Source organism: Ambystoma mexicanum, chromosome 1p (assembly GCF_040938575.1).
Source record: "Ambystoma mexicanum isolate Mex_15411 chromosome 1p, UKY_AmexF1_1, whole genome shotgun sequence".
In the NCBI taxonomy this organism is placed as follows: domain Eukaryota; kingdom Metazoa; phylum Chordata; class Amphibia; order Caudata; family Ambystomatidae; genus Ambystoma; species Ambystoma mexicanum.
The window spans coordinates 1,324,221,712-1,324,365,890 of record NC_090921.1 but is presented as its reverse complement, the minus strand read 5'-3'; positions in this window follow the sequence as shown (position 1 = coordinate 1,324,365,890).

Sequence of the window (144,179 nt, the reverse complement as noted above, 5' to 3'; positions counted from 1 at the left end):
AGCATACAAAAGCTACACCCCCTCCCCTCCTCCATCCCCACAAATTGCTCAGCCCCGGCCATTGAAATACTTTAACGTTCCATTGAAAGCATTGGACTGGATGGATGATTTGGAGGCAAACATCAAAAATCATGTCATTAAGTGACTAAAACTGAAAGTAAAAAGCGAGTTGCACCCTTGAGAGAATGAGAGTCACTTTAGTACTTTGACGAGTGGATACATGCTCGAAGCTTTGCAATGGTTGGCAAATGGCACAGCGCGTACCCCAATGCACCCTTCTGCAGGGAGTCTTGTGCTGTTTAAAGACTCCATCACTTTTAACATGCACAATTTTAGAGGGCACAGGGCATAGACTGTAGACCTCGGGTGTGGGGGTTGGCGGGGTGTTCGGAGGGCTTGACATTTCACTGCACAGATGACCCCTCGTGCCAGTGGCCAAACGTTGCCATGTTTGTGATAGAGGTGCTGCTCCACCCTTGAGTCTGACCCTGTCCGCAGGCCCTGCCAAACGAGGGGGAAACAATGCGTCCAGTTTGTTGTTAAAGGTTTGGTCTGACTATTCTAATAAATATTTTTGGAAGACCTCCTCCGGGTCACCACTGTGCATGCACTTCATCTGAGTATGAACACAGGGTATAAAACGGAGGGTGGCATACCTCTTAATTAAGTTACCCTCATTTGGACTCATGTTCACCCTTCCAGCATGCTCTGTGCTTTGAAAAATTGGGACCAACTTCCAGCAAATCAGACTCCAAAAATGGTTTCCAACCACATCGACTTCAATGGGATCACCCACTCAAATCCTCAGGCTTTGCCTGCCGTGGATGGAGACTCATGGGGTTAAGGGTATTCTGTAATTAGTACTTTCCACACTCTCACTTCTTACGATCCCTTTGGACCCCCTCCACCTCCTCCACTTTCCCTGCTCTAAATTGCAGAGTCTGTTTCTAGCGGGGATGGGGCCCAGGCACAGGTAGAGCCGAGGCTTATAACTGCGTCACAGCGGCGCTCAGTCAGTTCTCTCATTGACACATCTTCGACTGTTCAACATGAATACAGGAGACACCGTTTGTGTTTAAACACGAATACTGCCCTTACAAAATTCGAATACTACATTTACCAGTTAACTTGTATAGTATTCGAAGGAAGACTATATAGCTAGTCTTGTTCAGTATTCCATGGTATTCATATTAAGCAGCGCACTATATGAAGACTATTCAGCGATTACCAATAGAACATTAAACAAATACTTGTTTCTAGTCTTTTAGTCGTCATTTAGCATTGAATACTGCATCACTACCATCGACCACCACTGAGAAGTAAACAAAAAAAAAAATGAAAATAAGATCTTCCATTTTGGTGAGGGTGTGCATTGTTCTTTGTTTAACGTCAGTTCATAATTTATATGACATAACTCTCAACCCACACGCTTGTGGCCGGGAGTCACCGACTGCCCATGTTATGAACTTTACTCCTTTTACCCCAACCCACTGCAACCATAGCTCCCCTTCTGCCCTCAGAGACTTGAGGGTATACATTGTAGAGGTGTGGCGTGTGTGTGGGCAGGCTCTGACTGGCCTCTCGGGCAATGCCTGAAGTGCAGGCCCACCATGTGTTACAATCGTTCGTCCTGCTCTCCCCGATACTAGTGCAAATCCAGCTCCCTCGCACCGTCTCAGGCATTCCACGCACTTGGCACTCGGACACAAATAACCCACAAAGCCAGAAGTGGGGTTGTAAAAGTGCTGTAATGTTAACACACACACCAGGCTCTGGAGGGCTGCATCGACTCTGCCCCCTCCCAGGCCTGGCTCATACTTATGTACAATGCAAAGCTACATATTAATCTCCTCCCATTAGCCGTACGTATTCATAACAATAGTTCATTTCGCCGAAGAAAAAGCAATCAAGTACATTTCGTAACTTCAGATTGTCTTTGCAAGTCAGGCTCTTATCAACCTTGGGACTTGAGCCAGCAGCATCCGAACTGTGTACATTCTCGAAGGGAGGGCTGTTCATGCCCGTCTCTGCGAGGCCTGCGGCATTCCACAGCTAGCTGGGCTGGTTGTGCTCTGGTGGTTCTCTGCGACATCTGCTTTCATGGCTGTTAGATGTTTAGGCCAGTCCTTATGTCAAATCATTAGGCCAGTGTTCCTGCTTCAGATGTGATGTATCTCGAACCAAAAGAAAGTGCAGAATCAGAAATGTACCACGTAACATGTGCCCACTTTTTTTCATCTCTTCTTATTTTATCTATCAATCACTAACGAAAACCCTTGCACTACTTCTACATAAGCACATTGTAATAAAACTATTCTTACTCAATAAAGAAGCAGAAAAATAACAAAAAACATTACCAAACTAAGACAGCTTATTTATGTCTTTACACATCTAAAGCCCTTCACTGTACTGTATTGCATAAACACTGCCACCTATTAACCTCAGCCATAATCTAGAGTGCATCTAAAACAAACATAACTACATGTCCCGCCCTTTCCAGCTCTGAGCATCCCTGTCACTCTCACATTCAGCAACACCACATACATGTGCCTGTCATGTTTGTTTGCACTGTCCAAGTCAAACTCTCCCTTACTTTCCAATAGATAGTAACCCTCTAGTACCTCCCATTCCCTAGGTGCACCCGCAGTCAGTGTCAGCAGCCACTTGTCAGTGCTTGTCATATTTTTCCCAAGTAGCATCTTCCATGGTGAATACCTGGTCGCTGAAAACTCTCTCAGCAGTCCATGGAGAGCAAATGACAGCCAGTCTTGCCACTGTGTGTCTTTCTCATCCATCTGTTTGAACTGCTCCTTCTTGGGCACCTCTTTCTGTTTGTTCTTCCATTGAGCCACACAAATGTCCATGTGCTCCTGCCACTCATCTTTTGCTGTGGGCCCCCAGGCCCTCTCTGTCGGGCACTGAAATGCATTGTCTTGCCCTTTCTCTGCATTGAGAAGCTTAATCATTAGTTCATCCTCTGCTTTCCAAATACCCAGGAGGCGCTCACATTTCCTTTGATCCTGCTTCTTGCTCTTCTGTAAGATAATCTCCACCACTTCAAGCTGTGGCCCCTCCATCAAATGACACTCCTTATCTTCTATGGATGCCATTAGCTCTGGCTGTGGATCATTGTCAGGTGCCACGGGCCACTCTCGCTCAGATGCAGTTACCATCTTTCTTCCCAGATGCAGCACCACTGATTGTGCTTCACCATGCTTTGCTCTTTCCCCCCCAAACACTATTAAGTGACGCTGACACTGACCACCAACTTCATATGTGGGCCTGTCAATGTGCTTCTCTGGTGCACATGCCCTGAAAGCGTCTTGTTGTGATTTGACATTCTCTGGCATGTATTCGCTTGACACTACACCTATCACTATCATCTTGTTCAATTCCTTGTCTAAGGTGCACACTGCACAGTCACCTGTCCTTCTGAAATTCAGTTTATTTATTGCCCCTTTGTCTGGACATGCCTTCCCCCATTTTGTCAGGACCCCGTTTGCCAAATAAGTGATTGCATCTCTCTCTTCCAAAATGTCCTCCCTCCGGTATCTTCCCCCACTTCCTTCCCTTTCTCGGAAATACATAGAGCCATCCCCACAGCGTTGTGCGTCATCCACCCCAACCCCCAAAGGCACTGGTGCTGGCACCTCACATTCCTGCCCCTCTTTGTGTCCTCTCTCCTCCCCCTCCTTTACTAACACTGTTTTTTTCATTTTCAGCCATGCGTCATCAGCTGCATTCAGAATGTCTGCCCACCCCTTGGCGGATCTTAACCTTTCCTCCACATTCCCTTCAACCACCCTCCTTATCTCTACTAGCAGCTGCCATCTTGTGCCGATCATGAACTTTTGTGTAAGCATTACTTCAAAATCTGAGCGTCTCTGATCACTCTGTACCTTTTCTTGTGATTCAGCACTTCCTCCCTTGTCCATTCCCTTCACCACCCTTTGTAACTGATGTTCGTGGGCAGCCCCAAACTCCTTCTTCCTTTGTACCGACTGGGGGATCACATCCCAATTGTGCAACATGCTCTTCAGCCTTTCCAGCACAGCCCTTGCCCCCGACTTATATGACAGATCTTCACCCGCCTCTTGCCTTGTCAGTGGACCGGCATCTGCCATGTTGCCACTGAAACTGTATTCTGTAATCTGTATTCTTTAATCTCTTTTATTCCTCTTTTATTCCTCTTTTTATTCCTCTTTTACTCAACCTTCAGACAGACCTCCCACTCTGTGCCCTCTACAGCATCGACCCTACACCCACTCTCCACGCCCCGGTGCTCTGACTGTATTACAGGTGCCTAAGGATGCTCTGCCCTATCTTTGTATTATTCCTAGAGTCCCTGAAGACTCCAAATTCCCCAAATTCCACTACCGCAACATGCAACAGGGTCCGCGAAAATGTTTTCACTTACCCGTTGTATTGCTGTTATCTCTGTGCACTTGATGAACAGAAGAGCTCCCGGGTTTCGGCACCATATGTTACAATCGTTCGTCCTGCTCTCCCCGATACTAGTGCAAATCCAGCTCCCTCGCACCGTCTCAGGCATTCCACGCACTTGGCACTCGGACACAAATAACCCACAAAGCCAGAAGTGGGGTTGTAAAAGTGCTGTAATGTTAACACACACACCAGGCTCTGGAGGGCTGCATCGACTCTGCCCCCTCCCAGGCCTGGCTCATACTTATGTACAATGCAAAGCTACATATTAATCTCCTCCCATTAGCCGTACGTATTCATAACAATAGTTCATTTCGCCGAAGAAAAAGCAATCAAGTACATTTCGTAACTTCAGATTGTCTTTGCAAGTCAGGCTCTTATCAACCTTGGGACTTGAGCCAGCAGCATCCGAACTGTGTACATTCTCGAAGGGAGGGCTGTTCATGCCCGTCTCTGCGAGGCCTGCGGCATTCCACAGCTAGCTGGGCTGGTTGTGCTCTGGTGGTTCTCTGCGACATCTGCTTTCATGGCTGTTAGATGTTTAGGCCAGTCCTTATGTCAAATCATTAGGCCAGTGTTCCTGCTTCAGATGTGATGTATCTCGAACCAAAAGAAAGTGCAGAATCAGAAATGTACCACGTAACACCATGCCAGTGTGTCACAGCTTTTTTTGGCCCAAAGACACCTTTTTTGTGCCTGAAGTGGGCCAGGTGGATCAGTCACTTTACTATAGAGCTAAGAGTTTTGACCAGTAGAAATCAACACATTTTCTTTAAAACGCACAATCTACAACACATTTTTACCAAAAATAACTCCCCTTGGGCTCTACTCAGTGTGTCAGAAATGGAAGGAATTTCCATATGCTAATGTTGGCTAGATTTTCATTGGTTCTTGAGACAGTTTACCCTGCGTGTGGGGGGCGGGGTCTCCCCTCAGTACATTCTCTATAAGAAGAGGGGGAGCGAGAGAGGGGTGGCACTGCACTGCACGCGCATCGCCTACCTGGCACGGAGTTGCTGCTCTTGAAGGAACAGCTGGAGAGAGGAGAGAGGAGGCTACAGGGGCGCAGAGCAGACCAGACCACAGCCTGCCAGCGGGGAAGGGACAGCGGAGGAGGCCAGAGGACAGTGCAGAGCACGTGTTAGTCGGACGCAGCGGCGGAGAACTACTAGCGGAAGACCCGACTAGCTGAGATGTCATCATGGGGCCAGGGATCATCGTCCTCCAACGACAGGTATGAGTGCAGCGCGGGGTTAGTCTACGAGGGAGGCCCAGGTGGTGACTGAACGCTGAGGCAGGTCTAGTCCTGTGGCTTCATCCCTTCCTGGGACGGGCAGACTCTACATGCTGCATAGTGTAATGACCTCTCTCTCTCTCTCTCTCTCTCTCTCTCTCTCTCTCTCTCGCTTAAAGTTATATGGGCTATTTACAGCCATTGTACTATTCACCACTACATGTGACGTGTATTAATCGGTAGGTATTTCTCAGTTCGTTAATGCCCCTGCAGCAATTGCTCATTATGCAGCCCAAAGTGAACGTGCAGGATATATTTTAGCAAGGTTTTATTTAACTCCATTCCGTTGCCACCCCCATCTGTACGGAATGACCCATGCGGAGCTCTCAGTGGGCCCTTGTCAGTTGAGCTGTGAGCAGCACACACACATTTTCATTGGAGTCCGGGGGCTTGCCGGTTTGCAAATGAGCTATTCACGCCGGTGTTGTATGATCTCCTGCACCCCCATGGCACATGGGGGTGGCAGCTGCCGTGGGGTGCAGGATATCATACAACACCGGCACGAACAGGGCCCTACCAGGTAAGCTTTAGAGACTGGGATTAGTGTTAACACATTTATGGCACAAATGCCCAGTTCTTAAAAACAGCCTTTTTTAGCTGCGCCAGTTACCGCACACCTCAATCCAAACCGTCCATGTGCTCCTTATCTTCCAATGCAAATCCAGGCGCGTTATAAATGCCATCATATCTCTCCACAGAAACGCTTCATGGCTGTGAGGAATAATATACCCGCCCCCACGAAAGTGAACCAACTTTCCCTTTAATTCTAGCTTTTCATGCATTACTGTGTATGCGAGGGTGAGACTCTCCACGCCCCTACTTCCTCGAGGCTGGCTATTCCCACCCCGGGATAACATGACACCCCGCCCTCCCTCAATTCCTTTCACGCACCCGCGCACGGGAATATGGCTTGCCCTCAAGTACCCTTTTCTGCGCGTCTTTTAGATCTGGTTGATATGTGTTACTGCTGCCAAACTGACAGCATTAACTTCAATGTGAGAAGAGTAACGCTGCAAAGCGAGCGCTCAGTGTGGCCCTCTCTGCATGGATTGGGGGCATGGATTGGGGGTAACTGTGGCATTCACAGCATCACGTGCTGCGCCCACCCTGTGGAATCAAAGCAGTGTGAGGAAAAAGCAAACTCACGTTAGTCTTTGCTGTTTAATGCATGAACCCCGGGGAGTGGTAAGTGCCCTGAATGTACTCCCCATATGTCACAGTACTATAGGAGTAATGGGAGTACCTAGGCACTCGGTGGCAATCTCTGTAGATGGGGAACATTACCCTGGCATTTCATGCCAAGGCATGCCAAGTGTGTGATTACCCGGTCTTGAGATGGGAAGACCCGCCGATGGGGCGATTGCCTGCGTTATTTATCTGGTATATGATCGCAATTCATGTATTGTGGGATCCGTGCCCGAGCGAACAGTGCTGGCACCTGGGCACATGATGCCAGTGGTTGGCACATGGTGAATGCCGGGCAAATGTCTCAGTAAAAGCTTGGGTCAATGTTAGTTCCCCAGGACCCCGATCATGGTGAGCTGCCTTTCCTGCAGGGAGCCCCTTGGCTGGTGAGGGGGTCTCGGCAACACTGGTGGGCACTGGGCATTAGGCAGATAAAGATGATAGTAATATTACTACTAATAGCAAGAGACACCACAATCCTGGATAAATCCTGCCTAACTCTCTGGGGGGTCACCTGCGTACTTATTCCTGACCTGGCGAGCATAACGCACCCCGAGATCCTGAGCCCCCAAAGCAGAGCTGGAGCCCTTTCCACAGTATGACACGGGGTAAATACCCCATATTTACCCCAAGCAGCACTACCCTGCCCACCCAGGCCAGTATTCTGTGCAATCCCTGCTAAGTGCTTAAATAATCAGGTTTTGACCATTGCCACCATGTAGACGAGGTCCCACAGGCCCTTTGATCCTTTCCAGGCAGGTTTCCCTGAGCATGGAGCAGGAGTGGCGAATGCTCTGTGGCAGGGCACTAGTGCATGAGGGCACTTGCATACCATCCACCATCAGGGTCACAAACCCCTTCCTATGCTATTAGATTGTGACCTGGGGTGACTCACACAGTGGAAGACCTGGGGCACCACAGGTCAGATTTCACACTTTCTACCGTAGTAATAGTTTTTCATACTGCACCAAATCACCACCTACTGCAGAGCACACATGCCTGCTCGACAATTCATATATTGTGCCCCTTCCTGGGGGCACCAGTCCATACAGTACACATACTTGGCAACCCTACACATTTAGGCAGTAGGCTACTTACTGCTTTTTAAGCAGACCTGCCGCCTACAGATTTGGGTGACAGATCCTACTGCTTTTTACAGGGGCAGGTCATTCATGTGACTTTAAGGCAGGGCTCTTGAGACGGGCCCAGGACAAAGCATGCAACACATTAGTATGTCTGTGCGGTGGGCTGGTAAGGGATTCCTTTGGGCTCAGACCAATCCAGTGAGTGACCTGACAGCAACATGACTCTGCCCTGCACTCTGGCCTGGACAGGCCTTAGGTGAAGCACCGGTGAAGGCAAGTGGCAGAGCGTGGCACCATCACACAGCATCTGCCTATCAGACTGGTGGGGGTATCAGTCTCCATGGTGTTCAGTTAGTCATCTTGCACTGCAGGAATACATATGTATTGCCCGTGCTGCTGCTACAGAGCAGTGGCACACGTTGCCTACCAGCTCTGTGTGATTACCTTCTGTGAAGTTAGGTAATTGAATTTGGTGTCAAGTTACCATTCAGAATTATACATTTTAAACATTTGAACATCTTTCCATGTTGTGCTGTTTGGTTGGGTAGTGCAACCAACAATGTATGTTTTGTATTTACTTTGATGTCATTGTTATGGGAATTATTATTTTTGATATTTTAAAAATCCTACATCTTTTTGGTCACAGAATGTTGGCAAGTATGAGTACAGAAGGAAAAGTGGGGGAACATAAGCGTATCCTCGGATACACTTTATCCACTTCTGTGCAAGTGGCAACGGTGCTGCAAGAAGGACCGAGGGAGGCGCTTTGCAATTGTGCCCAAATGATTTCATGCTGTGGATCACATATCTGTGTTACGATTAATGTGCCTTTAGCCTCAGCTTTGTCCATATTAAGTGATGCCATGTTATTTTACCCACTTACGTCTTACGGCACCTGGTCTGGTCCGGCAGGTGGCATATTGTGTCCCTGCCAGGGTGTTGCCACACCTTAGTATGTCAAACGGAAGGGGAGATTTGGGGGCAGGTGACAGAAAAGATAAACTAGACAATATAATGACCACAAACAGAGAGGAAAAACCACTGGGATTAGTGGGAAGAGGATATGGCTGACGATGTGGGGATGTGTGTTTCTTAAATGTGTTAAGCTATTGGTAAGCATGAGGGTAGGGCTCAGGAAAGCTCAGCTCTGGTTAGGGCAGCGTTTTATTGTGATGGCAATATCTACAACGACCACGAATGGCATTAGATGTAGTTAGATGGTGAGTGGCAGCGTGATGGCCTTAAGAGGTGCTTGAGCGGGCCCTATTAGTATTAAAAAAACACAGGAAATATACCACACACCATAAAATAAATCAGAATTTGATTCACACCACTGTTTCATCAAGGTGTGGCCCCTTAGTTGCTAATTTGGCTAAAAACTGACAGAGCCAAAATGCAGCCCCAGCCAATGAGTGCTTCTATTACAGAGTGTTGGGGTTTTGGTCATATATGCTTCCTGAGCCGTCCTGGTGCAGAGTCATGTCACTACTGCGTTAGCTTCGCTGGGATCATCCATCCCGTTGTTGGTGCACTGGCTGGATTAGTGAGAGGCAAGATACCTTGGTTCCCACAAAATGCACATGAATCAAACTAGACGAAGGGCGGGTCTCCTTGCCCCAGCTCATGGGAGTCTTTGCAGGGTTGCTCAGACCCGCCACTGGGAATTGTTCTGGAAAAGTTTCTCAATATTCCTTCATTTCATTCCAGAGGAAGTTCTTCTCTGGGTCCTAAGGAGTAGCGCCCTTAAATACATTGCCAGTTTAACTATCAGAACCCACAAAGAGCTGAATTTCTGTATCCCACAACATTACTCTTCTTAACCCTCATGCTCTCAGACTTTCAGGCTGGGATACCATGTGTATCCCCCTAGGGCTAGGGAATTTATTTGTAACCCAACATGTGGAGTTCTCTTTCAGTTTTATAGAACTTCTGGTCTAGAGCATCAAGCACAAGAGATGCAGGGAATGTTAATGGGCCCATTCACCACCAGTGAACCAAGGGTATCCAATTCCTGACACCCATAGATGTTTGCACCTCGTACCTGTGGCAGCCCGCCCCTCACCCAGCTGCCCCTTCCTCGAACATCATAGTTGAAGTTGGGCACTCTCCCCCAACAATATCCAGTTCTTCCACATACAGGTGGACGAGGCAATGCTTCACCTCAGCTGAAGTTGAGCCCTGTTGCACAAAGAAGGATGCTGTGCCAGTCCATTACATACCCCAATGTTGGCTATGCCTATGTGCAGCACGTAACGTCACACTCCTCCACCTAGTTAATTTTGAGCTAGGGGACTTGTCCTTTTCCACATCCCAGAGAGAGCTCAGGCCGACACTTGCCAATTTAGACCTAGAACCATGAGACACACATGATCTGTCCTCCATCTTCCATCCTATGCCATTGCATGGGCACTACCACAGATCTCAGGGGTCCCATTGTTGGCTACTTTCCATTGTGTCATCCTCCATGGTCATGTGGGCATGCCTGACCAATACCAAGCAAAAGGGGCCAAGTTTGAGCTTGATCACAGGACCTGACACTTGTGATATCAAACTGAATGTGGCTGCACTGATCATAAGTAGTGCCATGCACCATGCCTTACCTCAGGCACAGCTTTATTTGAGAGTATACCCTGCCGCCATCATGGCTACTTATGATCATCATAGTTCTGGTACAGGCGGCCATATCTTAAATGCAACCCCTGCTCTGCAGCAGAAAATGGCTGTCACTGCAGCTGGCAAATGGGGAATTATGTCCTCTGACCCTGCTCTGTGCCACCGATAGAGCATGTGCTTCAGATCAGGATACACACTGCTTTTAGCATGGACTTTATGGAAGGGGACTCTGATCAGCAGATTACCCTTTCAGAGATGGAATTACCTGCATCATTTTTGTAATCAATGCAACACAAATTAAAAGCCAAGCCTTTCACACCTTTGCCAGATGGCAATCCCTCACAACCATAGAGTTAGGAACCGTCAGAGTGGTCGAACTGGTAAGTGCTTGAATATGAGCAGGAATCATTTATTTGAACAAAAATGTGTTGTGCTTCTATGCTCTTGAAAGTGATTTCCACCCAAAATGCATGAAGAAAACTGGCACAGAAGATTCCTTATAACATGCTTAATACCGGTCTCAAAGGCGCTGGGTTGTCTTGCTTCCAAGACAAACAGGTTGACCTTGAGCTGTGCTGCCAGGCCAGAAGATGGTTCTTTCAAAAGGTTTAACGTGTTTCAAAAATAATATGGCACTCGCTGGCTCATTAGATGAATGAAATATTTTGGCACACAGATCTGTCATTCCTTTATTGAAAGTTTACTCTTGCCTCACAGGTGCTCCTGCGACGAGTGTGAAGAGATGCAGGCTCCATGGGAGCGGGATTGCTGCCACGAGCACACCTGCATCCGGGAGAAGATGCAAGAGTATGATGTGGACTGCATCACCTCCCACCCGGGGTTCCAGACTGTGGTTCTGGATCCGTTTGTGCTGGAGACGGCCTACTACAGCTACAGGAAAAAGCACAGACGGGGCAAGCTGCCCGCGGGTGAGCTGCGGTGAGTAAGGATCCTGAGACGGGACAAAAAGTAGTAGGTTCAAATAAATGAATCCCTTCATGGGTAGTTATTTATTATTTTACACATTTTTATATTGCACGAAACAGACCCAAAGGTAATGAAGTACATAACATGGGTTTAATCAGAGTTTCAACTTTAGTGAGGCCTCCAACCCATCTCGCACCAACCCCAACAAATAACCTATGTACCACCAATAAGCTAGGAACCAGGCCGGTGTATAGTAAACATATATATTTAGTTAAGGTTTGACAAAGTGGAATAGCAACCAAAAACCTCAATCACCAATACTGTGGCACTACACAATGTCACTAGTTCAAATATCTTGCACCAATTGACTAACACAGGTTTAATGGACTTGCAGTTTTGATGTGACAAAGGTACAATTTCGAATTCGGCAAAACATTCACAATACAATGGAAAACTCGTTTTTTTGGCTTTGTTTGGAGAAAGGTTTGGGAAAGAAACTCAATGGGAACACAGTTTTGGCTCTTATTTGAAAAGTAAGGTTTGGAAAAAAGGAATTCAAATGGGGAAATCCGTTTTTAGGCTTTTATTTGAAAGGCAATGTTTGGAAAAAGAAATTCAATGGGAAAGTCATTTTTCAATTCACCTACAAATGAGATGTATGGCTTTGTAATTCTGACTTTGGAATCACCGGGAATAAATGGGAGAATTCGTTTTGCACAATTTGTTCTCCAAGGAAATGCACGGTTTGGAGATTCTAGGTTTGGATGCAAGGGAATCAATGGGAAATCTCATTTTACCACAAACCTACACATGAGAAGTATTGCTTGCTAATACTGGTTTGGGATGCAAAGGAATAAATGGGCAATTTTGTTTTGCACCCTCTACAATCACTTGAATAGCAGTGTTTTTTAGGGTTACTTATTTTGGGATTATGGTCATCCTACTTCGGTACAGAAGACAGGGGTTTCAGAAAGGTAGAGTCGCCCAAGTACTTTATTGTCTATACCGGCTCTAACACACTGGGCATGAACTTGTTAGTTTTGAATTCTAACAACACTCATCCCGTGATTTTTTTATGTGAGAATTAATTGATTTATCTTCAATTTAATGCACTAAGGATCAACCCAGCTCCCCCCTCCACACAATTTCATGGAAAGGATTAAGGCATGCTGTTCTAACACAATTCAATTGAAATGGATTGGGTGATTTGGTATAGTGGAATTAATTTGAATTGGATTTAATACAATGTGCCAAGGGCCTACCCAGTTTCACCCCCTACCCACTAATGGAAAGGGATAAAGTCAGGTAGCTTCCCACACAATTGATGGCTTTTGGATTAATCTACTTACGTGGGAGCCCTTGATTATGGGGCATCGAGGGAAACAGCAGGGCTCCTCCAAGGACAGCACCGATCTGGCCAAGGGCTTCAGTCAAGGATTTTCTCCTGCACCCAGACTTCCTATCGCTCCTCTGATGGGGGACCCAGCTAGCTTCTAGAATTCCCTGTCACTGTCTCTAATGCAAGGATTGAGGCCTCTCTGCTAGTTGTTCCTCGCAAGAGTCCGGCAGTAGACTACCTCCAGGAATTAAGTGAAAATGCCCTGTTCTGATGCAAAATTCACCTCTTATAGGGCTGATGAAACTCCCACATTATCATAATTCCCACAGTAAGGATTGGCTATCACTCTCCCTTCACCTCCGACCAAGACGCCCACTGGCTGCTGATAGGACCAGAAGTTGGGAGGTATGGGTTATGGAAGGAGAGGGAGGAGGAAAAATGCATTATCCAAAAATGACAGGTGGGTTTTACCTTTTTGGGTTCTGAAAATCCAACATGGCAGCTATGCTAATTTTCAGATAATTACATACATCTATATATTTTTGAATTCTACTTTTTATGGCAAGTTGGAAAATAATGTTTTTATTTTGGCGCTCCCTTCCTGGGCAGAGACACAATTTTTCACGCTTTGTGGCTGCGCCATAATAGTTACAGCTCTTGAGACCACATACTTCCAACATTAGTTTCACCGTCTATCACTCTATCAATTTTTCCAGTTGCTCAGATTTATGAAAATGCCAGAGTCATCATTTTGATCACAACTAAAGTTATGTACATCACAAACATTTTGTATTTACATGGATCCGACAAGCTCTTAAGACCCTTTAATATGAATCCGGGCTGGGCTCACTGGAGACGCAATGCTCTTTTTATTTAGGAAAACGTGTTCAATGGTAAACAAATCGCAATGCATTATATGAGAGGTAGTTTTACATTCAGACCACCCCAAGCAGTTTAATTTCCCCTCTGGTTTCCATTTCTCCATGAACACATGACCAGGCCATCTGCTTGGGCTAATGTTTATTCTACCCTCTTCTCCTGGGCTTCAAAGGGCTTTGCTCATAGCTAATGCACAATTGATGGGTCATTTCTGTTGGCCATGTATCTGTATCACCATAGTTCCAATCTCTCTCGCAACATTTCTTATATTTTCAACTGAAGCTCCAAGCCTAAACTCAGCCCCAAGGGTCTTTGGGTCGAAGTTTCAGCTCAGAGAGAAAAATAAGTTGCAGTTCACAATTCTGAAATGCTAGCATATTACGTTTACCCACTGTGTACATGTAACTGTCAATACTGCACCAGGGCCTGCTGGCAAGAAATAAACTCTTTCTTTACAGAATGTTTGAACAGAAATAAGTTCCCTCAGATATTAGTCACACAGATAGGCTATAGTTAAATAAGGAACCAGTGTTCACTCTTACACAAAACGAAATAGGCCTTTCCCAATAAATGTTGTCATTTTATGTGTGCAATAAGTCTAGAAGCAATTGGTCATTCAACTTTATTTCTAAATTTAAGGCATAATCCCTCCTTTTTAGCTTCAAAGCCCAGTGTTAAAATATATCTTCTTTCTATGTGCACTGTTGCAGTTTTGAATCTGTCACATGTGCCTTTACATGCAGTCATCATCTGCAGCACACATGTTGTTTTGGAATCCATTGGACAATGTTAGTAATATTTCAGTTCCAAGTCACACTTTTCTTCCGCTGAGTGCCTGTACATTCTAACAAAAAGGAGGGAGGCCCATTCTCGCTCATTCACAAGGCCTTATGTTGAAATCACTGTTTGTACTGGCTTTTATATTTCAATGGAACGCCACACTTAGTCAGCTTCACTCTCGCAATGGGGCCTAGCATGGCCTCTTCATCTCTGTCACTCGGGGACTGTCTTTTTACCCCACATTTCCAAACAGTTCATTCTTACTGTTGTTCTGCTGCCAGATGAGACCAGTGATTTAACGTACCCCACTCAGCCATTCTTCCTTTACAATGGCCAGAAGTAGAAATAGATGTTACTCCCTAGACGATGGAAGAGACAATATCATCACTTCTGTCAAAGGTATCTCTGCATTAATGCCACTATTTGAGCCACATCCGCAGGAAGATGCATTTATTTTAAATCACCCTACTGAAATGGCAGATAGGAAACTTGGGAGATGACAGGGCCAGCCGATGCCGCTTATTAAGCAGACCCAGGTGTAGCCAGAGAAAACAATACATATTAGTGCACAAGGGTGGGAACCTTAACATCTCCCCTAACATCTCACTCACGATTTTTGGACAGTTCTGCACTTTCACACAAATGGGGAGCTCTTCAAGGTGTACCTGCCACCGGAGGTTGCATCCCTGGACCGTTGTGCAAGAGTTCATTTCCTTGAAATGTGACCAGTTTTACTGTGATATGACGAACCTGGAGCAATGTGTGGAAAGGGATGGGGCAATGACTGCGCCCCACAAGGAGAGATCACCTCGTATGCACTGCATGTTTTCAGAGATAGGCACATGTCCCAAGCAGATCTAGGATTCCTGTGCCTTTCACCACATGCATACAGTGAATCCAGGATTGGGCCCTGCCATGTGCAAAGTCTGATCAGAATCATGGGTAAGAGCACGGCGCAAAATACTAGGCACCATTGTTAGTACTGCGACCTGAGGTTACTCAGTGGCAATAAAAATGAGGTGCAATGTGTTACATGTAAAGTACTCTGATCATTGATTGTGCGGCTATAGACTGAAGTGTGTGTATTTGTTACTGAAAACAAGGCCAAAAGCAACCCGCCAATCTCGGGGAACGTAGAACCTACTCATGCCATTTGGACCACTTTGCGAGTGGGAGTTCTGCCCATAATTAAGCCCACACCCCTCCTTGCCCAAATAACACCACCATGCCTCACACATTAATTGTCACATAGACAGAAGTGAACCTTCACCTCTAAATCCTTTCTTCTTCCCTTTTTTAGCAACTTCCGGATGTACCGCTACACTGCATACCGGCAGCTGGTCAGGTGGTGCGGGGGAATCCTGGGAAACAACAACCGCGTGGACTTGCCAGCCTGTGCCATAGCCGCCATCCGCAGCACCTTTCATTCTGGATATTCACGCTAGCCGCAACACAAAGATTTATTTTCAACATATTTTTATATTGATTTTTTTATTGATAAAATAAATTTATATTTAACTTTTTTCTCCGCTCCTGTGAAATGTTTTATTTATAGTTGCCATGTTTCGGACTTTTCATGAGTGCATTTTGGGAATACTTACGTGTGTTGCAAAACGATTTGATGGCAGGCAGAGAACTTTGAAGTGGGATGACACTTCTATGCGGCACTCCTGCAATTTACAAATGTGCAAGTCACACGCCACTCAGTTTGAAATTTTTTGTTCCTAAACAATTGCATGGAAAATGTATGAACAAAAATGTTATGGCTTAGTGACAGGGGCGTAGGAGACACATACATTCTGGGGGTACAGGAGGACAGGACCGCTGCACCAATATTCGGCCCATCCCATTATTGGGAGTTATATTGGCTTTATTACGAAAACAACACAGACACTTGCATGGTTCATGTTCACAGAATCTCTGACTCCGCAAGTCCTGCCTTTCTGCCTTTCAGCCCAGTGCATGTGTGTGAGGCTCAGGCTGGCAGTGTGCAGCAGCTTCTGAATATCATTTACTGTTCTATCTCTGTATATATTTGCTGCTGTGTGCTGTAAGAAAAATCGTAGAAGGTATTGGAAATTAGGAGCTTCCTTGAATTGCCTCGAAACGAAGTCGACACGATATGTTTACTAAATGCATTATTTGTGTTAACATTTCTGAAATGTAGATTTTTCCCAGGCAGCACTCGGCTAGTGCCCGGGGCAGATAGCAATCGTCCAGTACGTCCATCATGTTTTTGGAGCAGCGTGTAAAGGCTTGTAGGACTATAATTAGGAAGGGAAAATCCAAACTACATTGACCAGAATGCAAACAATCAAACAGACATGAATGGATGGGCTGAACTTTGAATTCTGGGATTTGTAGTTTCGCTTTTCAAGGACAACCTGAAGGTGCCCCCCTGCCTCACATGATAAGCCTCTTGGACTCCATGTTTGGGTCATTGCTGATATAACATTTTTACCATCCGCTTGACTTTTGCACTTTCAGAGTAGACATTTAATTTGAATACTGTCTAATATTAACAAGCTCGAAACAAGCAATACGAGTACAGGAGCGGATTCTAATTCAGGGGCGTATCTTCCTTCCACCAACAGCGACTCTGGGGAGTCTCCCTGGTGCCAGCTGTTGTGATGCCGACTCGCGGCCTGCGCACGGGGGCTGGCGTTACGCGGGTAGGCCGCGCGGCCTGTGGCGCAGCTCCAGCGGGAGCTGGCAATGACTCACACCCACGCTGGATAACGGTTTGCCCGGAACTGCCTCCCGAACGCGGGGGCGGGGCTTTTATTAAGCACGCCCTGCGTCACCGCGTAGCGGGACGCAGGGCGGAACATAACATTCCTCCTTTATTATAAAACAAAACAAAACACATAACTCTAACAGCCGAACAACGGCCAAGTCCAGCATAAGCGCTCAGTCTTCAACACTCAGCCACCTTGCCATTGGGGTTCATGGCACTATTGCACCAGTTGCCACACATAGTCACTTAGCTTGGCTGGCGGTCTCGTCGTTGTTCTCAGTGGGTATCGTCCTTCGCGGGGGTCCTTCCCCCTTGCTTCAGACTCGGTTCCATCGTCGCTGTTCGGGTCCTCGAGGCCAGGTTCATCCACCGGTTCCCAGCTTCCATCCCGCGCTCCATCCTCCTCAGGGATGGCCTCCGGCTCTTCTTCGCTGGGTGGATTGTCCATGCCTTCCCGATGGCATTCCTTATCAGTCCATAGTGTACGGGGTATGGCTTTGAACCATGACGCATTTCTCGTCACTTGGCGGTTTCCTCGTGTCACAGTGACCATGGTTCCATGCCGGTTGCTGACGGTCCATGGAAGTTCCTCGTACCTTGTGTCAAGTTTTGACTTGGAAGGGTTACGTAGCATGATAACCTGGTCACCCACTTGATGATGGGACGGCCTCGCTCTCCGCTTGCCACTCATGTGTTCGTTGGCATCCCTCCTCCTTCTCTCGGTGCGTTCCTCGTTCACCGTGTCCGGGGTTCTGCTTGGGTGATGCGGGATCGAGGATCTGATGACGGTGCCGAACATGAGGTCCGCAGGCGGTATGCCGGTTGTACTGTGAGGCGTGACCCGGTAATTTCGGAGGAATCGGAAGAGGTCAACCTTCCAGGGGCTGGCGTTAGCCTTAGACACTCGGAGTACCTTATTGATAGTCCGCATAAATCGTTCTACGTCCCCATTTGCCTGGGGGTGTCTTGGAGTGATGTGGTGATATTTCACATTGAGATCTTGTAGGTACTTTTTGAAATCCTCTCCCGTAAACGGCGGGCCATTGTCGCTTTTGATTGAAATGGGTAGTCCATGGGTTGCGAACATTTTCTCTAGGGCCGGAATGACCACTTCAGCTGCTGTGGACTCAACTATCTCAACTTCCGGGTAGCGGGAGTGGTCATCGACGGCCACCAGCAAGTGGAGGCCCTCCCGGAGCTTGCAAAAGTCAATGCTGATGGCCTCCCAGCGAGAGCGGCCCCGTTCTGCCGATATGATGGGTTCCGGGTCTGGCGGCCCCCCTGTTATCTGACAGGCTAGGCACGTGGTGATGAGTGTCTCGACCCGCTCCTCGATCTGGGGAAACCATACTCGGTGCTGAATGCGGGCTTTCGTCCTTACCAGTCCTTGGTGTCCCTCATGTGCTAGGGCCACTATTCTGTCCTGTAGTTTGAGAGGGATCACGATGCGGTTTCCTCGAAGTAACAGTCCACCTTCCGTGACTGACAAGTCTTGCCGCACTGTGAATATGCCTGACAAAAACCCCTTTGCTTCCGCTGTTCTGTTGTGTGTATGTCTCATGAAAGTCTTCCAGTCACCGGACAGGATGGCATCTTTCACCAAGTCGCAACACGGGTCCTGGTGCGTTTCCGCCTCGATTTCCTCGATGCTCACCGCTCTGGGCCTCATTGCTCGCACCACTTGGCATATGTGTTCCTCTGTTTCTGCCGCTACTTGGATCTCTTGTTGAGTGGCCTCTCGCGGATGCCTGGATAGAAAATCCGCCGGGTTCCCGCTGCCTGGTTGGTAGACGAGGTTGAAGTCATATTGCTGGAGGTGCAGTAACCACTTGGTTATTCGTGCCGGAGGGTGTGCTGAGGTTCCCATGAAGATTGGTAGAAGGGGCTTGTGGTCCGTGATCGTCGTGAAGTGACGTCCATATAGGTAGAGGTGAAAATGCCGGCACCCCCACAGCACGGCGATGGCCTCCTTTTCGATGTGTGAGTACCTTTGTTCGGTCTCGGTGAGGGCTCTCGATGCATACGCGATCGGTCTTTTCTCCCCTTCCCTCGTGACTTGCATTAGGATGGCTCCGAGCCCCACGGGGCTGGCATCTACGAATAGTTCTGTGGGCAGTTCAGTATTGTAGTAGGCCATCTTGGTGTCAGCTGAGAGGGAGTCCTTGATGCTTTCGAACGAGTCCTGGCATGTTGGCCCCCATTCCCACTTGACGTTGGCTTTCGTGAGTTCCCGCAGCGGCTCAGATAGTGTGGCCAGGTTTCGGATGAACCTCCCGCAGTAGGTGGCCATGCCTAGAAAACTGCGCACTTCCGTGGGTGTCATCGGAGGGCTAGCCGCCTGGATGTCTGCGACCTTCTGCGGGTCCGGGGAGATGCCTGTGCTGCCAAACTTGTATCCGAAGAACGTGATCTCCGCTTTGAGGAATTCACACTTTTCCCGATGTATTGTGAGCCCAACCTCTTGTAGTCGGCCCAGTAGGGCGTGAAGCCTCTTGATGAGTGTCTCTTTGTCGGGGGCGTGAATCAGAATATCATCGCTCACGTTGAGGACACCAGGGATGCCCCGGATGACCTCCTGGATGGTCTGCTGGAACACCTCCGCAGCTGATGATATTCCGAAACTTAGGCGTTTGTATCTCCGCAGCCCCAGATGCGTAGAGAATGTTGTTATGTATCGAGAGTCTCTGTGGAGTTTGAGTTGATGATACCCCGCCTTTAGGTCAATCTTTGAAAATATCTTCGACCCTGTGAGGTCAGCCACAATCTCGTCGATTGTTGGGGTTATGTGGCGTTCCCTTTTAATGGCGGTGTTGGGGAGGCGCATGTCTATGCAGATCCGCACCTTTCCAGGCTGCTTGGGCTTCCGTGTGACTACCATTGGGGAGACCCACGGTGTGGGCCCTGTGACCTCCTCAATGATACCCGCTTCTTCCAGTGCCTTGAGTTCCTGCTCCACTTGTTCTCTCATGTGGAACGGCGTTCTCCGGTGCCGGACGGCTTTCGGCTGCACAGTCTCATCAATATGCAGTTTGATGGTTTTGCCTCTTAGACAGCCTATGCCTTCTTGCAAGTCAGGGTATTGGTTAAGCATCTGCTCGATCTCCATTTCTTCGTTGACATGGCAGATGAATTGGACCACTCCCAAGTCCTCCGCTGCGTCCCCACTCAGGAGGCTCTCAACACCTGCCTTCACAACATAGACTTTGGACCATAGTCTGTTTTCCCCGTGTTCCAGCGTGGTGCGGAACCTGCCAATTACCGGCAGGGGCTTTCGACAGCCGTATGCATAGAGCAGAGTGTCGGTGCTTTTCAGCTCTGGTGGAGGACTTAGAGTCAGGAAAATGCTCTCAGGCATTACGTTCACCGAAGCGCCTGTGTCGATGGTCATCTGAACGCACTGATTTTGGATGGTGACCACGCATTTGCGCCTTCGGGTGGCTTTTCCTCGAGGTCCACGGTCCTGGCATAGTGCAGACACCAGGTATACCTTCCTTCCTTTCCTGTCTGTGTCCTTGGAGGGGGCCTGCAGCATTGCCGAGACATCGTCCCCTTCATCCTCCGTGGAAGAGCTGGCCACTGCGACCCTTCTGGCACTGGCTTGCTTCTTTTTCTTGGTCGCGATCTTCTCCGGCTGGTTTTGCTGAGGCTGTATGGGGGTGTCCGTTGATCGGCATACCTTCGCGTAATGGTCCTTCCGGCCACATGCCCCACACGTGGTGCCTTGAGCAGGACAGTTGCGACGGCCATGTCGTGGGCCACCGCACCAACCACACTCAGTGGGTCCCGGAATACGCGGTTGCCACCTGTTTTGTCCGTATCCGCCACTGTTGTCGTCTCTCGAGGATTGTTTGTTGGCGATGCGGGCCACCATAGCCGTGTTGAGAGCAGGTTGCAGCCTGTGTAGCGTGGCCTCCATATTGGCCGCTCTGGTGTGTGCCAGTTCCCTCTGACGTCCTAGTTCAAGGATACGCTGTAGGGGGATACCCCTCTCGCTGAGTATCAGGCGCCTCAGTTTTTCCGAATGAATCCCGTTGATGATCTGCCTCCTGATTTCCCTCTCCACATTTGTGAATTCACAGGACATGGCTAACTTCCTCAGGCGGGTGTGGTACGCATCAAGGGTTTCCTCCGCTGTCTGTAATGTGGTGCAGAAGAGAAACGTCTCATAGTCTGGGTTTAATTGAGGGAGGAAGTGATCGGTGAGGGCGTCTTTCGCGCTTCGGTACCCATCCAGGCCATCATCAACGTTCAGCGAATTGAAAATGCGCAGTACCTCATCACCCACACTGAGTAGCAGGTGTGCCTTCAGTTTCCTGGGCGCAGTGATCTCTTTGCACTCCATCGCCATCTCGAACTTCTGGATCCATAGCTGCCATCTGGGTCCGCATGACGACGGATCCGTGAATGGGTCAAACGGTTGGACCAGTGTCGACGAAGTGCCTTGAGTTCGAGGTGGAGGCGGCGTCATGGACAGGTTTGCCGCAATTCTGGACGGCGTGGAGGGCCCAGGCGTGGATGTGCCGGCCGCCATGCTGGCGTGTACCTGATCCGTGTTGTCGTAGGTGCCTCCGACGGCCACCAATGCTGTGCTGCGTCGTCTGCCTGCCTTGGAGGTGCCGCCGTGCCCAGGCGCCGTGTTGCAACTCCTGGCCTGGCACTCCCCACACTCTGTGGTGCTGCTCTCCTGTGTTGGATGGGAAGAGCTGTGGTCTTGGAGGCAGAGCGCATGAATAGATGAAAGAGAAAAAAAAAATTTTTTTTTTTTTTTTTTTGGGGTGGGGGGTCACGTGTGTGATGGCACCCCCACCGGGTGTCCAAAAATTAAGCCGCGATGGCTGTATGTCGTTGTGGTGCCTTCAGAGCACCGAGCTTATTGTGGAGCTCATCTCTCCTCGTCGCCATTGTTGTGATGCCGACTCGCGGCCTGCGCGCGGGGGCTGGCGTTACGCGGGTAGGCCGCGCGGCCTGTGGCGCAGCTCCAGCGGGAGCTGGCAATGACTCACACCCACGCTGGATAACGGTTTGCCCGGAACTGCCTCCCGAACGCGGGGGCGGGGCTTTTATTAAGCACGCCCTGCGTCACCGCGTAGCGGGACGCAGGGCGGAACATAACACCAGCCAGCAGCAGGCCCAGCCCGTCACCCCAGCCACAGACCATGGCCACTGTCTGCGGCCAGCCACAGACCATGGCCACTGTCTGTGGCCTGCTTTGCGTAGCTTAACAGCAAACTCTGTGGGTATTTTGAATCCTGCTAGTGCCTTCCCAATCGGCGAACTGCGCGAATACACACAAATAATAACAGAATAGAAAATAAGTCACTTTGTGACGTCTTATTGAGGGCGGCCTGTAAGTACTAATGCCCAGGCATTCGCATGGTTGCCCGGCACGGACCAGTCCTGTCCTCACCTGAAATCAATGTCAGTCAACTTCAAGCCCAAAATCAATGTGGCAGCGCACGACTCGAGCGCTGGCCTGAGGACGCGTTGCTGCCTGCCTCCTCCTCAATAAGTGGCAGACTTGGCACTGGTCGCTGTGCATCATGTGATGCGAGCATGGGGGTCAGGGGGAGCAGCAGGCACTCAGCAGAGGGCACATGCAGGTTACTTACCTACCCGGGTGGTGCCGCCTGTGTCCCTCAAATGTGTGCTTAGAAAAGAAATATCATTGCAGGCACAAGCAAAGTCCTCACACACACACACACTTCAGTTGGAAACAATACCCCCTGCCTTTCCCTCACCTCACTTCTCATTGTGGAGAATTGTGGGGGGGATAAATGACATTATATCTCCCTTGCTTAAAATTGTGCTGGGGATTTGCCCCACCCGTTTCTTATGCCCATACTTAGTGAAGGGTCAAGATTTCAGTTAACTGGGAAGCAACTGAATTTCCCACGCCTAAATAATTATATCATTATGGAAATGTCCATTTGTTTGTTAAAGATACCCGACAGTGTTAAGCAAAGCCATTGTTGCTTGCTTAATCCTGTATGTTTTAAGCATTTTTCTCAACTTCCCATTTATTCCATTTTGCAAAAAAACTTCAAATCATTTCTTATAATCAGACAAAATAAGAAATAACCATGGAGGTATGAAGCAAACATTTTTAGCTCTTCTTGAACTTGTACAATTTTCAATCATGGAGAAGTTGTGCAAATGTCCAATAATGTGGTGGGTGTGGGATGGTCGCAAGTTTGAAAATAAAAGAATGTCTTAAAAACACATGTCAACATCACTTCCGCCCCATTGCTCACAGGCCACCAGGTCATGTTCTCCCTCCCTTACATATTAAGGTCAGTCCATAGGAAACCTAAGACCTACACACCTTGCAGAAGTGGCTAAGTCGGGTATTAATTGGCCCCTGTACAACACACATTGATGCATCTTGATCCATGGCGGTTTCCCCAAAAGGTTCTGGCTGACAAGGCAATCCCGAGTGAGCAATCTCACGGCATGCTCAAAATACATTTGGTTTAGTAGCCAACAGGATGTCTACAGTTGACATCACGTAGCCCACAGACCTCCAACCACCATCAACATGCATGGTAATGGGGTACATCTCACATCATCAAGACTGCATTGCATCCCAGCATTGACCCAGACACATTGAGTGCTCACCCTGTTTATATAAACACGGGCTTAGACTTTTCTCAGAACTCTTCTCTCCCTTCACCCCCTGCTTCACTTCTCCTCCTCCTTTTCTACCACGATAAGGGCTTTAAGCGCAAGTCATGTCATAATTTCCACCGCGGTCACTGAGATTTTAGCAGGACCTATAGACCTCTCATGCCAAATGCTTTCCTACTACACTGGGAGCAGTTATACAGGAACTCCATTCGAAGTAAACAAGGTATTAGCAATCCAAAACACAGTATTTATATAAGAAGAGCTAGGTTGTTGGATATTAGGGGCAATATCGCAGGACATTTGCTCTGGTGCAAGTTCAATTAGCACTGGGGCAAAAATTGCCCTGGTGTAAAAAAAAAACATGTTATTTCAATGCTTTTTTTTGCACCAGGGCAAAGAACACAGACTAGTGCAAACATTGCCCTGGTGCAAAACTACATTGAAAAAAAACCTTATTTTACATTAGGGCACTCCATGGACACTAACATTAAGTTCCCCTATTACCAAAGTAAACTATCCCTCTCCCACAATGTTTCGCACCAGCTGTGGGTGGGGTCAACTTGAGGACTCATCCCACAGCCTTTTGCAGAATCAGAGAGCCACTACTGGGTATGACTGGCATTCTATCCCTACCCAAAATGGGAGAGTCATAGCGCTGGATGTTTCTGTTCGCAGATGGATGCTGCCTGCCATGCTGGGGTAGGAATGGGGAAAGCTGGAGCCAGTAGCAGTGCTGCCAGTGCATGTGGCTAAGTGACCCACAAAGGTGCATGTGTATGTGATCCCATGCATGTGTCTGAGAGCGGGCATCAGTGAGTCTGTATGTGCGAACGATTGTGCAGGTCCATAGGAGTGAATGTGCATGTCTAAAAGTCAGTGTGCATAGGGGTATATGCTTGAGTTTGTGTGTGGGGAAAAGGCCTGCTGGGGGAACCAATCCCTAGGCGTCCATTCAGCAGCATGCACATGCTACATTTTACAGGGCAGTTACGTCATTTATTGTGGCACATGCAACATGACAATCTTTCATGTTGGCAATGCTAGCTTATATTTAGGCACAGGACATGGCATTGTTCCCATATATTTACTGCACAGACATTAATAAAATGTGCTTTTTAGTGGCATTGCCGGCATATAGAGTTTGGGCCCTTGCTACATGAAAGGTGTTTTACAGTGGCATTGCTGGCATATATTGTGAGCCACGGAATATTGAAAATGCTCCTGTGTGCTGTATTTGACCTGGAATCTTTGACTTTTTAATGTGTTGCCATGTTAAGTTGCATGGCTCTCTATCCCGTTTTTCACAAAATGCACCATTTCAATTCATTGTACACATTTTTTCAGGTGAGAACCATAGCACTCAGTCCCTCTTCGTGTGGCTTGACATCTGACTCCTGCAATGTTGCTCATGAGTATAAAACATTGGAATCCCAAAACGCCCCTTCTTTTGGAGATGATTTAATCCATCGGCCTGTCAGACAATGAGGGCAATTTACCAAAAAGAGTCCTGACCAACCACCACTCTGGCATCCTCGCTATGGCCTCTTTGTCCTACTTGCCCCACTCCACTGCACTGCTTTCCTTCCGGCCATTAAAGCCACCTATAAGGCTTTAAACAAGGTACAAACGCCAGCTTCTAGCAATAAAATGAAATGAGCACCTCAAGCCCTTTCAACCTCCTATCGAAACGAACAGCCAAACCCACCTCTTGCATTCTGCCCTCAGACTACTCTATTTAATACGTAAATGTGTATTGTCCTCAGGCTCCCAGTGTTCAAAATATTTGAATGTCCTCAAGTTCCCGTCCCTGGTCCATGTTCTTGTTCTTACCCCTTCACTACCCTGCACATGCTATCCAGTACAAACATGTTTCCTCCAGAACTGCCTCTGCTCCATATTATCCCCTACTATGGAAGTAATTTCTAACCTAAATGACATCCGTTAATAATAGATAAATATGCATAGAAATAAATGCAGCACTATAGCAAAGACCCAAACAAACAGTCAACGCACAGGAAGTCCAGCAGAAGTACATGAACACCCAAAGGCATACCTGCATATTTTGAGCAGGGCATCCTGCCAAACAGCAGCTTCGCGCAGAAATCAGCCAATTGCACGCATGCACACACATTTGAAACCCACTCACTTCTATATCTTCAATTTCCCTTTGTAGTATGAGCTTATACTTCCCCAGTTCTACTTGCGCCTCGGTCCTCACCCACTCACGCCAGCGGACTTGGAGCCACCTCAACCCTGCAGTTTTTGGGTAAAGACGAGGGCTCCCGACAACTGTGACTGAGTCCCTTAGGGGTAAACCCTGATAACACCTTAACACAAGGACATCACTGCAGCACAGGGAGGGATAGGGGGCGTGATTATTATACGCAGATCATTTAATAATTCTTTATATTGAACAGAAGAGTCAGTACCCAACTGTTTGGCATTAAACTAAAAACACAGAAATGCAGCCAAATCACGCAAGTTCAAATGGTATGAACAACCCTGACCCAATACTTATATCAAATCAAGCCTTATCCCATTAGCTCAAGGTCTCTTTACATTCGTGTATTCAAAGAAAAATAAAATTCAGGAGAGATGGAGTAAGACCCATTTATTTATTTAATGAATTTGTTATACGCCCAAACCCGGAGGTATCACAGCGCAGGTTACAGAAGGCTTACTTATCTGGTTAAAAAATGGAGAATAGTTACATTTCATGAAGGTTATGGTTAAGTTACAAAATAGTACATACATTTCCAGGACAGAATGGCAAAGACATATTGGTACAATCATATCATAATTTAGGTCAAAGGCCCTCATTGCGATACCGGCGCTAAACCATGGCGCTATTAGCATCATGGTTGGTGCCGGTATCGTAACGGGTCCGCCATGGTGAAATGGGGAATTACCGCCCCATTCCAAGGTTGGCAGGGCCGTATTTCCCCATTTCCCTATGGCCCTTCCCCATTCCCATTTTTGCCCCATAGGGCATAATGGGAATGGCGAAGGCGCTAAGTACGGTACCGCAAATTGCAGTACCATACTTACCGCGAAGGGCCCTTTGCGGGTCCCTACTTTAACGGCTGGTCTAGACCAGCCGTTAAGGTCGGGTCCTGCAAAGGAACCTCGTAATTAGGCGCTAATGGGTTAATGGCGCCGCAGCCTTTTACGGCGCCATTAACCCATTAGCGCCAGGGTCGTAATGAGGCCCAAAGTATGTATGTGGGTGGAGTGAAATGGACAATCAGCAGATTAGAATTAATTGAATAGCCATGTTTTCATCGATTTCTTGAAACGCTGGTGAGAAGGCTCCTTTCTGATGCGGGAGGGGAGGGAGTTTCATATTTTGAGTGCAGCTACTGGGAAGCTACTCCCCTCTGCCCCTGAGCACTTAAATCGTGGGATAAAAAGTTGGGTCCTAGAATTAGATCTCAGCATTCTGGTGGTCTTGTTTTGGGAGATAGAGTTATTAAGGTAAATGGGAGCCTTCTTGGGGAGGTATTTGTGGGTGATGCAAAGCATTTTGAAGATAGTTCTGGCTTTAATGGGCAGCCAGTGTACTTCCCTCCCGGTGTTGGAAATGTGGTCAGATCTTTTTATGCCAAAGGCTGCTTGCAGGGCTTTATTTTGCAACAGTTGGAGTTTGGTCAGATTCATATTCGAGGTACCTTACAAAGTGCGAGGCAGTTTTGAGGGGTCAGAAATTGGTGGCTTAGTGCGATGAGTTTAGTCATATAGGCAGTGGATGATGAGAGGGTATTGGTGTGATTGGTCATTGTAGATTTGCATCTAGGTGAACACCCAGCGTTTTAGCTTGCTTAAGGACTGGGATGGGTGTTCCGTCAATGGTGATGGATGACTAGTCAGGATGAAGAGATTTTATTTTAGAGGGGGAGCCAACAATGAGGATTTCTGTCTTTTCATTGTAAATTCGATGCCAACCAGTCTTGGATTATGGTATATATTTTGTTGATGGTGATTGAGTCTTGCTCATGGTTACCCGTGATAGGGATGAGGAGCTGGGTGTCATCCGCAAAATTTGTGTAGATGACACCCATAGCGTCCAGGACTGCAAATAAGAGATTTGTGTATGAATTATACAGGGTGGGCGGGAGAGAGACAAGAGCCTTCCGGTACCCCTAGCATGACTGGTATTGGGTCAGTGGCTTCATTCCCTATGGTTACTCTTGAGGTACTTTCTGCCAGGAAGGATTTAATCCAGAGGGTAGCTTCCGGGGAGAATTTAAAGTTTTCTGATAGTGTATTACATAGTTTATCATGGTCCACCAAATCAAATGCAGCAGAAAAGTCTAGGAGGAGTAGGATGCATAGGTTTCCAGAGTCTCTTATGGGGTCCATTTGGATTTTGCGGTCCAATAAAGCTGTTTCTGTACTGTGATTTGGCCTTTATCCAGATTGTCTCACTCCTAGTAGGTGGTTATATTCAAGATGGTTTTGTATTTGTGAGTAAGCTATTGTGTCGATTATTTTTAATAGGAATGGCACTGTGGTTATGGGGCAATAATTTGTGGGTATGGTAGGTTCCAAAGAGGGTTTTTTGAAGAGTGGGGTAACCCACGCTTCTTTGAGGCTAGCAGGGACCGAGTTGTTGCATAAAGAAGCATTGACAAAATTAGTGATGATGGGTGTTGGCGTGGGTGCACATAGTTTTACTAAATGTGCGGGGAAGCAATCTCCTTTACAGTTGGATGCTTTTAACATCCTAATGGTGTCCAGAACCTGGTCTTGAGTGACCGAGGCAAATTTGAATTGCGTGACTGTATTTTCACAGTCTCTATCGAGGACTGGGGGCGGTGCGTTCATGTTGGCCATTAGATTTCTTTTGGCTATGATTTTGTCTTGGAGTGTGAGTATTTTAGAGGCAAAAGCATTCTGGATGGTGGTACACCAGGCTTTGTTGGAGTTAGTGGGTGTGGTGGAGGGGATACAGTTTTCCAATTCTTTAAGGTATTTATACGGGTGTTAAGAGCATTAGCTTTGTGAGCTATGATGGCTAATGAGTATATTTTACTTGCTTCCTGGAAGCAATTGGCCCATTCATAGGATTGGGTTTTTTGTGAAGGTCTTCCAGTACTCTTTTATTTCACTGAAGGGCCACCAATTCCTCGGTAAACCAGAAGTTCGAGCATTTGGCGTAGTGGGGTGTTTTAGTCGTAAGTGGTGCTAATGCGTCTATAGTGGTCTTGAGGCATTTAGGGTAAGTAGCGGCAAGACTGGTGGGGTTAGTGTTTGATGAGAAGTGGGTCTTGAGAGAGTCAATCAGGACAGGGGTGAGCTTACAGGTATTTCGTATCTCAATAGGACAGGGTGAAGTAGTGTGCCCTGCCCGAATGAAAATGGCAGGGCACACTTCAAAATTAGTCCATTAGAGTGATGTATGCAAGGTCATCATTCTCTAAATGCATCCCACATATCTGCACGTTTATGATCAGAGGAACATAGAAATAATAACCCCCACCCTCCTGCGGGCTACACGGGCCGTTAACGACCGGGCCCAAGTGAAGTGCTGAGCGAAGCAATTCAATTAGCGGTATGTAGGCTGGTTCATTATTCCCTAAATCTATCCCACAGAGCTGCATATTTACAATGAAAGAAATATAGAAATAATAACCCTCCACCCCCTTGTTGGCTTCATGAGCCAGGAATTGCCCGGGGAACTAACCTATAGAGCTGAGTGAAGCAAAGGTGTGGGGTATTTTAAACACCAAGATATAAATGCACTGCAGCTGGCTAAGTAGGCCCAAATGTGCAGGAATATGGAATGTGCATTTTTGGTTAACAAACCAAAAGGCCAGCATTTAACTCTCAGCTACCAAACATCGAAATAGTGATTTCAGAGAACGGAAAATAAAAACTAATTGCGCCCTGTGCTCGAGTGACGAGGCTGAAATGAGGCCTACTTCCCACAAACAGGGCTGCCATGGAGAAATATGTGAACTCTGCAGTATTGACCACTGAGCATTTTAATGGTGAAACATCTTATAATGTAAGGATGGACATCGATTGCATGGTGCAGGTGAAAAATGTAGATTTGCAATGTGAACTGTTACGGATTTAAAGACACAGCACACTCCAGACCAGGACTCTTTCCGCTGGCCAGGGATGTGGTGCACAATAAATACGCTTTCAATTTTGCTGATTTCGGGTACAGCTTTGAGAAGGCAGCCAACCCATCTCACACCCCCCCTTGACGTACACCCCAAGTCGCAATGGACCATGGACCAGGCCGGTGTGTAATAATGAAATATTTATTTATTTTTAAATTCAAATGAAATTCAATCAGACTCAATATATGGCAACAATCACCAGTGTGGTGATAATTACACAGCAAAATGATAGGATACACTTAATTTAACTTCCTAACATCAGACACATCAATGCACAATGAATGAAAGCAAGATGACATTTTGGGAATACTTTTAGATGGCACAACTGTAATGCATTCCCCCTGCAACATTCCCTCAAACCACTGTTAACCAACCCTTGTGTGGGTGGAGAGGAATAGCAAGGAGTCATGTATAATAAACAGAAATCGGATTCGAAATCCGACCTACCACCCCAGAATGAGAGGCCAAAATGATTTGAAAACCCATGAAAAATTAGCAAAATGGCACTCGGAATTCACTGGATAGTTATTTTACATGTGCGGTAGAATGAATCAGACAGGCATTTGTGTGGCTTGGCTAAAGAAGCAAGAAAACAAACAAGCTACAAGGCAAGGTACTAAACAACATGCATACAGGTGAGAAAATTGACTTTGGGGAGGGAAACAGTGCAGCAAAAATCACTTGTGGCAGAATTGCAATTTCTTGGTTTTCACAGGTTTAAAACAAGCAAACAGCATAGGAAATGAGCTAAACAGCCAACATCGGAAATCCGTTTTACTGATGAGGTACAAAGGCACATAACAGGTATGATACTGAAGTAAAAGGGTAACTTTTGATGGGTGATAGTATGGGATTCTTTATAGGAAAGGAAAATCGGATTTCAAAAGGGAAACAAGTTCACAAGTTTGCAGTTTTGTTATTACAACAGATGCAATATGAGGGAAAGAAAAGCAATGGGAACATTTGTTTTGCCACACCTTAAAAGAACATGCAGAGCTTTGTAGTTAGGGTCAGAGCACAATGGGGACAAAAGGGCAATTTTCCCCACCACACATGCAAAGGAAATACAAGGCTTCGCACTTCTGATTTCAAATGAAGGAGATCAATGAGGAATTTTGATTTGCACCCTCACTTGAAAATAGGATTTTGGGATTCATTCTTTTGGCAAATCTTTATGTCTATACCAGCTCAAAACAAACTGGGAAGAACTTGTTAGTTACGAATGCTATCAAAAGACATCCTGTTATTTCTATAGGGGAATTCATTGATTTACTTTAATTAAATATGCTAAGGATCTAGACAGACAAACAGGATATTTTGCTATGGGGAAATACTAGAACAATACTTGAGAACATTGCCAGACCTACACAATCTATGGCTTGGGATAGTTTTACTTACAGGAGGGCACCTCTGGGACAGCAAGGGTGTCAGTCAAGGAAAGTCCCCTCTGGCTCCTCCAAGGGGTCCCAGTCAGCTTCTATGTCTCCTTGTCCCTGTCTCCAATGCAATATGTGGGGCCTCTCTGCTTGGGTGTTTTCTCGCAAGAGTTCAGCAGCAGGTTACCTCCCGGAATAAGTGAAAAAGCCCAGTTTGGATGCAAACTGGTTTACTTATAGGGCAAATGAGATCAAACACTTGTCATGATTCCCACGAAAGGGATTGGTTGGTTTTCTCTACCCACATCTCACCTGTGTTCTAATAGGGCACAGAGATGAGGAGTGTGAGTTAGGAAAGCTGTGGGAGGAGAAATCTTTGTCATCCCAAACTGACATGTGGGCTTGACATGTTCAAACTCTGAAAATCTATCAACACGGGAAGTAGCCTAATTTTTCAAATCTTTACATGTATGGATATATTTTTAAGAACTACATTTTAAGGCAAATCAGATGATGCTAATCTGAAGTCGGCATGCCCTTCCTATGCAGAGATATGTTTTTTCTTCATTTACTCAAGAGCCGTATCATTGAAAAATATGGCACCTCCGAGTTCCCATGTTAATTTGGTCATTCACTCACAAACCAACTTTCAAATCTCTCCAAATCAAGGGAAGGCCCAAATCAAATTTTCATTAGTAACTCCTGTTATGTTTATCACACAAAACTTGTTTTGGCATGGTTCAAAGGGGGTTACTGTCACCTTTAATAAAAGTATTGAATTACCATTGTGGCACACATGCTGCCCTTTTTATGCAATAATATATATTTTCAATTAACTAAACACATGCCTTTCCTTTGCTTTCTTAATTTGCATTTCCCCTTAAGCATGTGATCAGCCAGAGGCTGGCTCATGTTTATCTTCGCCTACTCTAATGTACATTTTATGGGAATTATGACATTAAGGTCACTTCTGCTGAAAGAACAGGCATGGCTTTATCTATTTCGATTGTGGTTTAAATCTAGGCAGTGTATTTCTTTATATTTTTTAAGCAATGGACCTGACTGATTGTTGACAACCATACCTCCCTCACCAGGACCATCAGAGGGAAGGTCTTGAAGGTTACGTTTCATTTTCAGGAGAAATGTCCAGCTCCATGTGCACATTCTGCAAGAAATGGCTTTTAAACTTACACATAATACATTTTACATGACATTTTATAAGGCACCTGGGCTTATATCCATGTGTAATGTACTTTAATCTCACAGGTGCAAAAGACATGAGTATCACTTCTGGATTGTCAATATGTATAGAGCAGTTAAATGAGAAAACCATGTTCAAACTCTGAAAGTCTAGTAGGCACTTCTCTCTGCATACTGTCATTTTGGATGAGAAAAAGTAAGTTCTTTTATTTTTTATGATTGCAAGAAGCTTGGTTTCAATTAAGATTTCGGGATGACAATCTCATGTTGCATAAAGATATTGTACACGCTGCTATCTCTCTCTTTAAGTAAAAAGTGTAGCTTTCCATGGATTTAGTAAAACAGCATTTTCAGACACATGTCTTTCCCTTTCCTTGCTAAAATGCACTGTGCATATCTTTGCACTTTTGAGATTTAAGCCCACATTCTTTCCTTTGAGATTTAGGCTTGGTTTTGGTTCAATGGGCTTCATGTCTGACATCGCCATTTCTGTGCTGGCCTTATACTTCAAGGGAACTTCACCAATCACTCTGGACTCTATCTTTGGCATTCAGGTGCTATATTTCAACCCACAGGTGCCCCCTTCTGATGATTTTTTGATTCAGGTGATACAGAGAGAAGAGTGTGGCGTACATTTAAGGCCCATGACAGAAATCCCTTTGCCTCAAAACCGCATTTCCATATTTCACCCAAAAACAGCTGTGCTTTCTTTCCATTGTGCACATGTGTGGCGAGCTTTGAACACTGCCACCCCAGAAGAATGGTTGCATTTGTTTTTGCCTCAAATCAAAGCACAAGAAAATTACCTACATGCAGAACGGCATTACATTTTCAGTTCTGCTTTCTGAATACTAAAGCTGCACACATGACATCCAAGATGGCTCTGCAATTTGCTCTTGATTTCATTTTAAAACATCAGAAAGTTGTGCTCTTCATGAAAACCCACCCTGCATGCTTTACTTCTGCCGAGCACCAAGAAGAAAGGCAATACATTTCCAGAACAGCTGATGTACTGGGAAATCACTTGAAAGGCAAATAATTCAGTTTTTTCACTTAAACATGGCTATAAAACATTGTGCACAAACTGCAGTAAATGAAAGAAATAAGGCAGTGTTTCTTTTTCTCATGTCAATTTCAAAGAAATGCTTGGCAGTATAGTGCTCTGTGTCCAGAAATTGGCCATATCTGTAAAAGCACTCCAGAGGTTAATTATCAATAAACTGTGTGCTACAGAAACCCCATTGGGAAACACAAAATGAAGTGAAATAAACACACGTGTGAATTTGCTCTTCTGAAAATCAGAAACATGCAGTTTAAAAGTGAAATGACAAATGGCAGCATTGCTGGCATAGAAACAGTATTGTATATGTGGGGATGAGGGGGTTGGCACTAAAATGTACATTATATTTATTTCTGTTGAAAGAAAGAAAAAAATACTTTAAAACCAGCAGAACAGGTTTGGCCCAGGCATTCACTTCAAAGGTGCTCTGCCCCCCATGGGAAAATAATTACCTCCACAAGTGGACCAGCCCCCATGGACATATGGAAGTCTCAAAGTGTGGGACTTTGCAGCCTCATCAGACTGACTGGCAACCCTGCCAGAATGAACAAAGGAGGCCAGCTGGGCTGGGCATAACAGTGAGGTGCGATTTCATCCAGCACCCCTATAAGGGAGAACTGTCAAAAACTGCAAAAGACATCATAAAAGCTCTTTGTTGCCAGCCAAGCTTGGCAGAGACAGTTGTTGTGGGGGTTTTGAGGACCACCCACATCTGTGACAAATTCACCCCATTGACATTAAAGAACTGTTGTACATTAATACATTTGTTTCAGCACCCTAAATAAGCAACAATTTGATATTATGCCTGTATTTCATGTGCATTTTAAACAGGCAAGGTGAGATCCAGTGCATGTTGCTAGTACCTGGGGAACTGGAATGGCAGGAATAATGCATTTCTGAGTGAAGTATAAATGACAAAAGCATTAAACTTGGTGAAAATATGTGAAATACTAATGAGAATATGTGCAGCTAGTTGCATAATTTTAAATATTATGATTCTCCTAAGAATGGCAAAATTGTGCCCAAAAGCGATGCTATCTCGCACAAAGTTGGCGATCGGACTGTCCAATTCCCTGTGAAATATGGAATCAGCATATCTATTTCTTTTGATGGTGACTAGTATAGATTTGAAGTTTGCTCCATAGTTTAGTTTTGGTAAAAAGTAAATGTGGTGAGACAAAGGACGTAATAAAACACACACACATAAAATGGTGTCATTTTCCCTGGACCAATCAGCCGCAGGGAGGTGGGAGGACCGATAGGGTGGCCTATCCTAGAATAGGACTAATTCTTGGGTGCTTCCCCTCAGATTGCAAAATTCTATGATGTCCCTTTGCCTATATAAGGGGGAGACAGAGACACACAGTGAACTTACTTACTTGCTTCCTGACTGACTGCCCAATTTCCTGACCTGCTGACCCAGACCCAGAACCAAATTGAGAAACAAACCACTGATCCAGATCCAGGCAGAACCACTAATCCAGATCATGACAGAACCACCCATCCAGATCCAGGTAGAACCATCCCATCTAGGAGATCCCAGCTGTCCACAGTGACTAGACCTTGCTTAGCTGTCCCGCATCACATCTAGGAGAGCCCAGCTGTCCCAGTGACCAGATCCTTGGCTCTGCTGTCCAGAGACCTCACTGACTGTCCAAATCCCCAAATTCAAGCTTACTTAGTAGGTATTGCGTCACCATGTCACAAAAACTGCATATGCCGCTCTTTTAATGTTGCATCCCATAGAAAATCCTATTAAATCTTATATAAGATCCCAAATTGCCAGGTTCATCTGTTCACCTTTTGCCTAGAAGAATCTGTGTTAGTCCATATCTGTTAGTGTATTCCTTTTATAATTATTCCAGTTATCTGTCTAAGTCCTTAATACCATTTTGAAATAAATAAATAAATTCCCCTATAAGGAGGTACGCAGTGTGAGCTGGTTAACATTCAAAATTAACCCCCTTGAGCGAAGTGTCTTTCTTTAATAAAATAGCCCTTAAAATATAGCCTCAGTAAAACTAGTCATTGTGCAATAAAAACCGAATTTGCTCGTGTACCGTGTTTTTCTCTAAATACCAATTTGCCTCTTTCCCATAAAAAACCCAAACATAATCCCATTAAGAATATTCCCTTTACCTCAGAATCCTGTCTCTTATGTGCCTTTGTTCTCATCCAAAAACTGATTTCGGATTTTGAAAGTTAAGCCCCTTTTCTTAGCTGCTTTTCAGTTTTAAAAACCGTGTGAAAAACGAATTGCAATTCTGCCACGTGCGTTTCTTGTCTGCATTGTTTTCCTTTCAGAATCGATTTTCTTACCTGTTTCACGTTGCCTTGGTGCCTTCTTCAACAGTGTGTAAGCTCTTAGTCTATCTCTTAAGTGCAGCCACACCAAATTTCTGTCATAGCTATCCTACCGCAATTGTAAAGTGAGATACAAGTAACACGTGAAATCCGAGTATGCCATTTGCTCATTTTTAAGGTTTTCATTTTCTTCTTTGGCCTCCTATTTTGGGGTGATGGGCTGTAGTTGTAATTCCTCTTCATTCTGACTCCTTGCCATTGCTTTCCATCCACAAAGAATTTAGTCAGCAAGTGTTTGGGGCAGTGTAGTGTTGCAGGGGGAGTGATTAACCTGTGTCATTTTGAAGAAAAGTAATGTTTCCACTTCCATGAAAGGTTCATGTATCTTATGTTAGGAGTGTGAAGTAACTGTATTGGGGGATTTATGCATGCATTCTGTCACACAGCACTGCCCCAATTTTGATTTGCTTGATTTTCTGTGAATTGTAAAAATTAATAAATATTTTATTGTTACACACCGGCCTGGTTCATAGTATATTGCGACACAGGGTGTTTGTTAAGGTGGGTTTGAGATGGGTTGGGTGCCTACTCAAACCAAGAACCCAGGGTTCAAATACAAATAAAAGGTCATTCATGGTCAGGGGAAGAAGTCCCTGGCTGGAGTGTGCCATGTCATAAATCCATAACAGTGGGGGCTTGTGCCGTTATTGAGATAAATGTTTCCACCCGTGACAGCTTAACACAGCAGGCTAGCCCAGAAAAGGTAGTGATACTTTTTGGTGGTTAGAAAACTGTGTTACACTGTAAAAGCGTAATCACAAAACATATACCTTAAGTATAAGGCATGTGTGTAAAAATAAAGTAAAATTAACCCTGAACTAGACGAAAGCAGAATAAAGATTTGTCCTTGCAAAATTAATTAAATAAAGGAAGAACACTCTTCATAATCACCACAGTGGAGATAAACATGGCTAGACAGCACCTTCTGTCCAAACTATTCATTAGAGGGGAATGGGCAGAGCAGGAGCAGGAAGTCTGGCTATCCAGCATGATGTAATAGGTCACCTCCACAAGCACGGATGTGTGGCAGGACAGTGGCCTATTACATCAAGCCTTGACTGAGTTTTACATGACTCAGAATATCAAAGAGGAGCAGCTTAAAAAGGTCCGACTCACTGCCTACATATACCTCCATGTGGTAGTCATAGAAAAAAAGTACAGAGATAGTGTCAACGTTGGCTAAAATCAGTCTGACCTTTTAAATCAAACCCAGAGTGAATTGAGGCAGGTAGAAGAAAAGATGCGAGAGTCAGAGTTAGGAAATCTCATCAAACTATAAACCAACAAAGAGATGAACTGATGGAACAGGTTGGCACCTTGTATCAGGAAAAATAGGCCCTATACCAGGAGGTATGCAAATTAAGAACACACTTACAGAAAAGAGAGTCAGACCTTCAGGAACTGACTGACCTAAAAACTGAGTATGCAAATGTAATGGGGCACATAAGCCAAGTAGAAGGTGATCTACAATAGACCACCCAAGCCAAAGATGTGCAGGGACAGGAGATTCCTCTCCTGCAACAAAAATGTTCTGAGTTTTCCCAAGCAATACAAGAGGAACAGAAAAGAAATGAGGCCCTTTCTGATGAGAACAGGGGACTCGAGAGCCAGGTAGCAGCGCAAGGGAAGGTAATAGAGGTGAGTCAAGCCCTGATAGCAGAACACAAGGCTCAGGTCTTTGCCTACCGTCAATAGATAGGGGCTGAGAAGGAGAAACTTGAGAAGTTAGGAGAAGAATGTGCTAGGTTAAGTCAATACTTGAGGGACCCTGAGTGGTTAGAGAGGGACAGGGCCACCCCTGATCACAGTGTGATGCCCTCTGTACCAAGGGCCTTGGACCCATTTACCATCCTGTATGCGCAAGACACTGCTAACTTCATGGCCACAAGTTCACAAGAACCAGAAACCTTGAGGCAGCCGGACTCAAGTAGGCCCAGCATGATTGAGCAGACAGGCCACCGCCCATCAGAGATTGATGGACGAGCATCCCTGTACAGGTTACAACATATTATGGCCCATGTATCTGACCAGGAAGACTCCAATGAGGAGAAAATCAGGGAGATAGACTTGAAGAAACATCATCTACAAAGGGACCATTTGGTTCGCTTTGCACAGAAAAAAAGAGCATGAATTGAGGCCCCAAAATAGTATTCTGAAAATCTCAATACCAATCAGGGAGATGGGGGGAATTCTCCACCAACCCTGGAAGCAGGGAGGAGTCAGAAGACTACTCTCCTGTGCGAAAGAGGGAGTCCAAGGGGAGTGAACCAGGGAGCCCAAGCCACAACAGGGGAGATGAGCCTAGGCCCCATCATTCTGGGAGAAACTCCCAAGCTCAAAGAATTAGGGAGTGCCTAGAGAATAGGAATGGGACCTCAAATAGTAGCAGCTCTGAGTCTTCAAAAGAAGGCTAACAAAAAAAAGAGAACTCTGGTGAAAGACCCCATTAAACAGATAAAAGCTATCAGGAGTTCCATGGCTTTGTACCACAAAAATGCCAAAAATTCTGTCTGGGAGCATCTGGAGCTATATGAACAGATGATGACATCTTTTGACATTAAAAATAATCAGAATTGTATAAAGTTTGCCAAATGGGCGTTTTCTCCAGAGTACTCCAGCTTCTTTGCTGGGCTGGAAGACCAGAACCATTCAAGGTGGTCCACCTATAAGGTGCCCATCTTGAAGCACTTCTCCATGCACAGAAGCCCCCAGGAGGCCCACAAGACTACAATCTGTAGTGTGGAGAGGCTCAGGCCCCAAGAGAATGTGTTCAGGAACTAAAACAGGCATTTGCACAAACTACTAGGCGGGTGCACACGAATAGTAGGGAATTTGTAAATACCTATTTCATGCACTCCCAAAGTACACCATGACCCAGTTGGTAAGGGATTTCCATGATGACAGGACCCTGGGCTGGTTAATAGAGCAAGCTACCCAGATCTACGAGGTCCAAAAACCGGTAGAAACCAAAAACCCAACCAAAAACCCCAAACCAACCAACACCCCGCTGGACCTAGAAATGGGGGGAGCCTAAAAATAGACCTTCCCAAAATCAACCAAATCAGAGGCATAGAAGACCGTCTGATCAATCACAAACACGTGGGAGTCAGGCAGGGTACCCTGAAATGTGCCCCCTAACTCTGCCAATTACATCAGCCCTAGGTATAAGGGCAACAGGCCCATCTTGGGGTATGTGTGGACACCCCCGGCCCAGGGGCGAGGTCCAATAAGGTGAGTATGGCCCAGGGAACTTCCCTCCAAACTTTCCTCAGGAGGGCAGTAATCCTCCAAATCCTGGTTTAAATTTCTTCCCCCGGTACCCTCAAAACCCCAACATGCAGGACAACCCTCCTTACTCTCCCCGCTTTCAGGAGTCTGGACCACCAAATCCGGTAGAGAGGAGGCCAAGGGTGGAGGGCTACCAGGGAAACCCCCAGTATCCAGGTTACTCTGGGAGAAGGCATAGTTACCCATCACAAGACTAACCCAGATTTGACACAAGACCCCTGTACCAGCCGGAGCGGGTCTCAAGACCTGAGTCGCATGTTCAGGGCTCAGCAGAACCCTCCGATGAATATGGCAGCCCAGAATAACTCAAACCAAGGGTTGGAACAATGACGGTGAGAGAACCCCTGATAACCCACCGGTTCCAGAGGAGGAGACATGGGAGGAAGGGGGATGCAAAGCCCTAGAGGAAGCTTCCTTCCTCACCTGCGAAAAGCCCCTAGACACCCCGGAACCAGAACTTAAATCTCCTGCCTCTGAAAATCTGCAACCCAGGGAACAGAGGGTGGGTAGGAGAAACAAAGAGACAAAAAAGACCCATTTTGTGTAGGAAGTCAGTGTCCTCCAGTTTGAAGGGGAAGAATCATTGGAGGATTCTGGGAAGAAAGTCTTCTCCTTCAAGGATGGGGGAATTCCTCCCAAAGAAATCGCCCATCCCCGAGCCCCAGAAAAGTAATCCTGTAAATGTAACAGTAACTAAGGGATCCTCCCCAAAAACGGATTCTAGTGACTGTCTCCAGGAAGAGTGGGCAGCACAGAATCAAGGGAAAAAGGGGATTCCAAAATCTCACCTATTTCAGGATGCCAAATTTTATTTACAGATTCCCGAACTCCGACACAGAAAACTGTCCAGGATTCCCCAGTTTCAGAGTCCAAAATAAAGAAACTAACTACCCAGCTTGCCCAAAATGGCCATTACCGTTGCCCATTGAAGGAGAAAGAAGGTAGGTTCTATGCCCCTGTCCGGGTGTAAGGGCAATGTACATTTTTAGCACTGATGGACACCTGATCCCAAGCCACTCTTCTGTCCAAAAGGGCCTTTGAGCAGCTTAATTCATGAATGGGGGAGAGACACCAAATTCCTCTGAACCCTCTTCCTGGACAACTCCAGAACTTAGACAGGAATGAAATTCTCATCGAAGGGACTGCAGATTTGGAGATTAAAATTGGGTGACACCAGGTGAAACATCCAGTTATAGTTGTGACTCCAGAGGGGACTGACATCCTTTGGAGGTTTTCTCCCGTAATAGACTGTGTGAACAAGGTCCTCTGGACTCAGGCTAACCGGCCAATAAAATTGAAACAGAGCACCAACTATGTCAGTTGAAATGGCACAAGCCGCATGGCTGAACAGCGATCTGACCAAATTGAGTTCCCTTTTCAAAACAATCAACTACCTGACATTACTGTAATTGCTGTAGGACAACAAACAGGTGATGGGAACTCCTCTCCATTTCTGAAAATCAACCTTCCTTCCAGTTTCAAGTGTCATTCCACACTGGAAGGAGATACCATGACATTTTCTACCGATTCCCAATTTGAAAATCTAAGTCCTGTAGTAAAAAGTGATGAAAAACCAGCTCAAGGCATGGCTGAGGTTCAGAAAAAGGGTGAACAGCTGTTCCTCCCCATTCAGGTAAATGAGCGGGGGACCCTGTTCTCACAAGAGTAGACCTGAATAGTGAAGAAAGCTTCATCAGCGAAGCGTTATTCAGGAAACTCCCAAAAGATCAGACCATTCCCGCTGTTGAGTCTGTTTATCAGTGGCTATGGGGCCTGGAAATTCCCTATTCGCAGTTGTATGCTAAAAATGTCTATCTCTGGTAAATGCATAGAGTATAATTGTTGGGTCGTGTTGAGGTGTTCCCTCTGCCTTCTACTTAGGCAGTGACATTCTCTCCCAATTGACAATTGATTTGGATCTCATTAATGGCCAAGCCCAGTCACAACTGGAGGGTAACCCGAAGGGCCTTGGCAATCCTAAAGAAAGCCTTCCGGTCGGCCCCATTGCTACCAAAGGCAGTTGAAGTTCAAAAGTGGAGAGGAGGTCACCATCCCAGCCTGGCCTTCAAGATCTGCATCCCCAAAGGAGATCTGTCAGAAGAGAAATGGGCCCACATCAATGCGTTAAAAAGTTGTCACCCCAGACACACTTTGCGGCTGATTGATGAGCCAAAAGAAAACCAAGCAGAGGAACCATCTGTAGAATGAGAAGAAAGGAAAAGAATAACCTGAGGGAAGTATTTAGATGCATAGGTATATTTATATCAATGAAAAAACTTTGTTAAGGGGACGTTATGGTTAAGTTGCGCTACTAAATACCTATCAAATTCAGTGAAAAAACTTTGTTAAAGGGACGTTATGGTTACAAGTAAAACTGAAAAAACCACTAAGCAACCATAACTCGTGCCACCACCGTGCACTGCTAAGAATAACACCCATGACATCAAAGATGACATCACAAATATGATTGATGACATCACTGATGACATCACATGTGCATTTAATTTTCATAGGAAGTCCCTACAAGGGGCTGTGAATGTAATGTTGGCAAAGCAGTGTCAGGGGTCATCTGGAGATGTGTGATGAACTATATACTTGATTATGCAAAGTATTGCTCCAAAGAACATCCCATTGCAGTGTTGTTTCTAGAACAGGAACCTACTCATACAGAAACATAAGCATTGGCTGCAGCATACACCATAGAGATGTAATAATTCTAATTTTCCCATGTTGGATAGTAAAACGGTGAATGCTCCTGTATCACACTTTTGCATACTGTGAAACATATACTAAGTAGGTAATAATGCATCACTTACTACATACTTGTACTACTACACACAAAAAATTAAGAGACCATAATGTATACAAATATGGGGCTTATACAGGGTGAGTAAAGTAAGTAAACAAGAGGCAGTATCATGAGCCACTGTGTATAACCAACATGATTATCTTTACACATATAAATGATTGCTGTGTTTCAGGCCTGCTTCTTCCCCTATGTATGTGCACCATAAGATGCGATTGAATTCTAATGAAAGTATTGTAAGAACATGTGAGAATAGCAACGTCTACAAATATAATACCTTTTGAATTTTAAGTTTTTGACTGTCAGTGAATAAACTCACCTGGCCTAGATATGTCAGTGAACAAAAAAAGAAGGGGCTAGACATGTGATGTCATCAGTGATGTCACCAATCATATTTGTGATGTCATCTTTGATGTCCTGGGTGTTATTCTTAGCAGTGCACGGTGGTGGCGCAAGTTACGGTTGCTTAGCTTACCATAACTGGCGAATTTCAGGGGTATTTCATTTTTACTTGTAACCATAACGTCCCTTTAACAAAGTTTTTTCACTGAATTTGATAGGTTTTTAGTAGCACAACTTAACCATAACGTCCCCTTAACAAAGTTTTTTCATTGAATTTCATAGGTTTTTATGAGTCCAAATTAATCATAACGTCCCTTGAACAACTTTTTTTCAGTGAATTTCATACGTTTTTATTAGTGCAACTTAACCATAATGTCCCCTTAAAGTTTTTTTTTTTCATTGAATTTCATAGGTTTTTATTAGTGCAACTTAACCATAACGTCCCCTTAACAAAGTTTTTTCATTGAATTTCATAGGTTTTTATTAGTGCAACTTAACCCTAACGTCTACGAACATCTGACTTCATTCCGGAACTTTCGGACAGTGCCAAATGACCATATGCTGGCGCGCGGCATGATGACGTGTCCGAGAACCCGTCCGCACTTCACGATAAGATCCGTGCTTCGCAGACAGTTCGGAACTGCATTTTCTACTGATCTAGGAACTTTCAACTTCCCTTGCACAGCTCCAACACCTATTCCTACTCATCCATTAACAATCTAGTACACAGTACATACTTTTAGCAAAACAAAAAAAATGCATCCAAAAACAATAAAAGAAATGTTCCTTTAGGAACCACCTTTCACAGTTAAAAAAACAGAAGTAAAAAAAAACTTATATACTCCATCTACTTTATATTTCTCAGTAAAGCAATAAGATTTTCCAACATTTACATTTGCATTTTGTGTTATGCTAATGGCGATATTGTGGCGTTTATCCCCCGTTCCAGGGATGGAACAGTGGATACCGGCCTGGCAGGCCAAGTTATCAGCCCAAGCGAAGCAACGGTGGATAATGAGGTCTCTGGACCATTATCCCCCCATTCCAGCCCCTGTAATGTGGGATGAAGGCCATTAGCACACTAGGTTCCCAAAAATCCTTTTCCAAGATGGCCACCATGGAAAGGGAAGGCAGGGTTCCGTACAGGACCCCTCTTTGCTTTCCATTGCAGCCTGCAGAAAGCAAAAAGAGAACCCTATGACCATATTACCACAAGCACATTTTTCTTCCCTTTCAAACCTATCCCAATTTCGAATAACTTTACCACAAAGCCAGTCCCAGGTGGACATGGCCACTTTCACCCCATGTGTTGTCCTTCGTGGTCATGGCCAGTGACCTGATTGTCAGGATCATGACCTTATTCCATGACCCGAACAATCTTGCCACTGCCCATGGCCAGAGGCTACACCTCAGTCACCAAAGGTAAATCACAATTTTTTGTACCTACATTTTGACACTTGTCAAAAAACAAAATCCATTCAGACTTTATGAAAACATTTACATATAGATCCATAATCTTTTTGCAAACCTTTGTGTAGATTTGTCAAACGGCACCACATTTATAAGCCTTTTCAATATTTTGGGACCCCCCTCTAATTTTGCCCCCTCTCAACAAAATCCCACCAAACTTCGCAAAAACATTTATATCTAGTTCTATTATCAGTTTGCCAAATAAAGTGTAGATTCGTCAAATTGCACCTCATTTATAAACCATTACATTATATTGAAATCTCCCCTCTAATTGTGTCCCCCCTTGACAAAATCCCACCAAACCTCGCATAAACATTAATATCTAGTTCTATTATCAGTTTGCCAAATTAAGTGTAGATTTGTCAAATGGCACCTCATTTATAAGCCTTCACATGATTTTGAGACCCCCTCTAATTTTGCCCCCTCTTGACAGAATCCCACCAAACGTTGTAAACCCATTCGGAATCAGTACAGGAATATAATTGCAAAGTTACATGCAGTTTCATTGAGTTTTGCCAAAGTTATATGTCATCCAAAAACTGCCCCAAACATCTCAAGTGTCCCTGAACTTCTCAAGACTGTTTGCGAACATCCGAACTGTTCGCAGACTTTCGCAGCAAAAACCACCTGTTTTTTTGCTTCTTGCAGCCATATTCCATCCCATCCTCATCACCCCTCACCTTCCCAGAGATTATTTGATAAGTTTGACAAGTGCAATGTTGTGTTTTTTAATATGTTTTTACTGCGATGTCCGAGGACACCGACCGATGTCTGCGAATCCAAGATGGCGGGCGTTTCCAAAAATCTGACGCACCTCACGCTTCATATCAACCAATCAGCGAACATGTTGTGTGCCCGAGGACATGACGCAAGTCAATTAGCCAATCGTTGTCCTGTCCGCGGAGCGAACAGGGAAGTGTGTCCGTGGAGCGGACATAGATATCACTAATATTTTTGCCTTGTGTTTTGGTCGTTTAAAAAAAAATACTGGATGGATTTACACCAAATTAACAAAAGCACACTTTCGGGACCAAGCCGCTGCTCCTACCGCAAATTTCGTGGAAATCCGTCCAGCGGTTTGGGCAGTAGGCGCGAGCAAAGTTTTTTCCCATTATGTCTATGGGTAAAAAATAAACTTTGGGACCCCCCCTATAACTTTGCCCCCCCTTGACTAAACCTCACCAAACTTTACAAAAAAATCCAGAGTGAGCCATATACAGTTTTTGCAGAGTTTGGTGAGGATTCGCCCCGGGAGAGCGAAGTTAGAAACCACCCAAAAAGTGTTCTTCCTATGGGTTTAGCAACTTAACCATAACTACATGGCCGCTACTGCAGGCCATGTAATAACAGGGAGTATTTTCCTTTAGTGTTACTTTAAAAATGAAAAAGTGTGTTTTAAAAGTCAAGTACTGGCCTGGTCCTGTTGAGTAAATTGCTTGATGTTACTATAAAAATGAAAATAAATGTTTTAAAATCAAATTGTTGTTCTTGTCCGATTGAGTAATCTACTAGGTGTGATGGTAAAGATGAGAAATGCTTATGTCCTAGAAAGTGTACATTGTAATTATTGGTCCACTGTTGTAAATCTTCTGGGAGACCTGTAATTGAAAAATCCTAAAACCTGTTTTGTATTTTTCTTCTATTTGATGATTAACTCCATTACCTCCTAGACTGTTGAGGACCTCCCCGGGGACCTGGAAGGAAAGGAAGGAAAGAGGGTGCCGTTCCATACCCTCCAACATAAAGATGGAAAGAGAATCATGGAGTGCCATTCCTAGATGTAGAAGAACTCCACCAAATGAACCCCATTCTGCCCTTCTCTTCCTCAACAAGAAGTCATCGAAGGGCATGGGGGGATTCTTTGGGGTCCATTTAAAGCCCACGACAGAAATCCCTTTGCCTCAAAAACGCATTTCCATATTTCACCCAAGCACAAGAAAATGACCTACATGCAGAACGGCATTACATTTGCTGTTCTGTTTTCTGAATACTAAAGCTGTACACATGACATTCAAGACGGCTCTCCAATTTGCTCTTGATTTCATTTTAAAACATCACAAATTTGTGCTCTGCATGAAAACCCACCCTGGCATGCTTTACTTCTGCTGAGTACCAACAAGAAAGGCAATACATTTCCAGAACAGCTGATGTACTGGGAAATCACTTGAAGGCGAAGAATTCGGTTTTCCACTTAAATACGGCTTGTGTTTTCTTTTGCTATAAACCATTGAGCACAAACTGCAGTAATTGAAACAAATAATGCTGCGTTTCTTTTTCTCATGTCAATTTCCAAGAAATGCCTGGCAGTATATCTCTGTGTCCAGAAACTGACAATATCTGTAAAAGCACTCCAGAAGGTTAATTAACAATAAACTGTGCAATAGAAACCACATTAGGAAACGCAAAATGAACTGAAATAAAAACACGTGTGAATTTGCTCTTCTGAAAACCAGGAAAATGCAGGTTAAAAGTGAAATGACAAATGGCAACATTGCTTGCACAGAAACAGTATTGTATATGTGGGGATGAGGGGTTTGGCACTAAAATGTACATTTTATTTATCCCAAAAAAGACTTGGTTTATTTTGACAAAAAGAAAAAAAAACCTTTGAAAACAGCAGAACAGGTTTGGTCCAGGCATTTCAAAGGTGCTCTGCCCCCCCATGGGGAAATAATTACCTCCATAAGTGGACCAGCCCCTATGGGCATATGAAAGGCTCAAAGTGCGGGAGTTCGCAGCCTCGTCAGACTGACCGGCAGCCCTGCCAGAATGAACAAAGGCGGCCAGTTGGGCTGGGCATAACAGTGAGGTGTGATTTCCTCCAGCAACTCTCTGAAGGGAGAACTGTCAAAACTTCAAAAGACATCATAAAAGCTCTTTGTTGCCAGCCAAGCTTGGCAGAGACAGTTGCTGTAGGGGTTTTGAGGACCACCCACATCTGTGACAAATGCACCCTATTGATGGACTTAAAAGAACTGTTGTACATTAAGACATTTGTTTCAGCACCCTAAATAACCAACAATTTGATATTATGCCAATATTTCATGTGCATTTTAAACAGGCAAGATGAGACCCAGGGCATGTTGCTAGCACCTGGGGAACTGGAATGGCAGGACAAATACATTTCTGGGTGAAGTATAAATAACACAGACATATAACTTGGTGAAAATATGCAAAATAGTAATGAGCATATGTGTAGCTAGTTGCAGAATTTTAAATATTATGATTCTCCTAAAAATTCCAAAATTGTGCCCAAAAGAGATGCTACCTCACACAGAGTTGCCGATCGGGCGGTCCAATTCCCTGTGAAATATAGAATCTGCATATCTGTTTCTTTTGATGGTGACTAGTATAGATTTGAAGTTCGCTCCATAACTTAGTTTTGGTAAAAAGTAACTGTGGTGAGACAAAGGAAGTCATAAAACACACACATATAAAATGATGTCATTTCCCCTGGACCAATCATCCCGGAGTGAGGCGGGAGGACCGATAGGTTGGCCTATCCTAGGATAGGACTAATTCTTGGATGCTTTCCTCCAGATTGTGAAATTCTATGCTGTCACTTTGTCTATATAAGGGGGAGACAGAGACACACACTGAACCTACAAACCTAATTACTTGCTTCTGCTTGCCTTATTTCCTGAACTGCTGACTCAAACCCAAAACCAGATTCAGAGACAAACCACTGATCCAGATCCAGGCAGAACCACTGATCCAGATCCAGACAGTACCATCCATCCAGATCCAGGCAGAACCATCCCATTTAGTAGAGACCAGCTGTCCACAGTGACCAGACGTTGCTTAGCTGTCCCGCATCACATCCAGGAGAGCCCAGCTGTCCCAGTGACCAGAACCCTGGCCCCACTGTCCAGAGATGTTGCCGGTTGTCCAAATCTCAAATTCAAGCTTACTTTGTATGTTTTACGTCACCCAGTCCCAAAAACTGCATATCCCGCTCTTTTAATGTTGCATCGCATACAAAATCCTATTAACATCTCATATGAGATCCCAAATTGCCAGTATCATCTGTTCACCTTTTCCCCTAGAAGAATCTGTGTTAGTCCATATCTGTTAGTGTATTCCTTTTATCATTATTTCAGTTATCTGTGTAAGTCCTTAGTACCATTTTGAAATAAAATAATTATTTTCCCTATATGGAGGTACGCAGTGCGAGCTGGCTAACATTCGAAATGAACCCCTGTGCGCATAGTGTCTTTCTTTAATAAAATAGCCCTTAAAATTTACCTCAGTAAAACTGGTCATTGAGCAACAAAAAACAAATTTGCATATGTAGTGTGTTTTTCTCTAAATTCCGATTTGCCTCTTTCCCATAAAAAACCCAAACATAATCCCATTAAGAATCTTCCCTTTGCCTCAGAATCCTGTCTGTTATGTGCCATTGTTTCTTATCCAAAAAACGATTTACGATTTTGAAAGCTCTGTCCCTTTTTTTAGCTGCTATTCAGTTTTAAACCCATGTGAAAAACAAATTGCAATTCTGCTGCGTGTTTCTTGTCTGCATTATTTTCCTTTCAGAATCAATTTTCTTACCTTTGTCACGTTGCTTGGTGCTCTGTTCAGCAGGCTGTAAGATCCCTGTCTTTTAAGTGCAGCCACACCGAATTTCTGTCATAGCTATCCTACCACAATTGTAAACTGAGATACTAGACAGAGTAGCATACTTACAAATCCAGCAATATCTAGAAACCAACAAACTCTTAGGTGCCTGCCAATCCAGATTCAGACCGCAGCAGGGCACAGAAACCGCCTTAATCAACCTCAAAACCCAAATTAATGAGATTAATGACAAAGGAAACACCGCCATGCTTCTCCTCCTTGATCTGTCGGCAGCCTTCGACCTGGTAGATCACACAGTCTTGTACGAACACCTGGTCTCTGGGCTGCCCACTTCTCAAAAGAGGCCGTAGCCTGGATCCAATCATTTTTGGACAATCGTACCATGAGAGTCTTCTCCTCACTAGCTTCAGCAGACCCCATCAAAATAACCTGCGCTGTCCCCCAAGGATCCTGCGTCTCCCCCAACCTTTACAATATCTTTACCAAGCCCCTATTTGACAAGTTGGACAAACTGGGTGTCTCATACACTAACTATGCAGATGACACCCAGATTCTCATACCCCTTTCGGGCAACTTCGACTCCAATACGGCCTTGGTAAACAAAATATACCACATCATTTAGGCATGGATGGCCACACACGACCTATGCCTGAATGATGAGAAAACCAAAATACTGCTCCTCGGATCCAACATCAACCTAAAAAAACACAGTCCTGACTACAAGGCCTTCAACATAGACGGCAACACTATCACAGTCACCAAAACAGTGAAAACTTTAGGCTTTCACCTTGACTCAGCCATGTCACTAAAAAAACAAGTGAACTCTTTAGCATCCTCTACCGCTTTCACGTGCAAGCTTATCAGAGCAAGTAGAGCATTCCTCTCCCAAGCTAGCTGCATTACCATTGCCAACGCCTTAATACTATCCAGGCTCGACTACTGCAATGCCATGTATCTAGGAGCCAACAAACACATAACAGACAAGCTCCAAACTCTGCAAAATAACGCATTCAGGACAGCTCTTAACCTACCACACAAGGAACACATATCCAACAAAAGAAGAGAACACAAATGGCTCAAAATTTGCGACTGCATCTCACTCAAAACAGCATCACTCACCTTCAAATGCTTAAACAACGCGGCCCCCCTTACCTGGCAACCAGAATAGTAAAATGAACCTCCACCAGACCCATGAGAATGACCAACGCTTACTGCCTACAGGTACCCAAATTCAGACAGAAAAAAACGGGCGGTAGCAGCTTCCCTGTCATGGCAGCCCAGCACTGGAATGCCCTCCCTCTCAACATCAGAACTGACCAACCCTATTACAGTTTTAGGCGTAACACCCTCACCTGGTTACGCTCCAACGATCCCCATGACTGAACAATGCCCCTCCACCTAGCCTTCCTCACTGTATATATGTATATAAACTGACCTGCTAAATGTACAATACTGTATGTATATTTGTATATATGCCTAATTAACATACCCTGTAAATAATGTAATGCTCTGCTCACCATTCAACTGTTTCCTACCCTCTAACCAAGTCCTTATGTATACGTACTCTTCTGCTCTCTGTTGCACCCTGTTACCTCTGGGTTTTGCGCGCTATATCAAATAAATAAACAAACAAACAAACAAGTAACAAGCGAAATCCCAGTATGCCATTTTGCTCACTTTGAAGGTTTTCGTTTTGTTCTTTGGCCTCATATCTTGGGGTGGTGAGCTGTACTTTAAATCTGATTTTCCCCTTGTCATTCTGACTCCCTGCCACTGATTTCTATGCACAAAGAATTTAGTCATCAAGTGTTTGGGTAAGTGTTGCAGCAGGAGTGATTAACCTGTGTGCTATCTGTCATTTTGAAGAAAAGTAATTTTGTTTCTGCTTCCATTAAAGGTTTATGTATCTTATGTTAGGAGTGTGAAGTAACTGTATTGGGGGATTTTTGCATGCATACTGCCACACAGCGGTGGCTGCTGCCCCAATTTTGATTTGCTTGATTTTCTGTGAATTCTAAAAATCAATAAATATTTCATTGTTACACACTGGCCTGGTTCATAGTCCATTGCGACACGGGGTGTGTGTTTAAGGGGGTGTGAGTTGAGTTGGGTGCCTACTCAAAACAAGAATCCAGGGTTGACATAAAATAAAAGGGCGTTTTTATTGTGCACCACATTCATGGTGAGGGGAAGAAGTCCCAGGCTGGAGTGTGCTGTGTCATAAATCCGTAACAAGAGCAAGAAGAGAGTGGGGTTTCTGTTTCCTTGTGACCTTGGTTCATTCCAGAAATCTCTGATAGAGCAGGTGCACTCTTTTCCCCGTCCTGAGGGAGTGGCGCTCTGGTCTGCACTCCACTCTTTTCAGATTTTGGGTTTTGGTCCTGGGCCCCCCCCCCCCTTTCCAGTAGCTCCAGCTCCGGCCTGTAGAGGCAAGGAGTTATTTAATCTGTCGAGAATAAAAGAGAGGTTAAGTATTTATACAGTACTCATTTCCCTGGTATGATCAACGAACGAATTGACAACAAAACAACGAGTTACACATTACCTTTCATTTGACGAATACAATTCAGACACAATCATTGCTTTTGGTACATTCCTGAGAAGTATATGTTGGTTTACTCCCTGTAAATGTGTGATTTTCTCCATCAGCTTTCTGTTCTTTACTTTTATTCTTCAGATGGTTCATGGGCTCTACCCTCACTGGGTTCAGTCACAAGGTCTGTTTGGGATGACAGCTTTTCAACTAATGTATATGACCCCATTTCTCTTCTGTTTGTTCTCCTTTAGGGATGCAGATCTTATAGGCGACAGATGAGATTTTGTCAACAATTTCAAAAGCACCGCGCCAAAAGGGGAAGAACCTCTGCTCTTTGGTCTGGTTCCTTTGAAAATTATACAGGTAGACCCTGTCTCCTACTTTGTACTCTTTCTTGGTGGTCTTTAAGTCGTAGTGGGTTTTCATCCCCTCTGCCAACTTTTCTAAGTTTCGCTCAGGATAGGCAAACGCATGCTGAAGGTGTTTTAGTACATTTTTAATGTACTCATGGGTTGTGGATGCGTTAATCAAGGTCTGCTCTTCAGTTCTGTAGAGCAGATGCTGAGGTAGCACCATTTTTCATCCAGTCATGAGCTTGAATGTAGACATTTTTGTCGAAGAAGATGGTGTGGACCTGATGGCCACCAGGACAAACAGTAATCGGATGTCCCAACTAGGTCCAGAGTTCACCACAAACTTCTTCAAGATGCCCACAATTGTTTTATTGTACCTCTCGCTCCCCCGCAAGAGGCTAGGCGGTAGATGGAGATTTCGCTTTACCCTGAGTATCTCCCACATCTTTGTCATTGCCTCACTGGTAAAATGACTTCTTCGGTCTGGTTCAATCCTTAGGGGAAGGACGAAATGAGAGAAGATGGGATTGATCATTAGAGCGGCAGCTGTTTCCGCCTTACAATTTGGGGTCGGAAGACATTCCACCCACTTGGTAAACAAGCATGTCACGGTCAACATGTAATCCTCTAGAGGAGTGAATCACTGGCCCAATGAAATCGACTTACAAATCTGACCAAAGTAGTGTCATTCCCCTTTTCTGTCGGGGAGCTCTGTGTGTGAGGGAACTTGGCTGAAACTGGGCTCACACAAGGCACGCCTTTAAGTAAAGGTCAAGGTCCTGACCCATGTGTGGCCAGTATGCAACCTCTCGCAAGATTTCTAAGGTTGTATGAAACCCCCTATGACCAGCAGTCACTGCGTCATGAGTGTGACTTAACATCAGGCTTTGGAATGATGTAGTTACCACCCACTGGTCACATCCAGATATGATCTCCGTACCAACAAACCGTCTTGGATTCAGAACATTTTGGAAAACTTCATCAACACCCAGAGATCCTCTTTCGGATTCTGTCAGAAGAAAATTCACAGGGGTTTCAATGTGTTGATAACATTTCCCAATAATCAAGTCTTTTTTTTGTGCTGTAATCAAATCAGCATCTGGTTTTTTTTACTCCACTGGGCAGTTGAGAGTTCATTTTGGGCATGTGTTTGGGATCTGCTGACTGCAGAGGTCTGGATTTCCCCCAACAGGTATCCAGTTTCTGTGAGATCCCCGTGGATGGCTCTGGTTTTGGCCAACTGGTCAGCCAAGTAGTTTCCAGTTTTGTCTGGTCGCTCGTTTTTGGAGTGACCTCTGATCTTTTTCCAATAGATGGTCATATCATTAGAGATGATCAGATCATCAATGGATTGGATTAATTTCCAGTGCTTGAGCATGCAGCACGCCTCGATTTTACCAATTAATTAGGTGCTACATGAACCCATTCCTGACATAATCTGAATCTGTGATAATGACCAGTTCTTTGAGTTGGTGTTGTACGGTAGTGAGGAAGGCTTGATGTACAACCATCAACTCTGCGACCTGACTACTTCTGGGACCTATTTTGTACCCAGCAGAGGGCTCTGGGGCATCATTCACCCAGGTATTCCCAATGCCACTCACTAGTTCTTTTCCCCCGTGATTATCAACATTGTAGGAGCACACATCCAGATAAACTGTGGGTATCCCCTGGCATGTGTCTTCCTCATACATTTTGTGCGGGGAAGTAAGGTATGCCTCCATATTGTCTTTTGGTCTTTAGAGTTTGGTCCTCAAGACAGTATTCTTGAGCATATTCATGCAAGTCAGCCAAACCCTGCGCTTTGGGACTCTTCTTGTTTTGGGCATATCTGACCTCCACAGGAAAGCCTTGCATGGACAGAATCCAGAAAGTAATTCTGGAATTACTCATGTTCCCTGTTTGGATTCGGTCACTTTGGCGATATTTCAAGGGCTGGTAAGAAATCTTGACAATGATGTGCTCCCACTGGATGAATGGGCGGTAATTCTTCAATGCCCACACCGTTGCCAGGAGTGCCATTTCACAATTTTTGAAATTTTCCTCCACTGAGGACAAAGGCTTGCTCGCGTTCGAGATTACTTTTTTGACTTTGTCATGCTTTTGGTATAATACTGCTGTTAAGATAGTATTTGAGAACCCCATCTCCGAGAAGAATTAATTATTATTTATGGGGTAAGCCAAACAAGGTTCTTGGGAAAGCCTTCTCTTTAGTTGTTTTACTCCCTCTGACTGTTCTGGACCTCACTCCCACTAGACCCAAGCCTTTAGTAAATGGTTCAAGGGTCGCGTTACCTCTGTGTAGTCCTCTATGAACTTTCTAATATAATTAGTGAGTCCAAGAATGCTTTCTTAGTTCATGCAGAGTAGAAGGTGCTTTCAATTTCAATAATGCTTCCACCTTTTTCGTTTGGGGGCTGAGACCCTTAGGGGTGATTTCATTCCCTAAGAAGTTCACGCGAGTCTTACACCACAATGCCTTCTGAAAGGACAGTTTTGCTCTGGCATAGCGAATTTCAGCTATGTATTCGTCCACAGTTGAGCTCTTGATTAAGACATCAACTACATAGGCTAGGTTTCCCCTTTCGCCCAAGTCGGCATGGCCTTATGTATGAAGATGTTAAATTTGTTGCCGGAGTTTATGTATGGAAAGGGGGTTCAGGTCCACGTGTACTGCTGCGCCCTGAAGGTAAAGGCAAGCTTGTGCTGGTCTTCCCTACTCATGGGTACTGTCCAGTAACCATAGGTCAGGTCCTCCTTTACACCTTTGACCCTTGGATCTGGGCCAGTCCCTGATCGATGTGGGGAAGGGGCCATCTTGACATGTGGACCCATTTATTTAACTCCCTAAGGTCATTGCAAAATCTCCATTGGCTATTGGGTTTGAGTATCCCCAATACCGGATTGTTGAAGGTCCTGTGGACTGGATGAATTATCTGACAGGAATCTACATTTTTAATAATCTCTGTGAGTGACTCCATAGATGTGAGAGGCAAAAGGTATTGCTTCACAAACACTGGAGCCATCCCAGGGTCCGTAGGTTTGGAGGTTGAATATATCTCTGTGCATCCACAGTTGTACAAATCCATGGCAAAGATATCCTGAAAATCCCAAAACACCTGTCTCAGCTTCTGCCTTTGCTCCTCGGTCTCACAGGCATCAGCGAGATTGATTTGTTCTTTGACCATCTGCTTAAAGCCTGGAAAGACCTTGGGTTTGGCAATTTCGGCAGTATGCACTAGTTGGGTGGAGAGATCTCTTGTTATGGTATTGGCCTGGACATGAGGTTTCACTGATGGGAGGTATTCACTGTTGAGTTGAAATACTGCCTCATCCTTCCTGATGTCACAGGTCACCTCATCCCCACCATAAAGGCAGGAGGAGTACACCAAGTAATTCCCCCCTTGCCGGGGGAAAGTCTTTTCCGGAGGAATATCGTCGTCAAAATTGTAACAGTCATTTGGAATTGGTCTAATATCTCATTACCTGAATAAATAGAATAATGTTGGACATCAACCGCCATTCCAATAAAGGTGTCTGCGCCCATAGTGATACTTCTAGGGTCGCTGTTATCAACCAATATTCTAATGGTGTCATGTTCCAGGTCAACTAGAGGTGTTGGTTGTAAATACAAACCTTGCTGTTGGAGGTTATCAAATTTATATAAGCATCCTTGTTTTTGATGCTCTGTCCTCGCTTAATTTTTAGGGAAATTGTACATTGTCGCATTTGTCCTTGAATGGTGATCTCTTCTCCCGTTTGAACTTCAACCACATACGGCAGCAATTGAGCTGACCAAAATATTTCTCAGTGTTGTCAAAGCCCACAGGGTTACCCCCAGTTGGGATCAGGCTTTGTAATTAATTAGGTCCAAATTAACTGTGAATCGATTGAGAATATCACTGCCTAAGTAGAAGGCGGATTGGGCATCTCTCACAACCCAACAATTATGTCCTATGCTTTTGTCGCCAATGGAAATTTCGAGCATGCAGGAGATGTTTGGAATTTGGAGTTTCCAGGCCCATTTCCCACTTATCAATCAACTTAAACGTAGGAATGGGCGTTTCCCACGTGGGAGTTGGGCGTTCCCTGAATAATGCTACACTGATGAAGCTTCTTCCGTTATTCAGGCATACTCTGGTGAGAACAGGCTCCCCCCTCCTTTACCTGAATGCATAAAAACAGCTGTTTACCCTTTATTTGGATGCTGGTCAAACTTTGAGCTGGTTTTTCATCATCTTTTATCATGGGATTTGAGTTTTCTTCAGATTGTGGATTGGTATAACATTTTAGAGTATTTCCTTCCAGTGTGGAATATCACTTAAAACTGTGAGGGAGGTTGATTTTCAAAAATGGGCAAGGGTTCCCATCACCAGTTTATTCTCCTACAGAGATGACAGTGCTGTCTGGGACTTGATTGTTCCTAAAGTGGAATTCTATTTGGTCGGACCGTTGTTCAATCATGTGGCATGTGCCATTGAAACTCACATAATTTGTACTTTGTTTTAATTTCAGTGACTGGTTAGTCTGAGTCCAGGGGACCATGTCCATGCAGTCAATCTGGGGTGGTAACGTGCGAAGGTCATTCCCCAGTAGACAGAGTGTGCCCTCTGGAGTGACAACTATCACCAGGTGGTTCACCCTATGTCGCCCAATTTTGATCTCCAGATCTGCAGTCCCTTCGACAGAAATGTCATTCCCATGAAAGTTTTGGAGCTGTCCAGGAAGAGGTGTGATGGGAATTTGGTGATTCTCCCCCCTTACTGCATTTAGCTGGTTAAAGGCCTTTTTGGACAGGGGGTGGCTTGGGATCCAGTGTCCACCAGCGCTGATAATGCACATTGACCCTGTACCTTGACGGAGGGATAACATCTTCCTTCCCTCTCTTCCAGGGGACAAAGAAAATGTGCATTTTGTGCCAGCTTGGCAGTGAATATTTTTATATTGAACTCCTACACTGTGTGATCTTGGACAGTTTTCTTGTCGAAGCCCGGGAACCTGGGGTTTAAGAAATCGTTGTTCTAGGTCCGGCTCCATACTTACCCAGTTTAAGTTAGGGTCTTTTGGGACCCATTTTTCTTTGGGAGGGATCCCTCCATCTCTGAAAGAGAAGATTTTCTTCTCTGAATCCTTCAGGGATTCTTCCCCTTTGAACGGGATGATGCAGACTTCCTCCACAAAGTGGGTTCTCTTTTGCTCTTGATTTCTCCTACTTACCCTCTATTCCCTAGGTTCCAGCTTTTCAGGGGTAGAAGATTTTTGTTCAGGTTCAGAGGTTTCCATGGGTTTTGTTCTGGTGAGAAAAGAAGGTTCCTCTAGGGCTTTGCATCTCCCTCCCCCCCGGAACCCCTTCTCTGAAACCGGTTGATTGTCAGAGGTTTCTTCCCATCATTGCTCCGGGGCACCAGACCCGGGTGTTGAGCTGTTCCGGGCAGCAATTTCCATTTGAGGGCTCTGCGGAGCCCTCAACATGCAACCCAGGTCTTGTGTTAAAGGTTGGACCTGGTGCTTCAGTTGTGACATCCTTTCTGGTTGGTAGGGGAGTCTGGAATCATACCTTTGCTACTCCCAGAAAAGGTAGCTGTCCCTTCTCCAAGAGTAGCTCAGGTATTGAGAGTTTCCCTGATAACCCTCCATCCTTGGTCTCTCTTCTCCCTGATTTAGGAATCTATTATTCTTATAGTGGGGAGAGAGAGGAGGATTGTTCTGGAAAGTTTGAAGGGTATCTGGGAAAGAAACTTAGGTTGAGGGTGGAGTATTTCTTCCCTCCTGAGGCAACCTCTGAGGGAAGTTTTGAGGGAGGATTCCTGGGGCAGTACTTACCTGATTGGACCCCCCCGTGTGCCAGGATAGTCCATACATACCCCAAAATGGGTCTGTTACCCTTGTATCTAGGTCGGCTATAGGTGGCAGGGTCAGATAGAGCATTGGTCGGATACCCTACCTGGCTACCACCTGATTGGGTTGGATCAGAGGGTCTCCTCTGTCTCTCATTCTGCTTATTAGTATTAGTGGGAGGAGTATTTGTAGCCCCCCCATTTCCAAGTACACTATGGGAGTATTTTTCACCTCTGCCACCTTTGCAACAGCAGGTGTGGTTGACGGTTTGGGGGTTTTGGGATTATTTTCATTTTCAGAAGGCTTTTGTACTTCATAAATCCGGGTGGCCTGGTCTATCACCCAGTCCAGGGTCCTACACTCATGGAAGTCCCTTACCAGTTGGGTCATAACGTATTTCGGGAGCGCATGTAAGTAAGTGTTAATGAACTCCCAGCTATTTGTGTTCACCCGCTTCAGCTCTTGAACAAACTCTCTAGGTGCTTGGTCTTCCCCACACTGCTGGTTGTAGGCCACATTGCGGGCCTCCTGAGGGTTCCGCTGAATGGAGAAATGCTTTAAAATAGCCGCCTTATAGTTGGGCCATCATTGGTGATCTTGGTCCTCCAGCCCTGCAAATAAGCTGGAATATTCTGGGGAGAATGTCCATTTGACAAACTCCATGCAATGTTGATAATTCTTGATACTAAATGACATCATCATTTGGTCATACAATTCCAGATGCTCCCATACTGAGTAATTTGCATTCTTGTGGTAAGGAGTTATAAAGCTCTTTATGGCCTTGGTTTGATGAATTGGGTCTTTCACAAGATACCTCTTCTGTTTGTAGGACTTTCTTTTCTGCTGCACCTGAGTCCACTCACCCTCTGACTCAGAGCTGCTACTATTTGTGGTCTGCTCCATGTCCTCTAGGCGCTCCCTACCTCTATGAGACTCGGAATCCCTCCAAGAATGACACGGTCTGGTCTCTTCTCCCCTGTGGTACTGTGGGCTCTCAGTGTCCCCTCCCTTGTACTCCCCTTTTCGCACAGGGGAGTACTCTTCTTCCTCATCCCTTCTTCCAGGTATGGTGGAGAATTCCCCCCACCTCCCAGAATGTGTAAATGATTTTAAAATACTCTTTTGAGGCCTGGACTCTGGTTCTTTTCTGTTTGCAAAGTGGACCAGGTAGTCCCTTTGTAACTTTAGTGTCTGCCAGTCTAACTCCCTGATTAATTCATCATAGGAGCCCTAATGGTCAGAAGTACATGCTAGGGTATTTTTAAATCTCAGCGGAGATGAAGACTCGTTAATATCTGATAGGACTGGCCTTCCAGCTCAGTTGGACTAGGCCTGGTTGATTCCAGCTGCCTCATGTTTGCCTATTCTTGAAACCTATCAGGCATGAAGTTAGCAGCACCCTATGCATATAAGGGGGTGAGTTGGCTTGAGGTCCCTGGTAAAGTAGTCATCACGCCATGATCAAAGGGTGCCTTTCCATACTCTAACTGGTCGGGGTGCCTGAAAGCCTGTTTGTATTTGGCTATTTCCTTTTCCAATCTCTCATGTTTGTTTTTCTCAGCCCCTATCTCTTGGTGATACATAGAGGCCTTGAATGTTCAACACTGATACCAGCGCTTGAGTAGCTTCTTGCACTGTATTTTATGCCAATACTTTGTCACTAAGACCCTTGTTCTCCTCACAAGGGGACTCATGTTCCTTCTGTGAGGCTTGTATTGTCTGGGCATATTCAGTGTGTTGCCTGCTTTATGTCAAACTCTGCTTGCCTCACATGTTCAGTTACTTTTTCATTTTCTATCCTCATGTCAGTCAGTTCTTGAGAAAATAAGTTCACTTTTTCCATGTTCATCCTTAACGGATGCACTTGCTGAAACAGGGAACTTGTCTCATGGCACAATTTTCTATTCCCTTCCCTGAACTGCTCTCTCTGTTGTTTCAGAGTGTTTAGATTTTGGCGCATCTGATCGAATTCCCCTTATGAATTGACATCCCTTATGATCAACTGGCTATTTTCATCTTTCAGTTGTTTAATCTGCGTTTGAAAAGCAGAAATGTCCTCTAAGCAGGCTCTATTGTGAACAACCTTCCACTTAATTTGTGTTGACTCTCTCTCAGGTTTTCAACACCTTCTTGATACTCCTCTTTCAGTGCAAAAAATGGAGCCTCTCGCTCTAAATTCACTTGCTGTTGTGTCACTAACTCATCTTTTAGCTGCTGAATTATGTTTTCTAATTTTAACTCTGAATTTTGGCTCTTTTGCGCGTTTTCCTCTAATTGTTTCAACTCTCTCTGTGCTTGATACAAAATCTCAAACTGGTTTTGCACAGAGGCTACACTATCCTGGTATCTTTCTTCCATGATCATCACATGGAAGTACATATATGCTGTGAGCTGAGCCATTTTAATTTGCTCATCTCTGTTGGTCTGTGTCATATAAAAGTCTGTCAGTGCCTGATGTAACAGCCCATTATCCTGCCACATATCAACATTTGCAGAGGTAACACCCTTCATCATTCTAGCTTGCCACATTTCATGCTCCTATTCTTTCTACCCATTTACCTTTAATAAACAATTTGGATAGATGGTTCTTCCTGGTCATATTGATTTCTATGGTGCTCATTCTGAAATGTGTTCTGCACCTAATATGCTCTCTATGCAAGGGCAGAATCTCAACCCTGTTCCTGATTAGTTTGTACTCACAATGACAACGCCAATCAACACTGTTTTATCTACACACCACCCTGAAACCCAGGGTACAGGTCTGAATGGCGCCTTCACATTGCAACACAACTTTCCATCCACTGAAATGCAATTACTCCTAAATAAATAGTCTGCTGCTACTGCACTTTCACAAGTGGAAACTCTCTACCAATCCCGGCACAAGCCCCCAGTTTGGTCACGGTTTATTACACAGTCAGACTCAACTCAGGGCATTTCTTCCTCCCCCCCAATCAAGGTGGCGCACAACAAAGCAGCACTCTTCTTTTGTTATGGTTCAGTTTGGTAAGACCTCCAACCCGTCTCTCACCCAATCCCAACAAATACATGGTCCCACAATGGACTGGGAACCAGGTCGGTGTGTAGTAATAATATAGATTTATTAATTTATTTTAATCAACTTTGACAAATAGACTAACATCAGCCACCAATGCTGTGGCAACACAAGGACAAAATTGACTTCCATAATGTCACCAACACAGAGATAATACTGAGATATGCAGTCACAATGTCCTGCAGCTTTCTTTTCAAACCCCTCACCAACCCAGAAAAATAACATTTCAAAACATCCATTGATTGCTGATTTGGTTATGATACTTTTTTCTCCCAGCAACCCCCAACCTCCAAACATCAATTAGACTTGACCTCTCCGAATTGACGGCAAGTGGCAAAGAGTGGGAACACAATGGGAAAATGATTTTTGGAGTTCGGATAAAAATGCACTCTTTGGAAAAGGGATTCAAGGGGAAAAGTCATGTTTTCATTTATTACCACAGATGCAATATGAGGGAAAGAAAAGCAAGGGGAAAATTTGTTTTGCCACACATAAAAAGAGCAGGCAGATCTATCTATCTATCTATCTATCTATCTATCTATCTATCTATCTATCTATCTATCTATCTATCTATCTATCTATCTATCTATCTATTCTGGTTTTTATATAGCGCCCTATCGCCCATAGGTCTCAGAGCCCTCAAAACAGAAACAGAAACAACGTAGAACACAAGACTACAAAGAGAACGAGACAGAAATTCTCTTAGACCTCTCCTTCATCAAACAGATATGTCTTAAGCAGTTTCTTAAAGATGGTAAGAGACGTGCTGTTTTTTATTGGAGATAGCATTCCAAATCATCGGAGCCCAGTGAGTAACGTTTGTGCCACCAACTCTTTCCAAGGTTTTCCGTGGTTGTTGCAGATTATTTTTTCCATTAGATTGTAGAGTTCTTTGAGTCGGGCCTTAATAAGTCTCTTAGTGAGATAATTAGGAGTGATGCCTGTCTGACATTTAAAGGTCATAACTGAGCATTTGAATTTTATTTGCTGTTGAACTGGTAGCCAGTGAAGTTTTTTCTGGCAACTGATGTTTTCTCCCGCCGGCTCAAGCCCCAGACCGCTCTAACTGCACCATTATGAATGGTCTGCAATCTCTTGATGTTAGCCTTAGAGGTACCCATCAAGAGACTATTGCAGTAGTCCAGTTTGGAGTTAATTATAGCTCCTGCAATCAGCACTAGATTTTGTTGTGATAGATATGGTTGAATTTGCCATATGAGATTGATGTAAAAGGCGCATGTGGATTTAAGATAGGAGACCTGTCTCTTATATAAGAGATGCAAGTCCATAAAAATGCCCATGGTCTTAACATGCTTTGATACTTCGATGAAGCTATTGTTTATCTTGATTTTTTTGTATTGTTATCTAGTTTCCCTATTCTTTTAGGTGTGCCAAGAATTAGGAGTTCTGTTTTTGCCTCATTGACGACCAAAGAGTTGTTTGCCATCCACTTTTGGATAGCATTGAAAACTTTGTTTATTCTTTCCACGTCCTTTTAATAGGAACCTGACAATTCAAAGACCAGCTGGGTGTTATCAGTGTAATTTGTGAATTGAACACCCAAGTTTTTAAGCATATCGCATAGGAGTTTTGAGAACATGTTAAAGAGCAGAGGTGATAGGCATGAACTCTATAGGGTAAAACACAGGTCAGCAGTGTTTTTAGAGAGCTGAAATGGCCCTTTTTGACTGCGGCCATTCTTGGACCTAGGAAGGATTTAAACCAATTTATTGCTAGAGAGGAACATCTGCCAATGGATTTCAATATCTCAGCCAAAAGATCATGGTCTATAAGATCAAAAGCTGAGGAAAGGTTAAGTAGCATAAGTAGGGCAGTGTTTCCTTTCTCAACAGTAATAGCAATGTTGGCCTGGAGATCCAGAAGCACGGTCTCTGTTCCATGTTTGGCCCTAAAGCCGGATTGCTCATTAGCCAAGATTTCGTTGGTATCTATGAACTTCTTTTATTGTATGTAGACAATCCTATCGATATCGTTGAGCAGGAATGGCACATTTGTTATGGGCCTGAAGTTGCCTGGTATAGAAGGATCCAGGTTTTCCTTTTTTATAAGAGGAGTAATCCATGCTTCCTTAAGATCAGCAGGAACATAGGCTTCTTCAAAAGATTGGTTGAGAAATTGTGCAACCAATGTGCCAAGGTGTCTGCATAATCTATGAATAGCTTGGCAGGGAAAATGTCCCTCTGACAGGAAGATGGCCTCGACCTATGAATCACTTCCAAAACCTCTGAAATTGAGACCTTTTTGTAAGAAAAAAGATCTAGATGACTATTAGGCAGATCACTCTTAATGGTAGCAGCGTTAAGTGAGTTGACTAGTGATCAGAAAATAGTTTTTCTGGTTTCAATGGCCTGTTGATGTTTACTAGTTTTATCTGAGAAACCTTCATGATCTCTTGGCACCACTTATCGCTCTCTTGAGCTGGGTGTGTAATTGGAGGATCTTTCAGTTCTTTAAGAATTGAAAAGATTTCCTTAGATTGAGATTGTCCTTGCTGAATCCTCGCATTAAAGTGTTCAGCTTTGAATTTGAATTTGTTCATTTGTATTGCGCACCCTGCCCAGGGGCATCTGGGCGCATTTCCCTACATGTTTACAGGTTAATTTACATGTTAACAATCATAAATTACAAATCTTTATGTACAGTTACAGAATGGCGGCCTAGTAGTGGAATAGCTTCAAACATATATTACAGCTCTATCACGCTAAACAGGTCTGCACAATGAAGGCAATATTGTGAAAAGGAAGTTTTCATACTAACGTAGGTTGTGGCAAGGTCTTGCTCCGTGAGCCAAGATTTGGCTCCATTCTTAAATAGTAAGTAACGGGTTTCAGTTCTGAGAAGATTAGGGAGAGCATTCCACAGTTTTGATGCAAGCACTGGGAAACTCGACCCACCTGCATTTTGAAGTTTGAATGAGCTTGTGCGGATCTTAGTGGTCTAGTGGTGGTATGTGCCGCGAGGCGATTTGCCAGGTACTCTGGTGCTTGTTTGGTTAGACACTTATGTGTAAGGGCGAGGGTTTTGAGTGAGATTCTAAGTGACACCGGGAGCCAGTGGAGGTTTCATCTAGTGTCAGAAATGTGCAATTTTCTAGGGAAATTGAGGGCTGCTCTAATAGCGTTGTTCTGTGTTACTTGAAGCTTGTTAATGTTCTTTTTGCTAGTCCCCAGGTACAGGGCATTGCAATAGTCAATTTTAGACATTACAAGAGTTCTTGCCAAGGTGATGCAGTTGGAAGTGGTGATGAAAGGTCTGCAAGCTGTAAAAAGTTTGCACGTGTAGGCTGATGCAGAGACTACCGAGTTGATTTGTCTTGTCAGAGAGACGGTCGAGTCCAGGTAGAATCCCAACATTTTGGTGTTGTTTGTCATCTTAATGGGAATCCCGTCGATAACAAAGATTTTTATTGAGTTTGTTGAGTCTATGAGGGGAGCCTAGGATACGTAACTCAGTCTTGTCGTCGTTCAAACATAGTCCATGAAGTGCCATCCAGGCTTGGATGACAGAATAGATCTCATTAAGCACCTTTAAGTCAGTTGTGTACACGCCCGTGATATGAATGAGTCTGAGGTGTCGTCTGCATAATTAGTGTAGGTGATACCCAGATAGTCGAGAATATCAAATAGTGGTTTGGTGAACACGTTGTATAACGTAGGGGATACACAAGACCTCTGTGGGACCCCACAGGTGGCAGGAGTAGGCTCAGAGGCGGAAGATGGGGAAAAGACACGCATAGTTCTGTTTGCCAGGAAAGATTTGATCCAGGCGGTGGCCTCGTTTGAAAAGTGAGCAGAAGTTTTTAGATGGTGGCATAGTATTTGATGATCGACCAGGTCGAATGCTGCGGAGAGGTCAAGTAGTAGAAGTAGAGCTAGCTTGCCTTTGTCTTTAATGTCCTGAATTTGTGTAGTTAAGTGAATGAGGGCAGTCTCAGTGCCATGTTTCGGGCGGACGCCTGATTGCCGGAAGCCGAGGAGTTTGTTAGATTTAAGGTGTGCTTGAATTTGTAAATAGGCTGCTCGGTCTACATTTTTCAGGAGGAAGGGCACTGTAGTAATCGGTCTGTAGTTAAATGGGTTGCTGGGGTCTAAACTAGGTTTTTTAATGAGAGGGATGACCCAAGCATCCTTGAGGTTATCTGGGACCGTACCTGTTTTAAATGATGCATTTATGAAGGTGGTGATGAACAGGGCTAGATCATGGGCAGCTTCCTTGATGATAGGGGCAGGGCAGGAGTCACCTTGGCAATTTGTGGGTTTGAGTTTTTGAATGATGTTTTCCACCTCCCAGATAGTTAGAGGTGAGAATTTAAAAGGTTTGCACAAGTTCTGGTGGGCCAGGTGGTTGAGATTAGGTACTGTAGAAAGGGGATTTGTTAGTAAGCTGCATTTTTTTCTTATTAATTTTGCTCTTTAATGTAGTTATTTTGTCCATGAGTGCTTTTTGTATACTGGTGCACCAGTCAGCGCTGGTAATGCACTTGTCTGTGGGGATAATGGGAGACTCAAGTTCTTTGAGGATCTTGAAGAGCTCTTTTGTATTTTATTCTGCCTGAGTGATCCGTTTATTGTAGGTATCCTTTTTTGCTGTGAGAATTCCTTCCTTGTAGTTCACTGAAGCTGAGATCAACAAAGTTTTATTTGCGTCAGTTCGGTGGTTTTTCCAATGTGACTCAGCCTTTCTCTTCGTTTTGCATAGGTCTCTCAATTGTGGTGTGAACCATGAGTTGAGGTGCGCTCTCTGATTAGGTTTGCGGAGTTTTAATGGTGCTATGGAATTTAGAGCTTTTAGTATGGCTTGGTTGTATGTGTTTACCAAGACCATAGGGTCTGGACAAGATCCTGAAGCTCTGTTAAGAAGGGGGATTGAAGAATGGTCAGTTTGTAATCCTTAGCAACTGGTTTATAAGATGCTAGTGATGCTACAGATTGGTGTTTTCTCCAAAGGCGTTCAGCCTTACGCTTATTTCGTCCGGCTTCAAGAATATCCTTGGAGAACCACTTGTTCACGTTGGTGGATTTGTTACTTTATTAGGTTTAAGGGGGGGGCAATTCATCAAAGGCTTAACTAGTTGCTTTCTAAAGGCCTGAGTGAAGGAATCCAAGGATGTGTGCTGATGTAGCGGGGGCAGGAGAGGACCGACCTTATCTTTTAAAGCCTCACTGGTTACTGCCTTCCTGTTACACCAGGTTCCTGTAGGTGGAGATTTTGTGGGGCACTGAATTTGTCTGTTAGTGATGTCACAGGTAAAATTGATCAGATGATGATCAGACCATGCACAATCTAAAATTGAGGTAATGGTAATTTCCTCGTTTTTTGTCAGTATCCAATCCAATATGTTACCAGCATTGTGGGTAGGATTTTTAACTAATTGTTGGAATTTAATGGCCTCAAGTGAAGCTTTAAAGTCCTCAGCCTTTATATCCTGTGACTTGTTGTCCCGTAGGTTCATATCCCCCAGGACAACAACTGCTGAGGTGTCTTTGGAGATATTACCAATACTAGCCACTAAATGTTCATCAAACCTAGGAGTGAGTTTGGGGGGGGGGGGCAGTACAGCAGTAGGAAGCTTATAGACGTCACATGATTAGATTTAGATTTGACATGAAGAGCTTCACAATATTCCAGGTCTAGGGTACTGGACATGTGAATGTTTAAATCCTTTAAAAAAATAATAGCAACTCCCCCTCCATAACAAGATCTACGTGAAGCATTGTGTGACTATCTGGAATAGCCAGCGGTATTACATGGCTAGTAGTTTGGGTCATCCAGGTCTCAGTGAGAAACAGGATATCCACTTTCTTCTTCGAGATCATGTCAGCAATTTCTGTTGCATGTTTTACCATGGAGCGGGTGTTTTATAAGCAACAATTAAGGTGGTCATGTGACCGATGAGCAGTATTATTCTTATCTAGACCCTCAACCTTTGTCAAGCAGTCATGTTTCTTGGAGCCCCCCTCCTGGGTGAGTTTAGTAATTACCCCTTGGCTATTGTGGTTCATGGTATTACATCCATGATGTTTTGTGCTTTCTATAGTAAATGGGGAGTCTATCGGAGTGTTAGTCGTAAGCAGCAAAGATGGTTCAGCATTTCTTGTTTGCTCTACATTCTTACCCGGGCTCTGAGCTTTGTGGTTAGGGTCAGAGAACAATGGGAACAAGGAGCAATTTCGTTTTTCCCACCACACATGCAAAGGAAATACCAGGCTTTGCACTTCCGATTTAAAATGAAGGGGATCAATGGGGATGTTTGTTTTGCACCCTGCACCCTCTCTTGGAAACAGTGTTTTGGCATTAATTCTTTTGTCACATTTTTATGTCCATACTGGCTCAAAACACACTGGGAAGAGCTTATTAGTTTTAAATGCTAACACAACACATCCTGTGATTTCTATAGGGGAATTAATTGATTTACTTTAATTAAATATGCTAAGGATCTAGACAGACAAACATGATATTTTGCTATGGGGAAATACTAGAACAATACTTGAGAAAATTGCAGGACCTAAACAATCTATGGCTTTGGGATAGTTTTACTCACAGGAGAGGCCTTGTAATGGGCATCAGGTAACAGCCGGGCACATCTGGGACAGCAAGGCTGTCAGTCAAGGATAGTCCCCTCTGGCTCCTACAAGGGGTCCCAGTCAACTTCTATGTCTCTGTGTCCATGTCTCCAATGCAAGATTTGGGGCCTCTCTGCTTGGGTGTTTCTCGCAAGAGTTCAGCAGCAGGTTACCTCCCGGAATAAGTGAACAAGCCTAGTTCTGATGCAAACTGGTTTACTTATAGGGCAAATGACATCACACACTTGTCATAATTTCTGCGAAAGGGATTGGTTGGTTTTCGCTACTCACCTCCCACCTGTGAGCTAATACGACAAGGAGATGAGGGGTGTGAGTTAGGAAAGTTGTGGGAGTAGAAAGTGTTCTCATCCCAAACTAACACGTGGGCTTGGTATGTTCAAACTCTGAAAATCTATCAACATGGCAAGTACCCTAATTTTTCAAATCTTTACATGTATGGATATATTTGTAAGAATTACATTTGAAGGCAAATCAGATGATGCTAATCTGAAGAGGGCATGCCTTTCCTATGCAGAGATATGGTCTTTCTTAATTTACTCAGGAGCCATATCAGTGAAAAATATGCGACTTCCTAGTTCGCATTTTAATTTTGTCCTTCACCCTCACACCAACTTTCAAATCTCTCGGAATCAAGGGAAGGCCCAAATCACATTTTCATTAATAACTCCTGTTATGTTTATCACACAACACCCATTTTGGCATAGTTCAAAGGGTTTCATCCAAAATGTTTGAAAAAAAAATACAGAATGCATGTTTTGGCCGAATTTCAGCCGTTCGAAAGTCCAAACGGCTGAAAAGTTTGACAGATCATGCACTCAAAGCTGGGGGCTGTGGGGTGTGCCCCGTACCCCTGCTTAATATATTGTAAGCAAGGGTTGCGGGGGACAACCCCACAGTGTCCCAAAAAAAAAAGAGGAAAGGACCCTGCGGTGCTGGCTCCCAATAATGGAAGTGAAAGGGAACAGGTTTTGCAGGGACACGGCAAGTCGGAATGCAAGGTAAGGAAGGGTCTAGGGCCTGGGGGTTGGGGTGTGGGTAGGCATGTGTTGGGGGTGTGGGTAGGGGTGTGGGCCAAATCAGTAATGTTCAGGGGAGAAAAGACCAAAGATTATTTTGAAAACAAAATCTTTTATCTGTTCTCCCTCGAACATTTCTAATTCAGTCTTTCAACCCCAATCCATTCAAAGAGGTTTACTGTCACCTTTAATAAAAGTTTTGAACGACCGTTGTGGCATATATGCTGCCCTTTTTATGCAATAGTATGTATTGTTCCATTAACAAAACTCTTTCCTTTCCTTTGTTCTCTTAAATTGCATTTCCCCTTACGCATGTGATTAGCCAGAGGCTGGATCATTTTATTTTCGCCTACTCTAATGTAGATTTTATTGGAGTTGTGACCTCAAAGCCACTTCTGCTGAAAGAACAGGCATGGCTTAATCTATTTCCACGTGGTTTAAATCTAGGCAGTGTGTTTCTTCATATTTTTGTAAGCAATGGACCTTCTTGATTGTTGACAACCAGACCTCCCTCTGCAGGACCAGCAGAGGAAAGGTCTTGGAGGTTACGTTTCATTTTCAGGAGAAATCGCCAGCTGCATGTACACATTCTGCAAGAAATGGCTGTTAAACATGCACAAAACATTTTACATGAGATTTTATAAGGCACCTGGGCCTTATATCCATGTGTAATGTACTTCTTTAATCTCACATTTGCAAAAGACATGAGTATCACTTCTGGATTGTCCATGTATATAATTCAGTTATATGAGAAAACCATGTTCAAACTTTTAAGGTCTAGTAGGCGCTTCTGTCTGCATACTGGCATTTGGATGAGGAAAAAGGAAGTTCTTTTATTTCTTATGATTGCAAGAAGCTTAGTTTCAATTAAGATTTCAGGATCACGGTCTCACGTTGCATAAAGATATTGTACACGCTGCTAGCTGTCTCTTTAAGTAAAAAGTGTAACTTTCCATGGATTTAGTAAAAAAGCATTGTCAGCCACATGTCTTTCTTTTTCTTGCCGAAATGCATTGCGCATATCTTTGCACTTTTGAGATTTAAGCCCACTTTCTTTCCTTTGAGGTGTAGGCCTGTTTTGGGTTCAATAGGTCTCATGTCTGACATCATCATTTCTGTGCTGGCCTTGTTTGTTTGTTTATTTATTTATAGTGCGCTCCAAACCCGGACGTATCTGGGCGCATTACAAGGATATGTATTATCATAGTTACATGGGCAGTACACAGTAAGTCATTACACAAAAAGGAATATATACATTTGGATGCACGACATTACACAAAAAAGGAATATATACATTTAGATGCACAATGGGGAATACACAGTAAAAGGAAATATCCAATAAAAGGAATACACTGTAAAAAGGAATATATACACTTAGTTGCACATTAGGGAATACAGAGTAGGTCCGTACAATAGGGACTAACGTGCCTGCAGTATAGTGCAATATAATAATGATGTCGGGTCTGAGGAATCCAGGACTGGTTAGAGTTGGGGGTCTACTGTGGTGTATCTTTAGAGATATGCCAAAGTTTAGTGTCTTTCCTGAATTTGTAGAAGGACTGGTCAATTTTTAATGTAGACGGTAGGGAGTTCCATAATTGAGCAGATATAACTGGGAAGCTGCTACTCCCTGCTTTTTTTAGTTTGTACCTGGGCACTCTTAGGCAGTCAGAGTTAGTCGTCCTGATGGGTCGAATAGGGTTGTTTTTGGTGAACTTTTCGGTGAGGTATTGAGGGGCTGCGTTGTTGAGGCATTTGTGAGTCACCTAGGCTGTTTTGAGTTGTATTCTCTCCTTAATGGAGAGCCAATTGTGATCACGTCTAGTTGCTGAGCTGTGTTGCCATCTGGATATGCCCAAGGCAGTTCTAAGGGCATTATTCTGCAGGATCTTGAGTTTATTGATGATGTATTTGCTAGCACCTAGGTATAGTGCATTAGTGTAGTCGATTTTAGACAACACTAGAGCTCTGGCCAGGGTGGTGCAACTTTTTGTGGAGAGAATGGGTTTGCAAGAATGATTAAGCTTGCAGGTGTATGCTGTCGTCAAGGCTGTTGCACTGACCTGTTTGCGCAGACTCAGGGAGGAGTTTTGGTAAATACCCAATGCTTTTATCTCGTTTGCCGCCTTTATGTAATTTCCATCAATTTTGAAGGAACTGTATTGGTTGCTCAGTTTTTTCATATTGGTAGGAGAGGCTAAGAGGAGCAGCTCAGTTTTCTCATCATTCAGTGTTGGGGTCTGAAGCCGGATTGACAGAGTCCAAGTAGCTTCTTGGTCTCCAGATTAAGTTTGTATCTGGTGTTAGGCAGATTTGTCAATGATTTTGAGTAAAAAAAGGTACTGTTGTAATGGGTCTAAAGTTCGTGGGGATGCTAGGGTCTAATGAAGGTTTTATTAAGAAGTCGGAGTACCCATGAGTTCTTCAGGTTGGTAGGGACAGTGCCTGTGCGGAAGGAGGCATTGATTAACGAGGTGATGCAGGGGCAAGTTCGTTGGCAGCTTCTTTTTATGACAGATGCTGGGCAGGTTCTCTTAGAATAGTAAAGAGTTCTCTGGAGCTTGAGCTGGCTTTATCAATCCTATTATTGTAGGTATACCTTTTTGCTAGAAGAATTTCTTCTTTTTAGTTAGCTGAGATTCATAGAAGTATGTCTTTGTTGGCTGTGGACGGGCTATTTTTCCAAATTGTCTCACATTTCCTTTTTCCATTTCTTATGGCTTTATGTTTGGGGGTGAACCACGTGTTCTGGTGTGCTTTAGGTTTACTTTTGCACATTTTTAGAAGGGCAATGCTATCTAGAGCTCTGGTGATGGTTTTGTTATAAAGATCCGCCAGTTCTGCTGGGTCGGAAGAGGCAAGAGAGGGTTTAAGTAGGGGTTGGAGAAAAGGCTTAAGTTTGTCTACTGTAATATTCTTTTTATTACTGGTAGGAATGGGTGGAGCAATACGTTTTTCTCTGTTAGGAAGTATACAGTCTTGAAGATGAAATGTCAGTACAAAGTGGTCGGTCCATGGTTGTGGCTCGGTAGAAGTGATAATTGTAGCACAGTTAAAGTCTGCCACCCAGTCAAGGATTATTCCTTTGTCATGTGTAGCTAGTACAGCTCTTTGAGTGAGGCCTAGTTCAGCCAAGGAATTGGCCAGAGTCAGTGCCAATTGGTCTGTGGGGTCATTGAAACCTAGATTAAAATCGCCTAATATGAGGATTTGTGAAGACGGCTTTGTGTTGGTGGAGAGAAGTGTAATGACTTCTTCTTCAAAGGAGTCCACAGGTCCAGGGGGTCTATAGATTAAATGCATTGTTATAGTGCGTGAATTAGTGAGGGGACGTTTCACAGTCATTAATTCATATGACTTAGTAGTGGTGTGTGAGACAATTGTGAGTCCCAATGTGGTTTTGGCTATAAAGGCAACACTGCCTCCCCTAGAGGATTCTCTGTCTGATCGAAGGATCGATTAGTTGTCTAGGGTTGCCATGAGGAGGGAGGGACCTGCTGCTGCATGTAGCCAGGTCTCGGTAATTGCTAGGAAGTCCAGATCTTTTGCTAAAATCAAATCCGCAATGTCTATTGCATGGGCAACCAGGGATCTGGCATTGATAAGTGCCCCATGGATAGCAGTAGGGCTATTGCTGTGGGCAGAGAGTTCAGGTGTGGCAGAAACCGATCTGGTCTTTTTTGAATATTTTGGATTTTTTGGTGGGCCTTTTATCATGCATTGTGGAGGGCTATTTATTGGCAAAAGGCCTGGAGGTGTTTTGTCTGATGTGCCTCGTCTGGCGCCAAGCCTGGCGTTTCTACTAGTTGTGGGGCCTGGGTGATTAGTGATCGGTGAGGTGGGAGTGGTCAGTGGTTCCGCAGTAGTAGTGATCCTAATATCTTGTAGGTTGCCATGTAGCAAGTTATCGTTACTGAAGGTGTGAGCTTCTAAAGGCAGTGGGGACGTTTTTGTAAGTAGGGTGACGTGCATAGGCTTCAGTAGGGGTAGGAAAAGAATAGATTTCATTTTGACAAGTGTAAGAGGATTCAATTCAACACTACAGCTAAGTCAATGCCTAGTCTGGGATACTGAATGGAAATCCTTATTGATATATCTTTATGTCCAGTTCATGAGTTCTGGATGACTACCCCTATATAACACCCCTCTCTTAGAATCCCCCTGACCCCACTGAGCCAAGAAGTAGTTCTGTTTTGCAAGTTTAAAAGGTTTATTTGAGAATTTAAACAATATATATATATCACACTTTATAATAAATTAATATCTGATAGTACACTTAGACATATGATGTTGATCAACAATGGGTAATCTGGCACTAGCACACTTCTTTACAATCAATGAGGAGTTAGTATAGGATGGATAAAGTAGCAAAACTACTTTTATGATTTCAAGGGAAAAGCAATGAGGAATAAAATGCAGTACATAAATACTTGATATGATTTTAGCAAAAGATAAAATAATCACTTTTTCTCTGGCAATTCACCCCCCCTCCCCTATGCAATGTAAGACATGGAAATAGATGGAAAGAGGAGCACACAGTTCTCAGGAATGCAATCAAATACAATATGAAATTCAGTTCCCCCCCAGCAAGCTTAGAGAAAACCGGTATGAGTTTTAAAACACAGGCCCAAAATGCTTTTTAAATGTGATGGCAATGGATGAAAAATATGCTGAAAATGCTTTTAATTCCCTTTAGGAGTTTCAGGGGGAGTGGTAGCTACTTGGGATGAGTTCAGGCTCACTTTAGCAATGATTCAGGGATGGTTCTTAAGATGCAAACGAATTTTAGCAGTTCAGGCAAAAGCAGCTATCTTTTTACAAGTAAAGAAATCGGGCCAAATCGCAAATCGTGGCAAAATTCGCGAGTGCGTGAATCGTGATTGCGGAAAAAGTATAAGGAGTAGGAAGTCGGTTCTAGGCTTCCTGGAGAGCTTAGATTCCAAACGGTTCCAGAGATACAGACGATTAAATAAAGGTAGTTTTTCGGATTTTAAGTAAACTCAAAATGACAGGTGACAGCTTTGCAGCTGCAGAATTGACAAGTGACAGTGGTGCAGCTTTACAAATGACAGGTGACAGTTAGGAGGCAGTTCTACTTAGGTTAAATAGATTGAATTATATTACTTTAAACTAAGAGATTTGGTTTTTGCCCCGTCCTAGCTGTACTCACAATATATTTGGAAGGACTGGGTCTCGTCACGGATCTGATCAATCAGGCTAGCGGCACTTCACAGCGATCTGGTCTCTGGGTCTGCGGTTCTGCACGGTCTGGTCTGGCACTGGTATGGTCTGTCCGGATACAGCGGTCTCTGCACGGCTCCTGGATCTCTGCACTGGTCCTGGCAAAAGTTCTTGGCAAGGGATTCAAGCAGCTTGCCCGGCTGTGAGTAGCTTGCAATGATTTGAGGCCTGCTGCAGAGAACTCAGCTTGTGGTTTTAGGCCTCTGATTTAGGTTCTAAAGTATAAGTTCTAGGTTCTGGAATATGTAGCTGGAGTCAGTCTGGAACTGGTATCTTCTGGATGTTGTGTGGTCCGGCAAAGCTTCCCGCAAGAAAAGGGAAAATGAAGACCTCTCTAGATTTCAGTGGTCCCTTTTTATGTGGTCTGAAAGTGGGTGGAGAGGCTAGCTTTCTAGGCCCAACCCCTTCAGAGTTCTGATAGGTTGGAGAATTCTTTGCGTTCTCACTGGAGAGCAGGATTGTGTGTCAGAATGATGTCATTTAATGGCTTGCAGAAAGGACACTCCCCTGTCAATTACACACAAATCTATATTTGACCTAAAGACATATTTCATAGATACACAGTGGTTTGAAATTACATGCACCCATCACGTATCACATGAGGTATACTCTGTTCAAACTCTGATGTTTCTAAGAGCTTGCATCCAGAAATGGCAATATTTTGCACTTTTTAGTGGGTTATGCAACATTGGTTTTTCATTAAAATTGATACACATATACACCTTCCTACTACACATATCTCAGTAACTTTCCATTTGTCTAGCTTAAATACAGTGTCTGTGGTGTCAATAAATAGCGGGGTTTTGCCCCAGAACATCACACAAATTGGAGTTTGGGCTTGAATTGTACGCAAAGTTTCCATTTTAAGGTTCCCCACATTTCACATTTCTATCATCCGGTTACCAAGAGTTATCAGTGTTTCTGTAAAATATATATTTTGCTTTCAATTCAGTTCTCAGAGTGTTGGAGTCCGCCTCCAAGACTTGGGTGGGACAGTGATCACATGTCTCTTCTGCTGGGAGCTCTTTGTGTACAGTCAACAGTCAACATCAGCATATTCTATTCAAGTGCAAGAGCCTATTGTGTGGTCTCCAGGAGGCTGCCAGCCAGTCTGCCTTCTATCAATCAAGAGGTCATGTGAGATTCTAACTCCTGGTGTGAATCTCTGGAGGTGAGAGGTTTCCCAGCCTTTGGCCTGTTAATCAACCCAGATTGTCTCTGGGAACAGCAAGTGGTTAAGTTTTTAATTAACTCCCAGCCTTTGATGTAAAGGCCTCTCCTGCAACTCCTGACATGCAGTTTCCCTGTCAGAGTTTAGACCGCTAGCGCCGCCTTGAGGTATTTATCGGTACTGCGTCCATTTTTGGATCAGTCTTGAATGAATGCATTCCAAACAAGAGATTTTACATGGAAGTATATTATCCAGGTTCAGCACATGGCACTGGTGTGGTTCTGCAGTAAAATAATTTTGTGCCCGTTGAAGGAATGAATTCCCAATAGTTGTGGGTTGCTTTTGGCAATCAGCATTGCCCCTTTTGCAATGGTTTCAGGCTACTGTGTGTAGCCCAATGGTGGTTTAGGCAGTGCCCTTCTGTGCCCATAACATCGGCAAAATGGGTGGCAGCCTATTCTTCATGCATTTCCCTGTGCATTTTCTGGGAAGCTCTGGCCATCATGATGTTTTCAATGCCAGTACTGCACAGTTTTCCTATTCTGGCGTACCTGTGGGCTTTTTGGCCATCTTGGATTTTCTAAGCCCACAGCACCAAATGTTGCAGCATGATAGCTCAAACGTGGGTCAGGACACCCAACACAAGAAGACTTAAAGGTGGAAGAAAATTGGTAGGCTTGATGTAGTGTGGGGTACATTTATGCACCCAGCAGAACTCCTGTACATCACCAAACTGTATTTTCAGCAGTACCAGCAGAATGGCTGTGCTGGCTCTGTTAAGCACCATTGCATTGCACCTAAACTGCGTTTTGCAGTCACCAAAATAATGGCTGCGCTGTCTTTGCCAAACACATATGGGGCAAGATGGAACATGGAACACCCCCAGAAAGGCTGCCAGTATTTTCCTTATGTGCACCAAAGAAATGAATTGAAAAGCAGCGCTGCTATGCTGTTAGCTCAAAATTTCCCATTGAAAAAGGAAATATTTTGCATTTAAAATGACTGCACCCTGATGCTCTTTTCCACCTTTCCAACAGTACACAGTTCTGTTCCAGTGAGACCCAGCTATGTCCATTCATATTCAGGTTGTGCTTCGGCAAAAGGGTGCATTTCTCACAGAATGACAGGCTGTGTCAGGCAAGATCTGTGAAATAACAAAGAACTTCACTCTAAGCCATACGGAAAAACGCTTGGCTTTTTGCAACAAAATATCACAGCTAAACCCTTAAGAAGCAGCACTATCTCTCTGTGCTTATGTCAGTTTCAGTGGACCTTTACCTTGAACAGATTTCTGTGTATGAGAAAGTGACTAGGGCTACAAATAATGTTTAGAATCTAGATGTAAGAGAAAACCACATTGTGAAGTGACAGCCAAGGAAAATTAACCACGTGTAAAATGGTGCAAACAATATACAAGAAGTAACAGTATGCTCATGGAATACTAGGGGACATACACATCTGTTCTAAACAGATCGACCCGAATTAAATTCAACACAGGTGATATGTTTACAGGAGACATGGCTATCAATCCCCCCAGTATGTGAAAGATTTCTAACATACATGAACCCGGCTATTAACAACATTGGAGGAAGACCATCAGCAGGCCTCCTTACTTTAATCAGTCAAGATTTGACAACTGAAATTACCGAATATCAGAATATTGGAAACTGGGCGCAAAATACTCTAGTCAAAAGACAAATGAGGACAGATCTGCAGAGGAACAAAGAGCCCATAAGCACCCAATACCTAAACATCACCAATATATATTGGAATCCAAAGAAAGTTCCAGAAGAAACGATAATTGATTCAATCTTCACTAAGATAGACAGCATTGCCCAGGAACATAAAGATGTAGAATTTATTATATGTGGAGATCTCAACCTGCATATTTTTGATGACAAAGGAGACCTAATAGCAGATCAACTGTTGGAAAATAGAGCACGAAGATGGAAAATAGAGACACACAACAGAAACTTTGAAAGATGGGATGCCCTCAATGCAGTAAAAAAAAACGATACCAACTTGGTCAAGAGGGGAAAATAAATCAATCATAGATTACATCTATACTAGTACGGGAATCACCCAAGCAAAAGTCGAAGCAAAAAATCTATTCAGTGAACATAGCGACCACTATATACTAAAGTGGTCTTGGGTAATGAATAAAGAAGAACGACACAAAATAAACATACCCAAGTTGACGCTAGTAAATAGAATGAACCGGTTGAGAATTCCGCAGAATAGACTAACTGAAATAACAGAAACATTAATGAATTCAGAGCAGAAAGATTCCAACAAAATCAATTATGGGTGGCTAACAGACGAATTCCAAATGAAACAGAGATCGAATCAATCACCAAAACCAGAACGGAAATATATCTACAATAAAGAGATTGCAGAAAAGAAAAAAGAAAAAAGAAAAAAGGGACTCTATTAAAAGAGCACAAAAGGAAACACCACAATCCAAAAAAAGAATAATCGGCCAAGCAAAACAAAAATTCAAAAACTGGCACAAAAACGCCAAAATGATGCAAGACCAAGAAAATGCTGAATCCATGATGGCCACCCTGAAAAATCGTAACACCAGAAATTTGTGGGATCTCTTGAAAGCGAGTAAAAAGGCTGAAAATGCAATGATAGTGGATGTCCCAGAAGCAGCGTGGGTTGACTATTTTACAGCTCTTTATGAAGAACGTACAACAGTGATAAAGGAAATTCAACAACATCCGCCAAAGCAATGGAACTTTATATATGACATTGAAGAGATTACCAAAATAATAAAAAAAACTAAATATATCAAGGGCACCAGGGCCGGATGGCATGTCGAACGCAACATTAAAACAAAATCCAGAAGCTTGGGCACAATTCTGTGGCAAAATTATAGATCTGATCAACTGCATGAAAAACGTGCCCGAGTCCTGGATATTAGCAACGCTAATCCCTTTATACAAACAGGGATCATCAAAAGAACCGAAGAACTATCGACCTCTTGCACTTCTGGATCCGCTAGGGAAAATCTTTGCTAACCTTATACTGACAAGACTAAACATATGGGCAAAACAAATGAAACATCAAGCGGTGCGCCAAACAGGATTTGTGCGCAAAGTCGGAACAAATGTGAACCTCATGATTCTAAATCTGATGAAACATGAAGCTGAAAGAACAAAAACAAACACAATAGTAGCATACGTCGATCTATGCCTGGCATATGATAAAATTAATAGAGATCTGCTGTGGAAGAAATTGGAACAATGGGGATGCCCTACTGACATCCTAGAACCAATTAAACTTTTGTATACCAACACAAAAATACAAGTAAGAATGACAGCGGATGGAATAATAACAAGACAAATAAACACCTGGCACGGCTTAAAGCAAGAGTGTCCGCTTGCAGCGCCCTGTTCAGCTTATTTATGTCGGATTTTGAAGAGGCTATAAATACACCAATCATCAATCCTCCAAAATTAAATGCGATTGCGGTACCTTGTTTGATCTACGCGGATGATATCATTTTATTAGCAAAAACACCGTGTGGATTACAAAAAGCTCTTAACCAAACCTACGAATACATGGAACAAAACAAACTGATAATAAACACTAAGAAAACAAGAATCATTTATCTAACAAAGAAAAATTCAAATGGGAAAAAAGCATTCCAATACTTCCTCCAAGAACAAAAATTGATCCAGGTTACCACCTATAAATATCTAGGGATATGGATAAACCAATCATTGACAGAAGCACCATGGGCAGAACAGCTAAAAGCAAAAACTAGAATGCTAGCCAGACAAGGCCTGTCAATTCATAAGAAATTTGGAAAATTTTTGCTCATACCATCGGTAACTTTTTATAAACAAAAAGTGACAGCGATCCTCGCATATGGGGCAGAAACCATGATTAATCATGATAGAACCATATGGATGAAACTGGAAGCGATGTATTGGCAGAAAGTATTGAGTCTACCTCAGAACACGCCTATGATACGGATACGATATGAACTGGGTCTCCAATCATTAGAATCAATAATCGAATGGAAAATAATAGATCTCTACAGAAAAATCAACAGCGAAGAAAGGATACCGGCATTAGAAATTCTAAGAACTTCAAAAGTACACGTCAATAATGTTGCACTGGACAAATGGAAAGAAGCATCCTGGTGTATATGCAACAAAAAAGGGATTACACTGGATACATTGACGAAAATGCCTCAAATCGCAAAAAAGAAACTGAGTCGAACTGATTGGATTGAAACCCAAGAGCAGAAAGATCTATATAAGATGACACTTAAATGTGAGGGAGAGGAAAGAGCACTTAATCAACTGCCAAATTACTTAAAATTATATCCGGATCGAAAAATCAGAGACATGTTCCTGAGATTCAGACTGAACCTACTGCCAACAAGAGAAGTGTTGGGGAAATGGAGCCAAAATAAAAGTGCAAGTAGTGACTGCAGATTCTGTCAGATAATAGGGAAAACCGAAACACTCTATCATGTAATTATGGAGTGCGAGGCACTAAATCAAAAAAGACTGATCTTTAGCGCCAAATACGCTAGTGCCATAATCGAAATGGGAAAAGAAGAAAGATGGAGTCAAATCTTAATGGGAAATAATAGAAAGATGGTCGCAACCATAATTCACTTCTGGGAAAACATCATGTCGGACAATAATAACAATAAGGAAGAAGGATCAAAGATAAAAGACATTGATGTTTGTAATTGGATTTTTTATGAGGAGAATAATGTAGATTGAATGTAAACGATAAATGTAAGGTTTAAGATGTAAACCAAATGCATTTTAATATAAAAAAAATGGTGCTTTTTACAAACAAGGAAATTTCTGTTTAAAAGTAAATTGTTGAATTAAGGCCCTGTCCTGGCATAGAAATGTGAGGGGGTTTGTTTTAAAACATATGTAGGATATTTAATTCCAACAGTTTTGCTGTCTGTTTCAGGAAATAAACAAATAAATAAATAAATGTGCTGAAGCCACAGAACAGGTTTTTTCCTGGCCTGGCTTCAAAGGACTTTGCTTCCTGGGAACAGGATCTGCCCCCCTTCCTGTGGACTGGCCCCCGGGCATATGAATAGGCAATGGTGATGGATCTCGCACCCTCATCAGATTTCGTGGCAGTGCTCCAGCCTGGCACAATAGATTTCTGGGGCACATAGGTGTGACTTTTTAGCAGCACCTTCCCTCAACTCAAACCGTGGAGCTTCAAAGGCAACTCCAGAGCAACATTGGATTCAGGCTGGCTAAAGACTGACATTTGACTGCGGGTTGGGAAGTATGCCCTTATTTGTAAGACAGTGATGGCCCATTTGGGGCAAAAGACGGTTCTAAATTAATAAACTTTAAGACTTCTATTTCTGCAACCAGAAAATGCAGTAATACGACAGTTTAACAGTTTAAATGTAATTTTGGTGGCATTAAAACAAGACTTTGTAGCTTTCCCTAGTATGAGGGGGACGGAAACAGCAGAAAAATGTAAATCATGGGAAAGGTATGCATGGTGCAACTTTGAAATTTAAGGCAAACATACTTTGTGATAATGGGCACACATATCTAAAATTGTAGAATTTTAGGTGAAGCGGTTCCCACTAGAAATGGCGAAAGATTATTAGAATGGTGAAACAATATTGTACAAATGTGGGAATTGGAATGACAGGTTCAGTGTGAAATCTGGAATCTGCCTATGCGTTTTTCAAAAGTGCCATAACTGTAAAAAATGTGCAATTTATGTCATAACTGATTTTGGCTAAAAGAACTGTGGGAGGGCCATGGGCATTGTAAACCCACACCATAAAACGGATGTCATGTCCCGGAAGTCCAACCGGCTGACAGGAAGGCAGTAACAGTAAACCCTGACCAATACAGTTGTTAGAGGCATGTCAAGCTGAAGGTCTGCCCCCATAGTAAATCTTGTGATGTCACCCACCTTATAAAAGGAAGAAGCTCACAGAGACAAAGGACACTCTCTTCTGAATTTTCCAGCTCCTGCATATCCACATATTCCATATTCATCCTGCAAGATTCCAGATTCCACTGCCAGCCCAGAGCATAGCTGAACCTATCCAGGCAGGACCATTGATCCAGAAAACCCCCACAAAAAAATCCCAATAACTCAGGGAGAAAGGGGAAAGGTGGCTGAATCCTCATTGGGATTATTCAGTGCTGCCTGCTTGCCCTGCTACCTGCTTTATTCAGCTGAGGTGCGGCTGCACCATGACCAGACCTTTGCCCAGCTGTTTTCTTCCAGGAGAGTCCGCCGCTGTGATCAGTGACCAGATATTGCCTCGCTGTCCAGAAACTCGGTCCGCTGTCCAAAATACCCCATTCAAGTGCGTGTTGTTAATATTTCCCTTCCCCAACAACCACAAACTGCATCCTTTGCTCTGTTACCTTGTATTAGTTACAGTACCATAGAAATCCCATAACTGCTTTAGCAGAAATCCTTAAAACTGTTAGAATCCTTTGTGCATCCTGTCCTTGATCTCCAAGTGTTAGCACCATTCTTCCACTCATTTTTGTCCTTGTGTAAGTCCTTAGTACTATTTTGATTAAATAAATGAATTCTCTCTAAAAGAGGCACACAGCGTGAAAGGGTTAAAACTGCAGATTAACCTTTGTATTCACGGGTGGCATTTCTCTTTTCTAGCCACTAAAATCGAGTTTAAGTGAAACTTGTCCTTTCCTTTCCAAACCGATTTTCTCTGTCAACTGCTTTTATTTTTGAATCCGAATTTCCTTCCCCACTGAGAATCTCATCCTGTCGTTAATTAAGAGTCACTCTTTCACTTTCATATTATCCCTATGATGTGTATCTGTTCCTTAGTATAAACGCGCATTCTGATTCTGCCTATTCAACCTGTTTTTCAAACCGTTTTGACATTTAAACCTGTGAAAGTAAGACAATGCAATTTCTACTTGTGTGATTTGACTGCACTGTGTTTTCACTTCAAATTTGATTTTCTGAAGTGTATGTCCATTGTTGGTACCTTGCCTGGTAGTTTGCTGGTGTTCTTACATCCCTGATACTGTTATAACTCATATTTACCTCATTCATTCAGCCGCACATGTAAATTAAATATTTAGTAATTCTGAGTGCTATTTTGTGCAATTGCAAGGGTCTTTAAATCAAATTTCACTTCTGTTTGTTGCCTAGTATACCTGGCTCCTTGCTACTCCTTGCTACCAGGGACGTCATTTCACCAAAATGCCAGGGGTAGCGGAAGTGACATCACAAGACCCTTGACCCCTGATTACACAACAGGAAGTGATGTCATTTGATCCCACCCCGAAGTGATATCGCAGGAAGCGATGGAACATGACCTTTAACCCATTGACAAAACAGGAAGTGGCATCACATAGCATTTACACTACGAAAAATATGGTTACGATATCACTATAATGTGATGTACATTTCATACAAGAATGGATCGCCATATGTATCAGTATAGGCACATATTACCAAATTACTGTGAATGCAAGCAGACGTCCATGACCAAATGATAATGATGCATTATTAAGCGCTTTATATAGAAAAAATATACACCCAATATCACCCAACCTTTGTTGGTACTCATTTATCGATCTCAGAAGGATGAAAGGCTGAGTTGAGGCATTTAAGAACAGACTGAATCAGTGACTCACCCCCTGAAGTGTGTCTGAAATAAAACTTTAATGAGTCTAGCAATCATTGTATAGAATTCCAGAAAGACACATTATTTGGTATTCCTATTCTTTCTTATTTAGGATCAGTGCTGAAAGTGTTAGACTTGTGGCACTCCTGTTCTTATTTTTCTTCTTTTTTTAAGGGGCCTGAACAAGAAAGCCAGCCACACCAGAAGTAAAGTGCCACACGGTGCTGACCACAGCCCAGGAGTTGCATTGCAAAATAAACAAAAAAACCCTTGTTTTTCTATTTTTTTAGAGGTCACAAGTGAGACCACAGAGGTCAACAGGGAGACCTCAGAGGTTGCAGTTGTGACCTCTGGAGACCCCTAAATGATGAACCTGCTAGCTACCCACCCGAAATGTGGTTAACAGGAGTTTCAGGGATATTGCAGGGGGAAATCTTAACTGGGTGCTATCTACCCGAAAAGTAATATTGCTCTCATTAATTTGTGCTTTGTGTATGTTGTATTAGAAGGTCAACTAAGTGTATTTCATCAATTTACCTTATAATTATCACCCCATTCGTGACTGCTGCCCTATATTAAATGTGTGATTTTATTTGAAAAAAAAATAAAGAAATATTGTATTACCACCCAACAGCATGGTTCATGGTCGATTGTGACCCGGGGTATTGGTAAGAGGGGGTGTGAGACGGGTTGGGTGCCATCTCAATCTGAATTCTTAGGAAATAAAGTAAGAGTGTTTTAATTGTGCGCTGCATCCTAGGCCAGTGGCAAGAGTCCTCGGCTGCTGTGTGAGACCCGATTATAATCCTTAACAGATTGGGGGCTCGTGCGGGTGATTGAGAAAGTGTTGCCACCCGTGCCAGCTTAACACAGAAGGCTAACCTTTAAGGTAGTGATACTTTGGGGGATTAGAACACAGTGTTACACTGTAGACCCTAAGTATCAGGCCTGTGTGTAAAGATAAAGTGAAACCAACCCAGAACTAGACAAAAAGCAACAAAATACAGTTTACCATTTCATAAATAAATTAATAGAGAAAAAACACTCTCCATAATGACCACAGTAGAGATAAACATGGCCAGGCAGCACCTTCTGCATAAACTATTTAATAGAGGAGAATGTGCACAGCAAGATGAGGAGGTCTGGCTAGGAGAAATGATGCAACAGGTCATCGCCATGGACATGGATGTGTGGCAAGATGTTAGCCTGTTATATCAAGCTTTGAGCGTGTTCTACCTGACTCAAAATCTTAAAGAAGAGCAGATTAAAATGGTCCGAATCACAGCCTACATATATCTCCATATGGGGATTATGCAGAAAAAATCTGAAGAAAACAGAACTCTTGCGAAAAACCAATCTGAACTCTTAACTCAAATCCAGACTGAGCTGAAACTAGTGGAACGGAAATTGCAAAAGAGCCAAGATTCTGAGGTCCAAGTTGAAAACGTAATCAAATAGCTAAAAGAGGACTTGCCTCTACAACAGCAAAATAATTCAGACCCAGAGGCCCAAATAAATGCATTAAGAGTGGAGTGTCAAGAAAAGGTTGACTCTTTGGAAGATAGTCAACTGAAACAAAACAACAGGTGAGATACAATAACATCAGCGCAGAGCAAATTGTCACTTTAGAGAATCAGTTAAAAGAATTGGAAGAGGGAAGTAATAAATTAATTATGAAAGAACTCCACTTTCAATCAGAATTTGATGAAGAGCGCCAGAAATTAGGCGCCATGCGCAACAAAGGGATGACCTGGCTGAACAAAGGGGTGCTCTGTATCAGAAGAAAGAGGTCCTATACCAGCAAATGTGTAAATTAAAAACCAATCTGGAGAGAAGGGATTCAGACCTTCAGGGACTGACTGGCATAAAAGAAGAATGTGAAAAGTTAATGGTACATAGGAGACAAATGGAACTCGAGTTAAAGCAGGCCATAGAGGCTCAAAATATGCAGAAGAAGGAGGTTCACCTCCTGCAACAGAAATTGTCTCAGTGTTCCCAGACCATACAGGTAGCGCAAAGAGACAATGAGGCCCTCTGTGAGGAGAACAATGGACTCCGCAAGCAGGTGGCAGCTCAAGAGCGGGTCATAGAGGCCAGTCAAGCCCTGATATCCGAGCAAATGGCTCAGACCTTTGCCTACTATCAAGAGGCAGGGGCTGAGAAGGAGAAACTATGGAGGTTGGAGAAAGTGTATGCTAGGCTAAATCCAAACTTGAGGGACAAGTAGAGAGGGACAGGGACACCCCTGATCATGGTGTGATGCTAAGGACCTCAAACCCACTTACCAATTTGTATGTACAAGGCACTGCTGACTTCATGTCTACCTGTTCACATGAGCCAGAAACCATGAGGCAGTCAGAATTAAATAGGCCTAGCATGATGGAGTTGACAGGTCAGCGCTCCTCAGAAATTGATGGGCGGGGGTCCTGTATAGATTCAAGAATATTATGGCTGATGTCTCTGACCAGGAAGCCTCCTATGAGGAGAAAGTTTGGGAACTAGACCTGCAGAACTACTATCTCCAAAGGGACCATTTGGTTCGATTTGCAGAAAAACAGCAAGAAATGAGGCCCCAAAAAGAGCATTCTGAAATCCTCCACCCAATCAGTGAGGTGGGGGAAATCCTCCCCCAATCCGGGAAACAGAGAGAGGTCAAGAGTCTACTCTTCTGTGGGCCACAGGGGAGAAGAAAGTATGCCCCACCATTCTGCAAGCACCTCACAAGCTCACAGAATCAGGGAGTGTCTAGAAGATCATTGAGGAACCTCAAACAGTAGCGGCTCTGCGTCTGAGGGCGAGTGGGCTCAGGTGACACAGCAAAGAAAGGCAAATAAACAGAGGAGAGTTCTGGTGAAAGACCCCATTAGGCAGATCAAGGCTATTAGGAATTCATAACATTGTACCACGGAAAGGCAAACGTATCTGTGTGGGAGCAACTGGAACTCTATGAACAAACAATGGACACTTTTCAAACCAAAGATAGCCAGAACTGCATAGATTATGCCAAATGGATGTTCTCTCCGGAGTACTCGAGCTTCTTTGCTGGACTGGAAGATCACAAACGTTCAAGGTGGTCCACCTACAAGGCGCCCATTTTGAAGCACTTTTCTGCCCACAGAAACCCCCAGGAGGCTCGCAAAGTGGCCTACAATTTGCAATTCGGAGAAGATCAGGCCCCAAGAGAATTTGTGCAGGAGCTAAAACACGCCTTTGCACAAACTACCAGGTGGGTGTGCACTAATTCCAGAGAAGTCATAACCACTTATTTTCATGAACTCCCAAAATACATAATGACCCAGCTAGTGAGGGATTTTCATGACAAAAGATCCCTAGACTTGTTAATAGAGCAGGCTACCCGGATATATGAGGTCCAAAAACCTGCAGAAAATAAAAACCAGATAAAAAAACCTGAACCAATCAACACCCCTGCTGCTGCTAAGGTGGCGGAGGAGAATGTTGCCCCCATTTTAGACCTAGAAATCGTGGGGCCTAAAAACAAGCCGTCCCAAAATCAGCCAAATCAGAGGCAGAGAAGGCCATCTGATCAATCCGCAACAGGTGGCAGTCAGGGAGGTAACCCCACCAATGGGACCCCTAGCTCTCCTGATTACATAAGTCCCAGTTAAAAGGGCAACCAACCTATCTTGGGGTATGTATGGACTCCCCCAGCCCAAGGGATGGGGGTCCAACCAGGTAATTACTGCCCCAGGAAACTTCCCTCCTAACTTCCCTCAGGAGGGCAGTAATCCCACAAATCCTGGGTTAAGGTTCATTCCCCAGTATCTACCAAACCCCAACCTGCAGACCAACCCTCCTTTCTTTCCCCGGTTTCAGGATTCTAGACCATCCAATCCAGGAGAGGGGAGGCCACGGTTGGTGGGTTACCACAATCCCCAATACCCAGGGTACTCCGGGAGAAGGGATAGTTACCCTTCCCGCGAACCACCTAGGTATGAAGAAAGACCCCCATACCAGCCAGAACGAATGTCCCAACTGGAGCGCCAGGTCCTCCAGAACCTCACGCATGATCTGAGTCGCATGTTGAGGGCTCAGCAGAACCCTCAGATAAACATGGCAGCTCAGAACCCCTGAAACCAAAGGTCTGGCACTCCAGAACAATGACAGGGAGAGAACCCCGGCAAATCACCGGTTCCAAAGGAGGAGGCACGGGAGGAAGGGGGGTGTAAAGCCCTAGGGGATGCTTGCTTCCTCACCTGTGAAAAGCCCCTGGACAACCCGGAACAGGAACTAAAATCTCCTGCCCCCGAACATCTGCAACCCAGTGAACAGAGTGTGAGTAGGAGAAATAAAGACATCAAAAAGCCCATTTTGTAGAGGAAGTTAGTGTCCTCCAGTTTGAGGGGGAAGAATCCTTAGAGGATTCTGGGAAGAGAATCTTCTACTTCAGGGATGGGGGAATTCCTCCAAAAGAAAAATGAGTCCCAAGACATCTGAATGAAGACTGAGTGAGTATGGGCACTGATTCAGAGTCACCCATCCCTGAACCCCACAATTGTCATCCTGAGAAAAAAAAATAATGGAGGGATCCTCCCAACAAACTGGTTCTAGTGACCGCCACCAGGTAAGAGGGACAGCACAGAGCTAAGGGACAAAGGGGATTCCAAATCCCATCTATTTCAGGATGCAGCATTTTTATTACAGATTCCCAGACTCCGGCACAGAAAACTGTCCAAAACTCCACTGTGTCGGAGTCCAAAATAAATAAATTGACCACCCAGCTTGCCCAAAATGCCCATTACATTTGCCCGCTTGAGGAGAAGGAGGGGAGATTCTATGCCCCTGTTCGAGTGCAAGGGCAATGTGCCTTTTCAGCACTGGTGGATACTGGATCTCAAGCCACTCCTCTGCCAAAAAGGGCCTTTGAGCAGCTAAATTCAGGAAGAGGGGAGAGACACCAGATCCCTCTCCTCCCTCTTCCTGGACAACTCCAGAACTTTGACAGGAATGAAATTCCTGTCGAGGGGACTGCGGATCTGGAAATAAAAATTGGGCAACATAAGGTGAAACACCCGGTCATAGTCGTGACTTCAGAGGGAACCCCCTGTCTATTAGTGAATGACATCCTTCGCATGTTGTCTCCCCTAATAGACTGTGTGAACAAGGTCCTCTGGACTCAGACTAACCGGCCAATAAAATTAACCATGTTAGTTGAAATGGCACATACCACATGGTTGAACAGAATTCTGATCATTTTGAGTTTAATTTCCAAAATAATTAAACACCTGACGTTACAGTAATTGCTGACGGACAACAAACTGGTGATGGAAACTCCTCTTCATTCCTGAAAATCAACCTTCCTGGAAGGAAATACTTTGAAATTTTATACCAATTCACAGACTGAAAATACCAATTCTACAGTCAAAAGTGATGAAAAACCAGCTCAAAGTTTAGCTGACATTCAGAAAATTAGAGAACAGTTGTTCCTCCCTATTCAGTTAAATGAGGGGAAGGAGTCTCTTCTCGCCCCAGTGTGCTTCAACAAAGGAAAGAGCTTCATCAGCGAAGCCATGTTGAGAAAGCTCCCAAAAGATCCAACAATTCCCACATTTAGATTGATTGATAAATGGGATATGGGCGGGAAACTCCCAATTCTAAACATCTCCTGCCTAGCAGGCGTATGCTCAAAATTTCTATAGGTGACAAAAGCATAGAGCATAATTATTGGGTCGTGCGAGATGTCCCTGCTGCATTCTATTCAGGCAGTGACATTCTCAATCAGTTTGCAAATAATGTGGACCTTATAAATCACAAGGCCAGGTCCCGACTAGCGGGCAATCTCATGGGCGTTGATGATTCTGCAAAAGCATTTCAGCCCAATTGCTTCCGTATGCGGTTGAAGTTCAAATTGGAGAGGAGGTCACCATCCCAAGACGGACCCGACAATTCCCACTTATATTAAAAATTGAAAGAGGACAGACACTGCAAAATTCTGACGCCTATGTACATCTCAATGCCCATCTCCAACAGCAGGGGTCGGGGTTAAACCCAACACCATTAGTCAATATAGAACACAACACCATTCCAATATTGATGGATAACAGCGACCCTAGGAGTATCACTCTGGGCGCAGGCACCATTATTGGAATGGCGGTTGATGACTGATATTTTTCCATGGATCTACGAAATGAACTGATAGGACCAATCCCCACTGACTGCTTTGACAATGATAGTGACAATGACATACCACCGGACAGGATCTTCACCCGGCAAGGGGGGAATTTCCTGGTGTACTCTTCCTGCCCTTACGGGGAGGAAGAGTTGACCTGTGACATCAGGAAGGATGAGGTGATATTCCAGGTCCACAATGACTGCCTCTCCTACCTGAAACCCTCTGTCCAGGTGAATACCCTAACCAGAGACCTCTCCACCCAGCTGGAGGAGGCCGCTGAGATAGCGAAACCCAAAGTCTTTCCAGTCTTCATGCAAATGGTTGAAGAGCGGGTCAACCTCGCTAATGCCCGTGAGACGCTGGAGCAAAAGCAAAAGTTGAAACAGGTGTTCTTGGATTTCCAAGATATCTTTGCTTGCGACTCGTACGACTGTGGTCGCAACGAGATACATACAACCACTATTCCCACGGACCCTGGGATGACTCCTGTATTTGTGAAGCAATATCACTTGCCTCTCGTATCTATGGAGTCCCTGACAGAAATCATCAAAAACCTAGAGGCCTGTGGGATAATTCGTCCAGTCCACAGCACCTTTAATAATCCGGTGCTGGGGATTTTAAAACCAAATGGCCAATGGAGACTCTGCACTGACCTTAGGGAGCTGAACAAACCGGTCCACATGTCCCAATGGCCTCTCCTCTACATTGACCAGGGGCTGGCCCAGATCCAGGAGTCAAAGGTATATACTGCTATTGACCTGACAAATGAATACTGGACCGTGCCCGTCAGTAGGGAGGACCAATGCAAGCTGGCCTTTACCTTCAGGGGGCAGCAGTACACGTGGACCCGGACTCCCTTTGGATACATAACCTCTGGCAACGAATTCAACATCTTCTTACACAAGGTCATGCCCCATTTGAGTGAAAGGGGTAACCTGGCCTATGTGGATGATGTCTTCATAAAAAGCCCACCTGTGGAGGAACATATAGCAGAAATCTATTATGTTCTGACCCAGTTGGGGATTGACGGAGCAAAACTGTCCTTCCAGAAAGCACAGTGGTTCAGGACCCGTGTCAACTTCTTGGGACATGAAATAACTGCTATGGGTCTCTGTCCCCAGGGGAAGAAAGTGGAAGCACTATTAAAACTAAAAGACCCCATGACTCTACGTGAGCTAAGAAGCCTCCTTGGACTGACTAATTACAGTAGAAAGTTCATTGAGGATTATGCAGAGGTCACAAGACCCCTAATCCATCTGTTGAAGGGGGGGGTTATATGGGAGTGGGGTCCAGAACAAGCCGAGGCAGTAAAGCAACTCAAAAGAAGTCTCTCACAAGCGCCTTGTCTAGCTTACCCTGTCAAAAACAAGGAGTTCATTTTAGACACAGGGTTCTCGAATACATGCTTGACTGCAGTATTATATCAAAAGCATGACAAGGTCAATAAAGTAATCACCTATGCAAGCAAGACTTTATCCTCTGTGGAGGAAAAATTCAACGATTGTGAGAAGGCACTCCTGGCAACAGTGTGGGCATTGAAAAATGACCGCCCGTTCATCCAGGGCGACCACATCATAGTGGTGACTCAACACCAGTCTTTGCAATACCTCCAAAGTGACAGAATCCGGGCCGGAAATGTGAGTAATTCCAGAATTACTTCCTGGATTCTGTCCATGCAAGGCTTTCCTGTGGAAGTCAGATATGGGCAAAACAAGAAGAGTCCCCTCGCGCAAGGTCTGGCTGACTTGCATGATTGTGCCACAGAAAACTGTCTTCGAGGGCGAAAGTCTCAAAACCCAGGACAACATGGAGGCGTGCCTGAATTCCCCGCACAAGGTCTATGAAGAAGACAAGTGCGAGGGAATGCCCACAGTTTATGTGGACGGGTGCTCCTACCATGTTGTTAACAACGGGGAAAAGGAACTGCTGGCCGTCTTTGGGAATGCCTGGTTGAATGATGCCCCGGAACCCTCTGCTGGGTACAAAATCGGTCCCTGCAGTAGTCAGGTGGAGTTGTTGGCAGTAGTCAGGCGGAGATGACGGCAGCTCATCAGGCCATCCTAACTGCCATCCAACACCAACTCCACAAACTGGTCATAATCACCTACTCAGATTATGTCCAGTACGGGTTAGTGGAGCACCTGGTTAATTGGAAAACCAGAGGCATGCTGTGTGCTAATAACAAACCACTTAAACATGGCAAACTAATACAAAATATTGATGATCTGGTCACCTCTAACGGGATCACCATCTACTGGAAAAAGATTAAGGGTCATCCCAGAACATAGGGGCCAGACAAAACTGGTAACAACCTGGCTGATCAACTGGCCAAAATCGGAGCCATCCAGGGGGATCTCCTTGAGATCGAGTCCCTGTTGGGGGAAATCCAGGTCACTGCTGTGACTAGGTCCCATACAAATGCTCACAATGAACTCTCAACTGCCCAGTGAAGTAGGCAGACCCCAGATACTGATTTAATCACGGCACAAAAAGGGGATCCGATAAATGGGAAATTTTATTAACACATTGAGGACCCTGAAAACTTTCCTCTGATGGATACCGATTACATTGAGAAAGAGGACCTCAGGGTGTTGATGAAGTGTCCCAAAATGTTCCGGATCCAGATGTTCGTAAGGTGATCCATCTCTGGCTGCGACCAGTGAGTGCTACCTACCTCATTCCGGAGCCTAATACTAAGTCACCCCCATGACGCGGCCACAGCCAGTCATCGGGGGTTTCAGACTACCCTATAAATCTTACACGATATTGCATACTGGCCACACATGGGGCAGGACCTCAACCAATATTTGAATGAGGTGTCTTGTGTTTGCACAATTTCAGCGAAGTTCACTCTCACATCGAGCTCCCCTCCAGAAGAGGGGGATGACACTGCCTTGGTCAAATTTACAAGTAGATTTCATTGGGCCCGTGATTAGCTCCTCTAGGGGGAACAAGTACATGTTAACAGTAACATGCTTGTTTACCAAATGGGTGGAATTTTTCCCGGCCCCAAATTTCAAGGCAGAAACAGCAACTGCCCTAATGATCAATCACATCTTCTCACGTTTTGGCCTACCCCAAAGGATTAAGTCAGACCGAGGCAGTCACTTCACCAGCGAAGTGATGACAAAGATGTGGGAGATACTTGGGGTAAAAAGGAAACTTCATATTGCATACCGTGAATCCTCTAGTGGGGGAGTTGAGAGGTACAATAAAACAATTGTGAGCATTCTACCCAAAGTTTGTGGCAGATTCTGGGCCAAGTTGGGACATCTGATTATCTCTTGTCCTGATGGCCATCAGCTCTGCACCATCTTCAGCGACCAAAATGTCTCAATTTGAGCTAATGACTGGACGAAGGATGGTGCTACCTCAGCATCTGCTCTATAGAACACAACAGCAGACACTGATAAACACCTCCAAAACACATTAATATGTTGAGAATCTAAGAAAACACCTTCAGCATGCTTTTGCGTGCGCTCAGCGGAATCTGGAAAAATCAGCAGACGGGATGAAGTGTAACGCTCACCTGGTTCCCACGGAGGCGCGGCGTCGAAGGCGCAGAACTCTGAAGATGGACAGGAAGGGCCCCCCTATTCTGGCTTCCCTGGCTCGTTGGATACCCTCCTGTGCGTGAAAAGGGAGTATTACCAACTGTGGAACAATGCTCAAGCCTCCCACTCCCTTCCAACCCTCCACGATACCTCCTCCACGATTCCCCGTGAAGCCTCACCTTAGGGTTTGGAAGGATGAGCTCTCCATCCTGCTGCTGATGCAGGGGCGCGTTGAAACCCAGTTACTTCACTGGATTGAGGATTGATGGGAGTTCAGGTAAGCTTGACTGTTCAGGTAAGGCGCTGTAAAAGTTCTGTTCAAAAGTTCAAGCTTAATAATAATGTTCGTTGTCTAATTGCAGCAAGCGCTAATGCTTATGTCTTTTTCCCCTTAGGGGCCGGGGTTCGGAGTGCCGGAGATATGGCGCCGACCCGAAGTGAAACAGTTCTGGATGAGCACTCAGGTAATGTCTTTGCATTCGCTCATTCAATGTCTTTGTCTTTTTTCCCCATAGGGGCCGGGGTCCGGAGATGCCAGGAAGCGGCAGGACCCGAAATGCAGTGGGAATAATCCAACAGGTAAGACTTAAAAGGAAACTGAGCTTTCCTTATTCCTTTTCTCCCTCTCACCTTTGTTCTTGTCTTTTTTCCTCTAGGCGCCGGGGCGTAGCTGAATCCGGAAGATCGCTGCTGAAGATGGAAGCACCTTGCAAAAGTGAGTAAAATGCAGCGCTGCAGCGATCGAAACGAAATGCCTTTAAAATGATGTCTTCCTTTTCAGGGCCGTTGGAGAAATGACTCCGGAATGCAGATTTAGCAGGTAAGGGCTTTTCTTCTCCTATTCTCTTCCTTTCTCCCCTTGCAGGTGTTCCAGGGTGCTGGCAGGCGTGGCTGAAGTCAGGATGCAGGAGCTGACACGGTGAGCGTCCAGCTGCTAGGTGCAGAACAACGCGAAGCATGTGTGGCTGTTCGGGTGGGGTTTAAATAGCCTTGGAAGAAGTTCCTGGTATGTATCCTTCCACCAATCAGGTATGTATCCTTCCCCGTCCACACCCGGGTGGTGAAGTAGTCCTACAGGTGAAGTAGTCCCATTCAGGCCTCAAGAGGACCTGGATGAAGCAGCAAGGTCTGCATCAAGTAAGTGTGCACCCAAGCACTTAAACACATATCCTCTTCTATGAGCCTGGCGCCTAAGGCGCCAGGACTGGGGTCCGCTATGAGCCTGGCGCCTAAGGCGCCAGGACTGAGTCCAAAGGGCCCCGACTTGGGCCCGCTGAGACTTCCCTGGGGAAAATGATGTCTGCCTCTGGGGTTGCTGGGCCCGGCCTGGCTCCTTAGAGGTAGGCATCATGACAGTACCCCCCGTCAAGGCCCCTCCCAAGGTCTTTTCCTCCGGGGGTTTTGGTTTGTGCGGGAATCTTCGATGGAATCTTTGAATTAATCGTGGTGCGTGAACATAGTTACTGGGTTCCCAGGATCTTTCCTGAGGTCCATATCCTTTCCAATCAACAAGATAGAAGAGTTTTGACTTAACTATCTTGGAATCTAAAATGTCTTTCACTTCGAATTCTAATTCTCCATCAATTTGGACAGGGCCTGGGGGCTCAGACAGTCTGGTTCCAGGTTGTACTGGTTTTAGAAGAGATGCGTGAAAAACGGGATGAATCCGCATGTTGTATGGTAAATCGAGTTTAAAGGCCACTGGGTTGATAATAGCTTTGATGGGGTAAGGCCCAATGAATCTGGGATTAAAAGTTCGCTGACCCTTGAGGGGTAGATGTTTAGTTGCTAGCCATACCTGATCTCCTACTTGGTAAGGAGGAGTTTTACTTCGGTGCAAATCAGCGTTTTCTTTATACTTTTTCTTGGCTTGCTGTAAGTGGGTTGTAGCTTCTTTGAAGGCTTGGGTTATTATGGAATGTAGGTGATTTACTGCAGGCATCTCCAGGGTCAGAGATGGATCTAGGTCAGAGGTCCGAGGATGGTGACCATACAGGGTATAAAAAGGAGTCTGTCCGGTTCCAGAATGCACTGAATTGTTGTATGCATATTCTGCAATCCAAAGGATGTCCTTCCAATTCAGCTCGGATTGGTGTAACATGCACCGCAGATATTGCTCGAGAGTCTGATTGGTTCTCTCGGTTTGTCCGTCGGTCTGGGGGTGGATGCTGGTGGATAACCGCACGTCTATTTGTGCTAGTTGGCAACATTTCTTCCAAAAGTGGGAGATAAATTGACTTCCACGGTCTGAGACTAATATGGAAGGGAAACCATGTAACCGCACTATATTTTCCATAAATTCCTTGGCCAAGGTGGAAGCTGACGGCAATCCTTTTAAAGGGATAAAATGGGCCATTTTGGAGAATAGATCCACTATTACGAGAATCGTGTTGTAACCACCACAAGGAGGCAGGTCAGTTATAAAGTCCATTGACAATGTGTGCCAAGGTGCTGGTGGAATGTCCAAAGGTTGAAGTAGGCCGGCTGGCCTTTTCTTTTGACTCTTATTTTGGGCACAGATTCCGCAAGACAACACAAATGACTTTATGTCTTTTCTCCAAGAAGGCCACCAGAAGTGGCGTTTGATCTTTTCTTCTGTTTTCGCGATACCGGGGTGTCCTTCCATTAATGATTCATGATGACGGGTAATGACAAGTTCCTGCAATTCTTTACTTGGCAGAAATAACCGCTCTTGGAAGTAGGGTAAATCATCCTTAACGGTGTAGTGAGGACCCTTTTGACTCCATTCCAGTAAGGCAGAAGAGTCAAAAAGCTGTTTTACTTGAGCTTGGATGTCCTCAATGGTTTGCAATGAAGTCAAGCCCAGAATTCTTTGTTCCGGTATGATTGGCACAGGTTCTAAACTCGAATTGGGTTCTTCCATGCCTATCCGGGATAAGGCATCTGCCTTACCATTCTTGCAGCCAGGGCGATAGGTAATTACAAAATCAAATTCCGCAAAGAATAAAGCCCATCGGAGTTGTCGCGAAGATTGAGCTTTGGCCGTCTTTAAATACTGCAAATTTCTGTGGTCCGTAATTACGGTGATGGTGTGTCTTGCACCGAGAAGATAGTGACGCCAAGCCTTGAAAGCTGATTTAATAGCCAGTAGTTCTTTGTCGGTAATTGCGTAATTGAGTTCAGGGGGGAGAGAATTTTCTGGACCAAAAGGCTACAGGGTGTAGTTGGTTAGTTTCTGGGTCTCTTTGCGACAGGACAGCTCCCATGGCCGAACTGGATGCATCGGTTTCCACGATGTAAGGGAGATCTGGGCGCGGGTGCTTCAATACAGGTGCAGAGGTGAATTTGGTTTTCAGGTCCTGAAAGGCTTGTTCAGCCTCAAGAGTCCATTCAAAGCGTTTGTTTTTCTTTAGGAGAGCTGTGATGGGTTGAACAGTTCGAGAAAATTCCGGGATGAACCTTCGATAGAAATTGGCAAAGCCAAGCATGCTTTGCACTCCCTTCACAGAGCTAGGAGATGGCCATTTGAGAATGGCGTCCACTTTCCGCGAGTCCATTCGGATTCCTTGAGGTGTCAGGATGAATCCGAGAAACTCCACTTCTGTGGTATGAAAAACGCATTTTTCGAGCTTGGCAAATAATTTGTGCTGGCGCAATTTCTCAAGAACTGCCCTAACATGGTTTCTGTGATCAGATTCTGAGGAGGAATACACCAGGATGTCGTCAATATAAACGATGACACAAACATCGATAAGTTCCCGAAGAACATCATTCATGAAGTACTGAAAGGCGGCAGGTGCGTTGCACAAACCGAAGGGCATTACTTGATATTCGAAGAGCCCAAATTTGGTGCGGAATGCAGTCTTCCACTCGTCGCCCTCTTTTATACGTACCAGGTGGTAAGCTCCTCGGAGATCTAGCTTGGTGTACACACGAGCATCTTTTACTTGGTCGATAAGCTCAGGTATCAGGGGCAAAGGGTAACGATTCTTAATCGTTATCTGATTTAGGGCGCGGTAGTCAATACAGGCCCTAAGGTCTCCTTCCTTTTTAGGTACGAAGAACAAAGCGGAAGAGACTGGTGACTTTGATGGGCGAATGAAACCATTGGCCAGGTATTGATCCAAATACTGGCGCAAATGCAGGTTCTCAGGTTCAGTAAGAGCATAAATCCTACTACAAGGTAGTTGTGCATTGGGTACCAAGTCGATTTGGCAATCGTAAGATCGATGGGGAGGTAAGGTGTTAGCCTGCTCTTTCTGAAAAACGTCTTGGAATTCTTGGTATTCAGATGGTAGCTGTACAGGGGTGGAAGTTACAGAGGCTAGACCCATAGCTGGATTCCTTGGGTAGCAGGTTGGTTCACAATCAGGAAAAGTTATCTTCTTTGCTCGCCAGTCTATTCTCGGATTATGTGTTTCTAACCAAGGGATTCCAAGAAGTACTTGAAATTGTGGGGCCTTGATCACATCAAACACGATTGCTTCCCGATGTCCGTCCTGACCCACCAGAGTGATTTCAACTGTGGAATGCGTTACAGGCCCTGAGGCTATTTCGGTTCCATCAACTGTAGTAATTACATCTTGGGCTACTTTCGGGCGGAGAGGAAGCTTAATCCTGCAAGCCAATTCACGGTCTATGTAATTTCCAATAGCTCCACTGTCTATGTATGCTTTCATAGCATGCAACTGCTGAGGCTGTTTTGGGTTCACAAGCACCATTGGCATGACAAAATGCGAGGTCAAAGAGTTTGTTTTCAAGCTCGGCAAGCGGACCCCTACGCTTGTCGGGCTAGGTCGTTTCCCGAACCAGGTGTCAATAACTCGTTATCAGTGGCTCCAACCACCTTCTTGGGTGGTTTAACTGGACAACTTTGAAGAAAGTGACCGGAAGTTCCGCAATACAGACAAAGTTGCATTTGTCGCCTTCTCTCTCGTTCCTTCTGCGTTAATGGTCCTTTAACACTGCCAATTTGCATAGGTTCGGAAACGTAAGTACTCTTGGAGTTAACGTGGGTCTTGATAGGTACTCTGGTTTCATACTTGAGCCGATCTGCTTTTCTATTTTGAAGTCTGTGATCAAGTTGAACCACTAAGTCTATGTAGTCTGCGCAGGCCTGGGGTGGATCTACTATCTGAGCTATAACATCTTTAAGCTCTCCGCGCAGGCCTCGATGAAACAATGTGATCCTTTTATTTTCAGGCCATCCGGTTTCCACAACTAGTCTATTAAAGGTGGCGATATAGGACAAAAGATCCTGATTACCTTGTCGTAAGGATAGCAGTTCGTTGTCAAGGGCCTGTCCCTGCGAGTGTCGAGCGAACAATCTTTCCATGCTGGCCTGGAAGCCCTGGAAATCCCAGAGAATGGGATCATCCTGATTTACCAATGGAATAGACCAATCGGCAGCACAGCCACTGAGGTAAGATAGTACAAAGGCTACTTTGGTCTGGTCGTTGGGGAAGGCCCCGGGCCTGCATAAAAAGTGTAAACGGCATTGGTTCATAAAAACGGCATATTTCTTGGGATCCACCGCAAAACTTTCCGGCGGGGCCAAAGGCATGTGTCCAGGTAGATTGATTTGTACCGGGTTATTCGAACCCATTGTTGTAGAAATATCTCCGGAAACAGGTAAAGGAGTGTGCTCTGCCTGGCCCTGCAATAGCCTTTTGGCCAGATCATCAGTTCTTTCCTTGGATAGGATTAGTTCCCTTCTGAGAGCATTAGTCTCCTGGCGGGCTGAGTGCACTTCTGCCCGTAATTCCCCTAAAAGATGGGCCAGCTGATCTGTCTCAGAAGTCTCCATAGCGCCCAGGTGGGAAATTGTGGTAAGGCTTCGCGTTCTGTAACGCTCACCTGGTTCCCACGGAGGCGCGGCGTCGAAAGCGCAGAACTCTGAAGATGGACAGGAAGGGCCCCTCTATTCTGGCTTCCCTGGCTCGTTGGATACCCTCCTGTGCGTGAAAAGGGAGTATTACCAACTGTGGAACAATGCTCAAGCCTCCCACTCCCTTCCAACCCTCCACGATACCTCCTCCACGATTCCCCGTGAAGCCTCACCTTAGGGTTTGGAAGGATGAGCTCTCCATCCTGCTTCTGATGCAGGGGCGCGTTGAAACCCAGTTACTTCACTGGATTGAGGATTGATGGGAGTTCAGGTAAGCTTGACTGTTCAGGTAAGGCGCTGTAAAAGTTCTGTTCAAAAGTTCAAGCTTAATAATAATGTTCGTTGTCTAATTGCAGCAGTTCTGGATGAGCACTCAGGTAATGTCTTTGCATTCGCTCATTCAATGTCTTTGTCTTTTTTCCCCCATAGGGGCCGGGGTCCGGAGATGCCAGGAAGCGGCAGGACCCGAAATGCAGTGGGAATAATCCAACAGGTAAGACTTAAAAGGAAACTGAGCTTTCCTTATTCCTTTTCTCCCTCTCACCTTTGTTCTTGTCTTTTTTCCTCTAGGCGCCGGGGCGTAGCTGAATCCGGAAGATCGCTGCTGAAGATGGAAGCACCTTGCAAAGGTGAGTAAAATGCAGCGCTGCAGCGATCGAAACGAAATGCCTTTAAAATGATGTCTTCCTTTTCAGGGCCGTTGGAGAAATGACTCCGGAATGCAGATTTAGCAGGTAAGGGCTTTTCTTCTCCTATTCTCTTCCTTTCTCCCCTTGCAGGTGTTCCAGGGTGCTGGCAGGCGTGGCTGAAGTCAGGATGCAGGAGCTGACACGGTGAGCGTCCAGCTGCTAGGTGCAGAACAACGCGAAGCATGTGTGGCTGTTCGGGTGGGGTTTAAATAGCCTTGGAAGAAGTTCCTGGTATGTATCCTTCCACCAATCAGGTATGTATCCTTCCCCGTCCACACCCGGGTGGTGAAGTAGTCCTACAGGTGAAGTAGTCCCATTCAGGCCTCAAGAGGACCTGGATGAAGCAGCAAGGTCTGCATCAGGTAAGTGTGCACCCAAGCACTTAAACACATATCCTCTTCTATGAGCCTGGCGCCTAAGGCGCCAGGACTGGGGTCCGCTATGAGCCTGGCGCCTAAGGCGCCAGGACTGAGTCCAAAGGGCCCCGACTTGGGCCCGCTGAGACTTCCCTGGGGAAAATGATGTCTGCCTCTGGGGTTGCTGGGCCCGGCCTGGCTCCTTAGAGGTAGGCATCATGACAGTACCCCCCGTCAAGGCCCCTCCCAAGGTCTTTTCCTCCGGGGGTTTTGGTTTGTGCGGGAATCTTCGATGGAATCTTTGAATTAATCGTGGTGCGTGAACATAGTTACTGGGTTCCCAAGATCTTTCCTGAGGTCCATATCCTTTCCAATCAACAAGATAGAAGAGTTTTGACTTAACTATCTTGGAATCTAAAATGTCTTTCACTTCGAATTCTAATTCTCCATCAATTTGGACAGGGCCTGGGGGCTCAGACAGTCTGGTTCCAGGTTGTACTGGTTTTAGAAGAGATGCGTGAAAAACGGGATGAATCCGCATGTTGTATGGTAAATCGAGTTTAAAGGCCACTGGGTTGATAATAGCTTTGATGGGGTAAGGCCCAATGAATCTGGGATTAAAAGTTCGCTGACCCTTGAGGGGTAGATGTTTAGTTGCTAGCCATACCTGATCTCCTACTTGGTAAGGAGGAGTTTTACTTCGGTGCAAATCAGCGTTTTCTTTATACTTTTTCTTGGCTTGCTGTAAGTGGGTTGTAGCTTCTTTGAAGGCTTGGGTTATTATGGAATGTAGGTGATTTACTGCAGGCATCTCCAGGGTCAGAGATGGATCTAGGTCAGAGGTCCGAGGATGGTGACCATACAGGGTATAAAAAGGAGTCTGTCCGGTTCCAGAATGCACTGAATTGTTGTATGCATATTCTGCAATCCAAAGGATGTCCTTCCAATTCAGCTCGGATTGGTGTAACATGCACCGCAGATATTGCTCGAGAGTCTGATTGGTTCTCTCGGTTTGTCCGTCGGTCTGGGGGTGGATGCTGGTGGATAACCGCACGTCTATTTGTGCTAGTTGGCAACATTTCTTCCAAAAGTGGGAGATAAATTGACTTCCACGGTCTGAGACTAATATGGAAGGGAAACCATGTAACCGCACTATATTTTCCATAAATTCCTTGGCCAAGGTGGAAGCTGACGGCAATCCTTTTAAAGGGATAAAATGGGCCATTTTGGAGAATAGATCCACTATTACGAGAATCGTGTTGTAACCACCACAAGGAGGCAGGTCAGTTATAAAGTCCATTGACAATGTGTGCCAAGGTGCTGGTGGAATGTCCAAAGGTTGAAGTAGGCCGGCTGGCCTTTTCTTTTGACTCTTATTTTGGGCACAGATTCCGCAAGACAACACAAATGACTTTATGTCTTTTCTCCAAGAAGGCCACCAGAAGTGGCGTTTGATCTTTTCTTCTGTTTTCGCGATACCGGGGTGTCCTTCCATTAATGATTCATGATGACGGGTAATGACAAGTTCCTGCAATTCTTTACTTGGCAGAAATAACCGCTCTTGGAAGTAGGGTAAATCATCCTTAACGGTGTAGTGAGGACCCTTTTGACTCCATTCCAGTAAGGCAGAAGAGTCAAAAAGCTGTTTTACTTGAGCTTGGATGTCCTCAATGGTTTGCAATGAAGTCAAGCCCAGAATTCTTTGTTCCGGTATGATTGGCACAGGTTCTAAACTCGAATTGGGTTCTTCCATGCCTATCCGGGATAAGGCATCTGCCTTACCATTCTTGCAGCCAGGGCGATAGGTAATTACAAAATCAAATTCCGCAAAGAATAAAGCCCATCGGAGTTGTCGCGAAGATTGAGCTTTGGCCGTCTTTAAATACTGCAAATTTCTGTGGTCCGTAATTACGGTGATGGTGTGTCTTGCACCGAGAAGATAGTGACGCCAAGCCTTGAAAGCTGATTTAATAGCCAGTAGTTCTTTGTCGGTAATTGCGTAATTGAGTTCAGGTGGAGAGAATTTTCTGGACCAAAAGGCTACAGGGTGTAGTTGGTTAGTTTCTGGGTCTCTTTGCGACAGGACAGCTCCCATGGCCGAACTGGATGCATCGGTTTCCACGATGTAAGGGAGATCTGGGCGCGGGTGCTTCAATACAGGTGCAGAGGTGAATTTGGTTTTCAGGTCCTGAAAGGCTTGTTCAGCCTCAAGAGTCCATTCAAAGCGTTTGTTTTTCTTTAGGAGAGCTGTGATGGGTTGAACAGTTCGAGAAAATTCCGGGATGAACCTTCGATAGAAATTGGCAAAGCCAAGCATGCTTTGCACTCCCTTCACAGAGCTAGGAGATGGCCATTTGAGAATGGCGTCCACTTTCCGCGAGTCCATTCGGATTCCTTGAGGTGTCAGGATGAATCCGAGAAACTCCACTTCTGTGGTATGAAAAACGCATTTTTCGAGCTTGGCAAATAATTTGTGCTGGCGCAATTTCTCAAGAACTGCCCTAACATGGTTTCTGTGATCAGATTCTGAGGAGGAATACACCAGGATGTCGTCAATATAAACGATGACACAAACATCGATAAGTTCCCGAAGAACATCATTCATGAAGTACTGAAAGGCGGCAGGTGCGTTGCACAAACCGAAGGGCATTACTTGATATTCGAAGAGCCCAAATTTGGTGCGGAATGCAGTCTTCCACTCGTCGCCCTCTTTTATACGTACCAGGTGGTAAGCTCCTCGGAGATCTAGCTTGGTGTACACACGAGCATCTTTTACTTGGTCGATAAGCTCAGGTATCAGGGGCAAAGGGTAACGATTCTTAATCGTTATCTGATTTAGGGCGCGGTAGTCAATACAGGCCCTAAGGTCTCCTTCCTTTTTAGGTACGAAGAACAAAGCGGAAGAGACTGGTGACTTTGATGGGCGAATGAAACCATTGGCCAGGTATTGATCCAAATACTGGCGCAAATGCAGGTTCTCAGGTTCAGTAAGAGCATAAATCCTACTACAAGGTAGTTGTGCATTGGGTACCAAGTCGATTTGGCAATCGTAAGATCGATGGGGAGGTAAGGTGTTAGCCTGCTCTTTCTGAAAAACGTCTTGGAATTCTTGGTATTCAGATGGTAGCTGTACAGGGGTGGAAGTTACAGAGGCTAGACCCATAGCTGGATTCCTTGGGTAGCAGGTTGGTTCACAATCAGGAAAAGTTATCTTCTTTGCTCGCCAGTCTATTCTCGGATTATGTGTTTCTAACCAAGGGATTTCAAGAAGTACTTGAAATTGTGGGGCCTTGATCACATCAAACACGATTGCTTCCCGATGTCCGTCCTGACCCACCAGAGTGATTTCAACTGTGGAATGCGTTACAGGCCCTGAGGCTATTTCGGTTCCATCAACTGTAGTAATTACATCTTGGGCTACTTTCGGGCGGAGAGGAAGCTTAATCCTGCAAGCCAATTCACGGTCTATGTAATTTCCAATAGCTCCACTGTCTATGTATGCTTTCATAGCATGCAACTGCTGAGGCTGTTTTGGGTTCACAAGCACCATTGGCATGACAAAATGCGAGGTCAAAGAGTTTGTTTTCAAGCTCGGCAAGCGGACCCCTACGCTTGTCGGGCTAGGTCGTTTCCCGAACCAGGTGTCAATAACTCGTTATCAGTGGCTCCAACCACCTTCTTGGGTGGTTTAACTGGACAACTTTGAAGAAAGTGACCGGAAGTTCCGCAATACAGACAAAGTTGCATTTGTCGCCTTCTCTCTCGTTCCTTCTGCGTTAATGGTCCTTTAACACTGCCAATTTGCATAGGTTCGGAAACGTAAGTACTCTTGGAGTTAACGTGGGTCTTGATAGGTACTCTGGTTTCATACTTGAGCCGATCTGCTTTTCTATTTTGAAGTCTGTGATCAAGTTGAACCACTAAGTCTATGTAGTCTGCGCAGGCCTGGGGTGGATCTACTATCTGAGCTATAACATCTTTAAGCTCTCCGCGCAGGCCTCGATGAAACAATGTGATCCTTTTATTTTCAGGCCATCCGGTTTCCACAACTAGTCTATTAAAGGTGGCGATATAGGACAAAAGATCCTGATTACCTTGTCGTAAGGATAGCAGTTCGTTGTCAAGGGCCTGTCCCTGCGAGTGTCGAGCGAACAATCTTTCCATGCTGGCCTGGAAGCCCTGGAAATCCCAGAGAATGGGATCATCCTGATTTACCAATGGAATAGACCAATCGGCAGCACAGCCACTGAGGTAAGATAGTACAAAGGCTACTTTGGTCTGGTCGTTGGGGAAGGCCCCGGGCCTGCATAAAAAGTGTAAACGGCATTGGTTCATAAAAACGGCATATTTCTTGGGATCCACCGCAAAACGTTCCGGCGGGGCCAAAGGCATGTGTCCAGGTAGATTGATTTGTACCGGGTTATTCGAACCCATTGTTGTAGAAATATCTCCGGAAACAGGTAAAGGAGTGTGCTCTTCCTGGCCCTGCAATAGCCTTTTGGCCAGATCATCAGTTCTTTCCTTGGATAGGATTAGTTCCCTTCTGAGAGCATTAGTCTCCTGGCGGGCTGAGTGCACTTCTGCCCGTAATTCCCCTAAAAGATGGGCCAGCTGATCTGTCTCAGAAGTCTCCATAGCGCCCAGGTGGGAAATTGTGGTAAGGCTTCGCGTTCTGTAACGCTCACCTGGTTCCCACGGAGGCGCGGCGTCGAAAGCGCAGAACTCTGAAGATGGACAGGAAGGGCCCCTCTATTCTGGCTTCCCTGGCTCGTTGGATACCCTCCTGTGCGTGAAAAGGGAGTATTACCAACTGTGGAACAATGCTCAAGCCTCCCACTCCCTTCCAACCCTCCACGATACCTCCTCCACGATTCCCCGTGAAGCCTCACCTTAGGGTTTGGAAGGATGAGCTCTCCATCCTGCTTCTGATGCAGGGGCGCGTTGAAACCCAGTTACTTCACTGGATTGAGGATTGATGGGAGTTCAGGTAAGCTTGACTGTTCAGGTAAGGCGCTGTAAAAGTTCTGTTCAAAAGTTCAAGCTTAATAATAATGTTCGTTGTCTAATTGCAGCAGTTCTGGATGAGCACTCAGGTAATGTCTTTGCATTCGCTCATTCAATGTCTTTGTCTTTTTTCCCCCATAGGGGCCGGGGTCCGGAGATGCCAGGAAGCGGCAGGACCCGAAATGCAGTGGGAATAATCCAACAGGTAAGACTTAAAAGGAAACTGAGCTTTCCTTATTCCTTTTCTCCCTCTCACCTTTGTTCTTGTCTTTTTTCCTCTAGGCGCCGGGGCGTAGCTGAATCCGGAAGATCGCTGCTGAAGATGGAAGCACCTTGCAAAGGTGAGTAAAATGCAGCGCTGCAGCGATCGAAACGAAATGCCTTTAAAATGATGTCTTCCTTTTCAGGGCCGTTGGAGAAATGACTCCGGAATGCAGATTTAGCAGGTAAGGGCTTTTCTTCTCCTATTCTCTTCCTTTCTCCCCTTGCAGGTGTTCCAGGGTGCTGGCAGGCGTGGCTGAAGTCAGGATGCAGGAGCTGACACGGTGAGCGTCCAGCTGCTAGGTGCAGAACAACGCGAAGCATGTGTGGCTGTTCGGGTGGGGTTTAAATAGCCTTGGAAGAAGTTCCTGGTATGTATCCTTCCACCAATCAGGTATGTATCCTTCCCCGTCCACACCCGGGTGGTGAAGTAGTCCTACAGGTGAAGTAGTCCCATTCAGGCCTCAAGAGGACCTGGATGAAGCAGCAAGGTCTGCATCAAGTAAGTGTGCACCCAAGCACTTAAACACATATCCTCTTCTATGAGCCTGGCGCCTAAGGCGCCAGGACTGGGGTCCGCTATGAGCCTGGCGCCTAAGGCGCCAGGACTGAGTCCAAAGGGCCCCGACTTGGGCCCGCTGAGACTTCCCTGGGGAAAATGATGTCTGCCTCTGGGGTTGCTGGGCCCGGCCTGGCTCCTTAGAGGTAGGCATCATGACAGTACCCCCCGTCAAGGCCCCTCCCAAGGTCTTTTCCTCCGGGGGTTTTGGTTTGTGCGGGAATCTTCGATGGAATCTTTGAATTAATCGTGGTGCTTGAACATAGTTACTGGGTTCCCAAGATCTTTCCTGAGGTCCATATCCTTTCCAATCAACAAGATAGAAGAGTTTTGACTTAACTATCTTGGAATCTAAAATGTCTTTCACTTCGAATTCTAATTCTCCATCAATTTGGACAGGGCCTGGGGGCTCAGACAGTCTGGTTCCAGGTTGTACTGGTTTTAGAAGAGATGCGTGAAAAACGGGATGAATCCGCATGTTGTATGGTAAATCGAGTTTAAAGGCCACTGGGTTGATAATAGCTTTGATGGGGTAAGGCCCAATGAATCTGGGATTAAAAGTTCGCTGACCCTTGAGGGGTAGATGTTTAGTTGCTAGCCATACCTGATCTCCTACTTGGTAAGGAGGAGTTTTACTTCGGTGCAAATCAGCGTTTTCTTTATACTTTTTCTTGGCTTGCTGTAAGTGGGTTGTAGCTTCTTTGAAGGCTTGGGTTATTATGGAATGTAGGTGATTTACTGCAGGCATCTCCAGGGTCAGAGATGGATCTAGGTCAGAGGTCCGAGGATGGTGACCATACAGGGTATAAAAAGGAGTCTGTCCGGTTCCAGAATGCACTGAATTGTTGTATGCATATTCTGCAATCCAAAGGATGTCCTTCCAATTCAGCTCGGATTGGTGTAACATGCACCGCAGATATTGCTCGAGAGTCTGATTGTTCTCTCGGTTTGTCCGTCGGTCTGGGGGTGGATGCTGGTGGATAACCGCACGTCTATTTGTGCTAGTTGGCAACATTTCTTCCAAAAGTGGGAGATAAATTGACTTCCACGGTCTGAGACTAATATGGAAGGGAAACCATGTAACCGCACTATATTTTCCATAAATTCCTTGGCCAAGGTGGAAGCTGACGGCAATCCTTTTAAAGGGATAAAATGGGCCATTTTGGAGAATAGATCCACTATTACGAGAATCGTGTTGTAACCACCACAAGGAGGCAGGTCAGTTATAAAGTCCATTGACAATGTGTGCCAAGGTGCTGGTGGAATGTCCAAAGGTTGAAGTAGGCCGGCTGGCCTTTTCTTTTGACTCTTATTTTGGGCACAGATTCCGCAAGACAACACAAATGACTTTATGTCTTTTCTCCAAGAAGGCCACCAGAAGTGGCGTTTGATCTTTTCTTCTGTTTTCGCGATACCGGGGTGTCCTTCCATTAATGATTCATGATGACGGGTAATGACAAGTTCCTGCAATTCTTTACTTGGCAGAAATAACCGCTCTTGGAAGTAGGGTAAATCATCCTTAACGGTGTAGTGAGGACCCTTTTGACTCCATTCCAGTAAGGCAGAAGAGTCAAAAAGCTGTTTTACTTGAGCTTGGATGTCCTCAATGGTTTGCAATGAAGTCAAGCCCAGAATTCTTTGTTCCGGTATGATTGGCACAGGTTCTAAACTCGAATTGGGTTCTTCCATGCCTATCCGGGATAAGGCATCTGCCTTACCATTCTTGCAGCCAGGGCGATAGGTAATTACAAAATCAAATTCCGCAAAGAATAAAGCCCATCGGAGTTGTCGCGAAGATTGAGCTTTGGCCGTCTTTAAATACTGCAAATTTCTGTGGTCCGTAATTACGGTGATGGTGTGTCTTGCACCGAGAAGATAGTGACGCCAAGCCTTGAAAGCTGATTTAATAGCCAGTAGTTCTTTGTCGGTAATTGCGTAATTGAGTTCAGGTGGAGAGAATTTTCTGGACCAAAAGGCTACAGGGTGTAGTTGGTTAGTTTCTGGGTCTCTTTGCGACAGGACAGCTCCCATGGCCGAACTGGATGCATCGGTTTCCACGATGTAAGGGAGATCTGGGCGCGGGTGCTTCAATACAGGTGCAGAGGTGAATTTGGTTTTCAGGTCCTGAAAGGCTTGTTCAGCCTCAAGAGTCCATTCAAAGCGTTTGTTTTTCTTTAGGAGAGCTGTGATGGGTTGAACAGTTCGAGAAAATTCCGGGATGAACCTTCGATAGAAATTGGCAAATCCAAGCATGCTTTGCACTCCCTTCACAGAGCTAGGAGATGGCCATTTGAGAATGGCGTCCACTTTCCGCGAGTCCATTCGGATTCCTTGAGGTGTCAGGATGAATCCGAGAAACTCCACTTCTGTGGTATGAAAAACGCATTTTTCGAGCTTGGCAAATAATTTGTGCTGGCGCAATTTCTCAAGAACTGCCCTAACATGGTTTCTGTGATCAGATTCTGAGGAGGAATACACCAGGATGTCGTCAATATAAACGATGACACAAACATCGATAAGTTCCCGAAGAACATCATTCATGAAGTACTGAAAGGCGGCAGGTGCGTTGCACAAACCGAAGGGCATTACTTGATATTCGAAGAGCCCAAATTTGGTGCGGAATGCAGTCTTCCACTCGTCGCCCTCTTTTATACGTACCAGGTGGTAAGCTCCTCGGAGATCTAGCTTGGTGTACACACGAGCATCTTTTACTTGGTCGATAAGCTCAGGTATCAGGGGCAAAGGGTAACGATTCTTAATCGTTATCTGATTTAGGGCGCGGTAGTCAATACAGGCCCTAAGGTCTCCTTCCTTTTTAGGTACGAAGAACAAAGCGGAAGAGACTGGTGACTTTGATGGGCGAATGAAACCATTGGCCAGGTATTGATCCAAATACTGGCGCAAATGCAGGTTCTCAGGTTCAGTAAGAGCATAAATCCTACTACAAGGTAGTTGTGCATTGGGTACCAAGTCGATTTGGCAATCGTAAGATCGATGGGGAGGTAAGGTGTTAGCCTGCTCTTTCTGAAAAACGTCTTGGAATTCTTGGTATTCAGATGGTAGCTGTACAGGGGTGGAAGTTACAGAGGCTAGACCCATAGCTGGATTCCTTGGGTAGCAGGTTGGTTCACAATCAGGAAAAGTTATCTTCTTTGCTCGCCAGTCTATTCTCGGATTATGTGTTTCTAACCAAGGGATTCCAAGAAGTACTTGAAATTGTGGGGCCTTGATCACATCAAACACGATTGCTTCCCGATGTCCGTCCTGACCCACCAGAGTGATTTCAACTGTGGAATGCGTTACAGGCCCTGAGGCTATTTCGGTTCCATCAACTGTAGTAATTACATCTTGGGCTACTTTCGGGCGGAGAGGAAGCTTAATCCTGCAAGCCAATTCACGGTCTATGTAATTTCCAATAGCTCCACTGTCTATGTATGCTTTCATAGCATGCAACTGCTGAGGCTGTTTTGGGTTCACAAGCACCATTGGCATGACAAAATGCGAGGTCAAAGAGTTTGTTTTCAAGCTCGGCAAGCGGACCCCTACGCTTGTCGGGCTAGGTCGTTTCCCGAACCAGGTGTCAATAACTCGTTATCAGTGGCTCCAACCACCTTCTTGGGTGGTTTAACTGGACAACTTTGAAGAAAGTGACCGGAAGTTCCGCAATACAGACAAAGTTGCATTTGTCGCCTTCTCTCTCGTTCCTTCTGCGTTAATGGTCCTTTAACACTGCCAATTTGCATAGGTTCGGAAACGTAAGTACTCTTGGAGTTAACGTGGGTCTTGATAGGTACTCTGGTTTCATACTTGAGCCGATCTGCTTTTCTATTTTGAAGTCTGTGATCAAGTTGAACCACTAAGTCTATGTAGTCTGCGCAGGCCTGGGGTGGATCTACTATCTGAGCTATAACATCTTTAAGCTCTCCGCGCAGGCCTCGATGAAACAATGTGATCCTTTTATTTTCAGGCCATCCGGTTTCCACAACTAGTCTATTAAAGGTGGCGATATAGGACAAAAGATCCTGATTACCTTGTCGTAAGGATAGCAGTTCGTTGTCAAGGGCCTGTCCCTGCGAGTGTCGAGCGAACAATCTTTCCATGCTGGCCTGGAAGCCCTGGAAATCCCAGAGAATGGGATCATCCTGATTTACCAATGGAATAGACCAATCGGCAGCACAGCCACTGAGGTAAGATAGTACAAAGGCTACTTTGGTCTGGTCGTTGGGGAAGGCCCCGGGCCTGCATAAAAAGTGTAAACGGCATTGGTTCATAAAAACGGCATATTTCTTGGGATCCACCGCAAAACGTTCCGGCGGGGCCAAAGGCATGTGTCCAGGTAGATTGATTTGTACCGGGTTATTCGAACCCATTGTTGTAGAAATATCTCCGGAAACAGGTAAAGGAGTGTGCTCTGCCTGGCCCTGCAATAGCCTTTTGGCCAGATCATCAGTTCTTTCCTTGGATAGGATTAGTTCCCTTCTGAGAGCATTAGTCTCCTGGCGGGCTGAGTGCACTTCTGCCCGTAATTCCCCTAAAAGATGGGCCAGCTGATCTGTCTCAGAAGTCTCCATAGCGCCCAGGTGGGAAATTGTGGTAAGGCTTCGCGTTCTGTAACGCTCACCTGGTTCCCACGGAGGCGCGGCGTCGAAAGCGCAGAACTCTGAAGATGGACAGGAAGGGCCCCTCTATTCTGGCTTCCCTGGCTCGTTGGATACCCTCCTGTGCGTGAAAAGGGAGTATTACCAACTGTGGAACAATGCTCAAGCCTCCCACTCCCTTCCAACCCTCCACGATACCTCCTCCACGATTCCCCGTGAAGCCTCACCTTAGGGTTTGGAAGGATGAGCTCTCCATCCTGCTTCTGATGCAGGGGCGCGTTGAAACCCAGTTACTTCACTGGATTGAGGATTGATGGGAGTTCAGGTAAGCTTGACTGTTCAGGTAAGGCGCTGTAAAAGTTCTGTTCAAAAGTTCAAGCTTAATAATAATGTTCGTTGTCTAATTGCAGCAGTTCTGGATGAGCACTCAGGTAATGTCTTTGCATTCGCTCATTCAATGTCTTTGTCTTTTTTCCCCCATAGGGGCCGGGGTCCGGAGATGCCAGGAAGCGGCAGGACCCGAAATGCAGTGGGAATAATCCAACAGGTAAGACTTAAAAGGAAACTGAGCTTTCCTTATTCCTTTTCTCCCTCTCACCTTTGTTCTTGTCTTTTTTCCTCTAGGCGCCGGGGCGTAGCTGAATCCGGAAGATCGCTGCTGAAGATGGAAGCACCTTGCAAAGGTGAGTAAAATGCAGCGCTGCAGCGATCGAAACGAAATGCCTTTAAAATGATGTCTTCCTTTTCAGGGCCGTTGGAGAAATGACTCCGGAATGCAGATTTAGCAGGTAAGGGCTTTTCTTCTCCTATTCTCTTCCTTTCTCCCCTTGCAGGTGTTCCAGGGTGCTGGCAGGCGTGGCTGAAGTCAGGATGCAGGAGCTGACACGGTGAGCGTCCAGCTGCTAGGTGCAGAACAACGCGAAGCATGTGTGGCTGTTCGGGTGGGGTTTAAATAGCCTTGGAAGAAGTTCCTGGTATGTATCCTTCCACCAATCAGGTATGTATCCTTTCCCGTCCACACCCGGGTGGTGAAGTAGTCCTACAGGTGAAGTAGTCCCATTCAGGCCTCAAGAGGACCTGGATGAAGCAGCAAGGTCTGCATCAGGTAAGTGTGCACCCAAGCACTTAAACACATATCCTCTTCTATGAGCCTGGCGCCTAAGGCGCCAGGACTGGGGTCCGCTATGAGCCTGGCGCCTAAGGCGCCAGGACTGAGTCCAAAGGGCCCCGACTTGGGCCCGCTGAGACTTCCCTGGGGAAAATGATGTCTGCCTCTGGGGTTGCTGGGCCCGGCCTGGCTCCTTAGAGGTAGGCATCATGACAGTACCCCCCGTCAAGGCCCCTCCCAAGGTCTTTTCCTCCGGGGGTTTTGGTTTGTGCGGGAATCTTCGATGGAATCTTTGAATTAATCGTGGTGCGTGAACATAGTTACTGGGTTCCCAAGATCTTTCCTGAGGTCCATATCCTTTCCAATCAACAAGATAGAAGAGTTTTGACTTAACTATCTTGGAATCTAAAATGTCTTTCACTTCGAATTCTAATTCTCCATCAATTTGGACAGGGCCTGGGGGCTCAGACAGTCTGGTTCCAGGTTGTACTGGTTTTAGAAGAGATGCGTGAAAAACGGGATGAATCCGCATGTTGTATGGTAAATCGAGTTTAAAGGCCACTGGGTTGATAATAGCTTTGATGGGGTAAGGCCCAATGAATCTGGGATTAAAAGTTTGCTGACCCTTGAGGGGTAGATGTTTAGTTGCTAGCCATACCTGATCTCCTACTTGGTAAGGAGGAGTTTTACTTCGGTGCAAATCAGCGTTTTCTTTATACTTTTTCTTGGCTTGCTGTAAGTGGGTTGTAGCTTCTTTGAAGGCTTGGGTTATTATGGAATGTAGGTGATTTACTGCAGGCATCTCCAGGGTCAGAGATGGATCTAGGTCAGAGGTCCGAGGATGGTGACCATACAGGGTATAAAAAGGAGTCTGTCCGGTTCCAGAATGCACTGAATTGTTGTATGCATATTCTGCAATCCAAAGGATGTCCTTCCAATTCAGCTCGGATTGGTGTAACATGCACCGCAGATATTGCTCGAGAGTCTGATTGGTTCTCTCGGTTTGTCCGTCGGTCTGGGGGTGGATGCTGGTGGATAACCGCACGTCTATTTGTGCTAGTTGGCAACATTTCTTCCAAAAGTGGGAGATAAATTGACTTCCACGGTCTGAGACTAATATGGAAGGGAAACCATGTAACCGCACTATATTTTCCATAAATTCCTTGGCCAAGGTGGAAGCTGACGGCAATCCTTTTAAAGGGATAAAATGGGCCATTTTGGAGAATAGATCCACTATTACGAGAATCGTGTTGTAACCACCACAAGGAGGCAGGTCAGTTATAAAGTCCATTGACAATGTGTGCCAAGGTGCTGGTGGAATGTCCAAAGGTTTAAGTAGGCCGGCTGGCCTTTTCTTTTGACTCTTATTTTGGGCACAGATTCCGCAAGACAACACAAATGACTTTATGTCTTTTCTCCAAGAAGGCCACCAGAAGTGGCGTTTGATCTTTTCTTCTGTTTTCGCGATACCGGGGTGTCCTTCCATTAATGATTCATGATGACGGGTAATGACAAGTTCCTGCAATTCTTTACTTGGCAGAAATAACCGCTCTTGGAAGTAGGGTAAATCATCCTTAACGGTGTAGTGAGGACCCTTTTGACTCCATTCCAGTAAGGCAGAAGAGTCAAAAAGCTGTTTTACTTGAGCTTGGATGTCCTCAATGGTTTGCAATGAAGTCAAGCCCAGAATTCTTTGTTCCGGTATGATTGGCACAGGTTCTAAACTCGAATTGGGTTCTTCCATGCCTATCCGGGATAAGGCATCTGCCTTACCATTCTTGCAGCCAGGGCGATAGGTAATTACAAAATCAAATTCCGCAAAGAATAAAGCCCATCGGAGTTGTCGCGAAGATTGAGCTTTGGCCGTCTTTAAATACTGCAAATTTCTGTGGTCCGTAATTACGGTGATGGTGTGTCTTGCACCGAGAAGATAGTGACGCCAAGCCTTGAAAGCTGATTTAATAGCCAGTAGTTCTTTGTCGGTAATTGCGTAATTGAGTTCAGGTGGAGAGAATTTTCTGGACCAAAAGGCTACAGGGTGTAGTTGGTTAGTTTCTGGGTCTCTTTGCGACAGGACAGCTCCCATGGCCGAACTGGATGCATCGGTTTCCACGATGTAAGGGAGATCTGGGCGCGGGTGCTTCAATACAGGTGCAGAGGTGAATTTGGTTTTCAGGTCCTGAAAGGCTTGTTCAGCCTCAAGAGTCCATTCAAAGCGTTTGTTTTTCTTTAGGAGAGCTGTGATGGGTTGAACAGTTCGAGAAAATTCCGGGATGAACCTTCGATAGAAATTGGCAAAGCCAAGCATGCTTTGCACTCCCTTCACAGAGCTAGGAGATGGCCATTTGAGAATGGGTCCACTTTCCGCGAGTCCATTCGGATTCCTTGAGGTGTCAGGATGAATCCGAGAAACTCCACTTCTGTGGTATGAAAAACGCATTTTTCGAGCTTGGCAAATAATTTGTGCTGGCGCAATTTCTCAAGAACTGCCCTAACATGGTTTCTGTGATCAGATTCTGAGGAGGAATACACCAGGATGTCGTCAATATAAACGATGACACAAACATCGATAAGTTCCCGAAGAACATCATTCATGAAGTACTGAAAGGCGGCAGGTGCGTTGCACAAACCGAAGGGCATTACTTGATATTCGAAGAGCCCAAATTTGGTGCGGAATGCAGTCTTCCACTCGTCGCCCTCTTTTATACGTACCAGGTGGTAAGCTCCTCGGAGATCTAGCTTGGTGTACACACGAGCATCTTTTACTTGGTCGATAAGCTCAGGTATCAGGGGCAAAGGGTAACGATTCTTAATCGTTATCTGATTTAGGGCGCGGTAGTCAATACAGGCCCTAAGGTCTCCTTCCTTTTTAGGTACGAAGAACAAAGCGGAAGAGACTGGTGACTTTGATGGGCGAATGAAACCATTGGCCAGGTATTGATCCAAATACTGGCGCAAATGCAGGTTCTCAGGTTCAGTAAGAGCATAAATCCTACTACAAGGTAGTTGTGCATTGGGTACCAAGTCGATTTGGCAATCGTAAGATCGATGGGGAGGTAAGGTGTTAGCCTGCTCTTTCTGAAAAACGTCTTGGAATTCTTGGTATTCAGATGGTAGCTGTACAGGGGTGGAAGTTACAGAGGCTAGACCCATAGCTGGATTCCTTGGGTAGCAGGTTGGTTCACAATCAGGAAAAGTTATCTTCTTTGCTCGCCAGTCTATTCTCGGATTATGTGTTTCTAACCAAGGGATTCCAAGAAGTACTTGAAATTGTGGGGCCTTGATCACATCAAACACGATTGCTTCCCGATGTCCGTCCTGACCCACCAGAGTGATTTCAACTGTGGAATGCGTTACAGGCCCTGAGGCTATTTCGGTTCCATCAACTGTAGTAATTACATCTTGGGCTACTTTCGGGCGGAGAGGAAGCTTAATCCTGCAAGCCAATTCACGGTCTATGTAATTTCCAATAGCTCCACTGTCTATGTATGCTTTCATAGCATGCAACTGCTGAGGCTGTTTTGGGTTCACAAGCACCATTGGCATGACAAAATGCGAGGTCAAAGAGTTTGTTTTCAAGCTCGGCAAGCGGACCCCTACGCTTGTCGGGCTAGGTCGTTTCCCGAACCAGGTGTCAATAACTCGTTATCAGTGGCTCCAACCACCTTCTTGGGTGGTTTAACTGGACAACTTTGAAGAAAGTGACCGGAAGTTCCGCAATACAGACAAAGTTGCATTTGTCGCCTTCTCTCTCGTTCCTTCTGCGTTAATGGTCCTTTAACACTGCCAATTTGCATAGGTTCGGAAACGTAAGTACTCTTGGAGTTAACGTGGGTCTTGATAGGTACTCTGGTTTCATACTTGAGCCGATCTGCTTTTCTATTTTGAAGTCTGTGATCAAGTTGAACCACTAAGTCTATGTAGTCTGCGCAGGCCTGGGGTGGATCTACTATCTGAGCTATAACATCTTTAAGCTCTCCGCGCAGGCCTCGATGAAACAATGTGATCCTTTTATTTTCAGGCCATCCGGTTTCCACAACTAGTCTATTAAAGGTGGCGATATAGGACAAAAGATCCTGATTACCTTGTCGTAAGGATAGCAGTTCGTTGTCAAGGGCCTGTCCCTGCGAGTGTCGAGCGAACAATCTTTCCATGCTGGCCTGGAAGCCCTGGAAATCCCAGAGAATGGGATCATCCTGATTTACCAATGGAATAGACCAATCGGCAGCACAGCCACTGAGGTAAGATAGTACAAAGGCTACTTTGGTCTGGTCGTTGGGGAAGGCCCCGGGCCTGCATAAAAAGTGTAAACGGCATTGGTTCATAAAAACGGCATATTTCTTGGGATCCACCGCAAAACGTTCCGGCGGGGCCAAAGGCATGTGTCCAGGTAGATTGATTTGTACCGGGTTATTTGAACCCATTGTTGTAGAAATATCTCCGGAAACAGGTAAAGGAGTGTGCTCTGCCTGGCCCTGCAATAGCCTTTTGGCCAGATCATCAGTTCTTTCCTTGGATAGGATTAGTTCCCTTCTGAGAGCATTAGTCTCCTGGCGGGCTGAGTGCACTTCTGCCCGTAATTCCCCTAAAAGATGGGCCAGCTGATCTGTCTCAGAAGTCTCCATAGCGCCCAGGTGGGAAATTGTGGTAAGGCTTCGCGTTCTGTAACGCTCACCTGGTTCCCACGGAGGCGCGGCGTCGAAAGCGCAGAACTCTGAAGATGGACAGGAAGGGCCCCTCTATTCTGGCTTCCCTGGCTCGTTGGATACCCTCCTGTGCGTGAAAAGGGAGTATTACCAACTGTGGAACAATGCTCAAGCCTCCCACTCCCTTCCAACCCTCCACGATACCTCCTCCACGATTCCCCGTGAAGCCTCACCTTAGGGTTTGGAAGGATGAGCTCTCCATCCTGCTTCTGATGCAGGGGCGCGTTGAAACCCAGTTACTTCACTGGATTGAGGATTGATGGGAGTTCAGGTAAGCTTGACTGTTCAGGTAAGGCGCTGTAAAAGTTCTGTTCAAAAGTTCAAGCTTAATAATAATGTTCGTTGTCTAATTGCAGCAGTTCTGGATGAGCACTCAGGTAATGTCTTTGCATTCGCTCATTCAATGTCTTTGTCTTTTTTCCCCCATAGGGGCCGGGGTCCGGAGATGCCAGGAAGCGGCAGGACCCGAAATGCAGTGGGAATAATCCAACAGGTAAGACTTAAAAGGAAACTGAGCTTTCCTTATTCCTTTTCTCCCTCTCACCTTTGTTCTTGTCTTTTTTCCTCTAGGCGCCGGGGCGTAGCTGAATCCGGAAGATCGCTGCTGAAGATGGAAGCACCTTGCAAAGGTGAGTAAAATGCAGCGCTGCAGCGATCGAAACGAAATGCCTTTAAAATGATGTCTTCCTTTTCAGGGCCGTTGGAGAAATGACTCCGGAATGCAGATTTAGCAGGTAAGGGCTTTTCTTCTCCTATTCTCTTCCTTTCTCCCCTTGCAGGTGTTCCAGGGTGCTGGCAGGCGTGGCTGAAGTCAGGATGCAGGAGCTGACACGGTGAGCGTCCAGCTGCTAGGTGCAGAACAACGCGAAGCATGTGTGGCTGTTCGGGTGGGGTTTAAATAGCCTTGGAAGAAGTTCCTGGTATGTATCCTTCCACCAATCAGGTATGTATCCTTCCCCGTCCACACCCGGGTGGTGAAGTAGTCCTACAGGTGAAGTAGTCCCATTCAGGCCTCAAGAGGACCTGGATGAAGCAGCAAGGTCTGCATCAGGTAAGTGTGCACCCAAGCACTTAAACACATATCCTCTTCTATGAGCCTGGCGCCTAAGGCGCCAGGACTGGGGTCCGCTATGAGCCTGGCGCCTAAGGCGCCAGGACTGAGTCCAAAGGGCCCCGACTTGGGCCCGCTGAGACTTCCCTGGGGAAAATGATGTCTGCCTCTGGGGTTGCTGGGCCCGGCCTGGCTCCTTAGAGGTAGGCATCATGACAGTACCCCCCGTCAAGGCCCCTCCCAAGGTCTTTTCCTCCGGGGGTTTTGGTTTGTGCGGGAATCTTCGATGGAATCTTTGAATTAATCGTGGTGCGTGAACATAGTTACTGGGTTCCCAAGATCTTTCCTGAGGTCCATATCCTTTCCAATCAACAAGATAGAAGAGTTTTGACTTAACTATCTTGGAATCTAAAATGTCTTTCACTTCGAATTCTAATTCTCCATCAATTTGGACAGGGCCTGGGGGCTCAGACAGTCTGGTTCCAGGTTGTACTGGTTTTAGAAGAGATGCGTGAAAAACGGGATGAATCCGCATGTTGTATGGTAAATCGAGTTTAAAGGCCACTGGGTTGATAATAGCTTTGATGGGGTAAGGCCCAATGAATCTGGGATTAAAAGTTCGCTGACCCTTGAGGGGTAGATGTTTAGTTGCTAGCCATACCTGATCTCCTACTTGGTAAGGAGGAGTTTTACTTCGGTGCAAATCAGCGTTTTCTTTATACTTTTTCTTGGCTTGCTGTAAGTGGGTTGTAGCTTCTTTGAAGGCTTGGGTTATTATGGAATGTAGGTGATTTACTGCAGGCATCTCCAGGGTCAGAGATGGATCTAGGTCAGAGGTCCGAGGATGGTGACCATACAGGGTATAAAAAGGAGTCTGTCCGGTTCCAGAATGCACTGAATTGTTGTATGCATATTCTGCAATCCAAAGGATGTCCTTCCAATTCAGCTCGGATTGGTGTAACATGCACCGCAGATATTGCTCGAGAGTCTGATTGGTTCTCTCGGTTTGTCCGTCGGTCTGGGGGTGGATGCTGGTGGATAACCGCACGTCTATTTGTGCTAGTTGGCAACATTTCTTCCAAAAGTGGGAGATAAATTGACTTCCACGGTCTGAGACTAATATGGAAGGGAAACCATGTAACCGCACTATATTTTCCATAAATTCCTTGGCCAAGGTGGAAGCTGACGGCAATCCTTTTAAAGGGATAAAATGGGCCATTTTGGAGAATAGATCCACTATTACGAGAATCGTGTTGTAACCACCACAAGGAGGCAGGTCAGTTATAAAGTCCATTGACAATGTGTGCCAAGGTGCTGGTGGAATGTCCAAAGGTTGAAGTAGGCCGGCTGGCCTTTTCTTTTGACTCTTATTTTGGGCACAGATTCCGCAAGACAACACAAATGACTTTATGTCTTTTCTCCAAGAAGGCCACCAGAAGTGGCGTTTGATCTTTTCTTCTGTTTTCGCGATACCGGGGTGTCCTTCCATTAATGATTCATGATGACGGGTAATGACAAGTTCCTGCAATTCTTTACTTGGCAGAAATAACCGCTCTTGGAAGTAGGGTAAATCATCCTTAACGGTGTAGTGAGGACCCTTTTGACTCCATTCCAGTAAGGCAGAAGAGTCAAAAAGCTGTTTTACTTGAGCTTGGATGTCCTCAATGGTTTGCAATGAAGTCAAGCCCAGAATTCTTTGTTCCGGTATGATTGGCACAGGTTCTAAACTCGAATTGGGTTCTTCCATGCCTATCCGGGATAAGGCATCTGCCTTACCATTCTTGCAGCCAGGGCGATAGGTAATTACAAAATCAAATTCCGCAAAGAATAAAGCCCATCGGAGTTGTCGCGAAGATTGAGCTTTGGCCGTCTTTAAATACTGCAAATTTCTGTGGTCCGTAATTACGGTGATGGTGTGTCTTGCACCGAGAAGATAGTGACGCCAAGCCTTGAAAGCTGATTTAATAGCCAGTAGTTCTTTGTCGGTAATTGCGTAATTGAGTTCAGGTGGAGAGAATTTTCTGGACCAAAAGGCTACAGGGTGTAGTTGGTTAGTTTCTGGGTCTCTTTGCGACAGGACAGCTCCCATGGCCGAACTGGATGCATCGGTTTCCACGATGTAAGGGAGATCTGGGCGCGGGTGCTTCAATACAGGTGCAGAGGTGAATTTGGTTTTCAGGTCCTGAAAGGCTTGTTCAGCCTCAAGAGTCCATTCAAAGCGTTTGTTTTTCTTTAGGAGAGCTGTGATGGGTTGAACAGTTCGAGAAAATTCCGGGATGAACCTTCGATAGAAATTGGCAAAGCCAAGCATGCTTTGCACTCCCTTCACAGAGCTAGGAGATGGCCATTTGAGAATGGCGTCCACTTTCCGCGAGTCCATTCGGATTCCTTGAGGTGTCAGGATGAATCCGAGAAACTCCACTTCTGTGGTATGAAAAACGCATTTTTCGAGCTTGGCAAATAATTTGTGCTGGCGCAATTTCTCAAGAACTGCCCTAACATGGTTTCTGTGATCAGATTCTGAGGAGGAATACACCAGGATGTCGTCAATATAAACGATGACACAAACATCGATAAGTTCCCGAAGAACATCATTCATGAAGTACTGAAAGGCGGCAGGTGCGTTGCACAAACCGAAGGGCATTACTTGATATTCGAAGAGCCCAAATTTGGTGCGGAATGCAGTCTTCCACTCGTCGCCCTCTTTTATACGTACCAGGTGGTAAGCTCCTCGGAGATCTAGCTTGGTGTACACACGAGCATCTTTTACTTGGTCGATAAGCTCAGGTATCAGGGGCAAAGGGTAACGATTCTTAATCGTTATCTGATTTAGGGCGCGGTAGTCAATACAGGCCCAAGGTCTCCTTCCTTTTTAGGTACGAAGAACAAAGCGGAAGAGACTGGTGACTTTGATGGGCGAATGAAACCATTGGCCAGGTATTGATCCAAATACTGGCGCAAATGCAGGTTCTCAGGTTCAGTAAGAGCATAAATCCTACTACAAGGTAGTTGTGCATTGGGTACCAAGTCGATTTGGCAATTGTAAGATCGATGGGGAGGTAAGGTGTTAGCCTGCTCTTTCTGAAAAACGTCTTGGAATTCTTGGTATTCAGATGGTAGCTGTACAGGGGTGGAAGTTACAGAGGCTAGACCCATAGCTGGATTCCTTGGGTAGCAGGTTGGTTCACAATCAGGAAAAGTTATCTTCTTTGCTCGCCAGTCTATTCTCGGATTATGTGTTTCTAACCAAGGGATTCCAAGAAGTACTTGAAATTGTGGGGCCTTGATCACATCAAACACGATTGCTTCCCGATGTCCGTCCTGACCCACCAGAGTGATTTCAACTGTGGAATGCGTTACAGGCCCTGAGGCTATTTCGGTTCCATCAACTGTAGTAATTACATCTTGGGCTACTTTCGGGCGGAGAGGAAGCTTAATCCTGCAAGCCAATTCACGGTCTATGTAATTTCCAATAGCTCCACTGTCTATGTATGCTTTCATAGCATGCAACTGCTGAGGCTGTTTTGGGTTCACAAGCACCATTGGCATGACAAAATGCGAGGTCAAAGAGTTTGTTTTCAAGCTCGGCAAGCGGACCCCTACGCTTGTCGGGCTAGGTCGTTTCCCGAACCAGGTGTCAATAACTCGTTATCAGTGGCTCCAACCACCTTCTTGGGTGGTTTAACTGGACAACTTTGAAGAAAGTGACCGGAAGTTCCGCAATACAGACAAAGTTGCATTTGTCGCCTTCTCTCTCGTTCCTTCTGCGTTAATGGTCCTTTAACACTGCCAATTTGCATAGGTTCGGAAACGTAAGTACTCTTGGAGTTAACGTGGGTCTTGATAGGTACTCTGGTTTCATACTTGAGCCGATCTGCTTTTCTATTTTGAAGTCTGTGATCAAGTTGAACCACTAAGTCTATGTAGTCTGCGCAGGCCTGGGGTGGATCTACTATCTGAGCTATAACATCTTTAAGCTCTCCGCGCAGGCCTCGATGAAACAATGTGATCCTTTTATTTTCAGGCCATCCGGTTTCCACAACTAGTCTATTAAAGGTGGCGATATAGGACAAAAGATCCTGATTACCTTGTCGTAAGGATAGCAGTTCGTTGTCAAGGGCCTGTCCCTGCGAGTGTCGAGCGAACAATCTTTCCATGCTGGCCTGGAAGCCCTGGAAATCCCAGAGAATGGGATCATCCTGATTTACCAATGGAATAGACCAATCGGCAGCACAGCCACTGAGGTAAGATAGTACAAAGGCTACTTTGGTCTGGTCGTTGGGGAAGGCCCCGGGCCTGCATAAAAAGTGTAAACGGCATTGGTTCATAAAAACGGCATATTTCTTGGGATCCACCGCAAAACGTTCCGGCGGGGCCAAAGGCATGTGTCCAGGTAGATTGATTTGTACCGGGTTATTCGAACCCATTGTTGTAGAAATATCTCCGGAAACAGGTAAAGGAGTGTGCTCTGCCTGGCCCTGCAATAGCCTTTTGGCCAGATCATCAGTTCTTTCCTTGGATAGGATTAGTTCCCTTCTGAGAGCATTAGTCTCCTGGCGGGCTGAGTGCACTTCTGCCCGTAATTCCCCTAAAAGATGGGCCAGCTGATCTGTCTCAGAAGTCTCCATAGCGCCCAGGTGGGAAATTGTGGTAAGGCTTCGCGTTCTGTAACGCTCACCTGGTTCCCACGGAGGCGCGGCGTCGAAAGCGCAGAACTCTGAAGATGGACAGGAAGGGCCCCTCTATTCTGGCTTCCCTGGCTCGTTGGATACCCTCCTGTGCGTGAAAAGGGAGTATTACCAACTGTGGAACAATGCTCAAGCCTCCCACTCCCTTCCAACCCTCCACGATACCTCCTCCACGATTCCCCGTGAAGCCTCACCTTAGGGTTTGGAAGGATGAGCTCTCCATCCTGCTTCTGATGCAGGGGCGCGTTGAAACCCAGTTACTTCACTGGATTGAGGATTGATGGGAGTTCAGGTAAGCTTGACTGTTCAGGTAAGGCGCTGTAAAAGTTCTGTTCAAAAGTTCAAGCTTAATAATAATGTTCGTTGTCTAATTGCAGCAAGCGCTAATGCTTATGTCTTTTTCCCCTTAGGGGCCGGGGTTCGGAGTGCCGGAGATATGGCGCCGACCCGAAGTGAAACAGTTCTGGATGAGCACTCAGGTAATGTCTTTGCATTCGCTCATTCAATGTCTTTGTCTTTTTTCCCCATAGGGGCCGGGGTCCGGAGATGCCAGGAAGCGGCAGGACCCGAAATGCAGTGGGAATAATTCAACAGGTAAGACTTAAAAGGAAACTGAGCTTTCCTTATTCCTTTTCTCCCTCTCACCTTTGTTCTTGTCTTTTTTCCTCTAGGCGCCGGGGCGTAGCTGAATCCGGAAGATCGCTGCTGAAGATGGAAGCACCTTGCAAAGGTGAGTAAAATGCAGCGCTGCAGCGATCGAAACGAAATGCCTTTAAAATGATGTCTTCCTTTTCAGGGCCGTTGGAGAAATGACTCCGGAATGCAGATTTAGCAGGTAAGGGCTTTTCTTCTCCTATTCTCTTCCTTTCTCCCCTTGCAGGTGTTCCAGGGTGCTGGCAGGCGTGGCTGAAGTCAGGATGCAGGAGCTGACACGGTGAGCGTCCAGCTGCTAGGTGCAGAACAACGCGAAGCATGTGTGGCTGTTCGGGTGGGGTTTAAATAGCCTTGGAAGAAGTTCCTGGTATGTATCCTTCCACCAATCAGGTATGTATCCTTCCCCGACCACACCCGGGTGGTGAAGTAGTCCTACAGGTTAAGTAGTCCCATTCAGGCCTCAAGAGGACCTGGATGAAGCAGCAAGGTCTGCATCAGGTAAGTGTGCACCCAAGCACTTAAACACATATCCTCTTCTATGAGCCTGGCGCCTAAGGCGCCAGGACAGGGGTCCGCTATGAGCCTGGCGCCTAAGGTGCCAGGACTGAGTCCAAAGGGCCCCGACTTGGGCCCGCTGAGACTTCCCTGGGGAAAATGATGTCTGCCTCTGGGGTTGCTGGGCCCGGCCTGGCTCCTTAGAGGTAGGCATCATGACAGGAAGACTCAATATGACTGAAAAACAACCAAAAAGGAATCCCAAGTAGGAGACAGGGTCTACTTGTACAATTTTCAAAGGAACCAGGCTAAGGAACTAAAATGTCTCCCCTCCTGGCGCGGCCCATTTGAAATTGTAGATAAAATTTCACCTGTCGCCTACCGAATCTGCATCCCCAAAGGAGAGCTGACAGAAGAGAAATGGAGCCACATTAATCAATTAAAGAGTTGTCATTCCAGGCACACTTTGTGGCGCCAAGGGATAGTCAAATAGAGGAAACATTTGGAGAATGAGAACAAGAAAAAGAAGAACCAGAAGGGAACGGGTAGGTCCATAGATATATCTATCTAACAGGGAGTACTTTTCTTCATCATCATTGCAAAAGTGCCTCACATAACCATGGCATAAAAATAACTATCTTTGCCTTGTTAACGAATTATTTGCTGAAATGGTTCAAGTACAGTAATAAATGTAATGTATGTGTGTAACACTGATGTCAACCTTCCGGGAAGAAAATCAGTGGGAACATTTTGTAACCTGTCATTATTTATTCACTAGTGAGCACTGATTCCGTTCCTCCAGAACCTCCTGGGGACCTGGAAAAGGGAAGGAATAAAAGGTGGTTTTGCTCCACTCTCCAAAAAAAGGCAAAGGGAGGATTGTGGTGTACCACTCCCTGATGGAAGGACTCCACCTGATGAACCCCACTTTGCCCTACCCTCCCTCAATAAGAAATCTTGGGAAAGTCGGGCGGATCTGTGGGGTACATTTATCTGCCCAGCAGAACTCCTCTACATCACTAAACTGCATTTTCAACAGTACCAGCAGAATGGCTGTGCTGGCTCTGTTGAGCACCATTGCATTGCACCAAAACTGTGTTTTGCAGTCACCAAAATAATGACTGTGCTGTCTTTGCCAAGCACATATGGGGCAAGGTGGAACATGGAAAACACGGCAGCCTTTCTCAGGGTTTTCCATGTTCCATCTTGCCCCATATGTGCTTGGCAAAGACAGCACAGCTGTTATTTTGGTGACTGCAAAACGCAGTTTTGGTGCAATGCAATGGTGCTCAACTCTTATGTGCACCAAAGAAAAGAATTGAAAAGCAGCGCTGCTATGCTGTTAGCTCAACATTTCCCATTGAAAAAGGAAATATTTTGCATTTAAAATGACTGCATCCTGATGCTCTTTTCCATCGTTCCAACAATACACAGTTCTGTTCCAGTGAGACCCAGCTATGTCCATTCATATTCAGGTTGTGCTTCGGCAAAAGGGGGCATTTCTCACAGAATGACAGGCTGTGTCAGGCAAGATCTGTGAAATAACAAAGAACTTCACTCTTAGCCATACAGAGAAGTGCTTGAATTTTTGCAACAAAATACCAGAGCTAACCTCTTCACAAAAATCCCTATCTCTCTGTGCTTATGTCAGTTTCAGTGGACCTTTGCCTTGAACAGATTTCTGTGTATGAGAAAGTGACTAGGGCTACAAATAATGTTTAGAATCTAGATGTAAGAGAAAACCGCATTGTGAAGTGACAGCCAAGGACAATTAACCACATGTAAAATGGTGCTTTTTACAAACAAGGAAATGTCTCTTTAAAAGTAAATTGTTGAATTAAGGCCCTGTCCTGGCATAGAAAGGTGAGAGGGAGTTGTTTTAAAACATATGTAGGATACTTGATTCCAACAGTTTTGCTTTCTGGTTCAGAAAATAAATAAACAGATGTGCTGAAGCCATAGAACAGGTTTTTTCCTGGCCTGGCTTCAAAGGTCTTTGCTTTCTGGGAACAGGATCTGCCTCCTTTCCAGTGGGGAGCCCCCAGGGCATATGAATAGGCAATGTTGGTGGATCTCGTACCCTCATCAGACTCTGTGGTAGTGCTCCAGCCTGGCACAATGGATTTCTGGGACACATTGGTGTGACTTTTTAGCAGCACCTCCCCTCAACTCAAACTGGGGAGCTTCAAAGTCAACTCCAGAGCAACATTGGATTCAGGCTGGATAAAGACTGACATTTCACTGGGGGGTTGGGAAGTATGCCCTTATTTGGAAGACAATGATGGCCTATTTGGGGCAAAAGACTGTTCTGTATTAATAAACTTTAAGACTTTTATTTCTGCACCCGGAAAACACAGTAATACGACAGTTTAACAGTTTAAATGTAATTTTGGTGGCATTAAAACACGACATTGTAGATTTCCTAGCATGTGGGGGACGCAAACGGCAGAAAAATTTAAATCATGGGAAAAGTATAAATGGTGCAACTTTGAAATTTAATGCAAACATGCTTTGTGATAATAGGTACACATATATATAATTGTAGGATTTTAGGCGAAGTGGTTCCCACTAGAAATGGTGAAAGAGTATTAGAACAGCGAAACAATATTGTACAAATGTGGGAATTGGAATGACAGGTTCATTTTAAAATCTGGAATCTGCCTATGTGATTTTCAAAAGTGCCATAATGTAAATAAATGTGCAATTTATGTCATAACTGATTTTGGCTAAAAGAACTGTGGGAGGGCAATGGGCATTGTAAACCCACACATGAAACGGATGTCATGTCCCGGAAGTCCAACCGGCTGACAGGAAGACGGTAACAGTAAACCCTGACCAATCCAGTTGTTAGAGGCATGTCAAGCCAAAGGTCTGCCCCAATAGTAAATCCTGTGATGTCACCTGCCTTATCAAAGGTAGATGCTCACAGAGACAAAGGACACTCTCTTCTGAATTTTCCAGCTCCTGCATATCCAGATATTCCATATTCATCCTTCAAGATTCCAGATCCCACTGCCAGGCCAGTATATAGCTGACCCTATCCAGGCAGGACCATTGATCCAGAAAAACCCCACTAAAAATTCCCAATAAGTCAGGGAGAAAGGGGAACGTTGGCTGAATCCTCGTTGGGATTATCCAGTGCCACCTGCTTGTCCTGCTACCCGCTTTATCCAGCAGAGGTGCCGCTGCACTGTGACCAGACCTTTGCCCAGCTGTTTTCTTCCAGGAGAGGCCGCCGTTGTGACGAGTGACCAGATATTGTTTAGCTGCCCAGAAACTCAGTCCGCTGTCCAAAATAACCCATTCAAATGCTTGTTGTGAGTATTTCCCTTCCCCAACAACCATAAACTGCACCCTTTACTCCGTTACCTTGTATTAGGTCCAATCCCATAGAAATCCCATAACTGCCATAGCAGAAATCCTTAAAACGGTCAGAATCCTTTGTGCATCCTGTCCTTGATTTCCAAGTGTTGGCCCATTCTATCACTCATTTCTGTCCTTGGTAAGTCCTTAGTACTATTTTGATTAAATAAATTAATTCTCCCTAAAAGAGGCACACAGCGTGAAGGGGTTACAACTGCAGTTTAACCTTTCTATTCACGGGTGGCGTTTCTCTTTTCTAGCCACTAAAATCTAGTTTAAGTGAAACTTGTCCTTTCCTTTCCAACCAGATTTTCTCTGTCAACTGCTTTTATTTTTTAAACCGAATTTCCTTTCCCACTGAGAATCTCATCCTGTCGTTAATTTGGAGTCACTCTTTCACTTTCATATTATCCCTATGATGCGTATCTGTTCCTTAGTATAAAAACCGCATTCCAATTTTGCCTATTCAATCTATTTTTCAAACCGTTTTGACATTTAAACCTGTGAAAGTAAGAAAATGCAATTTCTACACGTGTGATTTGGCTGCACTGTGTTTTCACTTCAAAGTTGAATTTCTGAACTGTATGCCCGTTGTTGGTACCTTGCCTTGTAGTTTGCTGGTGTTCTTACATCCCTGATACTGTTATAACTCAATTTACCTCATTCATTCAACCGCACATGTAAATAAAATATTTAGTAATGCTGAGTGCTATTTTGTGCAATTGCAAGGGTCTTTAAATCGGATTTCACATTTGTTTGCTGCTAAGTATTCTTGGCTCCTTGCTACTCCTTGTTACCCACAAAAAAACTTGGTTAATAAGGGTTTGAGGGAGTATTGCAGGGGGAAATCTTAACTTGGGTGCTATCTACCCAGAAAGTAATATTGTTCTCGTTAATTTGTGCTTTGTGTATGTTATATTAGAAGGTCATATAAGTGTATTTCATCAATTTACCTTGTAATTATCACCCCATTGGTGATTATTGACCAATATTAAATGTGTGTTATTTTATCTGAATTTAAAATAACAAAATATTGTATTGCCACCCACCGGCCTGGTTCATGGTCCATTGTGACCCGGGGTATTTGTAAAAGGGGTGTGAGACGGGTTCGGTGCCATCTCAATCTGAATTCTTAGGAAATATAGTAAGAGTGTTTTAATTGTGCGTTGCATCCTAGGCCAGTGGCAAGAGTCCTGGGGTGGTGTGTGACGCCCGATTAGAATCCTTATCATTAGCATTCGGTGTTGGACATACATAGTAGCAAATAATCACAAGGTTACCAAGTACAGGTTTCAGGCAAGTAAGCATAAGGTGACCAAATATAGATTTCAAGCATTAGTTGCCCTGGACTACCCTGAGATTATGCACCGATTAGCAGGGTACTGATGTGTGCTAGGCCATTTGTATCTGTTGCAGCTGGGAGATATGGGTTATAACCCCTGGCACTCTTGTGGCAAAAAAGGTGGAGGTGTGTCTAAATATCAACACGGTAGCAGGCGGTGGACTACAATCAGAATAGCTAAGAGTGAGGTAACAATCTACCATTTAGTGTCCAGGTCATTGGTACATATATGCCTTACAAATTTATAACTAGGTAGGTTGCATGCAGTACGGTCTACCAATGGGCAAATGTCACCAAAATGGACAGGTTAAATGCAATACAGTTTACCAGAGGCCAAATATCATCAGAATGGGCGAGGTCAATGCAATAAAGTTTACCAATGGGCAAGTATCATCAGAGTGGGCGCAAACAATGCAATACGGTGTATCCGTGGGAAAATATCACCAAAATGGACAGGTTCAATGCAGTGCAGTTTACCAGAGGGCAAATATCATCAGAGTGGTCACAAACAATGCAGTACGGTGTATCAGTGGGCATATATCACCAAAATGGACAGGTTCAGTACAATACAGTTTAGCAATGGGCAGATATCAACAAAATAGCATGGCAGATTTGATACAATACCGTAAATTTTGTCTGGATGGGCAAGTTCAAAGCTCTGGTAGACACTGGTCTGCATATAAAGTAAGGTGTTGAAGTATTGCTGAGAGAAACGAGGCAAATACAGTAGGATTGTAGATGGTAAAGGAACAGGTGCTAGATGTGGCGGGACGTAACGTAAAAGAGTGGCATTACAATCAGTTTGGCTAGGTCAGGAAAGCATGCGCGAGGCAACTCAATCATAGAAGCCGTGCAATCAGAATCGTGTGAGGTGCACATAGGAGTGATACTGAAATTCAGCCATGATATACAGGGTGGTGCGGAGGCAATGAGTACCTTGTAGGACGCAGCGTGTGCGACAGACGTTGCAAAGGACCATGGATGCAGCCTATATTGTCCTCAGTGCACCGAGGCGAACAGGGGCAAACAGGGCCTTTTCCTAGGCCTTCTTCTAAGCCTTATACTTCAATGGGACTTCACAAATCACTCTGGCTTCTTTATTTCTGGCATTCAGGGGCTGTTTGTCACCCCCACACTGCTCATGACCTTTCAGCCTAGTGCTGCAACTATAATCTGCTTGTAACCTACCTGACTGAGTTTTCAGGCTTATGCTGCAGATGTACGTGCCTATTTCACCTGATAAAATCTTGTAACACCACACCCATTATAACTAGTGCCTAGATGCCTCAGGGTTTTTTGCGCTGCTATAAATACAAAATAAAATAAGCATGTGCTTCAAGCACATATGCCCTTCCTAATATGACACTTTGATTTATAAAATTTGGTCTGGCCTTTGTCTTTAGGGGCCAAAGCACAGTCCCAAGAGGACACCTCTTGTGGCAGGGCAGGCCCTTTGATTCAATGCCAGCGCCACTCACATTCACCTTTCCATGTTTTGCTGCTAGCTGCTTACGCACATATCTATAAAAACGAATTGTGAAATGTATAACGCTTGCAGTGATGTGATACATTAGTAACCCACTTAACTAGGGCAGGGTCGGACTAGTACATCATACAAGACCTGGGCATCAAAACAAAAGTGGCCGACCAACAAACAAGTGGCCCACATTCGAGATGCATGACTGCTGGCAACAGAAGACATGCGATGGTTGAGAGGCTGCTCTGCACACTTGAAAAAGCAGTGGCAAAAATTCAACCTGCACTCAAGGGCCAGACCCATGACTGCTAGTCTGCCCTCATGCCCCTCATACACACATGTGCCCAAGCCCATAAACAAATGATTCCAATGTGGGCTGGAGAATCAAAGGGGAGGGATGGAAATGCCTTCCTTGAAAAGGCCCAATTGAACGAGGGCAGGGAGGTGCAATGATGGATTCCACAGTAGAAACCATAGAAACATTGGATAAGAAGCCAGACAATCTGCATCTCACTTTAAAGCTGGCTGCGCCCAAAGAAAAACAAGACAGGACAGCATTGCCCTGAAAAATGGGTCCTCAGGCTGGTTGTGCCCAAAATCTCAAGGCCCGCATTTCCCTCTAACAAATTTCGCGTTCTTCGGTCACCCAGTGCAATTTCCACAGGTTTTAATCCAGCAGCCTTCACACAAACCACAATAGAAAAGAACTCTGAGCAAAAAATGAGTCTGCATGAAAGCAAACACTTCAGGGGCTTGATCGCATCTCAGCAAGTTGCAACTCTGCAGCATGTTAGGTCCCAGGCTGTTAACACACAGAAAGAAGCCTGCTTTAACCAATGAGCTCATCAAACTCGTTTGAAGCAGCTGAAGTGTCATTCTCAGCTCAGTGGAAATTATTACATTGTTAACTTTAGGGGCATCAACCAGGGTAAGGTTAGATCGGGAGGCTCATGTGCGAAATAGATGCCTGTCGGTAGTGGCCTTAAACAGAGTTGTGTACCTGGCCGAATTCAGGGCCATCTTAACAGTTTTGGGGGCCTGGTGCACCGACAGCCTTACCCCCCACCCCCGAAACCCATGTCCTACTCCCACCCCCCTCCAAACCCATGTTGCCCCAGCGACACAACACCCATGCCCCCTCCCAATGTGAAAAATGAAGGGATTACTTATCTCGAGTCCAATTCAACAGATACTCCTCTCAGCTTTAAATGGATTATCTAGTTGTTAATAGAGGCCAATTGTCCAGCTGTAAAGGGTGTTTCGGTAGCCAATGAGTGTTAAGCAGCAACGTTCTGTGATATGCATGTAACATACGCAGCACTTGCATAGTTGTAGTTCAATAACCCATACCGCCTGGTAGCCTGGCCTAGATAAAGACTTGTTGCATGCATTCGATCACTGGTAAAAGAAGTGGCACGTGTTCATGACACACCCTCATGCGCGGTTATGCTATGATTCATTGCTATACTTAGTTGTGTTATTTTATTAAATCTATTAAGGTATGTTCATTAGCCTTGTTATGCTGTACTATGTAAGTATGCTGTGCTATGGTACTCTACGCTATGCTTCTTTTATTACACTATGGCATGCTGTGCTGGGTCATGTTATGTTTTGCTATGATAGGTGACGTTATGGAATGTTTGCTATGGTGTCAACAATACACTTGTGAGAAATCCACTGAATTATTTTCTTGACTTCAAAGAGCTGCACTGGCTTGTCAGATAGCACAGCAAGTTGAGTGCTCATTCTGACATCTGTGCGCAGCTTGCTGATGCCCGTTCAAATCCTGTCAGGGCCAACTCAGCCCTTTATCCTTTTGAGGTCAATCATAAAGTGACTACCATGCAGTGTGGGATAATAATAACTTAAGATACCTGAGGGTTTGTAGCGCTATATAAAACTATATGTTATTAGATAATATTCTAATAGGAAAGTTCACTCCAATATCATATCTCCTGCCCCGCATTACCTGCTAGGCAGCATCACTTACCAGCCAGCTGGGTGATCCCCGTTTGTGACCCCACAGGCATTCATTCACCATAACCTGGAAGCAGATAGGCAAACCGCCATCCCTTCCTGGCACATGCCTATGTGAAACTTTGCTTTTATCAGCTAATGCAATTGTGTCTGTTTCTAAATGTATGCATTGATTATGAAATACAAAGTCGGACCACAGTGCTCCTGAATCACAGATCTTTTTTGCATCACTTCGGGGATACACCAACAGTTAAGCACTTTACAAGTGCCACACAACATAAGCAGCAAGGTAGATTGAAGAGTTACTGCACCTGCTGCAGTTATGTTTACCTACCTCGTAAATAACTTGCTACAATCCAGGCAGTTCAAACTCATTCATTTTATTTCATGTACCATAGTTTGCCATTTTAGAATATTGTAAATAACAGATGTTTCTATTACCCAAAGGCATGAGCCGCAATTTATCAAACCAACCTACCCTAGTATATAATATATGCAACTTGAATGATGAGACAACTCTGAGTGCCATCTAAAATTCTGAGAAATGCGAACTAGGGTCCTACCCTTTTTATGGCAGATATTTGGGTTTCAGACAAATGTGCACGCCTCGCAGAACCCCTTCTGCCGTACCGCTACTGAAAATATACCCATTTTAGCAGGATGTTCAGGTAAGCTTTGTTTCAGAAAACAACTTGCCGGAGGCCCTACTGGGGCAAAGGAAGAGGGACTGGGGATTGTGACCCGAGCCCCAGTCGCCTGAGGAATGGCGGGCAGAGAGCCCAGGTTGTCCATTGGGCACATCTCCCATGAAAGGTAGGGTTACGCCCGAGACAACTCTCTGTGCCATCTCAAATTCTAAGAAATGCGAACTAGGGTCCTACGCTTTTTATTGACGGCAGATCTTTGTGTTTCAGACAAATGTGAATGCCTCACAGAACCCCTTCTGCCCCTCACGGCTGTCCCTGGTCACGGAATCAGTGACCTGGGCCCGGCCTGGCACTACTGGCAGCAGCACCCAGCAGCAGCAGGCAGGTCACACAGATAGCCGGGCCCGGGCAGTGGCGCGGTCCCCTGGTGGTGTCCTGACGTCTCCTGGCTGCTGAGTCTTGGCCAGGGCCCTGGGGGCCTTGTTTGGAATCACTTTGGGGGTGCTTTTGTGGTCACGTCACTTACCTGATTTGGAGTCGGCTCGGCTGCCGGTGGGGCTCTGTCTCCTGTCGGGCCTCAGGGTTTAGGGGGGGTGGCCGGTGCACACTGCTGGCACTTAGTAGTAGTGACACTGGCAGTGGCACACCAGCAGGGCCCCAGGCAGCAACTGTGCCGCACGCACGCACCATGCAGTGCAGCAGGCTCTCTCTGTCTCAAGACCGACACCACGCCTACACACCTTTACAGTAATTTGTAAAATGAAGGTGGCGCCGCGCTGCCTCCTGTGGCAACAACACGTCACCATGTCATTTCACTGCAGCCAATGAAAACTGCACATTACTATACAGAATGTATCAAATACTGCATAGAAACAACAGAATGGTAGTTTTCATTGGCTGTTTGTAACAGTTTCTTGTTGCATTGCTATTGCTGGTCCCTTCCAGGCCCAGCCATGGTATGCAACAATGATTTATGATCCAAGCAAAGTGGAAGACTGGCACTCACATGACTTCACTTGTTGTCAACTCTAAATCAGTAAGCCGCCCGGTGGGGATGGGGGCACAGAGAGGAGAGCACTATGTCGTTTCTTACTTCTTGGCCTTTGAGTTTTTATTGAACTTTAAATTAAAGTCACGGCCGGGGAGGGGGAGCCGTGCGCTGTGACTCCTGCTGCAGGCAGGCTGGCACGTGTAATTCTCACACTCCAGGATCTGTGGGGGCCCCCTCTGGGATGGGGGCTTGCATGGGACACGTGCCCCGTTTGCCCCTCCATAGAGACGTCCCTGGGTGAGCCTGCATAGGGTGAATAATTACGCCGCTAAAGTAAGACTTTATCACATTAAATGGCTGGCCAATGCTGACAACGTTATGTAACGTAGCCTGGATGCGACATTGGGCATTTGCACTGTGGCACCTTTATATACACAGTCTGAAGGCTTAAAGGTAATGCTGGGGTTCTCGGGTCGTTTTTAGGTTACTAGGAAACAATATGTACAGAGATGTTTTGGTGTAGACTGGAAAACTGTTTCAGTGAACAACAAATATCGTCCATTGTAAATGTTGTGAACGCATGGAAAAGGAATAGCAATAGATTATGTGAATTGTGAATGTGCTATATGGCTGTATACACTGCAGAAAGTTTATTTGAACCAAAACACATTAACAATAAATGTGCAGGACGAAAATCGAAGCAGTTCACTTTGTATTGAAAATAACATTTTGTTCTGATGTTCAACCCAATTCGCTAAACAATAGAGAATACACATAGAAAATCAGCAGCACGGTTTATTAAACCCTTAAGGGCCAGGCTATTAAGCAAGTCTATGCAAAAAGGACGAGCATACTCGCCCTTGGCACTTATAATGGGTGTGGGATGGGATGGGTCCAAGGGATAGATTGATCCCTGCTGTCTCATAATACTTATCTTGCTGGAACTCACTCATTCACTAGCTCACTCACTCACTCCCGATTCCCCCAGACATGAGCACACACGCTCACTCACGAGTTCCGTTACATATCACTCCCTCGTTCACCCACTCACAATCTGGAGGGCGGTTTCTACAGCACCAAAGTCACTATAGAGAACGATAGCTTGCAAAGGGGAATAGACACACAAGTCAACACGCACCCCTCCTTTCCTATGGGCTATCTATGGCACATCTGGCTAAGATACACCTGGTGCAGATGAGAGGTGTATATGTAAATACGATTTCCCCTTTACATGAAATCTAATGGAAGGCATCGATTTGAATCCAGCAGCATTGTTTGGGTTTGGGAGTGTGCTGCTGTTACCAGCTGTGACAGCTGCTCCCTTACCAGCCATCCCTCCACACTATGCCATTTCTAGGTTTCCTGGGCGGGGCAATGACAGTGAACACTTAGCGGCACGAACAGCAACATCCTCAGAGGTTTTCATTTTCAAATGTTGGCAGGTTTGTCCTGCACCCAACCAGCATGACTGTATGGCTGCAGTGGCCGCCTAATGTTTAATATGCACTCGACTGCAGTGCCAGACACCCCACACTCCCTCCAGCCTCCTGCCTTGTTGGTAGCGTCCTGCCGACTGTACACCTGGCCAACCAACGGTGCGATGGCTGGACTATACTCTCAGGCCCAGCAAACACGTGCACTGCTCTTCTGTGCTGGAATCGCCAATGCGCCGCCCTGCGTGATTTTTCTGAAAGTCGACAGTCAAAATTACTCTCAGCATGAGCACTGCATCCACGGAAGCGCCTAGAGGCAGCCCGGCTCAAAGTAGCACTATGCAAGTCACAACAGCAAATTAACGACAACTCCTGCAATGCCCCACACATGAGTAGTAACAAACTATCCCGATTTATTTATTTATTTACGCATCCCTGTGACATTTAATAGCAGTGGAAAAGTCACTCTGGGCAGTCGGGGTAACATTAAACAAATACGTATGTGCGTTCCAATGCTGTTTGAACTGCCCCAATTGTCAATTCACAATCTTGGTGTCTGTACAGGATGACAGCATGCGCGTGGCGTGGGTCTCTGGCCAGACATATACACTGGGATAAGTGAGAAACAACAACGGCCTTCAGAAGGGGGCGCCTGACTAGGCAGGACCGGGAAGTAGGTGTGAAGAGCGGGGGACAATGCAGGGCCGTGAATTAGGTGTGAAGAGCGCGGCTTAGATTTACATGCAGAGGGTTAAGCCCGAGGCACCACTTCCAAGGAACCTGGCCTCGGGAAGGAGCGTTTGCAAATGGCCTTGATGGCGCGTTCCAAGCACTGACCCCGGCAGGACAAAGGTCAAGCCAACGCTGCCTGGAGATTCCCACCTGCTGTTTAGAAAACGCGCCATCTCGTGTTTGAGAGTTTGCATCAAATATTTTGGGGTGCAGTACACTCCAGAGATCAGAAAGCATATAAAAGCTACACCCCCCATTCCCTCTCCAAATTGCTCACCCAAGGCCATTGAAACACTCGTTTTAGATGACATGAAAATGCTTTTTAATTAGAGAATAGACATAAATACTATTAAATCCCTAAAAAGCTCCGCCAGGCACGCGGCAGATCCCTTCCAGACCACCCTGGCTAAAATCGCATACCACTGCGATGACTTGCCATCTGGAAAGGTTGCGAAAACCCTGTTTTTAAAACAATCTTTATTAACTAATAAAATGATGCAGGTAATTCCATCTCTGAAAGGGCGATCTGCTGATCAGATTCCCCTTTCATAAGCGCCATGCCAAAAGCATACTGTGTACATGTGCCCTGCTGCATCAGTATCCTGATCAGCAGGGCCTGCTCTACCAGTGACACAGAGCATGTTCTCTCCTATGCACAGCAGTCCACCTTTTCAGGACTTTCTGGCACTGTGCTGCAGGGGGAAAATCAACTTTAAAATAGGTGAAAAATATAGCAGAGATGGCCTTCCAAGGAAACCTATATGCCGACATGCCCCAATTTCAACCGCGGGCTGCTAGTCCAGTCTTGGTTTTAGCTTTGCATTCTGGGGCTTGTAGTCTCTGATTTTACCATTATAAACCCGAGGACTACAAATACAAGAATGCTTGAAAGGGGCATGTTGGCACTCATGCATGCATACCACGCGCTCCCATTTCAGACCTGAGTTGTCTGAACAGAGTGGTATTCCTTTGATATTATTTATTTATTTATTAGATTTATTGTGCATTTCTAAGGCGCTTATACATCAAGTAAATTGTGTTTCAAAGCGCCCAAAGGGCAAAGGGGAGGGAACATGGGAATGAAAGGCAAATAAAGTAACAATGAAAACAGAGAGAGGCGGTCCCTCTAGGCCATGTGAGCATTCAGAGCATCCAAGTGGAGGGAGAGAGAAGGGATGAGGGAGATGGGGTAAGTGCTAGGAGTACCACAGAGGGAAGGGCCAGGGAGTAAGTTGCTTGTAGCTGTTAGGTGCCTGGCAAAGATAACTTGGTAAGAGTGGTCATCTGCCAATAATAATCGCAGGCCTGTGAAATAGCACAGGCCAATGGGCGCCCAAAGGCAAGTGAGGAGGCTGAAGGTGATTGGGGGGGGAGGACCCAGAAGGACATATAAGGGCCGTGGTCACCAATCTCAGCGACTGTGGGGTTTAGCAAGGGAGGGGGAGAGGGAAGGAGGAGACGAAAAGGAAATTCTTGAGGAGCTTCTGGAATTTGAGGAGATCCGGCTCAAGACAGAGAGGAAGGGGGAGGCTACTCTATAGGAGGGAACCAGCCGAGGAAAGAGATTGGCCACCAGCTCGCTGTTTAGGGATGCGCTTGACATGTAGAGAGTTGGCGCCAGAGGAACGTAAATATCTGGTAGGATAGTATTTGGGGATAGCCAGTTGTAGATAGCGTGGTCCCCGCCTCAGACAGCCTTATGGATGATGCAGAGGCATTTGAATGTGATCCTTTGGAACACTGTTGCTTTATCACAGCAAGCCATGATCTTAATAAATGTCCCCTCAGCGAATAAAGACGGGAGGATGAATGCTTCATATCTCTCCACCACTCAGTTACAATTAGGGTCCTGACACATAGGCATGCTTTTTCAAGGGCAACACTAACGGAAACGTTCCATTAAAAGCATTGGACTGTACGGATGTTTTGGAGGCAAACATCAGGAATCATGTCATTAAGGGACTAAAACTGAAAGTAAAAAGCGAGTTTGACCCTCGAGCGTAACTTTAGGACTTTGACGAGTGGATACATGTTCGAGGCTTGCAAGGGTTGGCAAATTTCAGTGTGCTTACACCCATGCACCCTTCTTGGGGGAGTATTGTGCTGTTTAAAGACTCTATCAATTTTAACATGCACACGTTTAGAGGAGTCATGGCATAATGCTTGGGTGCGGGGGGGGGGGGTTGATCGAGGAAACGTGAAATTCCACTGCACAGATGACCACTCTTTCCAGTGGCCACAGTTGCCATCTTTGAGATAGAGGTGCCCTTCTATCCTTGAGTCTAGTGCATTCTCCTCGTCACATGCACGCCATGTCTGTGCCGTTGACCAGAAAGATGTTTTCATGGCCTTCAAATGCCCATCCAAGGCCGGCCTTAGGGCGGGCCGGGCGACCTCCAGGCACGCCAGGCCCCCCAGGGCATCATTAGCCCCCTGCCACGCTAGCTTGGGGGAATCTTTCAAGGAATCCCCCAAGCTTGCATAGTGGGAGAATGCGCAGCAGGCGCCCTTATTTAAATGCACCGGCGGGGCGCATTTAATAACAATAGGGTGCTGATTACCTCCCTGCTCAGATGTAGGAACGAGGTGGTTTTCATTGGACTAGGGCGCTCATGCACTAGCATGATCGCCCTATTCCAGTGATTAACTCCGAGCCAGGCTCCGGAGTGGGGAGTTCGAAAAAAAATGTGGCACCCCCCGTTGACCAGGGCCACGAGGGAGGGGCATTTATTTTTTTAAACAACCTGAGGCGCTGCCCCCGCTATGGCCAGCCGTGCACCCATTCACCTACAAACACTATCTGGAAAGCAGCTGTCAGGCCTGTTGTATCCCGGTGGTTCCATAATCATTACAAGCACAGCGTTAGCTCAAGAAAAGTCCATTTTGGTCTGAGCATTCTAATAAATATTGTTAGAAGACCTCCTCCGGGTCGCTGCTGTGCATGTAAATCCTCTGAGAATGAACACAAGGGATAAGACGATGGTGGCATACCTCTGAAGTTACCCTTGTTTGGACTCATCTTCACTCTTCCAAAAGGCTGAGTGCCTTGACAAGAATGAATTGCAATCAATCTCCCAGCAAATTACACAACACTTGTTTTCAACTCCATCGACATTGTAACTGTTTATTGAGAGGCTACCCTCAAAATGGTCACCAAAATATTTAGAGTCCATAATCGTTCTTCTCACATTTGTCCAGACGTATCTGCACCATTTTAACTTAGCTACTTTTGGTGTAAGACCCAGTTCTTCTACAGAGATTTCTGCACATTGGAGCGTTAATTCACAACTCGTGACCCAATCCATAAGGACCCTGCAGCCACCCTGTGACCTCACCTGGTTTAGCTGCTCAAATACCGAGGCCGCTGGGGGGGGGTTCAAAATATTTATGAATAGCTGGAGCTTCCCCCAGTCTATCATTGTCTGAATGGGGAGCTGTCCCAGCTCAAACAAGATCCCGCAAGGGGTACTGACTGTGGTAATTGCAAGAGGCCTCTCCACAAAACATCCTCCAATTTTGGCCAATATATAAGCTGACTCTTGGTTTTGGCACCATAAATTAGTTTTGGAACTAATTGCTGTTTGTATGGTTTCAAAGCTGGTAAAAGTGACTATCTGCCAAATTTAGCATCAAATACTCGCAGCTTCACAAGTGCCCCTAGAAATGTGGCCTTAAGATCTTCTTGAGGTTCTGGCCCTGTAACCTTATCATACAATGCAAGACCTAGGCAAACAAACTTGCTCACTACATCTAGCTTCCCATTTTCCAGATGCCAGGGTAGTGTTTTACAATTTGTAACCCCCTTTTAAAATAAGCACCTTTGATTTTTTGTGTTTAGTAATAAATCCAGACCCCCAAAAATCCTTTCACTGCTGACAATGCTCTCTGCAGACCAATAGCTGTTAGATCACATAAAACAATGTCGTCTGCGTACAGTTAATATTGGATTACCAGGGTGCCCAATCTTGGTGGGGTGTGGGGGGAGTATTACATTTTCCTAAATGGCCTCCCAACCCCAACAAGTAGAAGCAGAAAAGGAAGGGGTCCAGCACACAACCCTGTTTTAGGCCCCTATTTTTCTTTATCGAAGGTGAATAACTTCCAGGCGTTCATCAAGGTCTGAGCACTGCCACAAATTGCTTTGTTTTAGACTTACTAGCACACCAAGACAAGACCCAATCTCGGCCTGTATTTTTAGCCTTTTTGGACATCAGTAAGGCCTTTGATCTGGTGAATAGGTCTCTTTTGTGGAAAAAGTTGCATGATCGGGGGTGCCCGGCTGCTCTGCTGGGTATCCTGGAGGCCTTACACACAGACACTAGGATTAGGGTCAGGCTTGATGCTTTTGCTCCCCAAGCTAGGTCTCACACAATAACAGTCAATGCCAGTTCAAAGGGAAATTAATTAAATTAATATGTTTAGTTAATTAGGCAACGGATCTACACAGTCCCCCCCCGCCCACTATAAACAGAAAGGATTTAAGGCAAGCAGATTCCCCCACGTTTTGGTCTACCAAAGCTCCGTTCTACTTACATAAAAAGCCTCTGTTTAAAGAGCAAGAGACTGCAGATAGAAAATGGCAGAAGCCATCTATTTGGTCTTTGCGGAAGAATTTATAGAAGGGATATTGGAAAATCCCTCTATTTTAGGTATCGAACAACAAGCTGCCGTAGCCACAAAAGGGGACGATTGGAATGAACTGGAGATCCTCAGAAAGAAACTCATCAGAACGGAACTGCATGGGGCAATCATGACAGAATACCTGCGGGCACATATTGCAACGAATGGGCTGATAATCAGAATTGAACCCAGAATCTTCCTGGAGGAATTACAATTTAGAAAGGATTAGAGTTTTGTTGCAAATAAGTGCACAAGGGGCTGGATAATTTTGATAATCAACACCGCTAAAACCGTCTCTGAAAGAATAATGAACGAAATCATTACAAAACAGGATGCAATGGCAACGAAAATGATAGTAGGGGATTATCTGAAGAATATGGCAGTGCTGGACGCAACAATAAAAGAATTCAAAGAATTAAACTTGAATAAAAAAATCATAAAACTAAAAAAGGATATTTCCGTATTCTCACATGAAAAGAAATACCCCTACACAACTATAATGAATATTACGAAGAATCAGAGAAAGGTGGCAATATACCCAACAATACAGGCCCCACAAGAGGCAGACAAAACCAGCAAAGAAACAGACCGAGACCAGGGAATTGGAACTTCTCCAATGGCAGTTCAGATGAGGACACAGGAAGAACGAACAAAACTCTCTGGTTTGAAGATCAAGAGCAGAACAGGGGTGGAAACACTCAGGGTTTTCAAGTTTCAAGAGGCCATGGCAGACCAAGAGGGTGGTGGCAGGAGCAATCACCCAGGGTCACCAGGAACTGAGGGAGAGGTTGGTACCAGCAGAACAACCCTCAAGAATAAGAGAAGAGGCAGAAAAATCCTTGGTAGTGGACCTCTCTGATGTGGTCCTCTCACCAGATTACCACAAGGTCCTTCAAAAAGGGCTTTAATTTGTCCCTACTTCGACACACGATCCCTTCCAGACTAGAATTGAGATTACTCAACTCTTAAGAAAAATACGATTGAAACAACATTTTGCAAAGAATATCTACGCAGGTCAAAAGGATGTGACTGGATTACACAACAAATCCACTTATTATCCACCTCCACAGTCCAATACAGTGGAATCACAAACGTTTGAAAAAGTGATTCTGAAGAAACTTGAGCAAATTGAGAAAGAGGAGAAAAAATATTTTAACAACATGACCAGGATGGAAAGATTAGCCCTACAAGATCTACAGAACAACGATAAAATAACAATAAAACCCGCTGACAAAGGGGGAGCTATCGTTGTTATGAATAAACTTGATTATGAAGGGATGGTAAATACCTTGACCGAGGATCGCACCACATATCGAAGACTAGGGAGTGATCCTACAGAGAGACTCAGGAATCTGATTAATCCGATTATAGAGGAGGCAGAAGCAGAAGGACACATTAGTGCCAAGGAAGCTGCTTTCCTGAGTCCACAACATCCAAGATGTCCTGCATTTTATGCGCTCCCTAAAATTCACAAAGTGGTCTCCCCACCACCAGGACGATCCATAGTTTCAGGTATTGGCTCCATCCTGGAACCCCTGTCACAGTTTACAGATTTCTTCCTACGGACTGAAGTTACCAAAATGCGATCATACACCAAAGACACCACGGCGGTATTGATTTATTTGGAAAACCTCACCTTGAACAACCCTGATACTTTCATTGTAACCATGGATATAGAATCTCTATATTCCAGAATCCCCCAAAGGGAAACTCTGAAAGTTCTGGAAAAGGTTTTACAGGACAAAATAGAGACCTTGGAAATGCCTACCTCATTTATTTTACAGCTGGCAGAGATAGCATTGACCAAAAATGACTTCCTAAAGGGAGAAAGCTATTACGAACAGATAGCAGGAACTGCGATGGGCGCGATTTTGCCCCGGCATTGGCCAATCTATATGTCACAGATTTCGAGGAGAAACATATCTACCCAGACTAATCCCTTCTCTACTAACATCTTGAGTTGGCATCGCTATATTGATAATATCCTTATGATTTTTGAAGGAGATATAGCTACACTGGACAATTTCATCAATTGGGTCAACCATCGGAATCCGTTCCTGAAGGTTACACATGAGGCAAGTAAGAGCGAGGCCACCTTCTTAGACTTGAAGATCACCAGGACTGGGCAAACCCTTGAAACCACAGTGCACAAGAAGAAGACGGATAGGAATTCCCTTTTAGAATACTCCAGCTTCCACCAAAGGTCCTTGAAAGATAACCTCCCTTTCGGACAATTCGTCCGTTTCAGACGCAATTGCACAACAAGAATTGAATATGACAGACAGGCAGAGAGACTAACCAGCAACCTGAAGGAAAGGAATTACCCCAATAAAATAATCAAACAAGCAAGAAAGAGGGCAAGAAATATACCCAGAGAGGTAACACTCACTCAACATGGAAAGAAAGACAGAGGAGAGGACGTCATCACAGCAGTTTTCAGCCATTCACCAATCATTAACCGCCTAAAAAAAGAAATTAAGAAGGCCTGGCCCCTACTTAACGTAGAAGGCAATTTACCAACACCTCTTTTTGCTATTAAACAAAGAAGAAACTTAAGGGATAGCTTGGTCCATACATATAAAGAAAGCTAGACTATAGAAACAACAACTTTGTGGAATACACCGAGGCCATCGGGGCATACACCATGTAACAACTGCTCCGTTTGCCAATTTACAAAACGGACCACAACCATTGATATCGGCTGGGAGCATCCATGGGAACAGAGGCATCTCACTAACTGTAATACCACCAATGTGGTCTATCAGATCCAATGCCCATGCAATAAAAGATACATTGGGATGACTACCAGGGCCATCAGAACGCGGATGTGTGAACATAGGTCCAACATCAGGACAAAAAGACGCACGGCCCCATTAGTAGAACACTACATCACAATAGGCCATACAGAAAACGACCTGGCATGGACAATACTCGAAAATGTACTAGTACCCAGAAGAGGTGGGAATATATCAGCACTCCTTTTGAAGAGAGAACAGATGTGGATCTTCAGATTGCAAGGCCATAAGACTGGCTTGAATGAAAAAATCTGCTGGCAGGCTTTAGCGGTAAAATAACTGGATAGTACACATACTTACATCATATCTTCAATGATGATGTAACTAACAACCCATGTCTAATACTGTAAAATAAGTCATGGCCCAGGAATACCATCTCGTTAGATTCCTGTAGACCTGACTTGATCTCCGGTACCACCTCAGAAAGGGTGTTTTGCATCCAGTACAAATAAAATAAATATACATACGTTGTTGCCATAACTCCCTTGAACATCTGGGAATTCACAGTTCAATATGCCATTAATTGCCTAAGGCAGGCAGGACTGGACACCTATATATGTACAACATGGCACATACAGAATATGCTTACAAGTAGCATGTTATATATCACAGTGCAGGGAGACGAAGCAATGATGACGACCGCAGAGGAAATTACTGTGGCGAACTACAATACCCATGAATCCTTGAAAGATAACAACTCGAATCGCCAATGTCGGCAAAAGCCAGATAAAGAGAAATAAATAGCCGCTTTAATTCGCCTTATCTCGCAAAACGGGGGCCCCCCCTCTCTGTCCAAACACAACTGTTGAGGTAACCATTTGGTAACAATAAGAATAACGACATACTCCCTTCGGCACATTAGAACCACAATTCCCATGCACACCTGGGAATCTGTAGTTCAATGTGACACCATTGTTAGAGAGAGACAGGAGAACTGCATACATAGCATATAGTACATACAGTATACAGCCATAATGAATATATTGGCACTGAGATGAATAAGATAATGATAGCAACCTCGGAGAATCTCTGGAGGGGCATATGGCAACCACAACTCCCATGAGCACCTGGGAGTAAGTCATGCCTCGAACTGCCGAGATCGGCAATTTCGAGATAAACAATAGGCACACACCCGACTTCCTATACTGGGTACAGCCCGGGTCCTAGAACATTCAGTTGCCAAAGGAAACAGACACCATTCACTGTTGATTCATACGTGAGCAGCAATAGGTCACGTGATGGTAGCACGTGACTCTAAATAGGGAAGTCCCACAAGATGGCGTTCACCACCGCAAACAAGGAAATGACCGCGTCGCGAACAAAATCGAAGGTAAGACCTCAGAAAGGATTCTTTACCTTATTGCAGGTCTGTTTAGCTCCCTTTACAAAAAATAGTCGAACACCTTGAGCGCAGCACACCAGTGCAGAACTGTGGCTGCTGCAACCCGTAATGACCCCTAATAACTAGAACGTGCACCACTCACAGTGCATACTGTGTTTTGATGTATGGCCACCACAGATGACCTTTGTGCACTGACTATAGATAACTAGATTACTCAAAACAAATGGACGTGAGTGGGTTTCACTCTAGTAAACACCTTGGCACTGGGATTTCTTTTCCAGGGTCACCAGACACCCGTTTGAAGAAGACAATCCTGCAATGTGAAAAGGTTCATTAGAATTCAGCCTCACAGTAAGGTAAAATGGCATTTTTTTAGATGTATATGACCCTACAAGCAGAAAAACAGTGGCATGATTTCAAGTATTCTTCCCATTGTCTATTGAATCATAGATACTTACTTGAGCAAGATCCTGAAAGACACCTAATACCAGGATACAACATCCAAATCTGATTGAGGACAGATGTATTGATAATGAGAGATAGGTCACCACAGGTACGGATATCGGAGTTCTTAAAAACCGCCTCACCTGTCTTGATACAGCACTTTTGAGACTGATGATGCCCCACCTGTCCTTTTAACCCCATAGGGCCTGGAAAGTGATCCAATATGCCCATCTGGAAACCCAAAGATTTCCTCAAGACATCCTTGAAAAGGAGCACTGTAAAGAAATTACAGATCTTGCGCAGAATACAGGAAGATTACATCTGTCCTGAAGAAAGCAGCAATTAATTAGCACCGCTGAAACTGGTTCACTTTCATTAAGCAGTCTTGGGCTGATGACCCTGACTCCAAGACCCACTATTCATGTGATAAAAGGGCTTCAATAAACAGATAAATGTAAAGAGCGCATCTAAGTGATCCACTTAACAACTACAAAAGGGACACCTATAGTTTTAAGCTGTGTTTCGACCACTTGGTCGAAATGATATTTTTTACTGATAAGATACACACATTGGAGGCGGGAACATTAAAGCCAAAACCGATGACCAATGGATGTGCACGTTACCTTTTTAGCATAGGAAAGTAGTGAGAGAGGAAAGGGAAATGACCTCTACATTTCTTTTGTAGTCGCCACAGCAACGAACTCTAGGACGCATGTGACAGCTCCATATGTAGAACATTGACACAGGGCAAATAAGCTATTGCAAAGGGACTTAGACATAGGAATAACTCCCCGCAAACTAAAAAACTACTGTCAATTATGTGTTATGAATATTTGGGTATAGACAGGAGGTGACAGCCCTTTGACTCTATTTGTATCTATTTAAATAGCAGGAAAGCCAGCTGCATTTCAGGGCCTTATGGAACGGTATGGTCGCTCCACTCTCAAGGATGACCCCCAGCTCTCCACCATAGAATCTCTGTCAGCATTTAGGCCTTCCCAGCAATAGAGAGCTCCATCCAGATACAATCTCAGCGTGGCCGAGGCAGATCTGGTACCCAGACCTTCTCAGCATGACAGCGTCCCCTCCAGTCAAGCTGCCAGTGGTAGCAGATCTTCCGCCAGGGAAGGAGGTGCAATTCTGCACCACAACCCAGAATCGCTCAACCTGAAGGCCTGGCTCCTGCAGCATTAGAATTCGGAGGGTTGTGATCTTCCAGCGGACTGCAAGGAGGAACTCGCCAAGGCCAGGGCGTCCTCTGCTTTGAAATGCTACAGACTTAAATGGAAGGGATTCGCAATTTGGTGCCTTTCCCAGAAGATCGACCCTCTCAGGGTCACGGCCCC